Here is a 144,179-nt window from a genome sequence, read left to right as displayed (position 1 = left end):
GACATCTGGCCCACTCATTCATCTTGGCGCTTGTCAGTTCGCTACGTGTACAATGAATTGTCAAAGTAAAGTTTCATGATAACTTTACAGGATAAAATAGGGCTCCAGTCACTTTGAACTCTTCCCCGCAGCTGGATAAACAGGTACATTAATCGTCAAGGATACCCAATTTATGGCTGCTTAGGTCTTACTGTCTCCCCCACCTCCACGTTGGTAGGCTTGAATTCAGCATACAATTCTGGGACACAGAGCCAGGGACTGATTTATAAATGGGGAACAAAAAGGGGGCAGGAATGAACACATGGTGTATTAAATAAGCGAGAGCAATCATGAAGAAAGTCATGGCTTAGGACTATGAATAAGTTATGAATAAATCTCTAACATATGAACCTTGGCTAAAAAGTAATGTTTTTGCCTCCAGTGTCAAAAAAGTGACAGGGTGAAATCCCACTGCAGCAGCTTTGGCACATAACTGAACATGCACCAAGTGCTGAATTATATAAGGTGTCATTTTTGGTTGTGACATTATCCAAAGATCCCATGACCACTATTTGAAGGACAGCATAAGAGTTCAACTGGTGTCTGGGCAACATCTGACCATCAAGAAAAACAAATCAGAAATAGATTATCTACCCATGTATCTCATTACTCTTTATGAGATTTTTCTATGCATACATTGACTACTGTGATTCCCTACATTACAGCATTGATTGCACTTCAAAATAAATGAACTTCATAGGGTGTAAAACACTCTGGGATGCCCTGAGGTCATGAAAGATTCCGTGTAAATTTAAGCTCTTTCTTTCAAAAGAAGAAAGCACACTATATAACCCTTCCCTGCAATGAAAATGATGCTAGTGTTAGGATTATTCTAATTGTAATGAACCTAATCTGGCATTCATCCTTTTTTCAACAAAGTACATTGAGAAATAATTATTTTTAAAAGGTTCCTGAATCAAGCCTTCTCAATCCATTTCATCAGGAGAACAGTAAAGCAGATGTACTTCTGGCAATGTCAGCCAAGATCATCCTTTATCATGCCATTGCAGCATTTTATTATTGTTCAGACAGACCACTTGTGTTTGATTGCTGACTTTCCTCCTTTCTCCACACCTGATGATATCAGCTCCTTGCTGGAGGTACATGATTCCACAGGGGCCAGTTGCCCTCTTCTAGCTCAGTCAGACAACTATTTGTCACACTGAAGCCTGGCTACTGACTGATGTTGGCTGGGGAAAGCATGAAAGCCTTCTTTCCATAAAATGTGGAGCAGGAGCCGGGTTGCTCAACTCTCTCACCTAACCAGAAGGCACTTGAAGCCATTTGCAACATGCCCAAATGCTGTTATGGGTAAAATCTGCTCATGGGCAAGACAGACTAGGAATCCAAACAGTAACTTTCTACTCTTTAGCTCAGTGATACACTAGACCGTCACAGTTTTGCTTTTATTCAGTCTCTGCAGGTTTTGGTTTTGCTATTGCTATTTATATTCACGAACCTCAGTAACTAAACACAGCAGGAGATCAATGTTTAACTCAACAGATATTTGAGAAAACTTTTCCCCCCAAGAAAAGGAAAATTATAGATTTCCTGCGGCTCTTCATATATATCTTCAGACTGTGCTGTCAAAATTTCCCTGGGAGGTTAGGATAAGGGTTCTTAATCTTCTTCGCACCAGCAGGGCAAGCAAAACCAGCTGAGTGAACTAAACATAAATGCAACAGACCACCCCAGCTTTCTGATCAGCCGGTCAACCAGAGAAACCATGTGCTAACTTTCACCGTGACAACAGACAAACGAGAAGAGATATTCACTGCTGACCAACAGACAAGTGTTACTCTTACAAGTAATGAAATTGTAAATGATAACTGAAAAATACTACAGGTCAAAGAAGGAAATCTAGAAACATAAAATAATGTTACCAAAAGTGTCAGATTGTTATTAGAACCTAACTGGTCCTTTAAAGGCTCTCCTCTTACTTGGTCCATGTGATTTCAGACCTATAACAAAGTGATTGACTCAAACTACTCACCGCAAAGGCCGATCAAGCCACTCAATTGTACCAGATTTGCCAAATGTATTAGACAAAGTAGCAATCAGGATAAGCAATAAATGATAGTTCTGCCAAGAACTGCCACATACAAAGGCCACTTTTTAAACATAATGTTTAAAATGGAATTGGATGTAATTTAACTACAGAATCTGGCCAACTAAATCAAATTTCTCCAATAAAGCCTTCCATTATCTATAACAAAACTAACGATAACTTGTAGAAAGGAAATAGCTGGAACTTAGACTTCTGATGTGCAATTACAAGAGGAAAGAACGAACCTGGAGGGGCCCAACAGGGAGTTAACATTAATTTGACAATATACTTTCCAAATCAGATTTCAATATCTGAACAAACAATTGAACATGAACACGTTTTCTTCAATACGAGATGCAGTACTTTGATCAAAAATACTCAATTCACCTTAAAAAGAGTTAAAATCTGCCTCTCCACATTTCCCTTTAAGTACGAAAGAGATCCTGTAATGCAGCCCCCCACATTCCACGCCACCACCCCCCCCCCCCCCCCCCCCAACCAAGTTAAACACCATCTTTCTCATCAACCCACAATAAGGAGATGCTCATTACATACAGCCTCTCTACTCTTTGACCCGTCCACAACTCTGGACAAAGTGACAGGGCCATCAATTGATAGGCCAAGGCATTTATTAATCCTGCCATTTAAAATGAATATTATCACCTTCTCTTCTTGAGACTCACCACCTTTTGTTGTCTCTACTAAATATACTGCTCTGCATTTCATTTTCAATGAACATCCTTAGCTGATTTTCATTCTATGGGAGTACATTAACTCAATTATGACTACTACTACCCTTCACCCAACCCAAATCTAAAATATTACAGCTATTATACAATGGAAGTCACTGAAAAAGTGATTCATGTTGAAAAATGGTCTTGTAAATCGAAATCCCCACAGGTATGAAACTTGTGTCGGCCATTCTTCGGTCAGTTAACAACCACAATGCACATATATGGCAGACTTGACCCTATCCTCTCACATTTACATTCACATATCCTCTTAACACATTAATTTCTAGCAGCTGTCACTGACTGACAAGCAGAATCAGGATTTCTTCCCAGTACTACCAGAGGAATCAAGGACACCCAACAACATTCCAGTTGAAGGAGGGTCTAGGCCCGAAATGTCAGCTTTTCTGCTCCTTTGATGCTGCTTGGCCTGCTGTGTTCAACCACCTCGACACCTTGTTATTTCAGATTCTCCAGCATCTGCAGTTCCTACTATCTCTGAAACAATATGCCAGTTAAAACTAAGTTACTTGGCATACTCCAAAAAAAATGAATTTGGGATGTTCAAACCCAAGAGAATAGCCCATTTGAACAAAAATGCCATGATGGCATTCTTAAAAACAAAAAAAAAAATTGGTAATAGTGACAACAGGTGGAAGTATGCCCATCTTGTAGTGGAGCAATATTGGTAAGCAGGGAGAAAAAGTATTTTTGAAAACTTATTGCTCTTTACAACAATTTCTTGTAACTATAGAATTTCAGGTTGTAGAACACCAGCTTTAATCAATTGGTTACAAGATCTCCAAAAATTCCAGAGTTAATCAAACTTCAATATTTTATCCAACCTGAGAGGTCTAGATCTTTGTCGAGAGCAGAATTATTGTGAACAAGCAGTGTCTCGGGGCCATGTGACTATGTGTTGGATAATTCAATCTTTGAGAAGATTTTGCCAAGATGTTCAGTCTCCTGAACAGTGATCTGCTCGATGCTGGCATTCACTTATCAATCTACACTGCTATGCCCATCAATTCTCTCTCCCAGCAGAGTGAATGACTCTCAGACATGAGGATCACCTCAGGGTTGCTTCATATTGCTACAACTCAGTTGTAATGTGGTCAAAAGAGTGAAGCGGACAAATGAGTACATACAAACTTAACATTGTTGATCCAAACCAACCCAATCTGAAAACAGTGTTTTCAATTCAAACAGAAATAAATTTAAAAGACAAATAGGAGACAAACAAAAAATTCAAGGTCAAATGATATTTGAGGTTTGAGAAGTTCCAATAAGTAAACAACTGCAAAACAATATCAAAATGCATCTGTGTTTAAATCATGTGACTAAAGCCACAGGGATAATTGGTATTTTCTTTTGCAGAGAGGCTGAGCTCCTTTATGGAAAGCACATGAAAGAGATCATTTGGCTTTCCCCAATCCAGCCAGTCTCTAGACTAATAGAAATTTAATTTACACGTACACTTTCTAGGGTTTGTGGCTGCACAGTGCAAAATAAAACCTGGAGGCAGGAGCCACTAACACAGTGAATTCTTTCATGTTGCCAGGAGGTAAAATGGTCCCTTGGCGGCAGGATTGCACCTGTTCTGTTGGTAACAATCAGTATTTTTTGTCTAAAGACACACGTCTCTCAGTCAATGGGCATGGCCCTCTGAAAAATAATGAGCTTGCTGCTCTGATGCTACAAAAATCTAAAGATGGGGATCAGACTTCAGGTATAAAGGGAAACACAATCATTTGACCTTTGAGAAAATGGATAGTGCCTTGCTGGTCACTGCATACATTGTCCTGAAAACACTTGAGAACCACCATTACTTTGCAGACGTCAGGCTTGTGCTCCTAGTTCCTGAGGCACTTTGACGGTATTTGTAACCATGAGAAAGATGGCCCCGCCCAGAATTAAATGCCACTGCATAAAAAAAAAGAGAGAAAAATACCAGCTCAAATTCAAAGTATAACAGCACAACATATTAAGCATTCGTGAGGCAGCATTTTTGAAGGTCACCGTGTATCACTGGGTTTACAGCATACAGCGTTTACTGAATCTCTTCCTCACTTTCTACCAACACAAACTCGAGAACATCTCAACCCATTCTACTGTAAACTTTATAAATTGCAGTACTTCAAGAAATACAACTGGTAGATGCAAAACCAATCACCTCACAAATATTCTCCAAATCACTGAACAAAATCCCATCCTTTCTTCCACTTTCCAAATTTCTCTTGAAGATGGTAAATTGGGCGGAGAATGTTTGCTTCCACGGTGACCATTAGGTACCTTGTCTAAAGCCTGGCAATGAGTTTGGCAGGCTAACTGAGGCAGATGTGACAGTCAAACCCAATCATGTGGTCACCGAATGCTGCATGTGCATTTTGCAGATCAAGTCACCAAACAATCAATGAATCAATCTGGTGGAAGTTTTACATTTTCTATCCAACAGCCACTGAAGCCAACAGAATATAGTTACTTTTGTTTTATTCTTCACTGCTGTTTGAAAAAAACTTTTCAATAGCATTGAATTTCTGTAAAACACAACATACAATATGCACAAGCTGCAGAAGTACTCCTTAACAGGTAGTGAAATAAATCCCATGGTCACTTTTCAAATCATGAAATTCAAATAAAGGACATGGTCAACTATTGCCACAAACCATAAAGCTATCAAAAACATAGGACATAGAACATTACAGCACAGTACAGGCCCTTCGGCCCTCGATGTTGTGCCGACCTGTCATACCGATCTCAAGCCCATCTAACCTACACTATTCCATGTACGTCCATATGCTTATCCAAAAATGAGAAGGTTGATTGATAAGGTTAAGTGAAATATATGCAAGGACAATATACTCCAGCAATAATATCTAAAGTTCCTCCTCGGAGTTTAACAGAGAAACCAACCCATTAAATATTGTAAAATGATTAACGCTCTTGCTAAAAATACCAAGCAGAGACAGAAATTGAGAATGAGCATGAAGTCACACAATAACATCACTAATGACATTTTTTAAAAACTGTGCAGTGTCATAGTAGTAGGTGGTGCCACTTGATTCCGTGTGATCTCTAAACAATTCAAAATTGACACTGAATATTAAAAGATAAACTTTCTTTCTCCCCTAACTTATTTCTTTTGTAATATTTGGTTTGCAATTAGTTTTATCCAATTTATTGAATTTTTATCTGATGTATTATCATGCTTCAAAATACAATTTTGATTTTAAAGTTACACCTATCTTTGTTTTGGAGACAAATTCTATGACATTGTTAAAACTTGCAGATAAGGAAGAGGCTATCCCAACAAAGCAACACAAGGTTAAAAACTGAACAAAAGTGCTAGAGTATGTTTTTAACAACAGCCTGTAACATACTGCCGAAAGAAAAGGTCACTGCAGCTAGAAGCAGAATACAGCTTTAGATTACAAGGCCTTTTAATGATATCATTGTGCTGTAGCTTGAATTATTCCAAATATGTTTTGCACAAGTAGTTTTTGCAACTAATCTGGAACCTGTGGTACTACTGTCTTCTGAAGTCGCTTGGAGAGAGCCAAAATCAAGCTGCAATTAATATTCTAGGATTCTGTGAGCTATGCAAGGCCTAAAACACATAGCAGCGAGACGGTGCAAAGTGATGAATGAACTAACAAGAGGGAAGCATTCTCACCAAACTACTGGTCACAGATGTATCTGTCCCGAACAGTATCTGTAGGAGCGTTGAGCACTGGAGGTAAAGTCTCGTCCTCACGGTGAAGATACTGTCCACTGTGTTATGTGACACTACCTCCTGCAATGTAGGGCATACTACTGTGTGTAGTTCTGGTCACTCTGTTATAGGAAGATTATTAATTAACTGGAGTGGGTTCAGAAAAGATTTACCAGGACGTTGCTGGGAATGGTAGACGTGAGAATATGGACTTTTTTCACGACTGCATAGGAGGTTGAGGTATATAAACCTTATAGAGGTTTATAAAACCTTAAAGGGACATAGGTAAGGCGAACAAGGTATTTTCCCAATGGTGGGGGAGTTCAAAACTAGGGGGCTTTAGTATTTGAAAAGGTGAGAGAAGAAAGATTTAAAAAGGACATAAGAGGCAACGTTTTCACAGAGAGTGGTTTGCAAGTAGAATGAACTGCCAGAGAAAATGGAGGATCCATGTATAATTACAAGGTTTAAAAGGCATTCGGCTAAGTACATGAACAGGAAAAGTTTTGGAAGGATATGGGCCAAGTGCAAGCAGGTGAAACTAGTTTAGTTTGGGAACATGGTTAACATGGACTAGTTAGACTGAAGAGTTTGTTTCCATCTGTATGACTCTAGGAACGCAGAGGTCTGTGCACGGACAGCCTCAAGGCTGCTGTTTTCAACACGGGCAAAATAACTCAGTAAAGAATTCTAAACATAACATCACACAATTGGCAGTGATGTAAAAGACACATCTTTCATCACTACTCCGTATTCTGCACAAATGTTTTAAACAAATACCTACACCTTGACAGTGTTAAGATGTTTTGTAAATGAACCAAACAATATTTGTGATTTTTTTAAAATGGGAAATAGGGAATAAGCAACGCATTGGAGTCAAAAGATGAGTCCTGTTTAGCAGAACACCTGGTGTTGATGTTTAAAGGCAAGGACCAGGCTAGAGGAGCACGTAATTTCACAAGTTATAACGTAACACATTAAAAGATATTTATCTTCCAATAAGACATAATATGATGTTTAATACACAGGAATGAGTTTTTTCCACAGTGAATGGGCCCACTTTTCAGGGTAACGAGGACAGAAAATAGTTCCAGGTTTGAAACAGAGAAAAATAAATAGATCATTTTTAGCTACGTATGCTAACAACAGCTCTATGGTTTCAGGAAAGGAAACTAAATTGTTGTTAAAATGCAGCTTTTGTTGATGAGAGATTAAAACAATCCTTAGATTGATTCATTCCTTCAGGTGAACAATTTTCAGTTTTTCAATGTTTATGCCTGTGTGCAAAAATAAATACTGTTCCTGTCAACATTATATCAAAGCATTATAAAAGGTCCCCTTTAGGGGGCAGCCAAAATGGATCAGCTTGTCAAGGATCTTTGCAGTGTAAAACTGAACCGCATACTACAAGATCCAGAGTGTTGATCCAATCTGTACAGTCTTGGCGAATTTCAGAGCACTGGGAGGAGAGTGTGAAGTAACTTCCATATCATTTGTTTAGGAAGTGGGGAGACAAGAAAAATTGTCCCAGTACAAATTATATGTTTGTGAATTTTTTGCAGAAACAGTGTGCTTGATCAAATAGCTAGTGAACATTCTACCTCTATAGATGAAAGAAACTAACTGCAATAGAATAACTGCATCCCAAGGTGAATCGAGACCTATAGGAGAAGGGATCAGAGAAGAAAAATAACTCTCAATATTTTGATTTTTTTTAAATCTTCAGTGATCACTAAGTGGAAAAATCCAACAGGAAATCTCCTAAAAAAGGATAACATCTAAAACAAACCTGTATGTGTGATAAAATTAAATGATGTATGGCAATATGATTAGATTTGCAACATTCTCAAGAGAGCAGAATGTCTAAAATGTAATGAGTTTCACTCTTGTGGTTTAACGCATTATACATAAGCCTCAAGTGTACTACTGCTTGGCACACATTCTCAGCCACTGTTTGTGCTTCATTTAATCCTGTTGCCAAATGAATACATTAGTTTCTGGTGAGCAGGTCAGGTCACTTTCACTGCAGCAGTCAGCAGTTTGAAACAACTCAGAACTTGAAGTATAATGAAATCTTGGAGGATTCTTCCCCACTGATGGATCTTATAAGGGATTTCTGAAGTGAATTTGCTTAGTTCTGCACCAAAGGATTTCATTCACAGAGTCTCCTTGGAATTCCTTATTAAAACATTATGGATCTTCTCCTCTTACTCAGTAAGAAGATGAGAACTATAAACCAGAAGGGCCATATTTGATCTAAAAACCACACTTAACTGCGCAGGGCTGCAATGGGGGGTGGGGCACTGTTTTTGATTGAGGTTGCTGTTGTTGTTGTTGTAAATGCCACTGGAGGAAGGAATCAAGACGGACAGAAAATTAGGAGTAAGGAGGTAGAATTAAATCCAATGAATTCTAGCACAATCACAGATTCCTTCATCAACCTGCGACTGCAAAGTCACAATGTGGAGGTGGTTCACATCAGCTTCAACAGCAGACCAACTGCTAAAACAAGACAAGTAGAGGACTCCAGATGGGGGCAGACTTGCCTAAAGCACTCAACATCAACTTCCTGGGCAATTGCCAATATCCAGAAGGTCAGAACAGGTTTTTAGAAGTAACGATAGAATATGGGGCTACTGCATCTGATCATTTAACACATTTGGATCTCAATGCTTTCCACTGCAATCAGCATGAAATATTCAAAAGGCAAAAATCAGCAAGAACTAGTTCTTTGATATTCAGGCGAAAGAAGAGAAAAGCTCCCTCCCACTTATGTTGAGTGTATTTGACACTTTTGGACTCTCATGTTCCCTCATAGTCACAATCTTGAAAATGCAAAGAAATTAAATAAGTCCCTTATTTTACATGCAGTCTTATACAGCCCTTATCTAGCTATAGAACCCTTAAATAAAGTGTTGAATTTCATTTGACTGCTTAATAGCATAAAATGCACTTAAATATATCACACACAAATGACAGTAACACATTAAGAGATGTGCCAGTGTCATCCGATACGTTGTTCTAGCCTTCTCTATTTATAATATATGTGGATCAGCTTGTTTGAGGGCCACTGGAAAAGGATTGCTCTTACTGGTAGTTGGTCTCTCTCTCTCCCCCTCTCCCTCTTCAGTCACCCCTTGTCACTGCTGAGAAAACTTAACACTGGACTGGACCAGAAACATTTGTGGCACGTATGGCTTGGAGCGATGTCAGGCAATGCATTTATGCATCAAGCCATCCTAGGGTCTGAGAAAATTTTAACCATTTGTTTTTAAACATACATGATTGCAGATGAATTGCAGCAGGGCAAATGCACTAGAGGCTATGATTTGAAATAAACAACTGCTGGTTTTTATTTCACTGTCAGTTATAAGAGTAGTTGCATGTTTAATGCATTTTATAATATCAAATTTTAACCTCTTTAAATGGCATATCTCTCATTGCTCCTGTAAAGCACAATACTTGCTAATGTGTTTACAAACATCTTCCTGGAATTTTCTTCAACATGAATAATGCATTAATTTCACAATATTATGCAAACATTTTATTTCACTAATAACATACATCCCAAGAAAGCTACAGTTTTCCTCTAACAAAAGGGTCAACTTACATATTTTGCGATGAATGACTTCTGTTCCTGTGGATTTTTTGCTTTCTGGGCCTGTTCATGTTCTAACCGTTCAATAAATGCTGCAGTCTCTGGTCTGAAATGATAACAGTAAGAAGTTTTAGCGTAGTGTCAGTAAGACAGACTGATCATTAAGGTTTTGGAGCAGATACGTAGCTCGGGATGGGGGTGTTGAGGTTGGTTGGCTCGCTGGCTGAGCTGGTTTGTTGTTTTGCAAAACAAACCAGCCCGGCGAGCCAACCAACCTCAGTAGATTGATCATCCTAACAGCTTAGGGTCTATGAAAGATGATCAATTAGAAGTATAAAACTACAAGACCATAAGACATAGGAGCAGATATTAGGCCATCCAGCCTATCGAGTCTGTTCATTCATTCAATTAATGCTGATACATTTCTCAATCCCATTCTCCCGCCCTCACCCTGTAACCTATCTCTGTTTTAAATATACTCAGTGACCTGGCCTCCACTGCCTTGTGTGGCAATGAATTCCATAGATTCACCACTGTCTGGCTGAAGGGGCTTCTCATCTCCGTTCCAAAGGTCTTCGCCTTAACTCTAAGCCTGTGCCTTCGGTCCTAGTCTCTCCTGCTAATGAAAACATCTTCCCAACATCCACTTTGTCTCGACCTTTCAGTATTCTGTAAATTTCAATTAGATCGCCCTTCACCTTTCTAAACTTTATCGAGTGCAGACCAAGAGTCCTGAAACATTCCTCTTACATTAAGCCTTTCATTCTGGGATCATCCTCGTGAACCTCCACGGCCAGTACATCCTTCCTGAGATAGGGGCCCAAAATTGCTCTCAATATTCTCAATGTGGTCTGACCAGATCCTTATAAAGCCTCAGAAGTACATCCCTGCTTTTGTATTCTGGTCCTCTCAAAATAAATGCCAACACTGTATTTGCCTTTTCGTCTACTGACTCAACCTGTAAGTTAACCTTAACAGAATCCTGGATGAGGACTCCCAATTCTCTCAGATTTCTGAATTTTCTCCCCATCTAGAAAATAGTCTGTGCCTCTATTCCTCCTACCAAAGTGCGTGATGTCATACTTTTCCACGTCGTATTCCATCTGCCACTTCTTTGCCCACTCTCCTAACCTGTCTCAATCCTTCTGCAGCCTGCCCACCTCTTCAATACTACCTGTCCCTCCACCTACCTTTGTATCATCTGCAAACATAGCCAGAATGCCCTCAGTTCCTTCATCTAGATCACCGATGTATGAAGTGAAAAGTTGTGGCCCCAACAGGGACCCTTGCAGAGAGGCAATGACTTAGTGGTATTATCCCTGGACAGTTAATCCAGAGAGCTAGGTAATGCTCTGGGGACGTAGGCTCATCATCCCGCACAGCAAACCGTGGAATTTGATTTCAATAAGTATCTAGAATTAAAAGTCTAATGATGACCATGAATCCATTGCCGATTGTCGGAAAAACCCATCTGGTTCACTAATGTCCTTTAGGGAAGGAAACTGCCATTCTTACCTGGTCTGGCCTACAGGTGACTTTGGGCCCACAGCAACGTAGTTGACTGATGATTGCCCTCTGGGCAATTAGGGATGGGCAATAAATGCTAGCCTAGCCAGTGATACCCTCATCCCCTGAGTGATGAAAGAAAAAAAAAACTAGTCATCGGCTGCCATCCTGAGAAGGACCCTTTTATCCCTGTTCACTGCTTTCTGCCAGACAGCCAATCTTCTATCCATGCCAGTACCTTACTTCTAACACCAGCAGAAAAGGCAAATCAGCATATAAGATGAGCCCATTTTTCTGGTCCTAACAATTGTGTTTTTGCATATACACAGTGCATTCATAAACCCACTTTACGCTCACAATATGTTACATATGCATTAGTCGTCAGCCGCAACTCTTCTCCCCACAAATGCAAATTTTACTTGGGAGCACCTTATAACTTAGCATAAGGGATCAAACAGATGATACAGGTTGTGATGCAAAGGTATAAGGGCCTTAACCATAGATGTGTTTGGGTCTGAAGCAGATGCCATGGCAACCAGCCATCCCAGTGTTTCACTTTTACTCTTGGTGTACAAGTTGATTTCTTTACTAGTTTTTATGACATCTTCCATTACAGAACAATTCCATACCTACATGCATACTATCATTCTTTAAACAATACCAATATCACAGTGGAAAGTACAATACTAAGTCTTTGGGACACTTCGACTAATTAGATGTCACCTATAGTACTCTTTATAATTTTAACCTTGCCCTCCAAAGAGATCTTGCTGGCTCAGTGGACATTGCACTGGACAGAGCAGGAAGCTCCTGGATGAGAAAATGAACCATTCCAAGCTGTTCAATCTCAGCTGGGACATTAGTAGTAGCATTACATTTGGGCTCAGTAATCCTTAGGCTACAGGAAAGATTAAAAGCTGTCACATTTCCAGAGTTTGACACTCAGGGACATCAAGCTCATTTGTATGTCCTCCACAGTCAAAGTCAATTCCACTTACGTCTCATGCTCATTATTTTCCATATAAAAGCATTACGTTTTCAAAACAAAAAGACATCCATCAGTACATAGTTGTATCATCTATTTCAATTGCTTTCACCTAACAACATTCCTGGACATTTACCACCTTTTGGGTGCATACAGCACAGCTGTTTTTTTCCTCCCTTATATGCCTGCATTTTTTAAAACTAACTTCGACATTCATCATTTGTAACACCTGACATTTGATCTATCCATATAGTATATAATTTATTTAAATCAGATCACAAGAAAAATACACACAAATCAAACAGAAGTTACAACGAACACACACAAAAATTACTCACGCTGACGCCAAGACTGGCTGCATTAGGTGCACAGTTGTGTTAAATACTTCCAGGTCCACATCTTCCACCTCTGCTCCATTGCAGGATCCAGGCACAGTTACAATAGAGATACCAATTATAGTTCCAGACACATCTATGTTAACAGTGATTACATCAGAGAGGTGAGACTCAACCAGAGAACACTAGAGAGAGAGAAAGGAAAATAAAACAAAGATAACAGCATCAGCAGCCAAATTGTGGAAGAGGAAAGTTCCATAATGCTTAGAGTTCTGAAGTTCTTAAACTATTCCAGTGCAGTTTTGATATTTAAAATTTTTTTTCACATTTATTGGTATTCTGAGTTGGTAACAATCCACCTCCCCACTTGAAGACACTGATACATGCAGTTCCACAGCTGTTGCTAGCTGTAAAAAGTGGCAATTCTTCTCACCTATCCAGACTTGCCAAGCATCCACATTGTTCCATAATTCATCAGGAACACAGTGTGATAATCAGCAATGGGAACGTTAGCTTGTTGTTACCTTTCCCTGGCCTCAGAATCCAAGAGGCTGCACCAGTGAGATTAAATATTGCAGCACAGATTTGCTGCTGTGTATTAATTGGATGCATCTACTAGCGTTTTGAACCATTTAGCTATCGTGAAAGCTCAACCTCACTTCCAGTTTGAAGACTATTTTGCAGACTTATACAGCAAACATATAGTCAGACACAAGGTGGTGTACTCTTAACAGCTAGATCATTGCAGGGTACTTCAGGGCAAACATATCATCAGACATAAACCGTACCTCTACTAGCTAGACATTACAGGCTTAGATATTTTCTAATCATTTGTTCAGAGATGTTATTACACACCTCTGAAGCAAGTGGAATTTGAACTCAAACCTCCTGGTCCAGAGTTGGTGGCACTACCACTACACCACAAGAACACATCAGGTTTAAGCTCCATGTATTGGCCCAGTAAAGAAATGCTTATGCTAGCATCATAGAAGAAGCAGCTCAATCAGACTTGCAAACCTTTTGGCTAGAGCTACTGAACAGTCCCATCACAGGACTAACAGTTTGTTACTTATAATAAATAAAACAGACGTTATAGTATTTTTTAAAAAGTTATCCGCATGTCTAGGCTGTCACACTGATGACAGGTTTTATGCAAACATAAAATGGAAGAGATGGAAGATTTCTTGAGGCACAGATCAAGCATATGTTGTTTCACCTAAAAGAACACTGTAAAGGCTACTGGGTGATTGAAAAAGCTGCATTTCATATTGTTTTGACAAATAATTAATGACATTTTCAAATTCAAATTCATACTTACAATAATGAGCGTCATGAAAACAAAAAAGATGCAGATACTGGAATTCAGAAATAAGAACTAATGACAAGGAGACAATGATTCAAGTATGTTCTTTCTGAGAACATGAAAGCTTTGAACTAGCCTCCATATTCAAAACACTAAGTGACTGATTCTCTTCACAGATGTTTGACTGATTCAGTTCACCCACCATTTTCAGTTTATGCAAATAATGAGGTGCTTGATAAGAAGATTTTGTAGTGCAAAAAGGATGCATTACTGTGCTGGAATATTTTATACATTATTTCCTTCATAATTAACAATGATTAAAATAACCATAACACAACAGAAAGTATTTCAAATTACAAATTAAATGAATTTCTCTGATCTACAAGACAAAATACACCAGAAGCTTATTATGTAGCTGAAAGGATTAAGTGTAGAGAATAGATAAGAACAATATGAACTTTTAAAAATGTGTTTTGCTGAAATTTTATCAACTAGATCTACTATGGCATCGCTCATGGAAATAAACAGATAAAAAGTACGATATTAGACAAAGTTGAGCTGTGCCCCATTCCTAAAAATGTTGCTTAGTTCAAATTTAAATGAGGCACAAAAAATGGCAGCCTACACCGTTAGTTTCAATGAAAATTATTTAAGTTCTGTCTTTGAACCTCATACCTTTTCTTAACTCTCAAGTAGCTTTGAAATAACTGCTGTAAAATAAAATGCCACACTTATGCTTGGAAAATATCTTGAGTATTGAATATATTTGTGTGGACCATTTTGTACATGGGTAAAATTCAAGATTTTTAAAACAATTTGATGTTTGCATTTCGAAGAGGTTAGTGTGGAGGCAAGGGACCGCAGTGAAAGAGAACCTGTTTTATGCTGCCGTGTGCAGCTGTTTCTACCACGTAGTACTGTTCAGTAATGGCATCAGTAGAAACTGAAAACAGAGATAGTCAGGCAATTACAAAGCACATGATGGAGCTGGGAACACCATGTTCTGTGATGCATTTGTTATGTTGGCTTCATAGAGATTTTTACGAAATTGAGTTTGAAGTAACATGGAACCTCTGAGTTGTTAAAAAAGAAGTAATTCAAAAGACACAATGGAATTTCTTTTATCGAAGGCATTTCTTGGAACCCACATGTTTCTGGATCATTGCTGATCTTAGTTGAACCCACTTCAGAGAAAATACCTTACTGTTTTTAAGACTGAATTTTTTAGATCTTCTGTTTTAACTGTGTTTGCAGGCTTGGAGATGACTTTGGGTTTTCAGCTTGGGGTTGGGGTAGAAAAGCCTGCTACAGAACAAGCTGCTCACCTTCTATTGCATGTTTCTAAGGCATTTTTGTGGTGAGTTCGGTGTGAAGCCTGACTGTCCTCTTCAACAGTGATTGAGAGACTTCTTGATGCTGTGTTTTCTGAGGAAGCTCAATTGCAAAGACCCCAGAGACAATGTCCTGTGTCTGGTGACACCCATCTACATATGTCAGAACTGTCATCAATAGCTATTTGATCTCTCAAGATTGATCCCTTTTGCCTTCAAGACTTTTGTTGGAAAGTTTTCCAAAGTGAATCCCTACAGTAAGAAATATTATTGTGCATGTGCGTGCACTTTTGGTTTTGGGTAAACATTTATATTTCATTTTAAAAACAAAGTGGCTTAATCAGTTTTGGATCTTCACTGAAAAACATGTTTTTTTTATTTCAGGACTATTTTGGAGAAAGCATGCAGTTCCCAAAATGGTGAATTGTGTCAAACATCCAAAGTGATTTTGTGACTCCTGCAATAGACGGTTACAGAAAGACAGTGCGCATCTCCCATCTCAGTCACAACATACTCCTTAATAGAAGGTAGGTATTAAAGATTACAGTTAGTTTGGAGATTCACCCCTGGAACTGAATCATAAAATAAAATATCATATCCAAAGCATACCATGAAAAATGCAGGAATTAATATTTCCACTGCAAGAAATATCAAGTTAACTGGAAGCTCACCCCTAATGAAGATCTCAGATCTCCAGTCATGATACACCGAAGTTTAAAGCATGTTGCTGGGATACAGTAAAGAAGCTTTGTGTTTCCTAACATTACTACAACAAAAAGAAATTAGACAGCTGTGCAGCTTGATGGCTTCACATCTCTGGTCTTAGAGAAGCGCAATAAAAGGAATGATGAAACCACAGGAGCCTTTTGGGCCAATGAGTCATTCTTCAAACATGATCCCAAACCCCATTATTAGGTCAGTTATCACAGGTATTGCTACCAGGTCTATAGCTGACCTCTCATCAGACCCCATAATCAAGTATTTCACAGGATCATTCAACAGGAAGCACAGTTAACATGGTAAATTTATCCACTCCTTCACCCTGGCCTGTTGTCGTGTCCCAAATGCCTTAGTGGTTGAAAATAATTGGCTCAACAGAGATCATTAGTTGAAAGAAAACAGAAGTTTCTGGAAAAGCTCAGCAGGTCTGGCAGTGCCTGTGAAGAAAAATAACCTAGTTTACATCTCAGATCTCGTGACCCTTCCTCAGAAGGGTACCTGAAACGTTAACTCTGATTTTTCTTCACAGATGGTGCCAGACCTGCTTGCTTTTCCAGCAACTTCTGCTTTTGATCCTGATTTACAGCATTTGAAGTTCTTTTGGTTTTTATCAGTTGAATGTCTGACTCAATTCCATCTTAGCTTTAAGCACTGACCCATATGATGAGCTGTCATCAAGAAACCTTTCAAAATTTTACAATACAGCAACGATGAGGGTCAAAGTATGTGGTCAATTCCAATAAATAGGTTAGCTAAGGGGACAGTGTATCCCTTAAATGACTAGCAATGTGACCACTCACAAGAAGACGCCAAGATGACTGTATCCAGAAAAAGATGACGGTATCCAAAAAAAAGATTGCAAAGGAGTAGTAGCATCTGTTTTTAATTTAGATCACTGCAAATGTTCCCTGCAGCTTCTTCACTACTAATATGGTAATGTGGAAATGATACATAGTAAGAAAATACAGGATATATCCTGTTAAACATGTGGTTAGCTAAATATATCAAAGCTGGCAAACAGACATACAATGACATCACCTTACTGGGGAAGGGAAACATGCTGACCCAGTCACTAACATCTTGGAAAGAAACGTACCCATATATCGCATTTCACACAAAATTCATCACATATTACATGTGACACTTATTCCAAACATTAAAAACTTTTGTCCTGTTCCACAACCTCCCAACTCTTGACAGCATATAGTTTCACAGGCACAAGAACTCTCCTGCAACATATCCAGAATAGAGAGCCCGACTGATCGATTTGATCGCAGGTGTGACCCCATCGGTGCATGGTTTCATTGCATAAGATCACAAAGCCATGATAGGACCGGGAATAGGAGCCACTAGGCAGCAATCAAGAATGGCATCAAGGTCAACTTTGCATTCCAACTGCTGCCTGAAACCAGAGCAACTCAAGACGGGGCAAGGTCAAATCCAGGACCTGTATCTGATGGGCAAAGGGGAACAAATAGTTCAAGAAACTGATTTTCATCTATGTTGGCCTGCAGTAGGCGATGGGAAGAGAACCTGTAGTTATTGGTACTACCTGCATCACCCTATTGAATACAAAAGTCATAAAGCACAGGAACAGACTTTCAGTCCAACTCATATGTGCTAACCAGGTTTCCTCAAAAGAACTAGTCCATTTGGCCCATATCCCTCTAAACTCTTCCTATTCAGGTATCTGTCGCAATGTCTTTTAAATGTTGTAACTGTATTTGCTTTCACTGCTTCCCCTGGCACTTCATTCCATATATGCATCATCCTCTCGAAAAACTGCGCCTCAGATCTCTCAAAACCTTCCCTCTCCCTTTAAACCTCTAATTTTAGACTCCCCTACCCTGGGGCATGACATTGTCTATTCACCTTAACTATGCCTCTGCATTTTATAAATCTCTGTAAGGTAACCCCTCCCCCAGACTTCTATGCTCCAGGGAAAAAGGTCCCAGCCTGTCCAGCCTCTCCTTATAACTCAAACCCTCCAAGTTTGACAATATTCTTGTAAATGTTTTCTGCACCCTTTCCAGCTTAATAAAATCCTCCATATTGCAGGGCAGCCAGAGTTGAATGCAATAGTCTAAAAGTGGCCTCACCAACGCTACATACAAAGTAACATGACATCCCAACTCCCATACTCAATACTCTGACCAATGAAGGCAAGCATGCCAAACACCTTCTTTACCACCTAGTCTACCTATGAAGCTACTTTCAAGGTTTATATGCACCTCCAGGTCTCTGGTCTCTGTCCAACACCACAACCCAGGGCCCTACCATTAACTGTGTCCTGGTTAGTCTAACCAGGATGCATCATTTTGCATTTGTCTGCCACTCCTCAGTCCATTGGCCCGGCTGTTCAAGATCTCATTGTACTCTTAAATAACCTTCTTCACCATCCGCTGCACCACCAATTTTTGTGTCATTGGCAAACTTACTAACCGTGCTTCCTATATTCTCATCCTAATCGTTTATATAACTGAAGTAACAGTGGACCCACTACTGATCCTTGCGGCACATTACTGGTCACAGGACTCCAGTCTGAACAATCCTCTAACACCACTCTCTACCTCTTACTGTCAAGCCAATTTTGTAGCCAATTAGCTAGCATTCCCTGGATCCCAAGTGATCTAGCCTTACTAACCAGTTTATCATGCAGGACCTTGCTAAAGTCCACACAGGCAATGTCTATTGCACTGCTTTCACCTATCTTCTAGGTCACCTCCTCAAAAAACTCAATCAAGTTTGAGTTCTGCAATTTCCCACACAAAAAGTCACACCGAATCCCTAATCAGACCTTGCCTTTCTGAATTAAAGAAATCTGTCTCTCAGAAACCCATCCAACAACTCACCCACCAGTGACATCAGGCTCACCAGTCTATAGTTCCCTAGCTTTTCCTTGCAGCCTTTTTAAAATAATGGCATAAAACTAGCAACTCTCCAGTCTTCCAGCAGCTCACCCATAAATACATGGTAACAGAAGGAGGAAGACCAAAACATACAAAGCTGAAAATTGGAGGGCAGTGAAAAAGTGCTGGCTGCAATGTTTTGGAAAACCACAGTATATTTATGAGTTTAAAAAGGTGCTTCAAAAATTTAAAGCGGAAGTAAAATCGACTGAATTACCCCTAATTTCAGGCTGCAGAGTTTTGAATTTGTCAATTATACGGGTCTTTCTCTCAAACACGAGTGTAGAGTTCAGCAGACACCACTCATTACATTGTCCAAATGGCCATTTGTAACGCAAGTCCAGTCCCCAAGTGTCGGCAGGAGACAGGTTTCACAGCAGATCAGGGATCCTGTCCTCACTGGTCTTGCGTGCAAAATTTTTCAAGCAGAAGTCACTTGGAAAATAATTAGAAGCAGTGGCTTTGATCCCAAGCTTAGGATCAGTAAGTCAATTGTAGCATTCAAACTAAGTTCTACAAGAAACATATACACCTCTAGCCACTAACCAGTCAGGGGAGGGTCGGCACGATGGTTCAGCGGTTAGCACTGCTGCCTCACTATGCCAGAAAGTTGGGTTTGATTCTGTCCTGAGGTGACCGTTAATGTGGAGTCTGCATGTTTTTCCCAGTGTCTCCGTGGGTTTCTTCCAGGCGTTCCAGTTTCTTCCCAGAGTCCAAAGATGTGAATGTTAGGTGGACTGGCGGTACTAAATTGCCCAAGTCTCCAGGGGTATGCAGGCTATGTGGACAGCCATGGGAAATGCAGGGTTACACTGACCGGGTATGAGATCCGGTCTGGGTGGGATGCTTTTTGGAGGGTGATCTCAATGGGCCGAATAGCCTTCTGCCACACCATAGGGAGTTTATGATTCTAACTCAATACACGGTCTTAGAGTCCAGTTTAAGGTTTTCGGTTTTCCCCATTTGCTCACATTTTACTGACTCTTCACGTAGCTTTCTTGATTAGAAATTTTATGGATGATGTGTGCATTCCCTGATGTACTTCCTTCCTTGGCATATGAATTAACTGAAAGCAGATTTTCTCTTGGTGGACAGTAGTGAACAGCTATTCTTCACACAAGTTTAGGCAGCAGGTGGCTCCATGAATGAGTTCAGTCCTGACTGACCCATTATCCATATCTGGAAATTGTTCCAATGTAGACTTGCTAAATACCCATCAGAAATAGCCACTTTATCCATTCTACTTCAGGTCTCTTCAGCATCATTTTATTTTAATTGCTCCACTATTGGTAGCCATGCCTGCAGTTGCCAGGGCCCTAATTTCTGCAATTCTTCCCCTAAGCTTTTCTGTCCCCTCTGCTCTTATAAGATGCTTGTTAAAACCAAGACTTGAACCAAGTTTTTGATCATCTGCTCTAATATCTCCTAATGGACTTAATGTCAAATTTTGCATGACAATACTCATGCAACATGTCAAAAACATTTTGTGCTGTTAAAAAAGAATCACTATACGAATACAAACACCTGCTCTGCAACCTGAAAATGAAGAGAGCAACCCTTGCAGCTGAATATCAACATCAGTTGACTTTGCAAAGAACAGAAACAGAACACAAGATTCACAATTAATGTGGCTGAGCCTGCATTATACTTATACCCACCAAGGAAACAGCACAGCATGAACGAGAATTCCAAAGCAGCATGTCTGAATAGGTGTCCTGATTTGTCCTTTGTCTTGTAGTAGTAAACTGAAATATACTTGCCCCCTTTAAAATATAAATACCAAATTCATAGTTGCCCATCTACATAATAGGCTGCTTTTGGGATGGCAGAGAGTCATTCATTAGTACTCTCAGAAAGCACTAGATTAATTTGTGATACATAAGGAAGGAATAAGCTTACAGTACAAAGGAAAGATTAAAATAGACCGATTGGGTCCCGGAATACATCCTAATTGGACTCAATTTTTTCCCCTGCTTATCTCTTTAGCATATTTCTATGCTTGGCAAATGTGCCAGAGAAAAAGTGACTCAATGGAATCTTGTCTCCTGACTGTAAATGTTGACTGTGTGGCATTTGGTGAATAGGGGCAGACATGATCATATTAAGATAGATTAAGTGTTGAGACAAGTGTATGAATGTTGATTCAATCAAAGCCCCATGTGAGCAGTTAAAATAGAAGCTCATAGTGATCACAGTGAGTAAAATAAGAACTTGCACTTTCAAGACTGTCACCAGAAAGTGCATGAAGCTGAAGTTAGTATACAAGCTGATTTTTTTTTTAAAAAACCATTTGTGTTTAGTATAATGTATGCTTTACATTTTCAACAAGTATTTCTCATTTTTAGGAGAGGGGATTTAAAAAAAAGAGAAAGCTGTCTGGGCAAAATGGTTTTAATTTTTGTGTATACTACCCCTTCATGAGTTCTTTTGTTGGAATTGCTTGATTTTTCATTAGCCTTGGTCCCACACTCTGCAGTTTTCAGTAAATCCACAATGGAATGTTGATAATAAAATGTGAGGCTGGATGAACACAGCAGGCCAAGCAGCATCTCAGGAGCACAAAAGCTGACGTTTCGGGCCTAGACCCTTCATCAGAGAGGGGGATGGGGGGAGGGAACTGGAATAAATAGGGAGAGAGGGGGAGGCGGACCGAAGATGGAGAGCAAAGAAGATAGGTGGAGAGGGTGTAGGTGGGGAGGTAGGGAGGGGATAGGTCAGTCCAGGGAAGACGGACAGGTCAAGGAGGTGGGATGAGGTTAGTAGGTAGCTGGGGGTGCGGCTGGGGGTGGGAGGAAGGGATGGGTGAGAGGAAGAACCGGTTAGGGAGGCAGAGACAGGTTGGACTGGTTTTGGGATGCAGTGGGTGGGGGGGAAGAGCTGGGCTGGTTGTGTGGTGCAGTGGGGGGAGGGGATGAACTGGGCTGGTTTAGGGATGCAGTGGGGGAAGGGGAGATTTTGAAACTGGTGAAGTCCACATTGATACCATATGGCTGCAGGGTTCCCAGGCGGAATATGAGTTGCTGTTCCTGCAACCTTCGGGTGGCATCATTGTGGCAGTGCAGGAGGCCCATGATGGACATGTCATCAAGAGAATGGGAGGGGGAGTGGAAATGGTTTGCGACTGGGAGGTGCAGTTGTTTGTTGCGAACTGAGCGGAGGTGTTCTGCAATGTTGAATGTTGATCCCTGGTTTGAGTGGTGAGTCACACAGGTTTGTTAAGACCAAGGTTAATTGCCTACTCTTTGTTACTAAACACCTACTCACCTCATCCCACCTCCTTGACCTGTCCGTCTTCCCTGGACGGACCTATCCCCTCCCTACCTACACTCTCTCCACCTATCTTCTTTACTCTCCATCTTCGGTCCGCCTCCCCCTCTCTCCCTATTTATTCCAGTTCCCTCCCCCCATCCCCCTCTCTGATGAAGGGTCTAGGCCCGAAACGTCAGCTTTTGTGCTCCTGAGATGCTGCTTGGCCTGCTGTGTTCATCCAGCCTCACATTTTATTATCTTGGAATTCTCCAGCATCTGCAGTTCCCATTATCTCTGTAAAACAGTTAAAGCTGGTTTCAGCTGTCCAGTGAAACTAAGTGCAGGAGGAAGAAATACAGGAGGATGAACCACCCACAATTACTACTCACCTCTTTTTCAGCAGTTCTGTGGGATCAAGAATGATCTAGTTCCACACCATTTCAGTGACGTTTGGGATGGTTGATAAGTTCAATGCATGATCTGCACACTCTACAACAACGTACAGCAGATTGTACCTGAAAGGTTGGGTAGACAAGTAGTATGGAGGTTTGACAACTTGTCGCTGCCCTGTCCCCATCTTTGTGTCACCTGCAAAGTTAGCAACAGTACCCTTCTCCCAATGATTCCTTCTTCCATACTGCTGTGATCTTAACACTGACTCCTGCAGAACTCCACTAGTCATGGGCTGCCATCCTGAAAAAGACCCCTTTATCCCTACTTTCTGGCTTCTGCCAGTCAGCTAGTCTTCTATCCACACCAGTAACTTACCACTAACACCTTGGGGTCTCATCTTGTTTAGCAGCCTCCTGTGTAGCACCCTGTCAAAGCCTTCTGGACATCCAAATTGATAACATTCTCTGGGCCCTCCTTTGTCTGACTTGCTCATTATCTCCTCAAGGAATTTTAACAGATTTGTCAGGCATGACCTCCTCTTTATGAAGCCATGGTAATTCAGTCTCATTTTACCATACACTTTCAAGTACTCGGCCATGTCATTCTTAATAATGGACTCTAATGACAACAACAGAGGTCAGGCTAACTGGACCACAGTTTCCTGTCTTCTGCCTCTCTTCTGTCTTAAACAGGGGTGTTACATTAGCCATTTTCCAGTCCTCTAGGGCCCACTCTGACTCCACTGCTTCTTGAAAGATCACCACCAATGCCTCGACAATCTCATCAGCGATCTCCTACATAACTCTAAGGTGTATTCCCTCCAATTTAGGCAATTTATCCCCCTTCAGCTCTTTCAGCTTCTCCAGCACCATTCCCTTAATGGTGGCCACCTCACTCACCTCTGCCCACTGACTCTCGAAGTTCTGGTATCCCAGTGAATTCTACTTGAAAACTGATAAGTAAGTCACTATTCAATTCGTCCACTTCTTTGTTCTCCATTAGCCTAATTTACCAGTGGTCCAATGTCCATTCTTGCTTCTCCCTTGCCTTTTTAGGTATCTAACAGGACCATGCAATCTTTTATATTACCAGCTACTCTCAAATTTCATAATCTTCTACTTCCTTATTGCTTTTTTTTTTATATAAAGCTTCCCACTGATCTTCACCACATTGGAAGCTTTTCCTTTTGCTGTTGGCCATGCTGGCCTTGCCCTCCCCTTAGTATGTTTCTTCTTTCTAGGATGGCTTTCTGCTGTGCTTCCCAAATTATCCCCAAACCCCTGCTGTTGCTCCTCCACAAACTTCCCGGCTAGGTTTCCCTTTCAATCAACTCTGGCCAGCTCCTTCCTCATGTTTTTGTAGGTAACTTTTCTCAATTGCAATACTGTTACATCTGCTTCCAGCTTCTCCCTCTCAAACTTCAGGCTGAATTCTACCATATTATGGTACTGGTTCCTAGGGGTTTCTTCATCTTTAGCTCCCTAATTAACTTCATTATACATCACCAAATCAGAATTTCCTGTTCCTTGCTGGGCTCTACTATAAGCTGCTCGAAAAAATACATTTTGTAGACATTCCACAAATTGCTTTTCTTGAAACCAGCTACCAAACTGATTTTTCCAGTCCACTTACATACTGAAGTCTTCCATGACAATTTTAATAGTGCCTTTCTGACACACCTTTATCTTCTGATTTATTTTCTTTACTACATCCTGATTACTGCGCAGAGGCTTGAACACAACTCCCATCAGAGTCTTTAGGTAGATAGCCAACAGTTTTTCCCCACGGTAGGGGAGTCTAAAACTAGACAGCACAGGATTAGGATGAGACGGGAGAGATACAAAAGGGACCAGAGGGGCATTTTTTTCACACAGTGTGGTGAGAGTCTGGAATGGGCTGCCAAGGCAGTGGTGGAAGCAAGTACAATTTCATCATTTAAGAAACATTTATACAGATACTTGGGTGGGATAGAGATATGGACCTAACACAGGCAAATGGGACTTGTTTAACTGTGAAAACTGGGTGGGCTGGCTGAGAAGCCTGTTTCATTCTGTAGGCCTCTAGATTTCTATAACTCCACCCAAACAGCTTCTATACCTTCCCACTCTATCACTTCTTGCAATCAATTTAATTTCAGTTTTTCTTAACAAGGCAACTTCAGTCCCATTGCCTATCTTTTCAACAAGATGTGTATCCTTAGATATTTCGTTCTTAGTCCTGATCCCTACCAGGTACATCTCTATGATACAGCATCATAACTGCCAGTTTCAATCTGCGCTATAAGTTCATTTACCCTGTCTCGGATACTGCATGCATTTAAGTACAACACCTTCAGTCCTGCGTTGACTGCCCCTTCTCATAGTTGTCACCTCAACTGCTGTGCCTGAACTTAGATTCCTGACACTTTCCACACTCTCCATTCTGCTCCTTGTTCTGGAAAATTTAATAACCTCTGTAAGCCCTTCCCTCTAACTTTTTCCATAATCTTCCATGCCACTGAACAACCCCCTCCACTCCACTATTTAGAGACAGCAAATATGTGATCTATCAAGCCAAGTTTAATTCGGGCACCGGACTTGTCCAATATCAATATCAGTTAGGATCTTAACATCCTGCTCCACTTGTCTCTTCAATGAAAGTTTTAATAGTACGAAGGTCAGCAAAGAGATAAATACAGAAAATGGCATTTTTACATTTTCCAAAATAGGAAAGGGAATAGCATTTTTAAGAATAATATATTAAAGTGACATTTTATCTCTCTCATGTTTCAATGCTTCAACACTTGTCATTTCAAAGCCTATCAGATCAGTATTAGAATGTAGAAGGACAGAAGGAAGAAATAGTGAGCAAGTCTTAGCAGACTAATAGGGAAACACAATGTCTAAATAAAGACATTCAAACTGCACAACTAAATCAGATAGCCTGACCAGCAACTGGAAAAAATATTCAGTTGCACAGTTAACAAGAGTGGACAGATTTACCAACAAACCAACAGATTCCAGAGCATTACCATCTATTAGGACATGTATTCTCTTTCAGTCTTTATTTGCTAAATTTTATGAAAAAGGGTGATAAATTGACACAAGGGTTAACGGCCTTGGAATGTGAATTGTTACCTTGGAAAGGTGACACCACCACCAGGGATGCCATAAACAAGTTCAGATTACTGAGCAACCAGACATGAACCAGCAATAAAGTCTAAAATTGAACAAACTCCCACTTCACTCAACAATCTTAGATCAAAATCCTTTAGTTCAAACTTAAAACTTCAAAAATATAGAATTTTTTTTAATAGCCCCCTTATATTTTTCTTCTATCACCTCATATTGGTACTTTGGAAATAGAAGTAACATTTTTCAAAGCAATGTATTTCTTTTATAGAATCAACATTTTCCATGGCTACAGCATTGATTCAAGGTACATAGGTACAGGAGTCGTTGTTTGGCTCCTAGAGATGGGTTAATTGTGCCCTAATTCCATTTACCCTCCTCTGTCCCAAAACTCTTAATACCTTTTGATTAACAAATATCTATTAATTTCAGATTTCAAATCAATAATATGCTGAGCATCAAGTAGCATCTGCTCAAGAGAATCCCAAACATCCGCCACCCTTTGCAAATACAAATTCCACCATGAAAGCTCTCAGTTTTAGGCTATGTTCCTCTCGTCCTAGAATTCCCAACCATGAGAAACAGCTTCTCTCTAGCTCACCGTTTCTCTTTAATTCCTGGCAAACCTCAATCAAATTATCCATTTACCTTCTAAATTCCTGACAGTACACACTCGGTAGTATGATCTTTCCTTTCAATGGAGTTCAGGTGTCACACTGATAAATCCATACTGCACTCCCACCAAAGCCAAAATATCCTCTCTCGGGGATGGTGCCTATAACTGAACACAACACCCAGTTAACTAGGCTGTCTAAATTGGATTTCATGTAGCTGTAGCATAACCACGACCTAATTTTATTCCCAACTTCTAGATATAAAGCCCAACTCTCATTTTGATTGTTTTCATACCTGCTCCATGACATTTAATAAGTTATGTACAGAAATCCCCAAATATTTTTTGACCTTTACTCTTTGGAGTTTTTCCACTATTTAAGTATTGCTCCAATCTATACATTTTAGATCCAAAAGCAGATGGCTTCATATTTGCTTAATATAGATTTGCTACAATTTACACTTAATCTATTAATATCTTATTTGTAATTTTATGGAATCAAGCACGCTACTTAAAATGTCACCCTTCTTTATGTCATTGCCAAATTTGAACATGTGATTCACTATTACATTGCCCAACTTGTTAATCAATAAGTTGTCAATTCTTGCTGAGATACAATTCCATCGCGGCTTGCAAAATGGTCCGTGAATAATCTCTTTATAAAATTACAGAAAATCTCAACTATACAGATGATACTTTTTAGTAATTTGGTAAAGAGATCATTCACAGCCCATTCTGTTACTCACAATGGAGTTCATAAGGAGCTTGGATTCTGGGGTAGGGCATTTGGAAGGACTGCTCTAGTTCTCCAACACAACGGTCCAGCTCCCAGAACGGTTTTATGACCACTCACCCCAACCCAACCACCTGTTGAGGTGATTATTAGTTTTTGAAGTCTAGCCAAACATTCAGGGCTGCTTGCTTTTTATTCATTCACAGGATGAAGGTATCATTGGCTAGGCAGCATGAATGTCCTTCCCTAACTGCACAGAGGGCAGTTCAGAGTCAACTACATTGCTGTGGGTCTGGAGTCACATGTACGCCAGACCAAGTAAAAGATGGCAGTTTCCTTCCCTAAAGGGAAACGGTGAACCAGATGGGTTTTTCCAATAATCGGCAATGGATTCATGGTTATTATTAGATTCTGAATTACAGATATTTATTGAATTCAAATTCCACCATCTGCCATGGCAGGATTCGAACCTGGGTCCCCAGATTGTTATCTTGTTCTTTGAATTAACAGTCCAGTATAACACATCTAGACCACCTCCCAGCCACAGCTGCCACAATAAAAACTTCCAGTTACATTATCTGAAATTACAGAATAGAATGGTAGTTAAATTTCCACTTTTACGAAGACTGCTTGTCAATCAGTGGAGGGGTGCAGGTGCGGAGATTTCTTTCTGACCTCTTAACAGAAGGGTTTTTTTTTAAACAAGTAAAACGGGTAGAGTTGTCAGTTGATTTACATCGCAGCATGAAATAGGATTGTAGATTTTACTAAGACATTGCTTTATACATTATGCCATTTCCACTTTCATAAATGTTTTATAAAATGTACCATAACACATACAAAGACTGGCCAACATATGAGTCAACTTACCTTTGTAAGATAAATCGTTATGATGAATCACTATATTAAAAAATACATCTGCATTAAAACTGATCATCTACCAATGGCATTCAAAGATGTCAATATAGTTTACACACTTTTAGAATGTTCAAGTCCTCAGCGGTAACAAACTCCCATACGTGAGCTTTTCTACAACTTCCAAAACTCTCACCAGCACACCAGAATTGTGTTCAGGATGAAATACAATTTTCATGAGGTCATCACAAAGGGGACGCCCAATCTCAGAACAGGTGAACTTGAAATTTGCTAAAAAGCCACACAAATGATGTAGGACTGAGAAAACAGATGAAAAGCGTCTATTTTTCAGGAAAAAAACCAAAATTCAATATTTCACCGGATGGAGGCACTATTACTGCAAGATAAGAATCTAGCCACTGAAGTTTGCACTTCTGCCAATTCTCCAAGTCCTTAATTTCCTGAATCTCTACAAGGGTAGTAATTGCTTTCTGCTGGTAAGAGGCTTACCTCCACTAAATATTTTCTTAGGTGTACTATAACCACTCAATGATCCAAATCACAGATGCAAGCTGGTCACCACTCATCACCATAGCTCCATGCCTCATCATTATCCATTCTGTCTTGCTGTTTTTCAAGAAGCGTTCAAGTTTCCCATCATCTTTCTTTTTTGCATGGCAACACCACAGGTCAAATAAGCTCTCAATGGACTGTCACAAAGATACGTTAGAAAAAAAGTTATTTTAGACCTTTATACTTGAACTTTTTTTCAACTAAGATACTAGGCCGCATACCGATCTTTTAGTTCTGGAACTAAAGTCAAAATCCAGCCCAGCCTCATCAGAAGGCTTTTTAGGCTGTTAACCACAAGGCACGGTGCAAAATTAATTTGAGCAACAGCAGTTCATTTTCTAGTGGATTGCTACTACTACCCAACTTCAACATTATACAAAATAAAAGGTCATTCAATCCACTCCTCCATTCAATTAGGTCATGGCTGATATCTACCTAAATGCCACTTTTCCCACACTATCCCCATACCAGTACCAAGCTAAACAAGGCATGTCACATCATTAAACCTTGCTGGGAAGACATGCCTGACCCACAAAAAGTGGTTTATTTTAAAACTAAGCTCTGTTGGGTGAGAAGTCTCGCTGAAATGAAAAATGGAAAGGTTGGGTGATGACTGACCAGCTTGCATCTGTGATTTGGATACTTGAGTCATTATGGTGCAGTACAATATTTAGCGGAGGTAAATTTAAAAGATGATCTTTCGGGAATGTGTTCACAATACAAGCACCTCCAAAGGTTTAATTCTATACATAAAAACAAAATCCTGTAAGCAGATCCTCTTCATTCTTGGTTAAATTGCAGGATGTTTTTTTTTCTGGTACTTACAACGCGAACAAAAGATGACACGTAGTCTGTATTAGAGCTCTCGCTGCCCAATTTTCTTGGGATCCTGATCCGGTACAGCCCATCAGTACTAGCCATATCCTGTCAGAAATGGCAAAGCAACAAAGATCATAGATAGACAGACAATGAATCTGGATTATGAAAAGTCGATCTAAAATGTCCAAGGTTAAACAATTTTCTGGATTCTACCAGTCATGCATTCTCATCAGAATAAGATTCATTTAAGTAACCAAGAAATGACACAAAAGTTATATTCATCAGAAATATCAGAAGACACAGTTCAAACTCCACAATCCAGCTCTTGGGCAGAAAATTGCTTCCTTCTTGTCTTCACACCAACAGAAAAAATGGTTCGTCTAACTGTCTCTGACGACTGCTAAAATCCAGTCAGAAAACCCTAACTAAACGTACCCACCTTTTGAATCGATTGAAGACCTAACCTAAGGAAGAACTACACTTTTTCTCTCTCAGGATACTTGGAGTACTCAGAAAAAATCCTGCTCAGAATCCTTATTTTATAACACTGAAGTATTGATCCCCTTAATTGTTCCTTTCTACTTGGGTCAATTTTCTTAACGATAAAGGCAATGAGACATTTTCAACTGATCTCCTACAAAGACAGACCTCTTTGCATTTCTGTGTGTGGCTTTAAGACCAAAGGTCTTTTAACTGATAAAATTCTGGATAGGTTTTTGTCTCCCAGCTTGCTGCTTGCATCACTTTTAAAAACACAGGCAGTTAGTACAAGGATATTAATAGAAATAATTTAAGAAATTCACCGTTTATTCACTCATGGTCATTAGCCATCAATTCTTCAATTGTATTATAATGCCGGTACTGTTAATTATTGGAAAAAAATTAGTTTATCAATATTTTGAGATTGTTAACTGTGGATGTGTGATAGCACAAGTGAGCTTCTTTCAAAAAAATGTACTAATACAGAAATTAACAGCCACTTTCCCTTGTGTTATGATCACAGGTGATGTAATACTGGACAAATCAGATCTCAGGGTGAAACGTTGCTCGACAGATCATAAGTTTTATTTCTGGAATTAATGTGAATGACTGTCACGAAACGTACTCACCATGATGTTGTCAATATCCATTCAACAATGCAATGTATAAAAAAGATAATTTAGGAAGATCATAACCTAAATACCAAAAAGAAAAATTCAACCATTTCCCAGTAATATTCTTCAGAAACTGACATGTGACAGGGTTGTAAACATTTTACTTTTGACAGCTTTTTTTTTTAAAACTATCTCCACACATCAGCATATGTGACTATCACCTCTCAAAATGCTTAGGCACAACTTTTTCATTGATTTTTAACTGAACTCCGAGAAACTTTGTCCAGTTAAAATGCTACTTAAAAACATTTTTAAGACTTGTTTCCAGCTTTGAAAGCCTGTACTGCCACAAACTAAACTACCCTTCTATAGGTATGAAACTGCCCACCTAAACTGAAACCAGATTGTGGTCAATTTGTCTGTCAGAAAAATTTCAATATTGTAAATATTTCATCAATTAACTTCCAGCAATGCTCCCACTAAGCTGGGAGGCACCTGCTGGGAAGCACCACGCATGATTGGAGCACCAATGTATTGCTTGTATTTCTGGTATCTGCTGCCGCCCACAGACCTCAGAGGTCTACACCAGGGGAATAAAAATTAGAGGAAACCATTGCTTCCCAGGTAGTTTACCTAATAATTTAGCTCAAGTCATAGATATTCTTGGAAATGACGTTTGAACTCACTGTTCAAAATTACCTTCTGACCTTTGTTGAAAGAAACATGCCAGTTTAGTTCACCTTTACTTTGAAATCCAAATTCCCAAATGATAATAGAAGATGAGCCTTTATCACACTTGTATTTTGTTAATGAAAAATGTGTTTATGGAATGTTTCTGAAAGTACCAGATTTACTAAATCTTAAACTACAATCTAAAACCCAGGAATATTTACATCATTATAGCTTGACTGATTTGTCTTCATTTGAAGCCTGAGTACACATTCTTTCCAGCAAGTGGTCATTGGACAGCAAATAGAATCTGGAACCAACCTAAACTAGCTTTGCCCAACCTTCTCCCTCACAGCTGTCAAAACAGGATCAGCAAACTTCAAGGTTGAATAAGAAGCTTGCCAGCAACAAACGTTTTGTTTTAAGTTCTTCAATTTCTTTTTCAACCTTTGTGATGCACTGGATCCACTTATTACCCACTTTAGCTTTCTGCCACCTTGCTGACCAGCTCTATTTTGTAGTCCTGCCCGTAGCCATATTTAGCACGATATCAGCATTACACTATGAGAATAACTGTGCTTATATCAATATGTTTAATGTTGTGTTAATATTCAATACCCTTGATTTCTCATCTTAAATTATTTTTATAATAGCCAATAAGTTTGGGCGTTCTCTTCAGGCACAGCCCACGGTCAGGACAAAATGAATAATCACATAGCTGGATGCTTTTCCACATTATAAATGGACAAATCTACCCTTCCCATCAAATAAACTTGATTTTGAATCTTAAGTACCAACATGTCAAATATCACTGAATTTGTTCAGGGAATGTGGGTGTTGTTGGCTGGGCCAGCAGTTATTACCCAACACTAATTGCCTGCTAATTGCAGTTATGTGATTCCAGCCCCACATTGCTGTGGGGTTGAAATCACATGCTATGTGATCTGGCCTACAAGTTCTTTCCCTAAAGGATGTTAACGAATGCATTCATTCAAAAGTCACAATCTTCATTAAAATGTCAATAAATCACAACTGAATATTTTGGACAGCATGAGGACACCAGAACTAGGAGCAGATATCTTTGAGCCCCTCAAGCCCTCTTCATTGTCGGTTATTTACCTCAGCTCCATTTTTCCACACTACTCCCACATTCCCGAACATAATTATCTCAACAATTGCTTCCTAAAGCTTCTTCTCATTGTGATTCATTTTGGGGGATCCCAGATAAAGCAGGAGGTGGTCAAGACGGAAGAATGTGGGGAGAGATCCATGAGCACAGACTAGGGGGAGCATGGTGGTGGCGGCAGAAGAGGGGACTGTAAGAGCAGGGATGGGAGAGACCTGTGAGGGAAGGGACCAGAATCAACAAAGCATGGATGTAAGGGAGGGGGACATGTGGGCACAGTTGAGGAACAGCCCTAAGACAGCAAGTATTGGAGAGTTCCTGAAGAGATCAGGCAAACATTTTTGGCATAGCATTCAGGCCCCAACATTCAGCCAGATGCCATGTCCTCCAAAAACAAAACTCAGACCATTTATAGGATTCATGCAGCTTTAAGCATTCACTTAGACCTCCGCAGCAACAACTGCTACCTCAAAATTTGAGCTGTAGACCCCAGTTTGAGGACTCCTGCCTCTGTCTCAAATCTGTATCTTGAATAAACTCAACAGCTGTCTAACCAAAAGCCTGTCAAGGTATAGAATTCCAAGGTTCAACACCCCGTCAAGTGAAGAAATTTATCACCTCAGTGAGGGGACAGAGAACATAAAACATAGAAAACATAGAACAATACAGTGCAGAACAGGCCCTTTGGCCCTCAATGTTGCGCCGACTTGTGAACTAATCTAAGCCCATCCCCCTACATTATCGCATCATCATCCATATGCTTATCCAAGGGCTGTTTAACTGCCCCTAATGTGGCCGAGTTATCTACGTTGGCAGGCAGGGCATTCCATGTCCTTACCACTCTGAGTAAAGAACCTGCCTCTGACACGGTCTTAAATTTATCCTCCCTCAATTTGCAGCTATGCCCCTTCATACAAGCCAACGTCATCATCCTAGGTAAAAGACTCACACTGTCCACCCTATCTAATCCTCTGATCATCTTGTATGTCTCTATTAAATCCCCTCTTAGCCTTCTTCTCTCCAATGAGAACAGACCCAAGTCCCTCAGCATTTCCTCATAAGACCTTCGGTCCAGACCAGGCAACATCCTGGTAGATCTCCTCTTGCACTTTTTCCAATGCTTCCACATCCTTCATGTAATGGGGCGACCAGAATTGTATGCAATATTCCAAGTGAGGCCTCACTAGCGTTTTGTACAGTTGCAGCATGACATCATGGCTCCGGAACACAATCCCTCTACCAATAAAACCTAACACACCTTCTTAACAGCACTACCAACCTGGGTGCCAACTTTCAGGGACCTATGTACATGGACACCAAGATCCCTCTGCACATCCACACTACCAAGAATCTTTCCATTGACCCAGTATTCTGCTTTCCTATTATTCTTCCCAAAGTGAATCACCTCACATTTATCTGTATTGAACTCCATTTGCCACCTTTCAGCCCAATTCTGCAGTTTACCCAAGTTTTCCTGCAACCTACAAACATTCTTCCACACTGTCCACCACTCCACCGACTTCAGTGTCATCTGCAAACTTATTAACCCATCCACCCATGCCTGTGTACAAGTTATTTATAAAAATGACAAACAGTAATGGTCCCAATACAGATCCTTGAGGCAACCACTAGTAACCGGACTCCAGGTTGAACATTTGTCATCAATCACCACTCGTTGCCTTCTTACAGAAAGCCAGTTTCTAATCCAAACTGCTAAATCTCCCTCAATCCCATGCCTCCACATTTTCTACAATAGCCTACCATGTGGAACCTTAAAGGTTTTACTGAAGTCAATGTACACTACGTCAACTGCCCTACCCTCATCCACATGCTTGGTCACCTTCTCAAAAAACTCAACGGGGTTTGAGAGACATGACCTGGCCTTGACGAATCCATGTTGACTATCTCCATTTCAAACTGTTGCTTGCTAGATGATAAATCCTATCTCTTATAATCCTTTCCAAAAAAAAAATACTTTTCTTACAACAGACTATAGGCTCACTGGTGTATAATTACCTGGTTCATCTCTACTGCCCTTCTTGAACAAGGGCACAACATTTGCAATCCTCCAGTCCTCTGGTTCTAAACCTGTAGACAATGAGGACTCAAAGATCAAGGCCAAAGCCTCCACCATCTCCTCCCTAGCTTCCCAGAGAATCCTCGGAAAAATCCCATCCAGCCCAGGGAATTTATCTACCTTCACACCTTCTAGAATTGATAACACCTCCTTCTTACTAACCTCAATCCTTTCAAGTCTAATAGCCCGTAACTCAGTCTTCTCCTCTACCATATTCTCCTCTTCCTGAGTGAAAACAGATGAGGAATATTCATTTGGCACCTCTCTGATCTCCACAGGGTCCCCACACAACTTCCCACTTCTGTCTTTGACTGGCCCTATTCTTACCCGAGTCATCCTTTCATTCTTCATGTATCTATAGAAAGCTTTAGGGTTCTCTTCTACTCTACCTGCTAATGTCTGCTCATGACCTCTCCTTGCTCTTCTTAACTCTCTCTTTAAATCCTTCCTAGCTAATCTGTAACTTGCCATCACCACATCTGAACCAACTCGTCTCATCGTCACATAAGCCTCCCTCTTCCACTTAACAAGAGATACAATTTCTTTAGTAAACCACGGTTCCCTTACCTTATCACTTCCTCCCTGCCTGACTGGGACATACCTATCAAGGACACGCAATATCTGTTCCTTAAATCAGTTCCACAATTCAACTGTCCCCAACCCCTGCATTGTGCTACCCCATTCTATGCCTCCCAAGTCTTGCCTAATCACATTATAAATGCCCTTCCCCCATCTATAATTCTTGCCCTGTGGCAAGTTCCAATCCCTTTCCATTGCTAAAGTAAACATAACCGAATTTTGGTCACTCTCTCCAACATGCTCACCTACCACTACATCAAACACCTGGCCTGGTTCATTACCAAGTACCAGATCCAGTGTGGCCTCCCCTCTTGTCAGCCCTTTGACATACTGTCAGGAAACACTCCTGTACACATTGGACAAAAACTGATCCATCTGGCATACTAGAGTTATAGCATTTCTAGTCAATGTTGGGGAGGTTAAGGTCTCTCATAATGACCACTCTGTTCCTTTCACTACTGCCCAGAATAGTTTTGACAATCCTCTCCTCCACATCCCTGGAACTTTGCTGAGGGCTATAAAAAACTCCCAGCAGCATGACCTCTCCTCTCCTGTTTCGGATTTCAGCCCAAACCACCTCAGTAGACAAGTCGTTGTCAAAAGTTCATCCAGGCACCGTTATACAGTCCTTGACTAACAAAGCCACACCTACCCCTCTTTTACCACCTTCCCCTGATCTTTATCAAAGATCTAAACCCTGGAACCTGCAACATCCATTCCTGATCTTGCTCTATCCATGTCTCCATGGCCACAACATCGAAGTCCCAGGGACCTATCCATGCTGCAAGCTCACTTACCTTATTCCAGATACTCCTGGCATTGAAGTAGACACAGCTTGCTGTCTGCCAGCACACTCCTGTGACAGTGAAATCCTGTCCGTGTCCTCCCTACTCGCATCTTCCTGTGTACTGGAACTACACCACAGGTTCCCATCCCGCTGCTGAGCTAGTTTAAATCCACCCTGCAGCCCTCACTGATTCAAACAAGCAGGAAAAAAAAGTATCAAACTGACAAATAAATGCAAAGCCCAAGGCTCCTGCACTCCTGTCCTCTGGGTCCCCTTACCAGCCTCACTCTCAGTCACAACCTCTTTTCCATGATCACTGACTGAATCAGAAAACCAGGTACGTTTTGCATTCCCTGATGAGCTGCAGTGTCTGTAGTTTGGCCTCTAGTTTAAACTGAGCCAAAGCTGCTTGAGCTATAAACAATTATCACAGACACGTTAGCCCTAGGTCACACTAGAAACTTAGAATTTCCTACAGCACTTTTTCTGGAATTTATAATAATTTACAGTGTTTAATCAAGTAACAATGAGAAGCAAACAATGATCAATCTATTATTTACCACATAATAATTAGCCTCTAATTGAGCTCAGGGCTGATTTAAAGTTATGAACAGGCTCACCATAGATAGTATGTCATAGATAATCACCTAACACTTTTTAAAGAGCAGCTTCCTTTTGTTTAAAGTCTAACTACGAGTTCTTAGTGCGCGTGTAATGATAACATAGGTAAAAGGAAACACAAATCAAAAATTTATTAACTCAGAAGTGACAAAAAGTTCAGAAATGTACCTACAACCCAGGAATATAAAAGAAAATGCTGCTTACCCTGAGTTTTGCCCTTTCATCCTCTGTTAATTGTGTCTGAGTTAGAGTGAGAGCATTTTCACGGCCTGGTCTCCACAGGAACGAGCCCCTCTTTTTATACTGAACACTGTCATCTACAATGATAAAACAAATCTTTATTATTGTCAAATGGATCACAATGTAATGGTATCTTAAATTCTGGAAGCATAATTTCAGGGTATTGAACTGGACGACATTGCAGAGAAATTCTCAACAAGTAGAAAGAACGCTTTCCCTCACTAACCAGGAGATATGAAGCAAATTAAAACAACCTGACTTCTCTCATAGTGGAGATCAGCTAATTCTCAGCAAGCCATATTCGACCCATTGAGTCTACACTAGTTCAAAGAGCAATCCTATCATGGCCACTATCCTGTCTGTTCCTAATACTCCCACAATGGTTTGTTCTTCACAATTCTCTGTTCACCATTCTGTCAGGCAATGCAACCCAAAATCTTAACCATTCCACGACTGAATTTTTTTTTAGTTGTCTTTGTTCAATTAGCTCAATTCTGCAGTCATTAATCCTTCAAACATTGGAAATGATTTGCTGCAGGATTCCCTGATGTATCCCTCAACTGGGCCAAACAAATCAACAAGCCTTCCATTTGGACACCCACTGTGATATTCAAGATTCGACACTCATTTGAAAATCAATCATTCGTGTCAACTTTTCAGACTTACCAAATTCAAATGAGTGTTCAAGGGGCACAGACAATCCAATATTTTCAGCATCTGGAATATCTCCGGGCTGAAAGAGAAGAAATAGAAATTACTGGTTGTGCATCACTGCAGTGATACAGATCTGATCATTTCACCATGGTGGGCTTAGTAACAGCATCAAGCACTACCAGCTCAGGCATGAGTCAGGGAGACCAAGCAGCTCTAACAGCAGGGCTTCTGAAAGAACACAATAACATTGTTCAAGATAATAAAATGTGAGGCTGGATGAACACAGCAGGCCAAGCAGCATCTCAGGAGCACAAAAGCTGACGTTTCGGGCCTAGACCCTTCATCAGAGAGGGGGATGGGGGGAGGGAACTGGAATAAATAGGGAGAGAGGGGGAGGCGGACCGAAGATGGAGAGTAAAGAAGATAGGAGGAGACATTGTTCAAATTTGGTTTATCCTATGTTAATTAACTCTGACCTTTAAAGTGAAGAAAACTGAAGTCTACAAAACACCGAGACCTGGTGTTTCTGTTCAGATGCAGTGTACTCAAAGACTCTGTGGATAAGAGGCCACCCTATGACTTGATGCTTTCAGTCAGGATTACACATTGGCTTAGAAATTAGAAAGACAGACACAATGCAAAACCACTAGTTCCTCCCTTAACTGCTGATAAATGTGATCTCATCATGATGATACTGCACTCTTGTTGCCTGTATTGTTGCAACAAGGCTTGCTATTTTTAGATAAAACATCACCCCACCAGCAAAATGAAAAAAGACAAATGATCCATCAGGGAAAAGGATCAACCATTGCATATCAATTATTGCACAGCGCTAAAGACAGGCAGACTGATTTTGTGAACATTTTCCACAACCTTCTGACATCTCAAATAATTTTACAGCCAATGAAGTATACTTCTGAAGGACAGTCACTCCTTAATTGTGAAAAATATGGAAGTCAGTTTTTGCACAGCAAGCTTCCTCAAACAAAGTACAGGTAACCTGCTTATCAGTCATGTTGGTTGAGGATTAGATATCAGCCATCGCACCAGGGAGAAATCCCCTGTTTTGACCATAGATATTGACCACAACTTCCTTGCTCTTCTTCAACATAATGTCACAGAATCAAATTTAAGACCACGAGAGGACAGACGAGTTGTCATTTCAGCATCAGCCAACGGGCAATTATCTTTAATGATGGAGCGCATTCTAATGCTCAAGTGTTATCCTAGATTTTGTACTCAAGACTAGGAATCTTGTGTCTCAGGTGCAAGAGCGGTACCACTGAGCCACAGCTTAAACATCTACAATGAAAAGGAAACTCCAACATACTTCAGCACTGCTCTTCCCCACTTTAGAGAGCATCCCATTACATGATAGATCACTGCAAATAATGTTAGATAATTTTTTTTGCCATACATGCAGGGCGATCATAATCATCCAGCAATGCAATTACAGATATTTCTCCCCAAACCAAGCTTGTATATGGAGAAAGTATCGTGGGCTGTGTAACACTAGTACTAGCACCAGTAATGAAAGCAGCTGAACTGATTAATTAAATGCTTCACACAAGCATATCACACCAACATTCAATAGCAATTCCTGACAGCAATTATTCCTAAAACATTTTCCTACTATCAAACTAAAGAAGCCATTAGACAGTGCAGTTTTACTTCACTGTAAATATTAATGTCTCAAATTAAAAGTCAGCTTCTAGGCAACTGTTCACATTTACAAAATGCACCACAGGGTCTGTACTTCAGAGTCAAAGGTACATTTCTCCTTGGAGACAGTATTTTTTGGAAAGATTGAAAGATATCTGCTAATTTCAGTGGATAACACAACCTCATTAATACCAAGCAACATTCGCTACAACAGATTATCTCTGTCATTACTGCAGATGCATCGGACCATTAATAGTAAATCACAGGATGGCTGCACATGGTATACATTATGCTGCAACTGAGGCAAAAACCTGCAGCTTTTCTGGGAGCAAATGCAACACTTCATTTTATTTGTGTCTTTTTTAGGCGCTATTCATAATCTGTGATAAAATCATTTCAGTTAGTTTCAATTAATATTCTGCTTCAGAGATCACCACGTCTAGGTGAGGGTAATGAGGAGTGAAAATAGAAAATCGACAGGAGATTTGCACATTGCCGTTTCACTGTTCGAAGCTAAATTTGATTCCAACTCAGATGGTTAAACACAAAGCCACTATTTCAAAGAAGAGCAAGGCAGTCCTGGCCGATATTTAGCACATTGCTGCGTGTGGTATCTTGCCAGGCAATGACAATTGTTTAAGTACAAAGGAGACCATTCAGCCCGTCATGTTTCACTAGTTCTACTACCTAGTGGCAATCTACTACTTTCCCCGCCCCCCCCATACCCTTGCAACAAATATCCAAATAACCATCCAACACCTCTTGAAAGCCTCAACTGAACGTGCATCCATCAAAATTTTAGGTGGTGCATTCTATACCCTAACTACTCAGAATGAAAAGATTTTTTTTCACATTACCCATGTTTCATTCGTACATATTTGAAACTTGTATCCTCTCATTCTTGTTCCTTTTGACAAGCAGGAACAGCTTATCCCTCTCTACTCTGTTCAGCTAACTCATGATTTGAAACCTTCAAATCACTCGAGTCTACTCTCAACCAGTTATACATTAGCATTATACAAAAAATTTGGCCATACTCAAAAATGCTTCATTGGATATAATGCCAACAAATGACACTATATGAACACAAGTGTCTTTCTTTGTTTGATGTGCCCTTGTAAACTAGAATGAGTTTTATGCCAATACTGATGCATTCCTAGACACTCCACTAATCAAAGTTTAGGGTTTCTGATGTCAACGTAAATCCTCATCACAGTGATTCAAGGCAGGTTATATTCTGGGTCTGAAATTATGACAAGGCCATGCCAATTGCTAAAGATGCCTTGATTGGTTGCTCACATATCCCATGGATTGAAATGTCGCTGTTCATACTGTTAAGAGATACGTAACCTGAAAAGGTAGCCATCTGGAAACTAGACAGTTCAATTCAAACACAAATGCATTTAAATTTGAGAAGGAGACACAGTACTTACTGACAAGTCTTAACAGGCAAAACGTGCCACATGAATACTTGAACTTTCATTTTCTCTTCTCGTCACCCTAGCCTAAATTTCTCTTCACCTGAATGAAAATAGAGGCACACAGGTTACAGTCAACTTCTGCAACCTAGTGGTTATGCCTCACACACATATTAAGGCAGTGAATGCCTGCAGGCTGTTTCATGACATAGGGTATTACAGTTGGCCACAAATTTGTCTTCTCACGATGTCCATACATATACTTTTCAGTCAGTTTGGAGTGAGGGGTAAAAGTGAACGTCCTTCAGGACATTAAGGCAGCATTTGACCAATTACTGCATCAAGAGGCCCAAGAAAAACTGGAGTCAATGGGAATGAGGAGGACGGGTTTAGAGTCATAACTGAAAAAAAAACAGAAGACAGCATGGTTGTTGAGGTCAATCATCAATCCATGGATATGACTAATGGAGTTCCTCCAGGTCATATCCCAGGTCCAACCATCTTCAGTTGTCCTTTTAAGCGATATAGGTCATGGATCGGAAGACACTAATCGGAAGAGCATTGCTAAGTTATAGTGTCGATGAAATACACCTGCGGCCCCTGTATGTCAGTGTTCAAAGTAATGAATGTTGCAGTTGGTGGATGGAGTATCAATCAAGCAGCTATTTTGCCCTGAATGGTAGAGTTCCTTGAATGTTGTTGGAGCTGCAGCTGCTTCATCAATAACCATCTCTCCATAAAGTCAGAAACGGGCATACTCATGATGCAATCATCAGTGTTCAGCATTTGTGAATCTTCAGATACTAAAGTAGTTTGTTTCCCTACGCAGCACCTTCTAAACCAGTTATCCCTACCATCTAGAGGGACAAAGGCAACATATATGGGGCAACACCAACACTAGTACATTCCCCTCCAAGCCACTCACCAGTACAATATCACCATTATTTCATGGTCATTTGGCCAAATTTCCACAAATCCTTACCTAACAGCATTACGGGTCTACCTACACAACATGGACAGCAGCAATTAAAGAAGGCAGCTCACCACCACTTTCTCAAGTCAGGATGGTGAGTGGCTTGAATGGAACTTTAAAACGTGGTGGCGTTGACATGTATCTGCCACCTTTGTTCTTCGAGATGGAAGTTGGTTTGGCTGGTACTGTCTAAGAATTTTTGGTAAATTTATGTAGAGCATCTTGTACGTAGTATACACTGCTGCTACTGAACATCTTGGTGAAGGGAGTGGATGCTTGTGGATGTAGTGCCAATCAAAAGGGCTGCCTTGTCCTGGATTGTGTCAAGCTTGAGTGTTGTTGGAGCTACACTCATCTAAGCACAATACATTCCATTACATTCTTGACTTGTGCCTGGAGTATGGTGGACAGAGTTTAGAGAGTCAGCAGCTGAGTAATTGCTGCAGGATTCCTAGCCTCCAATCTGTTCTTGTAGCCATTGTATTTATATGACGAGTCCAGTTCAGTTTCTGGTGAATGGTAACTCCCAGGATGTCAATAGTGAGGGAATTTAATCAACGAATGTCATGGGGCAATGGGTGGACTGTCTCTTATTGGAGATGGGCATTGCCTGGCATTTGCATAGTGTGAATGTTACTCACTGTTTTTCAGTCCAGCCTAGATACTGCGTCAGTATCTGGAGGAGTCACAAACGGTGCTAAACATTGTGCAATCATCAGTGAACTTCCCCACTTCTGTCCTGCTGATAAAGGAAAGGTCTTTGAAGACCAATGGATCTAGGACACTACCCAGAGTAACTCCTCCAGAGACGTTCTGAAGTTAAGACGACTGACTTCCTTTGGGCTAGGTATGATTCCAAACAATGGAGAACTTTATCCAACTTTATCCCACTGACCACAGTTTTGCTAAGGTTCCTTGATACTAAACTGTGTCAAATGCAACCTTGCTGTAAAAGACTACCAACTGTCACCTCGCCTCTGGAAGTCAGCTGTTTGGACCATGTTTGATTAGAGGCCATAAATGAGGTAAGGAGCAGAGTGACCCTGGTGGAACCCAAACTGGATGTCACTGAGTAGGTGGTCCTTGTTAGTGCTGTTGATCCATCCCTTTGACAACTTAGTGTAGACTGAAATAGTTGGTCAAATGGTGTTGGACTTGTTCTATGTTTTGTTCACAGGACGTATCTGGGAAATTTATCATGTTATTGAATAGGTGTTAGTGTTGTATCTACAATGGCACAGCTTGGCTAAGGGTGTGGCAAATTCTGGAGTACAAGTCTGAAAACAAAAATGTTCTATGTTACTAAAAATGCACAGCACTTGTTTTTTCAAGTTGTGAAATTATTCCAAGTTGTTCAGCTATAAGCAGCGCCTGACCTCCACTCCAGACTGTGACCCAAAATAGGAAAATACATGGTGCCTTACAAGTCCCACAGAAGTCTAATTCAGCAGAGACCCAGAATGGAGACCTGGGACATTCTGAATGTGGGTCATTGCTCAGGTGGCAGCAGACATATTGACAGAATTGAATAATAGTCATTTTAAAGAAAAATGTAATCAGTAAGGACAAACACTGGGTCCCAGAATAATTCAAATTATTCATAATTTGGAAAATTCTTCATAACTAAAAGCCCATTTCTCCAATATGAACACTGTTTTCTTTGGCTAGACAATTGAATGGCTCCAAGTTCCACAATATACCCATGCCTCTTGGAAGAGCACCTTGTACAGAAACACGGCGACACTGTTCTATTCCACACATCAGCCACTTTATGAAATCTCTTCAGTATGACTAGTGCAGATACGGACTGGTCTCAAATGGTAAGGCAACTACTCAAAGACACAATTTTTACAACTTTTAATTTAAATAGCCATAACTTGAAAGCATCATATCAACAAGAAATTCAAAGCAGAACTTTTGCATCAGAGTTTTTAAAAAATAAATTTATATTATGGTAAATGCTGCAAAGCTTCAAATTTCTTGTTTTCAATCCAAAATCACAAACAAGCGTGACCCAAGATGTCAAATAAAAACCAAAAGAACTGTGGGTGCTAGAAATTCTCAGCAGATCTGGTAGCATCTGTGGTGAGAATTAACATCTACTGGTCCATCCTCGGAGCTGAAAGATGTCAAGCATGCCATGTAGAAAGAGCTGCAAATCCTCTTCCACTCCATCTCCTGTCTACTCCCACACAAAGGCAAAATACTGCAGATGCTGTAAACTTGCAGTATTTCCTATCAGTGTTCTTATCAATTCCTTCTTGCCATTGTTGTGACACAGTAGTAGCATCCCTACCTGTGCGTCATAAAGACTGGGTCACACCTTCTGATCTACTATAATGTGTCTGAACAGCTTGATAAAAATATCCACAATTCAGTTCAAGTACCTAAACAGTTAAGATGAATAGACTGGATCATTTATATGTAAAATGTGCTGTTCCAGAATTTAGTGGACATTTTCAAGCAGTAAGTAATTCAAAATACATTGTCACATTACTACACAAGGTGCCGCACATTTCTGAACAGGCACAGAAGGCCGGCTTAAGGCATGTTGCAACTAATTTTGCTGCAGATGCAACTCATCAATAAAAAAAAATTTTGGTCAATTAAAACCTCCTGGCAACTTGCAGGTTGTAAATGCTTCCTAGATTCTGGCATTATAGGAAAATGGCAAAGGAAACATATTAAGATAATTGGACAGTTGTTGCCTTAGGGGTACACTTCAGAAATGATGATCAAAGAACTATTTTCCAATAAGTTCAACATTTCTGTTTTTCCAAAAAGAAAAACCCTCACAAGGAGGGCAATCTTCAGTTTAGAAGGCTACTTAGATGATAACATTCTTGCTTTGATGACTTAATCAAATACACAATCACATTAAGAGTTTCAGAATAATTGCACAATCCAATGACAATCACAATTATCTTAATCAATCAGTCAGTCAACCTACAGAATTGTCCACGAGTACACATTTGGAATAACTGAATATCTCAAATGAATTTTGTGATTAAAATAAGACTAAGATAAAGGAGCAAAATTAACCCATTATCTGTGTGGCCTTCTGTATTTATAATTGTGTGCAATATTTGGAGGCATTTATAGAATTGTAAAATGATTCCCAGCACAAACATAGTGATATAGAAACAGTACCAATGGGGATTCCTGCTACAAATAACCTGGGCCATGTCCCATTGTCAGGCAATTGGGCCCTTGCTGTTCCCACTGAGGGGCACCCAGGCTCATGCAGTACTTGCCACCAAACCACCTCAGGCCCTTGCTGTGCCCAGTGCCAGGCACCCAGGCTCAAGCAGTACCTGTTGCCAGGCCCGTTGCTATGCCAACCTGCTGGGCACCTGTTCTGGACCCTCGCGCAGCCACAATTCAAGCTGCAGCCAAACGTCCCGTTCCCAACGGCACCTCGATCCGGTACATCTCGCATCACCACCTCTAACCCCCCTCCCAGCTTCAGGCCTCTCTTCTCGGCTCCTAACCCTGGAGTTCGCTCCTCACCCTCCTGGAGTTGCAGAGACCGGCACCGAAGAGATTAAACAGCAAGAAGCAGCTCAGGATCGCAACGCCCGACGAATCCATCGGTACAAACGCTGAGGCTACGGACCAGCAGAAACTACAGGCCCGGTGCACCATGGGATACACGGAGGACTAAGGCCATGTAGAATGATGTGCTGGATGTCCACGACTCTTACACCGTGGAGCATGTAGGGAAACTGGAAGACTCTCTGAGGAAGCCGGAAGAGCAGACATGAGGCTCTTTGAGGAGGAGGGGAATGGTTGCTGATCCTGTTCCTTCGTGACAGAGCAAACAAACCTGTCGAGTAGTCTTAATTTAGAAGATAGGGAGTCCACCCGTAACTTCTCGTCTGGTTTGTGCTAGAAGTTGTATGTATCTACATACAGGATTCTGTACTTTCTCGGAAAATTTGCCCAGACGAAGCACCTTTAGGAAAAGGGGTTGTAGTGACTGCCAATCCCTGTTGCATTCCTCATAGCAATGTCCTAACCATCTAAAGTCTACCGGTCTCCTCTTTTTAAACCAAACAAATGTGGGATAAGCAGTCCCTGATGGGTCATTGTAACAAAAATACAAATTAAAGGTCAATGATGCATATATAAGTGAAAAGAAACTTACTAAATCAAAATAACATTGCAAGGCGTGATGATTCATTGCAGTCCCCCACTGGTCTCTAAAGGATATCAACCTGTCTAATCTAAGGTTAATCAGCTAATTTAGATTGACAGTTAACAGCTTGATTTAAAAAATATCTACAATTCGTTTCAAGTACCTAAGCAGTTCCCACTGTATTGCCATGCCAATTGTGGCCCAACCACAATTATGCTTTATAAATTACTGTTCTTATTCTAATTCTGGTTTCTTACATTTAAGTCCTGAAGACTGCAAGATGAAAAAGTTCAACTCTATGTTTCTTAGCAATGTTTACATTATGTACCACTATTGTCTGAAATACCTAGTTCAAGGCAGGTTATACACTCATACTAATTAATGTGATTGCTCAATTCCATTCCACACTTTCTCCACATTAGTAACTTCCTTGCACTCAGCACAGAATTTTGCAGAACAGAAGGAGGTTCAAGCGCTGTACCCCTGTCCCAATGCTTTCACCTGCTGTCCAATTTAGTCCTATACCCCAGTTCCTATAATCGTGCAAATTAGTCATCTTCATGAGTATGTCTTTTGAAACGTTTTGTGAATCTGATTCCACAACTTTTTTCTATAGAGCATTCTGATCTTAAGGTTCAGATCAATGTCCTTGTTTTTTTTTGCATTCAGTGATCCACCAATTTATAAAACCAACTACAAGAACATAAGGAAAAGGTGCAAGACAACACTTGAGCAGTGTTGTCGAACAGAGAGACCTAGGGGTTCAGGTACCTAATTCTTTGAAATTTGCATCACATAGAGATAAGGTGGTTAACAAGGCATTTAGTATGCTTGCCTTCATTGCTTGAATGTTTGGATACAGGAGTTGGGATACTATATTGAAATTATACAGGAGATTAGTGAGGCCTTTTCTGGAGTACTATGTCCAGTTCTGTTCATCCTTTTAAAGGAAGGTTATTGTTAAGATGGATGGCTCAGAAGGGATTTAATAGGAGGTTGCCAGGAATGGAAGTTTTCAGTTGTAAGGAGAGGCTGGTTAGGTTGGGACAGTTTTCGCTGAAGCGCAGGAGGTTGAAGGGTATAGAGAAGATGAATGGCAGGTATTTTTGCCCTAGGGTGGGGGGATTTCAAGACTAGGGAACATTTTTTAAAGTGACAGGAGGAAGATTTAAAAACGGGGCAGTTGTGTTTTAATACAGCGGGTGGTTCGTGTGTGGAATGAACTTCCCAAGGAAGTGGTGGATGTGGTTACAGTTATAAAGTACATGTTGATAAGTACATGAGTAGGAAAGGTTTGGTGGGCTATGGGTCAGGAGCAGACAGGTGGTACTAATTTGCTTTGAGGGTATGTGTGTCATGGACTAGTTGGACCAAAGGATTTGTTTCCTTACTGTATGACTCTATGACTCTTAAACACAGTGCCTGAAGGCTCCTCCACTATTCAGTATTGGCTGATCTTGGGATTTAACTTCATTTTCCTGCCCACTCCCCATATCCCTTGGTTCCTTGAGGCACTAAACATTTGTCCACGGCAGCCTTAACCATATTCAATGATGGGGATTCCACAGCCCTGGTGGGCGGAGGGCTTCATAAGTTTCATAACCCTTTGAGTGAAAAATGTTTCCTGAAGTCAGCCCCTCATCCTATGCACTGCCTATGTTTGTGATTTCCCAACCAGTGGAAACATCACTCAATCTCTATTGTGTCAAGGCCCTTCATTGTACATCACAATAAGACTGCTCTAAACTTTAGAGAATATTGATCCAATTTACTCAGTCTCTCCTTTTAGGGCAACCATATCATCCTAAAGTCTAGTGCAAATGTATCCTTTCCATAGAATCCCTAGATTTGTTCAGTCCAACAAACTCACTTCTAAACCTAGGTCTTGGCTCCCCTGTCTGTAACTTGTGATTTCCTGGACCGTAGACCACAATGAATAAGAATGGGTGACAACACCTCTTCCACTATAATTCTCAAAAATGGTGCCCTGCAAGGCTGCCAACTCAGCAGCCTCCTGTTCTCCTTATACATTCGAGACTGTGTGGCCAAATTCCGTCCCAATTCCATTTACAAGTTTGTTGATAACTTCACCATTGTAGGTTGGATCTCAAACAATGATGAGACAGAGTACAGGAAAGTGCTTAGCTGCATGGTGTAAAGACAACAATCTCTCCGTTGACACCAGCAAAATGAAAGAGCTGGTCACTGACTTCAGGAAGAAGAGTGGAAAGCATGTCTGTCATTATCAGTGGTATTGAAGCGGAGCTGGTCAAGAGCGTCAAGTTCGAAGGAGTGATGATCACCAGCAATACATCCTAATTCCCCCAATGTCAGCGCAATGGTGAAGGAGGCTAAGGAAATTTGGCATGTCCACAAAGACTTTTACCAATTTTCAGAGATACACCATAGAAAACATCCTATGTGGATGCATCACAGCATTGTATGACAACTGCTCTTCCTAAGACCGCAAGAAACTACACAGAATCTTAAACACAGCCCAGTCCATCATGCAAACCAATCTTCCATCCATTGAATAATAACCAAAAGAACTGCAGATGCTGTAAATTAGAAACAACAACAGAAGTTGCTGGAAGGGTCACTGGAAACATTAATTCTGATTTCTCTTCACAGAAGCTGCCATACCTGTTGAGCTTTTCCAGTAACTTCTGATTTTGCTTCCATCCATTGACTCCATCAGTACTTCCCACTGCCTCAGGAAAGCAGCCAACGTTATCAAAGACCCTTCCCACCCCGGTTATATTCTCTTCCACTCCCTTCTGTCAAGGAGAAGACATAAAAGTTTGAATCCAAGTATGAATAGATTCAAGAATAGCTTCTTCCACGCTGTTGCCAGACTTTTGAATGGACCTCTCAAATGCTAATTCTGATCTCTCTATCAGCACATTCTTTCCACTGTAACATTGTATTCTACATGCTGTTCTGCTATCTGATGCACTTTATAATGGTACAACCTGCCTGTATATTACGCAAAACGTCACTTTTCACTGTATATCGGTACACGTGACAACAATAAATCAATCATTGAGTCAGCACCAATCTTCCAAAGAGCATCCCAGTCTATCCCCATAACCCCTGCAGCTAACATAGCTAATCCACATCAACTGGACATCCCTGGGAGCTACAGAGCAATGTAGCATGGCCAATTCACCCAACCTGCACACCTTTAGGCTGTGGGAGGAAACCCACACAGACACAGAGAATGTGCAAACTCCACACACAGAACCAGCCAAGGATGGAAACAAACCTGGGCCACTGGTGCTGTGAGAGCAGTGCCAACCACTGAGCTACCATGCCACCCATAAAAGTAAATGAGGAGTCTAAAACTGCAGTATGCACAGATGTGTTGTCACCAAAACCAATTATGGTAAGACATCAGTATTCCTGTACTCCAATTCCCACACAATAAAAGGCAGCATGCTGTACACATTCTTAACCACCTCATCACAAAGATTTGAAAGTATACTCCCAGGTTGGGATGCTCACGCAGCCCCAACCTCCCTTAAGACAATACTATTTTGATTCTCTTTTTTCTCCCAAGTTGTATCACTTCTTATTTATTCACATTAGATTTCCTCTGTCTTCTGTCTGCCTAGTTTATCTCCCGTCCATACCCTCATGTGATTCACTGCTGTTGTGCTCACTGCATACAGTGCGCAGTTTTGTATAATCTACAGCTTAAACCTGTGTTCCCCAAATGACGATACTGTGACTTTAAGAGGTGTATTTTGCCCTGGATTCTTTTATGAAGAAAGGTTGAGAGAGAGATGCCGAACAGTCTACTCAGACGCACTAGAGTAAACAGTTTGTGAGGCTTTGGGTTTTTATCTTCTGAGTTTGGAATAATAGAAGCAGCCTGTGGGTCGAGTTCCCACAGAACTAGGATTTTTAGTTTTGGTTTTCAGTAGCAGCTGTTGCTGTGTCCTGATGCTGGGTTTGGAAGCTGCAGTAGATTTCTGTTCTCCCTGCTGTTCTAGCTCTCTGAGTTTTCTCTGGATGTTTATTTCTCCTCAACAGGAGAATTACCTGTGAGACTATCTATTTTGCTGAATTTGCCTTTGTCAGGCCTGTGTTTATGGGATGTTCCTATTTTGGAACAATTACTGTTTAGGAGTTAAATAATCTGTTATTCTGAGAAGTTTTCCAATACAGTTAACATTCCAACTTCTTTCTTTTGTTGTATTTTAACAGTAGTGTAGGATTTCTGTGTGTTTTGCTTCAAATCTAATAGTTTAGCCAATCAAATTGCATCTGGAGTATAACTCCTGGCACTTGCTTTTAAAATAAGAAAAAGCTAGGATTGAGGCTAACTTCTTAATATATTTTGAGGGGGTCTGGTCTGGTCCATAACACCTATCAACAAACTGCACTGCTACTTTTGCTGATGATTTCCTCCCCATGTTCTTCAACCATCTTCAGACTGTACAGAACTTCATAACACAAGGCTTAATATACTACGTCCACACCAGCTCCAAGCCCTTTAATTGGACAATGAAAAAGAATCACAGAAAACGTTGAAACCAATGCATTGATTTTTTTTCATCAGCCTCCCCTAAGATCCTCAAGTCCTCATGACATTGTCCAATTAGGTGGTGCTTGTTACACTCAGTTGGGTTTTAACCCTTTCAGACCTATGTACAATGGCAGAGCAAGCTTGAAGGGCTGAATGGCCTACTCCTGCTCCTATTTTCTATCTTTCTTTGTTTAATGGCACTCTTGGCCTTCTAATTCTTCGAAGCTTTATCATGTCTCAAGAACTTTTCATGTCTTGATGACTCCTCAATCAAGTAGCACCAGCAGTTCATTCAAATTCCTCCAAGGGCTTGAGGATTTTATTCAACTATTTCTCCCTCCACCAATCTGGTAAAGCTAGTGAACAAAATTACGTATTGTCAGTACTCCTTATTTATGGAGCCGAAATAAAACCATTGCTCAGGGAGCTAACTTAGTGTGGAGCTGGATGAACACAGCAGGCCAAGCAGCATCTCAGGAGCACAAAAGCTGACGTTTCGGGCCTAGATCCTTCATCAGAGAGGTCTAGGGTCTAGGCCCGAAACACCAGCTTTTGTGCTCCTGAGGTGCTGCTTGGCCTGCTGTGTTCATCCAGCTCCACACTTTGTTATTGTGGATTATTACATCTTTGATATTACGTCTTTGAAGCTATGTACAAGTTATAAGAATAAGCTGTCCATTTCTAGAAAGACTGCTGGGAGGACCCAGACTTAGATTCGCTTCACCTAAGATCCTCAAGTCGTCATGACATTGTCCAATTTACTGGTTCTTATTACACTCAGTTGGGCATTAACCCTTTCAAACCTATTTACAAGTACTACCTTCACATTCACCTTTGATTTGACACTAATCTCAATGCCATTTTAAGATTTAGATACTAAGCTCATATACTAGACTGGGGGATTACCGCCTTCCTTCTGCCCTGAATTATAACAGTGCTATTCGCAGTTAACTCAAAGAGTCTGACTTAGAACATAAGAACTAAGAGCAGGAGTAGGCCATCCGGCCTCTTGAGCCTGCCCCGCCATTTAATAAGATCATGGCTGATCTTTTTCAGACTCAGCTCCACTTACCCGCCCACTCTCCATAACCCTTAATTCCCTTACTGTTCAAAAATTTATCTAACTTTGCCTTGCCTTTACCAGTGAGGTAGCTTCAACCGCTTCACTGGGCAGGGAATTCCACAGATTCACAACCCTTTGGATGGAGAAGTTTCTCCTGACGTCAGTCCTACATCTGCTTCCCTTTATTTTGAGGCGATGCCCCTCTCGTCCTAGTTTCACCTGCTAGCGGAAATAATCTCCCTGCCTCCACCTTATCTATTCCCTTCATAATCTTATATGTTTCTATTAGATCTCCGCTCATTCTTCTGAATTCCAATGAGTATAATCCCAGTCTATTCAGTCACTCCTCATAATCCAACCCTCTCAACTTGCCAAAGTAACATGCACCATTATATTGGCCAGACCAGATAAGCATGGCAACTTTCCTTCCCTAAAGAGCATTAGAGAACCAAATGGGTTTTTGCAACACTTGTGGTTGGATGTCATGGTAACTATTACTAAGACAACCTTTGAAGTCCAAATTTTATTTAATTGAATTGAATCCCAGAGCGTTCAGCTGTCCTTCTGGATACTTGTCTGCTAATATTATCACTACACCATTGAAATGATTAGAACGAGGTTAGCAAACGGATACCATTGAGTATGATTTTCCTGATTGGGGCTGTTAACCTGGACCAATCAGGGAGTCCTGGCTAACAGATTTAAACAGGAGTCTCAGGGAATCCCCTCACTCTAGATAGATAGAGCTCTTAAAGATAGTGGAATCAAGGGTTATGGGGATAAGGCAGGAACAGGATACTGATTGTGGATGATCAGCCAAATGGCCTTCTCCTGCACCTATTGTCTATTGTCTCTAGGGACTGGCTGTATAATGTACAGACTTGACATCATCTGCCATATCCACCATTTTGAATTTTGCAAACCTTCCTATGGAAACAGGGCCATTTCCACAACTCTCTACCAAGAATTTGTTTTTGTAGAATGCTGTATGTTTTCCTCAAAATGTATTTGTTCAGAAATCTGTAACGAAGAACACAAAGCTACAGATCTTCAAACAGTTAGTTTGTTTCACTAAAATACGGCATTAGAATCAGAGGCCTCCATATTGAAATGCTGCATAGCAACTGGACTGCAGAAGGTCATTTCCTTTCACCTTGGTTCATGACTTCTAAATAAAGCAGTTAATGCTGTTTGATGAGCTCATTAACTACTTCAAAAACCAGGATGAATAACTAGCTGGGGAGAATATGAGTGAGGATTAAAAGGACAAACAGAGAGAGAAGATCAAGTGTCAACTGCAACAGGATGGCTGCTACGCATCTGTCAACACACGTCAAATTTAAGATGCAAGATTTTTCATTTACATGCCAGCTGAATGTCTGAGAAATGTTCACAAGTCTAATAAAATTTTTAAATGCCTCCTGAAAAGTTGTATGTGCTTTCAATATGAGAATAAACAAGGGTCATTTGCTGTCCCCTTTATTCATGGCTTGATGATGCAGCTTTTTGATATTTTTCAGTCACTTAATTCACACTGCTGATACCCAAAAAAGGAAATGCCAATATTTCAGCCTGTCAGAGAACCTCCAGCAGCAGGTGGTGATGGTGAGGGAGGGTACCAAGTAGGGATTTTGGGGCAGTCGAGTAAAAGCTTCCTGGAGGAAAGCGTACCTCTTTGGGAAAGGAGGTCTTCTTGGGAAGAAGGATCAGACAGTCCAAAGATTTCTTAAACCTGACATAAATCACAAGCTTCATTCCACACAAACAATGTTTTCCTTGTTTAACCTTAATTTCCCTTCATGTTTGTAATTTCAGTGGCAGAAAGAATCCCTGTTTCATGACCTTTGGGCTGTTTGTGAGTTGAGATCGCATGTGACAGAGCTGAAAAGCTACAGCAATCTCTTCTACATGAAAAAGCAGAGGGCAGTGGAAAGAAGATTCAACGCTTGAGGACAATTAAGATAGTTTTGACTTTAAAGTTACAAATGTATGGCTAAACATCCCTTGGGTATCTTGTAGCAGCTGAGTTGGACAGGAACAATAATCAACCTGCAAAAACAGAAGTTGCTGGAAAAGCTCAGCAGGTCTGGCAGCATCTATGATGAAAAATCAGAGTTAACATTTCGGGTCCAGTGAACTTCCTCAGAATTTTTCCAGCAACTTCTGTTTTTGTTCCTGATTTAAAGCATCCATATTTCTTTCAGTTTTTTATTTAACACTCAAGTTATACTGAATTTGCCAATCTCACCAACAATACAACGAGAAATTTCAAACGGGCCTGAGTCTCCACACCTAAATTAGATCATAGAATCCCTGCAGTGTGGAAACAGGCCCTTCAGTCCAACAAGTCCACACTGACCCTCAGAACATCCCACCCAGACTCATCCCCAAAATCTTCACATCCCTGAACACTACGGGCAATTTAGTGTGGACAATTCACCTAACTTGCACATCTTTGGACGGTGGGAGGAAACCGGAGCACCCGGACGAAACCCACGCAGACACGGAGAGAACATGCAAACACCACACAGACAGAGGGTGGAGTCAAACCTGGGTTCCTGGTGCTGTGAGGCGGCAGGGCTAACCACTGAGCCACTGCACCGCACTAAATGAGGAGTGTTTTACTGCCCCCAGGGAAGGATAATTTCAGATAATATTAATATTCCCAAATTTTCCACAGCAAGTATGAACATATGGACGCTGTTTGAGGAGAGGTCTGGGACTGACCCATGTCCTCCACAGTCAAAAAGCATGTCAACGTTGTTAAAACTCACACATGATGATCGGCCACTTAAATGACATGATGATGGACCATTTTTCAGCAAATAATCAAAGCTTCAGGAGAGGAAGGATTTGGAAGATGAAGGTTTTCCAAGAATTGGAATGTCTTCTTTTAAAGAAAACCTATGGGCCTAACACCAGCTTCCCCTACAATGCCCTTCCGATTATGACAATACCCCATTCTGATCAGACACTTCCCAAAGATGTTTTTCCATTTCAGATTGGTTTCTTAAGAGAACCCTTCTCAAGGGCCACAGCTAGTGACAGCCTATACAATACAGTAAGGGGTTAAGTCAGACTCTGACATGCTCGTGATATAATAATATACACCATCACAGGTGATGCAATATATGACACAGCATTGCTCTCTCTTGCAGCCTTCTGGCAAGATAGAGCTACAGTAAAATGTCTTTAAAATACAGTTAATGCTTTCCATACCTGAGGATTTTCTGAAGAAGGGTCTAGACCCAAAACATCAGCTTTCCTGCTCCTCTGATGCTGCTTGGCCTGCTGTGTTCATCCAGCTCTACACCTTGTTATCCCAGACCTAAATGATCTTTAGCAGCAGAAGGCAGGATTACCACACTACTGAGGGAGCACTTAGCGTGGCTGGTTCTATCTTTTGCAGGAGACATTAAACCCAGGTCCTGTCTGTGCTGAAACATTAACTCTCCTCTTTCTGCAGATGTTTGCCTGACTTGTGGATATTTGTGGGTATTTGTTACTGTTCCCTCTCTCAGGAGGACATACTAGGTCCCTGTGCAGAATTCAAAGAAGAATGGGGGGAGCTACTCTCAATGTCCAAGCCAACATGGCAGCACAGTGCTTCAGTGGTTAGCAGTGCTGACTAACGGCACCAGAAGCCAATGTTTGATTCCACCCTTGAGCCACTGTGTGAAGTTTGCACGTTCTCCCCATTTCTGCATGGGCTTCCCCTTATTGCTCCAGTTTCCTCAAACAGTCCAAAGATGTGCAGGTTAGGTGGATTGGAAATGCTGAAATTGACCCACAGTGTTCAGCGAAATGTAGGTGGATACAGTAGGGGCCTGGGTCTGGATCAGATGATGCTCTTTGGAGGATTAGTGTTGGCTCAATGGGTTGAATGGCCTTCTTCCGCACACACCTTCATCACCAAAATACAGATGATTCGGTCACTTCCCATTGCTCCGACTGGAACTTAGTGCACAGAATGGTGTCTATACTTTTGCTTTATTCAAGCATCCTTTCCTTAAGGGCAACAAATATCAGGAGGGTGGGAAGATTGACAATGGGGTTTAAATGCCCTGGGCCTGTTATCGCTGGAGGGAGGAAGAAAATGCGACTCTCACCCTGCCACCTTTCTGCCCAATTAAATGCCCCCTGCACCCAAACATTGCCACTAGAGATTGCAGAAGATTTCGCCCAATAACTCTGCTACAGACTACAAAGATGCTGCGTGGCTTAGCTGAATATATCCAGCATTTTGTGTTTTCATTTCAAATTTCCAGCAGCCACACTACTTTCCTTTTGTCAGAGAATGATTCATCAACTGCAAAATACATCGAGGTGTTAATAGTATGTTAATTATATTGTTAAGATACACAGAAGTTGTTTAATTATGTACAGAGAGCACGTATAAAGAGAGACTGCCGGGACACAGGGGAGTAAGTAGGAGGCAGCCGTGTGTAATACTGCTTTCTTAAATAAACCAACTATTTAGAAGAGCATAAGTTTCATACATCACCAACTGGCTTGGGATAGAATTAACATGCTCTCATGAAAGCTGGCACTTTGTAAATGTAAGTCCTGGTGAAGGGTTTCAGCCCAAAACATTGACTTATTCCTCGGATACTGTCTGACCTGCTGTGCTTCCTCATTCCTAGACACTCTGGCTACCAGCATCTGCAGTCCTTACTGTCTCCAAGTCACTGAAAACCAACTCTGCAAAGTCTCTTCTAAGGACACCCAGCTTGGAGAAGCTTTCCTCCTCCCTCTCAATAGAACTCAGTGAGCCTCTCTCACATTGCAACCCCCTGGATGTCTCCTCTGTCCTGGAGCTCTTCAACCACCTGATGAAGGGTTTTGGCTTGAAACATTGACTTTCCTACTCCTCCAATTCTGTCTGACCTACTGTGCTTTTCCAGCCTACCACCTATAGACCGTGTAAATGCAGTTCTTTCAATTAATTGATGCAATTCGAGAAATAAATATCACATAAGCCAATGTTAAATGTTTCATCCATTTATTTTGAGCTCTTTTAACATTCAAGTTTGGTACAAATAGCAGCTGATGGGAATAGTGACACAGACAATGCTGCAGACTCATTTTATCATCTTTGAGGCAGAGTCCATCATTACAGTATTCTCCCCCACACTGTTAGATGCATTTTACAGAATTATGGCAGTTTGCTGCTAATCCAGAAAGGAATAATGTTTAAAGTCTTGGTCAGCAGAGAAATTAACACAAACTTGCGGTCAGTCAATTAGAGAGAACAGTTAACGCAATCTGGGCAACAGTTGTTGTCTAAAAGGGACTCTATCAGTTTAGAGCTACATAATTATCAGGATTATATGAGGGAAAATGCAGGAAATACTGAGAAGCACCTGCGGAGCAAGAAACAGTTAATTACTCGGGTCGAGTGACCTCTCATTAGAACTGGGAAAAGTTAGAGTTGTACCGGGTTTTAAGCAAATAAAGACGCAGGTGAAGTAACTCACAGAAGCTGGTATCCTGTCACCAAGTCACCCTTTATTTACACATGCAGTACTTGACACTGGACCAGCTCAGAATCATAGAATCCCTACACTGTGGAAGCAGGCCATTCAGCCCACACCAGCTCTCTGAACAACATCCCACCCGGACTCACCCTCTAATTTATAACCCCACATTTCCGATGGCTAATCCATCCAACCAACACACCTCAGAGGCTCCTGACAATTTGGCATGTCCAATCCACACAACTGCACATGTTTGGACCATGGCGGGAAACCAGAGCACCTGGAGGAAACCCACATAGACACAGGGAGAATGTGCAAACTCCATACAGAGGGTGGAATTGAATCTGGGTCCTTAATGCTGTGAGGCAGCAGTGCTAACCACTGAGTCACCCTTTGAGTCAACTCTCAGATCGAACAGGATGTCTGACACTCCCAATTGTATCCGTAATCCAGGGCTCACTGATTGGACCAGATTGACAGCCCCAGTGAAGGAACTCATATTCTATTGGTCCATCAGGCTGACCTTGTTACAATCACTGCAGCAGGGAAGGAGGTGTCTGAGGGATAGTTGATGGAGGGATGAGGCTTAAAAACAAGACAGAAGGACTGTTGATGGGGTGAAAGGCAGCAGTGAGTCAGACAACCCTAGATCTGCAATATTGGCAAATCATCAGCTACAGGCTAGTGATTTAGAGAAGAAAGTTTAGAAAGGGAAGAGAGAGATTTGCAGAGAACAATGTTGAATTTATAGCCCAGTAAATAGCCTTTTGACCCTTTGGTAATTGTCACAGTTTGTACCCTGCATGAATTTCTTCTGACCAATCTCCATCCTAGTCTATCAACCTAAGCTTCTAGAAGAAATCTGCCTCCCTTACCCCATCTGGCCTGCATATGCGACTCTAAACCTACAGCAATATGGTTGACTCTCAACTGCCCTCAGGAATGGCCAACAAGCCACTTTGTTTGGGGTAAAGTAGTGAACAGATAACAAATTCTGCACCGCCCAGTGATGCCCTCACCTCATAAAAGAATAAAGAAACTAGTACAGTGTATACCATTTCTCTTAAGGGTTTGTGTGGTCCATTGGCAGTGTTCAAACCAAGCCCCACTTACCTCCAGAGGTGTGATACAATGGGTTGATGAAAATATCTGTACATTTTCTTCCTTAAATTCTACATTCCCTTTAAAGGGGTCTGTATGCTACTCAGCACCACGTGGTGTTCCCTGGATGATTTCTCCTGAATTTTGGATTACAATTGCTCGTAGTTATCTTATACTGATGGCTCCAAGCTCAGTCTTGGGAACTCTCTTCCTCAAAGGGCAGTGGAAGCTGAGCTCTTGAATCATTTAAAGGGCTGTCCTGAAAGAAGAGAAATGGAAAGATGGCAGAGCAGGTTCAGAACATGGAACTCCTGTTCCCCATTTCACCCATGAAGTGCAAAAGATTTTCTGCTACTATCCACTTGTCATATAGCCACAAGACAGGCAGTCAGCTTGTAGGCGGTGGACCAGACAAATCCAAACACCATGATGCCCTTGACCAACATATATGTCTGTAACGTAATCAGAAGTAAGTCTGTTTTACTTTAGCCATGCAACTGAATTATATATAAATGAGGTTCGATCACGGTGGGCTGAATTACTTTGTCCCATTCCTCAACATTCATGTTCCCAAACATGCAGCAATTTGGATTAGAAAATAGGAGCAGGAGTAGGCCATTCAGCCCTTCAAGCTTGCTCTGCCAATCAATATGATCATGGCTGATCAGCCAACTCATTCCCCTGTTCCCTCTTTCTCCTCATACCCTTCGGTCACTTTAGCTGTAAGAACTATTTCTAACTATTTCTTGCAAACGTTTCATATTTTGGCCACAACCCCTCCTTGTGGCAGAGAATTCCACAGGCTCACCACTCTCCGAGTGAAGACATTTCTCCTCACTTCAGTTTTAAATGGTTTGGCCGTATCTTTAAACTGTGACTCAAACCGCTGCTCCTTACACCACGACGCCTGTGCATTTCCCCCAGGATAAATCTGCACCAGTTACTTATCCAGCTTCAGGATCAGTCGAATTGGACAGCAGCAAAGGAGGCCATCGGTATATGTTACTCCTTTGAAAGAGTTATCTACAAAGACCCACTTCTAGCCTCATTCTTTGCAGCTCGGTGACTTCTTTCCCTTCAAAGTTTTGTCTAATTTCCTTTTTAATAGTTACTATTGAGTATACTCCCATCTCTGTGTTTTAGAGTGTACTTTCCAGATCAATGATTTCCACCTCCTTGCGAACTTCAGCAACTGTAATCACTCTACCCGGTACCCGATAGCCAGCTCCCTACTTTTCTCATAATTGTCCCTGAGATTTTCTTCTTGATCAACCTGTTCAGGTTCTGTTATGTGTGATGACAAGCTTCAGCAGCAAGTCGCACTTTAACTTGGTCTTCTACCTGATTCCCAGGTAGACAGGGCAGGGAAGAACGTATTTGGTGCATTTGCCTTTACTGGTCAGTGCATTGAGTACAGGAGTTGGGAGGTCACATTACAGCTCTACAGGACATTGGTGAGGCCACTTCTGGAATACCGCATTCGGTTCTGGTCTCCCTGATATAGGAAAGACGTTGTTAAACTTGAAAGGGTGCAGAAAAGGTTTAAAAGGGTGTTGCAGGGATTGGAGGGTTTGAGTTTTAGGGAGAGGCTGAAAAGGCTGGGATTATTCTCCATCGAGCATTACAGGTTAGGGGTGTCCTTATGGGCATTTATAAAATCATGATTGGGCATGGATAGGGTGGGGCAACTTTTTAATGGAATGGGTGATGCACGTATGGAATAAGGAAGTGGTGGAGGCTGGTACAACCTCAGCATTTAATAGGTATCTGAATGGGTAAATGAACAAGAAGGGTTTAGAGAGATATGGGCCAAATGCTGGCAAAGGGGACTAGATTAATTTAGCATATCTGGTCAGCACGGACCGAAGGGTCTGTTTCCATGCTGTACAACTCTATGACTCTATGTGCCTAATGACAAATTCACCTGTCATCTGATATCCATCAAAATCTGTGGTTTGGGTCTGTCCCCTTTGATATCAATGCCTCAGGACTTTGATCCCACGAATAGTAGAAAACCCAGGACAAACAGCTGAGCCAACAGTACGACTCGGCACATTATTAACTCCCAACTCGTTCAACAGCTGCTCAAAAGGAATCAGACAAGCTTCAACAAATGGTGAAGGAGGCATTCTTCCCAGGAAGTATGGAACTGAGGTCCTGCCAGCCCTCTCAGGGAGATCGGAAACACCCACAGGCTGCATTTTGACAAAGAGCAGTGCAGTTTCTCCCGGCCGCTCTGGACACTAATCATTTCTCAGTCAGCATCACTAAAATTGGCTTCCTGCTCTTAATCACTTTGCAACATGAGATACCTGAAGTGGTTTCCATGCTTCACTGTTTCACAATAGCGACTACATTTCAACAGCACTTCATTAACTGTGGAGCTATTTTGGGATGCCCTCACTTTGTGAGAGGCTCTATGTAAATGCAAACTCTTCTGCTGATTGATCTCATAAATGGACAGACACACAACTCAACATCCTTCATGTGACACAATTGACAACATCTCAACACAGACACTTGCTTTGCCTTTCATCGTTCTAACACACCCACTCAGCTGCACTTGACAACATCAATAGAAATGTAGAATCAAGTGTTTTGATTTATCATCTCCACCTTACTTCCATTAATTAGGCTAAGTGACTGATTTACACTCAAACACAAGAATTCAGAGTGAGAGTAGACCATTCTGCCTCTCTCCTGTGCTTCACTATTTGATAAGATCATGGCTGATTGGATCATGGCATGAACACCATGTTCCCAATCATTCCTGGTATTCTTTATCGCTCTCGTTAGTTAAGAATCTAACTAGCTGTGCTCTAACAGTACCTCACCACCCTGCCTCCAGTGTTGTCTTGGGAAGAGAGTTCCAAAGACCCTCTGTGAGAACAATAAATTCGTCTCATATCCATGTTCATTTTGAGACTCCTCATTTTTAAATTCTGTCCTCTAATTCTAGATTCTCTGACAAGGGGAAGCATCTGTGTTCACATGGTCAAGATCCTTCAGGGTTTTGTAATTTTTAATAAGGTCTCCTCTCATTCTCCTAAACTCCAGTGGATATAGGCCCAACCTTATCAGTTAACCTCCAATCCCATTTTAATTCACTACCAATTTCTTCCCCACTCTTGCACTTAGTGAGGAGAGCAACCAACATTGACCATTGAGTGGCTTGCACTATTCTTTGTCATCAGGTTTCTTCCAAATGCTTCCCACTTCCAAAAGTACAAGCCCTCAGTGGAGTGTGGCTGGCCACTCAGCTACTGTTAGCAAGTCCCTTGACCAAGCAGACCAGCAACCAAACATCACTCACTGCTCACAATGGGCTTTCCAATGGGGGATGCTCGACATTCTCAGCTCCAAGCTTGTTTATCCTTCCGTTGGCAGGGGTATAAAATCACACCATCTAGACCATTTCTCTGGTTTGAACAGCACCGTTTTGCTGCTAAAATGCAGTGCCTCTTCACATAGGTGATGCCACACCATTAGGCCAGCGGCTTGCTGTCTTCTAAACTTCAGACTCTGAGATCTTTTCAAAGGAAACCTGCTGCAAACTATTTTATGTGGATTAGTACGATACATCAGAACAGTTCCTTCGGTGAAGAGACTGAGTGAAAAGGCCCGTGTTGCTGACAATTTAGATGAATGAGAGATGATTTCATTGAAAACGTGTAAAAAACTTGTGAAGTATGAACTGCTAGATGTTTCCCCTTGCTGGATAGACTAGAACCAGGGAGCTGCTGTCTCAGGATAACAGGCTTAGCTATTTAAAATGAGATGAGTAAAAATTTCTCGCTCATCTCAGAATCATAGAGATTTTACAGCATGTAAAGATGCCCTTCAGTTCATCATTTCCACATTGGTCATTGAACATACATTGGCACGGTGGCTCAGTGGTTAGCACAACTGTCTCACAGCACCAGGGACCTGGGTTTGATTCCAGCCTCAGGAGACTGTGTGAAGTTTGCACATTCTCCTTATGTCTGCGTGGGTTTGCTCTGTTGCTCCAGTTTCTTCACACAATCCAAAGATGTGCAGGTTAGGATCGATTGACCAGGCTAAATCGCCTATAATGTCCAGGGATGTGTAGGATTAGTCATGGGAAATGCAGGGCCTTAGGGATAAGATGGCAAAGTGGGTCTGGGTGGGATGCTCTTTGGAGGGTTAGTGTGGGCTGAATGGCCTGCCTCCACACTGTAGGGATTCTATGATCTATCTATTCCAATCAATTTTTCCAGTAATCTGCCCAGCTTTGGAATTCTCTTTACCCTAGACAGTCATTAATTTGATTTGAATTATTGCTGTCGCATGTACCGACATACAGTGAGAAGTATTGTTTTGCGTGGTCTTCAGGCAGATCATACAATACAAAGGGCATCAGAGTAGCAGCACAGAGTGCAGGATACAGTGTTACAGGTGCAGAGAGAGAGATCAGAATTAACATTTGATAGGTCTGTTCAAAAGTCTGATAACAGTGGGGAAGCTATTCTTGAATCTATTTGTGTTTGTATTCAAAATTTTAGAACGTGTGTCCAACAGAAAAGGGTGGAAGGGAGTATACCCAGGGTGGGAGAAATCTTTGACTATGTTGGTTGCTTTCCTGAGGCAGCAGAAAGTGTAGCTGGAGTCAATAGACGGAAGGCAGGTTTGTGTAATAGGCTGGACCATGTTCACGGCTCTCTGTAATTTTTTTGTGGTCTTGGGACCATCAGTTGCCATACCATGCCATGATACATCCAAATGGGCTGCTTTCTTTGGTGCATCTATAAAAGTTGGCCAAAGGTCTAACGGATATGCAAATTTCCTCAGCCTCCTCAGGAAATAGTGGCGTTTAGAAGGATAGGAGTCAAATGCTGGCAAATAGGATTAGATAAATTAAGGACATCTGGTCAATGTGCCTGAGTCTGGATGATTTGTAATGGGTAATTAATGCTGGCCTAGCCAGAGATGCCCACATCGCATGAATGAATTAAGAAAATTTTGTAGGGTTGAGGGGGTGGGAGTGCCTCAAGAGCACAGGCTTGGAGACAAGCAAAGAGAAACTCACACCAAATTACCGTATTGAACTGAGCTGCCTCATCGCCAGACAGATATTAGAACTGATCAAATGTTCTCTTAGAAAGAAAATAAAATGCAGCAGAGACACCATCTAATGTCTTTATTTTCACTAAAAATATATTTGGGTAACCATAACACTGGAACAGGATAATGCTTTCAAATATTAAATGCAGACAAAAGTTGCCATTTCCATTTTGGGGGAAAGATTGGCGTCGCTCCCATCATTCTTCGCTGCCTGAAGAAAATGATTGCCATGCATTCTGGGAAAGCTGCCTGCAGGTAATAGGGCAAGAGGTCAGATCGAGAAGCGCCACCACGTCGAAACATAATCTACGTCATAATAGAAACAAAAGAATTCTACTGTCACCTGAGACACATCAACCATCAGAGTGATTCAGAGATAGTAGGAACTGCAGATGCTGGACAATCTGAGATAACAAGGTGTAGAGCTGGATGAACACAGCAGGCCAAGCAGCATCAGAGGAGCTGGAAGGCTGATGTTACGGGCCTAGACCCTGCTTCAGAAAATCTTCCAGAAAAGCTGCCTGGCCTGTTGTGTTCATTCAGCTCTACTCCTTATTACCTCTAACTATAAGAGTGCATCAGGATAGTCCGAAGTGATGTATCTTGACAGATGTCACTGGGTACTTCTTTAATCTCCTGACCAGAGGCACAGTGGGGAAAGACCACCGTCTGAGGTCTTCTGGCTGAAGTTAAGTGGTGGTCTGTTCAATTATCGGATTCTCCTGGTGTCTCAATTATATGTAAATATAATCCTGCACAAGTCAGAGATGCCTTTGATTTGTTTGTTGGATACAGTCAAACTCCAGCGTCTGTTTGTTTGTCTCATATATGGTACAGAACCAAACTGCTTTAGTGACTTGGTAGGTACATTTTTTTTAATGAATAAAGTATATTTTTGAAATATACAAAAGGGCTTTCTCAAAATAGCCACTGCAGAGGGGCAGTGGGAGAAGGTCACTTTTGTAAGACCTTTCAGCCACAGTGCACCGAGGAACAGGTGTAGAGCCCCCTAGGGTGACAAGCGATGTACATTGTGAATATCAAGAGCATTGAAATTGTATCGAAGGTCTTCTTGGTAGAATATGCTGGGAAGTGAAAAGTTTAATTCGGCCACGCTTTATGTAATTTTCAATTCAAAATGTTTTGCCCTCAGGTAGCATACCTGACATGGAAAGTATCTTGTAAATGTCAAGAGTATTACAATTAATTGTTTAGTAGTACAGAACCTGGGTGATGTTGTTAAAAAAAAAAACTTTTAATAGGATTTTGCCAGTCAGGTTTGCACAGTGGAATATTTGTGTGCATTAGTTGCTGTGTATGTTAAGGAGGTTCTGAGGCAAGGTCACTCGAACTGAAATGGTAATTCTGGTTTCTCTCCACAGATGCCGCCAGACCTGCTGAGCTTTTCCAGCAATTTTTTTTCACTGTTTGTAATTTACAGCATCTGCAGTTCTATTGGTTTTTACGGTAAGAGGTTGGCTGGATGGCTGGTTTGCAATGTAGAGTGATCCCTACACTGGGTGAGGTTACCATGGAGGACTCTCCTTCTCAACCTCTCCGCTCACCTGAGGCGCAGTGACCTTTAGGCTAAACCACCATTAGTTGTCTTTCTCAAATGACAGCCCTATGGTCCAATTGGACTATGGTGACTTTTACAGACATTAATACAGATAGTCTTGATCTTTGCCAACAGTAGGGTCTTATATACATATTGTGCCAATTCCAACTCAACAGAATAGATGGTAGCCACGATGTGGAGGTGCTGGTGTTGGACTGGGGTGGACAAGGTCAGAAGTCATACAGCACCAGATTATAGTACAACAGGTTTAGTTGAAATCACAAGCTTTCGGAGCCTCACTCCTTTGTCAGGGGATTCAATGACTTCTACGAAGGATGTATATTTTTAGGAAAAAAAAACACAAGGATTTTGGTCTGCGCAAAACTTGCTGGTTTTGCAATATAACAAGACTTGGCCTCAACCTAAGATTGCCACTTTCGAAGGGTCTATGAGCTAAAAATGACCTGTAATTGCAACAATCCCCTAGCAGACACAGGTACTAATACATACAAGTATTCCACTCTGTCAGCCTGACTGGCAATCCTAAAAGAAAAGCAATATGCATCTTATTTTCAACATTTCTCACGTTCTATACTACTAAACAACTAAATGTAAAACTCTTGACATCTACAATGTACTTTCAGAGACAGTGAAGACGCAATGGGGAAACGCCATCATCTAAGGTTTTAGCAGCAATTGTGCAGTAGCATCGAGCTGTGAAAACTTGGGTGTATGTAACCCTATGGATGCTGTATTTGACAATGGAGGGCATATGGCAAATATCAAGAGGATTAGAATTGTTTTGAGATGCCTCAGAACTACGCCCCCCACACCACCACCATTTTGTTTTGTGTTCTGTGGGCCTCTGAAGGCCATGCATGGCAACAACTTGCACAATTGGAAGTCAATTTGTCGCCACGCCGATCAGAATCCAATTCTGAGCAGCTCCTTGGCCAATTAGTGGGAATGATGCCTCAGATTGCCTGATAGCAGTATGTAAAATCAACAGGGGTATGAATAGGGTGATTAGCCAAGATCTTTATCCAGAGTAGGGGAGTCCAAAACTAGAAGACATTGGCTTAAAGAGAGAGGGGCAAAATTTAGCAAGGACCTGAGAGGCAACTTTTTCACACAGAGGGTGGAGCATGTATGGAATGAGCTGCCAGAGGAAGTGGTGGAGGCTGGTACAATTACAATATTTAAAAGGCATCTGGATGGGTACATGGACGAAATTCTGGTTGGCATGGATGAGTTGGACCAAAGCATCTTTCAGCACTGTATAACTCTCTGACTCCAAATCAGTGACTTGAACTCTTAGGTCTGCCTGAAGCTGCTGGATGGTGGTGGAGAGGGCAAGATAGAGCAGGGGCAATAAGTCCATATAATGAATCAAAGAGAGGAGTGACTTTGGAAAAGAGGGCTCTGAGCATTGACCCAGGCATTGGAGAGTTTGTAGCAAACACAGAGAATGCTGGTGCAACTCAGCAGGTCTGGCAGCATTTTGATTTTGGTAGGACTCTTCTTCAGAACTCAGAACAATTAATCATGACGTATTTTGAAGCTTCATTCAAAACTTGAAATAGTAATTCTGTTTCTCTCTCCACAGATGCTGCCAGAGCTGCTGGGTTTCTCCAGCATTCTCTGTGCCTGTTCCAGATTGCCAGCATCCGCCGTATTTTGCTTTTCTTGGAGGGCTGGTGTTGTTAACAAAGCTGATTGTATATGATGAGAGAGATAGTGGGAACTGCAGATGCTGGAGAATCTGAGGTAACAAGGTGTAGAGCTGGATGAACACAGCAGGCCAAGCAGCGTCAGAGGAGCAGTAAATAACGTTTCGTGTCTAGGCCCTTCTTCAGACCCGAAACGTCAGCCTTCCTGCTCCTCTGATGCTGTTTGGCCTGCTGTGTTGATTGTATATATTGGCAGCTCCGAAATCAGATCATGCAGATCTGAGGGAAACACCCTAAGGGAGTGACATAAGAGGGACATGAGTGTGATTGAAGAAATCGTTTTGTAACTACTGTCGTATGTGGTCAGAAACTCAACTTGCTGGATGATCTCAATTGGTGGTTTTGATGGCAGAATGTCATCAATTTTAAAAGCATTACCATGTTGGATTGTAGTTACTTTTTAAAATAAATCACAGGTGCAACATTAATTTAGCTAAAGATGTGCTAGAGGTGGTTAATATTGAGTAAAAAGGACAAAGAGGATAATCTTACCATACAGTAGCGGCATTACACAGGGGGCACTTTACTGAGGAACTGTAACAGGAAGACAAACAGAAATAAAGGTGTGTATTTCTTCTCTGAAATGATATTGCTCCTGTTCCACTAGTGCTGAGCTGGTCCTTCAGTCTCCATCATGTTGTGGCATGTGCGTACTCTGCCAAGCTATCCTGACCTGCAGTTCCACTTGCCTTCCTTAGGCAGCAGTCTCAAGTGGCTCCTGTTTGACTCTGTCTCCTTTCGAGAATGTGACACCCATTCTAACTGAACTCACCTCACGTTAACCTGTGTCCAGCTCCCACACAGTTCAAAGGGAGCATCGGATGGAGAGTGTGATGTGGAAATTGCACATCACCAAACAGGTTTTGTGTCTGTGTGGCCAATCAGTTTAACACAAACCAAACAGAAGCACAGTTGGCCACAATATTCTGGGCCTTGAGGGAGAACGGGCATTAGAAAGGAGGAAAGCTAGCCAATGTTATGGTTGGGTATGGGCATTAGGTAACAATGGCAATGTGATCAGCTGGCATCAATCTTATCGCCTTCAATTGCATCACAGAATGGTTATAGCACAGGACGCAGCCATTCAACCCTTTGTCTGTTTTGACCCGACCCAAGAGCAACTCAGCTTATGCCATTCTCTTCAGATTTTTATCTAATTGCTTCTTCAAAGTCACAATTGATTCTGTGCCCACAACACACTCAGGCAGTATATTCCGGGCAAAACGGGATTTTCCTAGTGTCACTTCTGCTTCTTTTATTACTCACCTTGTGTTAGTGACCTCTGGTACTCACGCTTTCCATCAACGAGAATAGTTTCCCCCATTACTCTGTCCTGCCTCAATTCTCCTGCCAAACCTTTCCTCTGAGATAAACCACTCTGAGCTTCTCCAATCTGTCTAACTGTGGTCCCTCTTGCCTGATCCATTTCTTATTAAAAAAAAATTTTATGTCCTTCCTAATGCCTTCCCATCCCTGGTAAAATGTGATGTAACAGAAAAATGTCTCAATGTTCCTTCTAAACTTCAACTTAAATGCCCCCAGACAGGTCAGAATCAACTTGGATCCTTTTGGTTAAAGGTAGTGCTATCAAACGAGAGTGTGCACAGTCTGTCCGTCCTATCCATGGAATGTGAGTGACGCTGGCTGGATCAGCATTTACTGCCCTGATCCTATCCCTAACTGCCCTGGAGAAGTTGGTGTTGAGCTGCTTTCATACATTTGGAAAAGCACAGCAGGTTGGACAGCATCTGAGGAGCAGGGAAGTCATTGTTTCTATCCACTATGCTGTTACTGAGGGAGTTTTAAGATTTTGACCCAGCAACACCGAAGGAACGGCGATATATTTCCAAGTCAGAATGGCATGAGCCTTCGGGGACAACCTGTAGGTGGTGGTGTTCCCATGTATCTGCTGCCCTCGTCCCTCTAGACATTCATGGCCGAGAGCTTGGAAGATGCAGACGAAGCGAACCTTGGTAAATTTCTGCGATGCATTGTGTTGATGGCATGCTCTGTTTCCATTATGTAGCAGTGTTTGAGGGAGTGAGTGTTGTAGGGCTGCTTTGTCCTGTGGAATCAACTTCTTGAGGGTCATTGGAGTAGCACTGATCCAGGCAAGTGGGGTGCCTTACATAAACACAATCAAAAATGATGAACACTAAACGAAAGGGGACATTATTTGAAGAGATCACCAACAGACTGGAATTCAATAGTTCTATCAGTAAATAGTGACCAGGAAGCACAAAATAAATCCAGTTCATCCATCCCTTCCTTGGTCTGGCCTGTTATTTGACTTCAGAACAATAACAATGGGATTGACCCCTAAGAGCCTTCAGAATTGCTCTAGGCCAGCTAGTCAGAACACTGGCTTAACACCATCATGTCATTCAAGTCAAGAAATGCCACCCAGGCCACATACAATCCACAACGAAAGAAAGCCTGGGATTGCACAAATTTTTGTAAGGCTTTTATATAGGTTCATCATTACCTCACTGCTTCTTTCATAGTCTGAAACTCTTGTATTAAAATCTTGAACCTTACTAACTTCACTTCTATAACCTCATCATCCTGAAGTGCTGCTCTCCATTTTCTGCAAACTAGTTCTTCAGCCAAATCCCACCGCTTTTCCACAGAAATGAGTTTGCTATTGACACTCTCTCTGGATCGATTCTTCCACTCACCTCACATTTTGTCTTGTGATCATTAATCTCCCTTGGCCTCCAGCCATTCCCTGACCTCCTCATCTGGCTTCACTTGATCTTTTTGCCACCATCAATTTATCTACATCTTCTTGCCTGATGGCAGTTAACAGAGGGAAGGGATTGGACACAAGAGCAGGGTTGATTTTCAGAAGGCCCCGTCTTGCCTGTTATTCAAATTAGGGCAACTGCGGTAACACCCCTGCCCATGAGCCAGGAGGCCTGGGTTCAAGCCCCACCTACTCCAAGTGCATGTCATAACATTTTTAAGCAGGTTGGTTGGAAAATATGTTGAGGAATTAGTATGGGAATATCAGTAAGTCATCCATGAATCTTCCTGTCCTTTCTACACTACAGGTTTCCCTTCAGTTCTGTAGAAGAGTCATATCGGACTCAGAATGTTAACTTTGTTTTCTCCAGCATCTTCTGGTTCTACTTTCATTCAGCCCATCTCCTGAGCCATCAGCAGGGCTGGTGAAGAACACATGAAGCAAGACAACAAATAAGGGGTCATACCTCTCACTTCAAGTTTACATTCCACCTCGTCTTCACCCAGGTCATTTATTGCCTTGCAGGAATACATTCCTCCATCAAAGGAGCTTGGCTTACGGATCTGCAGTGTCAAAACGCCTTGGTTGTGATACATCAGGAATTTGGGATCATCTACAATCGCCATCTTGTTCTTCATCCAGATAATCTTTGGCTGCATTTGAGAAAAGAAACTAGGATCACTTCCATGAAGAGACAGAAGCAAAGAAAGTCACTATAGACCAGTAGCAACACAGGCTCAAACAATACACAGGATTGGCATTTCTAGATTTGACAGAGGTGTTCAAAAACATAAGACCCGTAAGATTTACCTTACAGAACTTTATAAAATTATGAGGGGCATCAGTAGGATGAAGAGTCAAGGTCTTTTCCCCCAGAGTAGGGGAGTCCAAAACCAGAGGGCATAGATTTAAGGTAAGAGGGGAAAGATTTAAAAGGGACCTGAGGGGCAACTTTTTTGCACAGACAGTGGTGGATGTATGGAACAAGCTGACAGGAGAGGTGGTGGAGGCTGGTACAATTACAACATTTAAAAGGCATCTGGATGGGTATACAAATTGGAACGGTTCAGAGAGATATGGGCCAAATGCTGGAAAATAGGACTAGATTAATTTCGGATATCTGTTCAGCATGAACGAGTTGGACTGAAGATTCGGTTTCCATACAGCGCTGTACAGCTCTATGACTCGACAACAAAACAGTCATAGGCTATTCAGCCTCTCTCATTTTGTCACTGAACGGGATTGCATCTGATCTGACAATCCCCAACTTCACTGCCCTGCCTTATATCCACAACCCGTTATTCCCTTACTGATTAAAAATCTCTATTTCAACCTGGAATATACTTAATGACCCATACTCTTCAGCACTCTGGAATGTACTGCCTAAGAGTGCGGTGGTGCCAAGTTAAACCAAGGCATTCAAAGAGGATCGGACCTTTATCTGAAAAACATGAATGTGTGGAGAGACAGGGAGGCAGCAGGGCAGTAGCATGAGGTGAACTGCTCCTTCAGGGAGCTAGCACAGGGATGATGGGCTGAAAGACCTCCTTGTGTACTGTATCCAATCTATGACCCAACCACCCTTCCCAACCTCCTTTGACATGGAATTCATTAGAAGATCCCATAAACAAGAATGAGACAAACAGCTGGATGATGAGGCTGAAATTGGACAGGGGAGGGGCTGCAAATGAAGATTCACCTTTACTTTCCATTGTATCATACACCCTATATTGGACTGAATATCAGCATGATGACAGAAACCTAACGGCTATGGACCAACAACTGAGCACATGAATTCAAAGCAGAAGAGCCTGCACTCGGGTGTTAGCCTAGTGTTTGTGATTTAGTCCCTAGAATGAGGCTTAAACCATCAAGCTCCAGGCAGAGAGCATACACAACTGAGCAACAGTTGCTACAGAAAAGATTATGAGTCCAACATAAAGTGTGGCACTGGAGTTATGCCCAGGCCGGAAAGATTTATCCTAGCAGTTTTCCCTCCCTCAAGGACATTTATGAACAAGGCTGCATTTCAAAACACAATCTGACAGCCCTGCATTGCTGTGACTGTTCTTATGTGGGTTCACATCAAGGATTTGTTCTTATCTTTCATGGGATGTGTGACTGGCAAATTTGTTTCCAATTCTTAACTGAGCGGTTTGCTGGACCAATGCAGAGAGCAGTTGAGAGTCAACAACATTGCTGTGGGTCTGGAGTCACTTACAGACCAGATCAGGTAAGGATGGCAGTTTCCTTCCCTAAAGGGCATTAGTGAACTAGATGGAATTTTACAACAATCCATAATAGTTTCATGGTCATCATTACTGAGAGCAGCTTTCAATTCCACCTTTAATTAACTGAATTTAGATTCCACCCACAGTGGTGGTGTTTTTGAAGCCATTTGCACAGAGCATTTAAAAAAAAGTATTGCTGATGTTGAAAATCTGAAACTAAATTTAAAGTGCTAGGGAAACTCAGCACAGGTCCAACGGCATCTGTGGAGAGTGAAACAGAGTTAACATATCAGAACTGGGACATTCTGTGTAAGAGTCGCACCAGACTGGAAACATTAATTCTGTTTTCCTCTCCACAGATGCTGCCACTGAGCTTCTCCAACACTTTTTATGTTTTCCTAAAACATTAGCCTGGTGATCTCATGGAGCATAATTAGCAGAATGTTACCATCTCTCTTTAACAATCAAACGTGAAATAACTTGGTCTGACACTAGAGATAAGCAGGAGCGATTCCTTTCAATTGAACTCCATGCATAAGGTGTGAAGGGGAAGGGGATTTGTTCCATTAGAGCTTTTGCATTCTGAACAGATGAAAAGGACATTGGTCCATTAGGCTCTGAAATGAAGAGTGACCAGGAAAGAGTGTGCACTCCTTTGGATTATTACAGCTAAATTGGCAATATATTTCGAACCACTTGTCTTCAGCAGTAAACTTACCTTAGGAGAGCCTCGGACAGAGCAGCTCAACTTTGCTGTGTAACCTGCTACAATAGAACGATCCAACAGAGGCTGCGTGAATTTTGGTGCGTGGTTAAAGTCATGTTCCTTGAACGGTGGGGCAATGTAGGTCTTGCCTGTGAGGGAGATAGTGAAGAATTAAGATGCAATTCAACTGAGCCAATTCTGTTTGGTGTTTTTCATCACCTGCTCTGTCCCATCACGGTTAAGGTGGCAATGGTGGGGAAATGAGCGAGAACTGGGTGGCCTCAGATACCCTATTGTCCCATCTCCAGAATCATGTGTTATGTACCCGTCATCCCGCTGCTTTACATTATGGCGTACTGGTACACCCAAATACACAAGGATATGCAGCACACACTTTATAGTGGAACTAGGCAGAGCAAGGTCTCTCGTGGTGTAGTGGTAGCATCCATGCCTCTGGATTAGAAGATCTAGGTTCAAAACCTACCTCCATCAAACATGTGTAATAATATGCCCAAATGGGTTAGCTCAAAGTGTGTGGAACCCAGCTTTGTTTGTGGCTTAGTCCATCCTATGACCTTCCCAGCTTTATAGATGATACTGCATTTAAAATGTAAGTATCAGGAGCGTTTCTTCATGTTGCATTTGGGGTCTATTGAGTGGGAGCCTTTAGCGGGCCCCAAAGAGGCTGGTGTAAATCATTCCCCTTTGAAAATATTTTTGATTCACTAAAATGTTGTTCTAGAAGGTTCTGTTATTCACCTGTTGCTTCGGTTACACTGGCCCACTGATGATGTTGAACCTGTTAAAGTTGGCTACTTTAGAGCTATCACCATTTGGACACATTGTTTACAATAATACAAGAACTTTATCCTTATGTCTAATGCGTATTGCACTTAATCTGGGAACGTGCTCAGGGGCTGCGTAATGAAAAGAACAATCACATCGTCAGCACTTCACAGATGCCAAGTGCTTTCAAATATTATTTCGTGGTGAAGAACGGCAATTAATAGTGGGCAATAGATGTTCCTGCCATGAGATATGGGCAATGTTGCAAGGCCAGATCTTATTGCTTATCCTTTAGTGCCCCTGAACTGAGTGGATTGCTCTGCCATTTCAGAGGATAGTTAAGAGTGACCAACATTCCTGGCTCAGGAGGGAGGCAGAGATTATCAGGGGTAGACTACAATCAGAGTAGCCACGGTCTTCTCAAATGGTGGAGCAGGCTCAAAGGGCTGAATGGCCTGCAGCTTTCGAGTTGAATGTTTGCATTGATGTGGATCTAGAGTCACATGTAGGCCGGACCAGGTAAGGAAGAAAGATTTCCTAAAGGACATCAGTGAAGCAGAAGGGTTTAAATGAAAATTGATGATAATCTTACCGTCACTTTCACTGAAATTAGTTTCAAGTCGAGAACTATTCACAGAATCCCTACAGTCTGGAAGGCCATTCGGCCCTCAATCGACCCTCCAAAGAGTATCCCACCCAGATCCACCACTATCATCCTTTCCCCGTACCCGACATTCGCTATGGCCAAGCCATCTAGCCTGCACATCTCTGGACACAATGGACAATTTAGCATGGCCAATCCACCTAACCTGCTAATCTATGGACAGTGGGAGGTTAACTGAAACTAAAATTTCACCAGCTCTTGTGGGGGGATTTGAACCCACTTGGGAGACGATTAGTGTCAGGACTGCATGTACTCTTCTCTGCTCTTCTGGTCGTATCCCCACCTCAGCACCAAATGTTTCTGGGTTCAAATCCCAGTCTGGGGTTTAAGTACAAACATTCAAGCTGACATTGCAACACTGAGGGTGCCCTACACTAACAGAGATGCTATTTTTTCCAGTGTCACTAAGCAGACGTCCCATCCACCAGTTTTGAAAGATGTTAAAGATCACATGGTACTATTTCAGAACACAGCAAGGAAGTTATTGCTGATGCCCTGGTCCAATACTATCCCTCAACCCAACATCATAATACAAACATGCGACCTCATCATTATCACATTGCGGTGTGTGGGAGCTTACTGCGGGTAAATTGGTTGCTATGTTTCCTCTGTATCAGCAGGAATTACCCCACAAAAAGTACTTCATTGCTTGTCAAGCACTTTGAGATATCTAATGGGTGTCTAAAGTGCAACATAAACGTACATCATTCTTTCCCTGTTCAGAAAAAGGTGCCAAAGAACCACTTTACAAACAGATGAGGCTTGTATTTAATATCTGCCACATCTGACAATGAAACAGTCCTTTAGTACAGTACTGAAGAAGCAGCCTAGAAATTTGCTTAAGTCCTAGAGTGGGGCTTGAACCCACAAGATCCTCTCAAAAGCAAAGCCTTGAACTAAGCTGAAATAATAGACAACAGCAGCTTGTGCGTGAGGACAGCCAATGCTGACACTGTGGGAGGAAAAGCATAGCAGACATAGGGAAATATCTTTTACCAGGCAATGTATTAATTCACCGAGAGATAGGGGGAACACCCATGATGAGGGAGGGGTTAATCCTGTCACTTACTCTCTTTCTGGATGTAGGCCGTGTTCTTCGACGTTCTCGGGCTATCACTTAGGCCACAGATGTTCTCACTGAATACACGGAAGTAGTACTCATTGCCCATGACCAGGTCAGAGATGGTGTAGTGGGGTTTGTGGTTATGTTCATACACAGTGAACCATTCCTGAAACCAAATGGGGAACACTCATCACTATTTTCTCATTCAAAGTCAAAATCCATGTAGGAAATATCTCCTGACTAAATATCAGAAAGACTGAGGCTGTTGTCTTCTGCTTCCTACTGCCAACTGTGCCAAGTTGAGCCAGATGCTTGCATGGTGTCATTTACACCTCAGACCTGAGCTACTGACCGTATCACCACACAGACTACTCACTCCCACCTCCTCAACATTGTCTGACTGTGTCCCTGCCTCATCATTCCCTTTGTCAGCACTCGGACACAGTCTTAGCTGACGTCCTACATTCTACGCTCTGAAAACGTGCCCTCGTCTCAAACCTCTGCTGCTGTTTTTTTTCCCCACTTGTACCTGGTCATCTTCACCCACCAGCCCTGTGCTTATTAGACCCCTGTTCTCAATTTTACAATTCACCTCCTGCTTTACGAATCCCTCCATGTGTGCTCCACTTCTCCAGCCACACCACCTTCAGGGTGACCTACACTCATCCTATTCTGGGCTTTTGGGCATTCCTGATTTTAACTGCTCCACCACAGGCAACCATGTGTTCAGCTGCCTGCCTCCTAGTGTGTGAAATTCTCACCTTAACCCGATCTATCTCTCTATCTCCTCTAAGATACCCCTTGCAAACCCACCTCTGACCAACAGATAGCAAGAACTGCAGATGCTGAAGTCAAAGATAACACACAGTGTGGAGCTGGAGGAACACAGCAGGCCGGGCAGCATCAGAGGAGCCAGGAAGTTGACGTTTCGGGTTGGGACCCATCTTCAGATCCTTTGAAGGTTTTTCTGAAGACGGCTCCCAATCTGAAAAGTCAACTCTCCTGCTCCTCTGGGGCTGCCCGGCCTGCTGTGTTCATGCAGCCCCACTCTGTTTTGTCTCTGCCTCGGACCAAGATTTTGGCAATTCATCCAACATTGCCCTATCGGGTTCAGAGTCAAAAGCTGCTTTCTAATACTTGGCGTTAAGTGGATCCCAAGCCAAACATGGAGGTTTAAAACTAGATGCAGATCTTCTTCCAGATAATTGTCCAGTTCTGGTTGCCCTGCTATTGGAAGGATATTACAAAGCTGGAGAGGGTTCAGAAGAGATTTACCAGAATGTTGCTGTTTATGAAAGGTTTGAGTTAGAAAGAAAGGTTGGATAGGCTGGGACTTTTTCCCCTGCAGTGTAGGAGGCTGAGAAGGGACCTTCTAGAAGTTTATAAAATAATGAGGGGTACCGATAGATTTAATGGTAGCTGCCTTTTCCTGGGGGAATTTCAAGAATAGGGAGCACATTTTCAAGGTGAGAGGAGAGAGATTTAAAAAAGCCATGCGGGGCTCATGTGTGGAATGAACTTCCTGAGGAAGTGGTAGATGTGGGTAAAATTACCACAGGAAGGTAAGTACATGATCAAGAAATGTTTGGAGGGATACCGGGCAGGAGCAGAGAGGTGGGACTAGTTTGGTTCGAGATGATGTTCGGCCAGGACTGGTCGGACCGAAGGATCTGTTTCTGTGCTGTATGACTCTATGTATCTGCTGCCCTTGTCCTGGTGGAGGTTGCAAGTTAGGCACGCGCTGTCAATGGAGCCTTGGTGAGTTAATGCAGTACATCTTGGAGATGGTACACACTACCATCACTGTATGTTGGTGGTAGGGAGAGTGAATGCTGAAGATGATGGGTGAGGAGCCTATCAAGTACGATCTGCTTCGTCCTGGACAAATTGGGGCATTTCGATAACTGTTGGAGCTGCACTTGTCCAGGCAATTGGGGGGTATTCCATCACTTATGTGATTTATACCTTGTGCATTGTCGATGGTGGACAAGCTTTGGGGAAAGCTTTCAGAAGTATTCCTTAGCGTCTGACCTGTTCTTGTAGCCACTGTATTTATATGGTGAGTCCAGTTTAGTTTCTGGTTGACGATAACTCCCAGGGTGTTGACAGTGGAGAATTCAGCAATGGTAGTGCCACTGAATGTCAAGGGGGCAAGGGTTAGAGTCTTTCTTGGTGGAGATGGTCATTGCCTGACAACTCGTGTAACAAAAATGTTATATAGCAGGGGTGCTACCCTCAAGACCTCAGCAGTGTGTTGTTATATTGAGATACCCACCTGCCCCATCCACCCACTCACCATGGTTTTCTTGTCAGCTTTCTGAATGGTGTAGCCGGTGATTTCCGTGTTGCCGCTATCCTTCGGTGGGGTCCACTCTACACTGGCATTGAATCCCCAGACGTCTACAATCTTCAGACTCTCTGGGGGTCCAGGCTTATCTGGAACAGATTCGGATCGAAGAACAAACATTACAGAAGAAGCAGCAGTTGACATTCAAGAGAATGAAAGGAAAGACCTATTTGATTCTCAGCAGTGGTCAGTTTATACAAAAGCTTGGGGAACTCCAGCACCATCATTTCTGATTCAGAAGGTTGTGGGTTCAAGCACCACTCCCCCGATCCCATAAAAGCATAAGCTGATAGGATGGTGTCATGCTGAGGGAGTGCCACACTGTCTGAGGTGCCAGCTCATTGTCATGATGTTAAACAAGCCCTCTCTTGTTTTGTAGGCACTCACTAAAGACCCCATGGCGCATTATAAAGAGCTGCGTTAGAGTCAGAGATATACAGCACAGAAACAGACCCTTCGGTCCAACTTGTCCATGCTGACTAGATATCCTAAATGAATCTAGTCCCATTTGCCAGCATTTGGCCTGTATCCGTCTAAACTCTTCCTGTTCGTGTACCCATCGAGATGCCTTTTAATTCCCCAAATGACCTGGTCAACATTCATCCCCAAAGCAACATTACCAAAAGCAGGTTATCTCATCATAAATCTCATTGCAAATGCTGGCACTGTGCATTTATACTATAAATAGTATAAATATATAAAATATATAAAGACAATAATCCCAAAATGTTCTTGACTGCCAAGTTTGTTTTCTCTTCATTCACAGGATGAGGGTGTCGCTGGCTCGATGGTGTTTATTGCCCATTCCTAATTGCCCAGGTGAGAACAGAGTCAACCACATTGTTGTGGATCTGGAGTCATGAGTCAGTCAGACCAGGCAAGATGGCAGTTTCCTCCTTTAAAGGACACGGGTGAACCAGACGAGCTTTTCCTGATAATTGACAATGGGCTCTTGATCATCATTATTCTTAATACCAGATATAATTTTATTGAATTCAAATCCCACCATCTGCCGCGGCAGGATTTGAACCCAGGTCCCCAGAATGTTATCTGGGTCTCTGGATTAACAATCCAGTGATAGTACCACTAGGCCTCCCTATGTCTCGAAAGAACTAGATAAATGCAGGTTTGTCCTGATACCAGGCAGTAGCAGAATAGCTTTCCATTTGCATCTACTGCATTTCCCCTCCCTTTCCAACTTCCAGTCTCTCGTTACTTTGCTGCTCTCTCGTGTTTAACATTCATTTCATTCAGGTACCCTCCCTCCATCACAGACCAGCTTCTTATCCAAACCAAGTGACCCAACCCCCTACCCATCCAGAACACACTTGCAGCTGGTATAAGTAGTGAATAACATCTGGAATTGAAAGATAGCCACAAAACCATCCAGTGCTGTTAAAAACCTACCAGGTTCAGTTATGCCCTTTTGGGAAGGAAATCTGCCATCGTTATGTGGCCTGGCCGATATACGACTCCAGACCCACCGCAAAGTGGTTAATCTGTAACTTGCCTCTAATATGACCTAACATGCCACTCAGTTTGAGAGCAATTAGGGATGGTCAACAAATAGGGGGCCCTCTCACTGTCACCTACATCTCGTTGATAGAATAAAATAAAGCACAGAGAATAAGGAGGGTGTGGAGTGTTGAGGTGAATAGCTTTGATACATTGAAGGAGAAACTACAGAAGGATGTCACTGTGAATCTGCCTACAGCACGTAGGCTAGAGGCAGTAGACCACCAGCTTCTCTTGTGTAACTAGGAAAGGGAAATACTGACCCAGCCAGCGATGCACACTTCCCACAGGTCAATTTAAAAAAAGAATCAAGAGCAGGAGGCCACTCGGTCCATGGAGCCAGTTCCACTATTTAATACAATCATACCTGACATTGTTACACTGATTCCTGCTTAACCCTATAAACTTTCACCCAGCCCTTATTTACCAAGGATCTATCTACCCCGGCCTCAAAAATATTCAAAGACTCTGCTTTAAAACCGTTTGAGGAACAGAGTTCCAAGACACTAAAAAACCAGATCCTCTCACCTTTGCTTTAAAGTGGTAACTAACCCCCACCCCCTCCTCCCGCAATCACCACCGCTTTATAGTCATTGACTCCTTAATTTTAGGGTCTCCCTCAACAGGAAACATCTTGTTCACTGACCATTCAGGGTTTTAAATATTTCAAACATGTCACCTGTGACCCTCCTAAACTCTGATAGATCACAAGCCTTTCCAGGACAATCTTTCCTCATAAGAAAACCTGCCTATTCTAGGCAAAGAGATAGCAGGAACTGCAGATGCTAGAGAATCTGAGATAACAAGGTGTAGAGCTGGATGAACACAGCAGGACAAGCAGCATCATAGGAGCAGGAAGGCTGACGTTTTGGGCCTAGACCCTTCATCAGAAATGGGGGAGGGGAAGGGGGCACTGAAATAAGTAGGGAGAGAGGGGGAGGCAGATCGAAGATGGATAGAGAAGATAGGTGGAGAGGAGACAGACAAGTCAAAGAGGTGGAGATGGAGCCAGCAAAAGTGAGTGTAGATGGGGAGGGTCCACAGGATCCACACACAACTTCCCACTTCTGTCTTTGACTGGCCCTATTCCTACCCTAGTCATCCTCTTATTCCTCACATACCTATAGAAAGCTTTAGGGTTCTCCTTTATGCTACCTGCTAACGTCTGCTCATGTCCCCTCCTTACTCTTCTTAACTCACTCTTTAAATCCTTCCTAGCTAATCTGTAACTCTCCATCACCTCATCTGAACCGTCATGTCTCAACGTCACATAAGCCTCCCTTTTTCGCTTAACAAGAGATACAACTGCTTTACTAAACCACTTAGTTTCCTTATGCCATTAGTTTCCTTAATTTTTTGCTGCACTGCATTCCAATATTTTGTGACACGAACATTTTGGAATTCATGCACCCAGATCCCTCCACACCTCAGCACTGTGCAATCTCTCATCATCTGGACTAGAGGTTTCTTCAAAAATATTCCTACCAAAATGGACAATTTCACGTTTTCCCACATTACACTTCACCAATCACTTAACCTGTTTATAATCCCTTTCTCTGACCCTTCTCTGCATCATCAGCAAAATTAGCAGCCACAACTTCCCATCACTTCATCCAAGTCATTTTTTTTTGGAAATTGTAGCAAAAGTTTGCAGTGTCAGCCCTGACCCCTGTGACACACAACTTACAGGAGAAGGGAATGACAGAATATGTCAATAGGGTGAGATGGACCATAAACACCATGGGATGTGTGTGGGCTGAATGACTGAGTTGCATTCTCTATAACGTCATGGAGACTATTCGGACACAGAGTTCAAAGTGGGATTGCCAAACTCCCCACAGGATCAAACAGATCTAATCTCTTCAGACACGAAGTCAAATCATTTGGGAGAAGTAAGACATGCGTTTGGAAGGCAAGTCCTTCAAGAGTGGAGCGACAAGTCTGCCAGTGAGGTTGTTAAACTTGAGACGGACAGTCTGGAGCCTATTGCCAGCAATGAACATTTGAGTGCTGTCCTCTGTTATCTGTCAGTACTGGGGAAGGCTACAGCCAAGGACATGTCAACCGAGTAGAATCAAATCTTCCACAACTCAAGCTACTCTGCAAATAGATCACCTGCTGGCTTTTTTAAGCATTTGACCTTTGGGGTTTGGATGCCCTGTCGGTCACAGTTGGGAGGTGTGTGTGTGTGTGTGTGTGTGCGTGTGTGCGTGGGGCAGTGCAACTAGAGGCTGGGGCATCTGTTTTTGCGAGCTCTTTTGAGCTTTGGAATTGCCCCAAAATTCCCTTTTCTTCCTTCATGTAATTCCTTGGAATTTTACAGGATTGGGCTTGGCACACAGGGATGGTGTGGAATTACTGATGCATGCCTCTTGTAACATGAGCTTGACAGAAAGACTATCACAAGACTGGCATCAACTGCACTATACCAGGGGAAAAGATGGGTAATGCTACTGAGATGGGCATGTTGAGCGGATAGGTGGATCAAAGGGTATAGGCCCCAGCAAAAGAATCATAACTGCAGCGTTTTAAATGAATAATCATTGCAGAGCGGAGAAATACTCAGGTAGAATGATGTTGCACACTCCAGATTACCTTCACCCAACTAGGGCTATGCCTCAAGATGTTCCAGGAGTCTCTCCACCTCTATCCCTCCTCCTCCTTTAAGGGCCACTCCTCAAAACCTACCTCCGTGACCAGAGAGTCGATTGATTGACCTAAAGTCTCCTCGATTCTGGCTCGGTGCTGATCTATGCCCCATTTGATGTCAAGGTACTAAAACAGTGCCATTCCTTGTTGCTCAGCAAGGATTATGTTGGGGCTGTGGATATGTCAGAAAATGTTGCGCTGTGAGGTGCGAAGTTTAGGGAATGTTCATGAGTGTAGGGAAGCGTTACACTGAGAAGTGCAGGATATATCAGAGAGTGCTGTGAGAGGGTGGGTTATCTGGGCATAAGCAGCAAAGGTGATGTCAAAAAACACGAATAGCTCCAATTCTATTTAATCCCTCAAATCACGCCCAGTTATCTTTGCTCATCCTACAGCTGGAAGCTCAATTAATTCTCTGTCAGGCAAGTAAACTAATCCCCTCTGGCTCCAAACTCCTGACTTCATTCCTTCAGCTGAAGAATTATTAAGTGTCATTTATACTCGGGTCAACTTTGTGTCAGGCTTTCTTCTTGTGACTCTGATTATACTTCAACAGGTTTCATTCATTGCAGAAAGTTCCAGAATCTTGGCTGGGGTGGTACTGAGCCTCCAGCCTACAGTGGGGACACGTGTATCGCAGGCTCTGCCAGCATTTATCAGCCATCCCTAGTTGCTCCTTGAAAAGGTGGTGGTGAGCTGCCTTCTTGAATTGCCGCGGTCCGCACACTGTGGGTTGACCAACAGTGTCCTAAGGGCAGGAGTTACAGGATCGTAGTTTAAGGATAAGGGGTAAACATTTTAGAACTGAGGAGATGGGAAGAAATGTCTTCTCCCACAGAGAGGGGAGCCTGTGGAATTCTCTGCTAAAGCCAAAAAATTCAATGTTTTCAAGGGGGAGTTAAATATAGTTTTGAGGCTGAAGGGATCAGATGGGAAGAAAGGGGGAATAGGAAATTAAGTTGGATGATGAGCCACAAACATATTGAATGGCAGAGCAGGCTCAAAGGGCTGGATGGCCCACTCCCGCTCCTATTTTCTATGTTTTTTTGTTTCTTAACCCAGCAACATTGAAGGAAGAGTGATATATTTCCAATGCAGGATTAAGAGTGGTTTTGGGGGGAACTTGCAGATGGTGGTGCTCCCATGTATCTGCTGGCCTTGTCCTTCAGGATGACAGCAGCCTTGGGTTAGGAAGGTATTGTCTATAATCCTTGGTGAATTTCTATGTGCCTACATATTTCCAGGTTCCCAGCATTACAGATGTCATTATAAAGTTCATTTTGCTGCAGCGAAAGGTTGCATGAGCCTGGTTTTTGCCCCTTGCTTCTCTACCAACTAAATCCTCAGGTTTTACTGGAACTGTGGAGGGTAAGTTTCTGGAGCAAGCAGCAGCTGCATGTCATTCAGGAACAGAAGGAAAAATTTCATTGCAATCTCTCCACTATCTCAACTAGTCTCTCTCTGGTCCCTCCTCTTGATTTTTCTGTTTGCTCTTGTATCTGCAACACTGCAGTTTTGCAACTCTCATCTTCAGTTTCAAATTGCCCTGTGGCCTCACCCTCATCCAGTCCCTACAACCCTCTACTCTCCTCCAATTCTGGTGGCTAACACATTCCTGACATTCATTGCTCCACTGTTGCTGGCTCTGTGCCTTCAGCCACTTGCGCTCCGAGCTCTGAAATCCCCTTGCTCGGCTTCCCCACCTCTCTCTTTTTAAAACAATCTTTAAAGCCAACCTCTTTGACTAATGTTTTTGGTGACCTGGCCTGATATTCCCTCCTTATGGTTGCTGTCCAATCTTGAATGACCTGTGAAGTAACTTTTACTTGGGTAAAGGCGCTAAATAAATGCAAGGTGTCAAACAAGTCTCAAATTAATAAATTTTGCTGAATGCTTCAAGGGAGTGAACAAGACCTTAGCAATGAACAAATTAGGAGCAGGAGTAGGCCATTCTACCCCTCTACCGTTCAATAAGATCACAGATAATCTGATTTTGACCTCAATCCCATTCCCCCTACTCCCACATGCATCATTTCTTGACTATCAATGAGTAGAAGTTGGTCGCTTGGTGACATGGGATGCAAACGCAAATTACAACTGATCAAAGATTAGCAATTCATTGAGTGTTCTACGACCGTCCATCCCCTGAACAGTTAGTGAAATTTTTGCGCTTAGCCAACGTCCAATTCAGATATTGAAGAAAAACCCAGATCAGCATGGATTGGTTTAGGCTGCAGCTATGTTATCTTCGCTAAAGTAAAACAGATGTGACAACGTCTGAGAGGTTTTGTTGCAAATTAATTGCTGCAAAATTGTTTGCTGCCGTGCATTGTTCAAATAGACTGCTGTAGATTATTGTAATGTATTCTTTAAATAGACTCTGTAGACTGTCTGCTGTAGTGCATTGTTTAAGTAGACTCTCTGGTGTGGTGCCTTGCTTAAACAGACTCCATAAACATTTGGTATAGTGCACAGTCTGCTCTCTGAAGCCTTAAAGTGGGAATTAGGTTCTGAATCCTGGCTGCCACAGAGATTGCACAGAGTACAGACGGCTAGCATCTTTATAGGAAACAATTGACTCACGTTCTCCTGGATTGTTTGTGATCATCTGAGTGAGTCAAAAAAGAATTTTCTATAATATTGTTCCCCTTTTCTTCCCAGAAAATGTCCTGACAGCAAGGTGGGGGGGGGGGGGGGGGGGGGGGAGTGAGGTGAAAGGTAAAGAGAGGGAAGAAGCATCTAGACATGATGGTCCCATCACTATGGTCTCAGGTTTGATGGTCTTTTCCTGTTTGTCGTTCTTATGTTCCCAGACGTCAATTTTGTAAAGCTAGTCCATAGTACTTACCAACAACCTGAATTTTGATTATCGCCTTGTCAATCAAGTTCTCAATCTGAACACTGAGCTCGTACTTCCCAGAGTGACTGCGCTCAGCACTTCGGATAAATAGAATAGTGTCCACTTCACTGTTGCGGGTACTGACATTCTTGGTGTCCAATGGCTGCCCATCTTTCAACCATGTGACCAAAGGTCGTGGCTTCCCCTGATGCAGATCAAAGTTCAACGGGTCAGTTTGATACAAACAGCGAAGCATACCCATGAATCAAATCAAGGCTGTGCTTTTAATTCGGAAATTAATTCAGCTCATTCAGTTCTCTCTTCCCCACTCCTAAAGACTGCCACAATGCTCGGTACAAATAGGTAAGTGACTGGGTTTTGATTTTATGCGTAGAATTGACTCCCCTGGACACAAGAAATCAAGGAGGGACAAAATTGTAGAGGACAGAATGCAATGTAAGTCAACTAAAAATCATTCTAGACATTAGTTGATTTTAGTATGAGAATGGACAAAGTCGACAATAGACAGTAGGTGCTGGAGTAGGCCATTCAGCCCTTCGAGCCAGCACCATCATTGATTATGATCATGGCTGATCATCCACAATCAGTATCCTGTTCCTGCCTTATCCCCATAACCCTTGATTCCTTGATGAGGCATCTCTACCTTAAAATTCAGAAGAATAAGAAATGATCCGATTGAAATGAACAACATTCTCAAGTGGCTGGCTTCAAGATGATGTTTCCCCAGCTGGACAGTCCAGCACCAGGGATTACAGTTTCAGGAATCATTTGTAAATATCTTCACTCCAGAGGGTTGGGAATCTTTGGAATTCGGTTCCCCAGGGGACTGTTGAGTTTATTCAAGGCAGAGGCTGGTAGGTTTTTGGACACAGAAGGAATCGATGAATATTGGAACAGTCTGGAAGAAAGTGAAACTAAAGTAGAAACTCCCCCACAATTATAGTAAACGGCAGAGGCAGCCAAATGTACTGTTGGTGCTCCCATTCCATATGATTTTACAGGGGTCAGATATATTTCATGCTTATTTAGGCCCTAATGCCGGCTCCCAAGGGCAAGCCTCATAGAAAGTCATGAGAAGGAAAGACAACTTGGAAAAATTTCTCTGGAGATTACTGCAAACAAAAATTGCTGGGAATCACCGATGAAGAGCCATCGAGACTCAAAGCATTAGCTTGTTCTCTCTCCACAGATGCTGCCCAACCCGCTGTGATTTCCAGCAATTTTTGATTTCAGTACAGATTCCAGCATCTGCAGTAACTTGCTCCTCTCTGGAGATTAGTTACGCTGGGTAGAGTTCATAATGGAGCGTGATGGAGTCTAGAGTGGGATACATTCTAAATGATCAGTAGCAAGGACTTGACTTGCTTTCACATCTTCTGTTTGCATTGCTAATGTGTCTTCAGATTGAGGAGTGGGGGAAAGAAAGTGGCAACACGATGACTCACAGCTCCAGGGACCTGGGTTTGATTCCAGCCTCAGGCGACTGTCTATGTGGAGTTTGCACATTCTCCTGGTGTCTGCCTGGGTTTCCTCCGGGTGCTCCGGTTTCCTCCCACAGCTCAAAGATGTGCAGGTTAGGTGGGTCGGCCATGCTAAATTACCCACAGTGTTCATGGATGTGTAGGTTAGGTATGTTCAGCCATGGGAAATGCAGGGTTACAGGGATAGGGTAGGGGGATGGTCTTCAGATCATTGGTGTGGACTTGTTGGGCCGAATGGCTTGGGGGGATTCTACTAAAACAGGCAGCACGGTGGCTAGCACTGCAGCCTCACAGCACCAGGGACCTGGGTTATATTCTAGTCTCAGGCAACTGTCTGTGTGGAGTTTGCACATCGTCGCTGTGTCTGCATAGGTTTCCACTGGGTGCTCAGGTTTCCTCCCACATTCCAAAGATATGCAGGTTAGATGGATTGGCTTTGCTAAATTGCCCATTGTGCCCAGGGATGTGTAGGTTAGGTGAATCAGCCATGGGAAATACAGGGTTACAAGGTTAGGGAAGGGGAAGAATCTGGGAGGAATGCTGTTTGGAGAGTTGGTGTGGTCATCTTGGGCCGAATGACCTGTTTGCTCCTTGTTGTTACAAGTGGTGAATATCCTACTTGCCAAGGGTTCAATTCCCAGATGGGATGGCCATGCTGTTTCTCACACAGGCACAAAGGATCAAATGATCTCATTCAGGCTGTAATTCAATGATTTATTTTCATTTTTGGAATGTGGGCATCATTCATATTTGCTACCTGAAACTAATCAGTCTTGAACCACATTGCCAGAGATTTGCAGTAACATGTAGGCCAGACCAGAGGAGGACAGCAGATTTCCTGCCCTGAAGGGCATTAGCGAACCAGATGGGTCCTTTTGCAACAATCAATTATTACTTTACAGTCCATACTCCAGATTATGAAATTGAATTCAAATTCCAACAGCTGAGAGACTTGAACCCACACTGTCAGCATCACCTGGAGTCTCTGGATTAGCAGTCTGGTGGCTTTACCATTATGCCACCATCCAAAGAGCAGGTCAACGAAAACTTTGTAGCTATATATCCCAAGCCACACTCACATACATGAAAAAAATATCCTCACCTGGAAAGGGATCAAAAGATTGATTTGTTGGCCAACTTTGCGGATGATTGTGTGTCTCATTTGGCGAGGTAGCCAGATTTTTGGGTGTTCTACAAGGAAAAGACAGGAACTGAAGTTAACAGTGCACCTAGCAAGCGTGTAGTGCCCTGGCCTTGAGAATCAAACTGATGATTATGATGGAGCTCTCCAGAATCAAACTTGATCAGAGGCTATCCAGAGTACCTGCAGCACAGTACTGCTTATATTACTTTACGGTATTGTCTCCTAAGCAACTAATCCCTTTTCTGCTCGTTTAACTCTACTTAGAAACTGGCCTTTCAGCCCAAGTGATCCACACTTATGTTTACACACCCATCTTTGTATCAGCATAACCTTGCATTCCTCCCTCTCTCATGTGCTTATTGAATTTTCAAGTTTCCCTTAAAAGAATCTATCACATTCCCAGCTCACTGTGTAGCAGGAAGTTCCATGTTCCAGCCTGTCCCAAACTAAAGAGGATTTTGCACACAGGAGGCTATGTTTGCCAAGAGAATCAGAGCATTCCAGGTGCGGATTGATATATCTTTATTGGGTGACAAAGTGGTGTGGAGCAAACAGAATTAAACAAACACAGAACATGCTGGAGAAACCCAACAGATCTGGCAGCATCTACGGCAAGAGGAACAGAGTTAATGTTCTGAGGCTGGAATGACTGGCGGCACAATTGCTCAGTGGTTAGCACTGCTACCTCATGATGCCAGGGAACTGGGTTCGATTCCACCCCCCCAGGCAACTCTCTGACTGGAGTTTGCATATTCTCCCCGTGCCCTTTTCTCGCCTTCCTCCCACACTGCAAGGATGTGCAGGTTAGGGAGGACGGGCCATGCTAAATTGCCCATAGTGTCCAGGGATGTGCAAGCTAGGTGGATCATCCTTGGGAAATGCAGGGTAGAGAGGTGGGTTTGGGTAGAATGGTCTTCGGAGGGACATTACAGACTCAATGGGTTGAATGGCCTGCTTTCACACTGTCGGGATTCTCTGACTCTTCATTCTCTGAAGAAGATTCATTGTAGACTCAAAACATTAACTCTATTTCTGTCTTTGCAGATGCTGCCAGACCTGCTGAGTTTCTTCAACAATTTCTGCATTCGATTTCCAGCATTTTGGGGTTTTTAATTTGAGGAATTACAATACAGATTGGCCATGATGAAATGGATACTGGAACCAAGGGGATGTATGAATGGTGTCCCCACGGAACTAGTGATCCTAACAAGGGGTCTTCCTACTCAGGCATGTCTCGAAGATTTATGGAAAGTTACTAAAGAATTATGAGGATTTCACCCAAAGGAAACATATCACATGAATAGATATAGGCTCATGATCCTGGGTTCCTCTGCTGTACTCCCAGACCCCTCAAAGCTAAAACCTCTGTCACTGACCTAAGTATTTTTATTTTTGCATTGCTCGTGTGGATTTACTTACGGACTATCTCACGGATAGTGACTGGCTGGGAGAGAATTGCGGGCTCGCTCTTTCCAGCTATATTCACTGCCCGCACGCGGAAATTAATCTTCTCTCCTGTTGGGAGGTTTTTCACGGTGAATCCGAGACGCTCCACCAGTTCAGTATTGGCTGCGATCCATTCGTCAGCTGCAGAGGCAGAAAGACTTTGCAGTTAAGAGGACAGTGAGCTACCAGAATCAAAACCTGAGATGGATGGATTCAGGCAAAGTGAGGGCAGGTGGTGTTCAGGAGCCGAGGCAGGCAGCTGGAGTTCAAAGATGAACCTGCCATGGTCTATTTGAATAGCAAAGAACAAAGAATAATATATGCACAGGAACAGGCCCTTCGGCCCTCCAAGCCTGCGCTGCCACATTTTGCCCTTCCATACTAAAACTGTCTTCACTTATAGGATCTGTATAGCTTATATGCCCTTCCTATTCATGTACTTGTCCAGGTGCTACTACAGCACTGCTACTGTATCTGCTTCCACCCCTTGTCTGGCAGCGTGTACCAGTCACTCACCACCCTTTGCGTGAAAAACTTGCCTCACACAGCTCTTTCAAAGTCCCCCCTCCACACACCTCGAACCTCGTCACTGACGCCTCCACCCTGGGAAAAAGCCTCATACTTTCCACTCTATCCACGCCATTCACTATCTTATAAATGTTTATCAGGTCACCCCGCAAGCCGCTGTGTCTCAGTGAAAACAAACCCTGTCTATCCATACCTTCACAACTAAAATCTACCACACCAGGCCACATCCTGGTAAACCTATACTGTACCCTCTCCAAAGCACCCACATCCTTCTGGTCGTGTGATGACCGGAACTGTACACTATTTTCCAAGTACGGCCTAACTGAAGATCTATAAAGCTGCAGCACAAAGTGCCAATCCTTTGACTTACTACACCTTCCAATGAAGGCAAGCATGCGAAAGGCCTTATTTACTACCTTATCCACCCGTGCTAGCAGCACAGGCTCTGTCCCAGTCCTTTCCCGAACTTAACCAGATTGTCGTCGGAATTACATTGTGGAAAGCAGGTTTTTTTTTCACAGAGGCAAAAGGAATTGAAAAGGTTACAGGGTTAGCATAGGGGACGGGTCTGGGCAGGATGCTCTTTGGAGGGTCGGTGTGGACTTGATGGGCCAAATGGCCTGCTTCCACACTTTAGGGTTTCTGTGATTCTGTGAAAGGGATTTGGGAAAGTTGATAAATTGGTTTCACAGTAAGAAATAAAAGCAGAGTAGATTATTCACCTGCTCAACTAATCAGTAAGATTATGCCAACTGTGGACCGAATCCCAATTTCCTAACTTGCCACCCATAATCCTCAACTTCTTTGTCATTCCAAAACCTGTCCAAATGGGTCTTGAATATATTCAATGGCAAAGTCTCCATATGTTCAATAGCTGTCAGCATTAGCTCGAATTAAATAATCAAGTATCACTCTAAGATACGGAACAAGAGTTCATGTTTTGAGTCAATGCCCGTTTTTGGATTGGGATGGGACCTGAACTCCACATTGTTCAGGAGCAGTCACCCGGCCGTGACCTTCCATGAATTGGCCAGTAGGAGTCACTGCGGCACAGACGAAGCCGCAAACTGACATAGAAAGAAGGGAAGATGATGCCTCCACCTTGAGGTAACTTCTCGACAACTTTTAAAACATTTTTGAACAAAAAAAATGGGACACAGCCTCTGGTCTTCCAGTGGGGAGAAGGTCTCTTGGGAGTGAGTTTGGGGGGAGCGATCATAATTGCAGTCAGCCTCAGAAAATTGGCCTTTGTCCCCGAATAAAGGTTTCCCAAAAGTTAGGCCACGACCCTCAAGACAAAAGATTTCTGGGTAGCCAGCTCTGAGCCTGCAATGTTGTTAAGAGCTCAATGCCCCCCTTTAAATAGGTGCCATTTATTTATACTGCGAGAAGGTAGTTTCTTCTTTAAAAGAAATCAACCTTGTCCTACACACTACTACACCACTCAGCAGCTGAAGCCCACCACTCTCATGCCCCCATAACCTTCCCTCTGGAGTCAGTGCAATTATTTTAACTCTTCTAGACCCCATTGTGACCCTAATTTTGAGGTTTGTACATTGGCATGAAATGCAGGAGAACGGGTTGGGGGGGGGGGGGGCAGTGGGGGTGGTGAGGACACCTGGGAGGGGGTTGTGCAGATTCACAGCAGCCGTTGCAGACTCAGAGATAACAACCCCAACTCCCCACAATCCTGGCTTGCCATTCCCCCGCTTTTGGGAAGATGCCGACCCCCTCTGTGGGGATCCAGGGCACGGTGGGACGAACCACTGCCTTAAGTGGGTACAGGAGATTTTGCAGATGGGTAGACTTTCCTGCCCCGAGCCCACCTTCAGTCAGAAATGGGTCCTGGGGCGGGAAGGTACAGGTGTGCCTGTTGTTCTCACAGTGCCAGCTATTGTTCGGTACTCACAGCCTTCCTTGGAGTATTCAATCAGGTATCCGTCCACACCTCCTGCGCCAATCCTCTCGGGCATCCTCCACTTCAAGGTGATGGTGGTGTCGGTGACGTCCTCAACGCACAGGTGTGATGGCTCACCGGGCACGGCTAGAGACACAAAACATACGCTTAGTGGCAGGTTTGGTGTGGCACCTTTGGCCGTCCTGGGATCCCCTAGCTAGCCATGACTCACCATGCACGCACTTACAACCCCCAGCCTCCCGACATTAAGTCTATCAGTAAGATGGGACGCGGCATAAGTGTCCTAAAAACCACTGTGGGAAGGTAAATCCCTCTTCACAATTAAAAATGGGCTTTTCTCCACTCCGGGCAGCCCCTCCCACCCAAACCGGCCCCCAACTGTTGGTGGTAGAATTCCACTCCTCCATTTGCTCATTGCCATACACTTGCCAATGCGGGCCTTGGCTTACCAAGGGGCATGAACGTCCTGGAGGAGCTGCTAGGCTGTGAGATGCCGATGCCATTCACAGCAAAGACTCGCATTTCGTAAAGGCACCCCTCAATCATCTGACTGGCAGTGAAGGTCGTGGCTTGGACAGGTTCAAAGTTCAACTTCATCCACCTCATGCTCGTTTTCTTCTTCCTTTCCAGCAGGTAACCTGAAGGAAGGGGTCAAAGGATGAGCCAAGTTCCACCAAGACTGTGGGACCCACAATGCATTGAGGTCCAGGAACTGTGCCACTTACTGCGCACACCAGAGATAGTGTACAACTTAACAAGAGGAGTCAGGGTTCAGGTCAAACAATCATCTTTTGCATACTTACTCAAGGAAACATGGAAATATTAAAAAACAGGAACAGGAGTAGACCATTCGGCCCTTTGAACCTACTCTGTCATTCAAAAAATGATTATCATGCTCAGTTTCCCGTTTCTTGCTTTCTCCCTTTGCTCCGTTTAGCCCTAAGAACTGTATCTAACTCCTTTTGAAAAATATCTACCTCCTTCTCGAAAACACACTGAGAGTAAACTTACTGTCGCTGGGTTACATTCACCTCCAGGGATTATACAATACATTACGATGTACAATCCCGACATTTCTCGGTCCAGGTATTTTATATTGTCTGCTGCCTTCCTAGTATTATCATAGCAGTGTCCATACTTCAGCCAAAGCCAGCTGTATCATGTTGATAGCATGGCTCCTACATTTCTAACCAACAAGCTTTGTCCAACTGTGGTTTCCATTTGCCTTTCCAATATGGCTGAAAAATTAACCCTTAACTAACTGAAGCTGACACACTCCCTTCAGTGTGTTGAGAGGACTGTGTGTGTGAGCTATACTTTGAGCTATTGCAGCTACGGCTGTGCTGTGCAGTCCTCCCACAGACAAATGCCTGCTGCTTATCTCGTTTATTCCCTTGGTTCCCAGAAGCAGGGCTTCTCTGAGTGATGGGAGGGGTTGTAACCCCCAAGTGGGGCCATGGGCTAAAACTGTGGGGTCACCAGGTCCAAGTTAATACTGGTGGGGCTCAGACCAAATGGCAAGAACTGTTATCCAGATCCAACTGCCCCTCTCTGTCACTGAGGGCTTGTGAGGGATTTTCAAACCCTGGAATCGGGCATAGAGTGGCTGGGAAGTACCGCCCCAGGGCGTTCAGTATCTACACTCGCATTCTCAAAAGGCGCACAGTCTTACTGGACAACTGCTGCTGTTCAGAGTCCCTCGTCTCCCGAGCTTGTCCTAATCCATCATACAGCGCAGCAGAACTAGGCCATTCAGTCCATCATGTCTGCTCTACCAGTCAATGGGTTTGTGGCCAATCTGATTAATCCTCAGCTCCACTCTCCTGCCTTTTCCCCATAGCCCTCGAATCCCTTAATGTTTAAAAATTAATCCGTCTCAGCCTCAAATGTACCTAATGACCCAGCCTCAACAGCCTTCTGTGGTAAAGAATCCCACAAATTCACCGCCTTCTGGGAGAAGAAATTCCTCATGTCTGTGTAAATGGGTGGCTCCTCATTCTGATATGAGACTCTCTCACCAGCATCATAGAATCCCTAGAGTGTGGAAGCAGGCCGTTCAGCCCATTGAATTCACACTGACCCTCCAAAGAGCATCCCACCCAGATACAGCCCCCTACCCTATCCTATCCCTATAATCCTGCATTTCCCATGGCTAATCCACCTAACCTGCACATCCCTAGACACTACGGGTAATTTAGCACAGCCAATCCACCTAACCTTCACATCCTTGGACCGTGGGAGGAAACTGGAGCACCTGAAGGAAACCCACACAGAGAACGTGCAAACAGTTGCCCAAGGGTGGAATTGAACCTGGGTCCCTGGTGTTGTGAGGCAACAGTGCTAACCACTGAGCCACCCTAAAGGGAGACAAGGGGACAATGGGAAACAATCCTTCTGTATCTTCCTTGTCAATCCCTCTCATTTGCTTACGTGTTTCAATAAGGTCTCCTTTCATCCTTCTAAACAGGCCAAAACTACATAAATTCTCCTCATGGGAAAATTTTCCCATACCTGGTATAAATCTAGTGAACTTTCTCTGGATTGCCTCCAATACTAGAATATTGCTAGGGGTCCAATCCATTATCCTGAGGTGTCAGGCTTACTAATTCTCTGTGCTACTGCAAACTGTTATACTATGGTAGACATTACACTGGAAAAAGGTCCTAAAAGGTGGGTGTGGCCTAAGTGGCCAATCTTTAAAGCAGGATTACAATGCTGGCATACCTAGTGAAAAGTCAGGTGCATTTTACTGAAAAGCTCTGCCAGTCTGAACAGCCTGTATCCTGCCTATTCTCCCCTCCCGGTCACGCACTGTCCCCAAATCCCTCTGATCTCCTGAGCCATCCCAATCGTCCCCTCCACCACAGCTTTTCCAGGTGACATTCAAACAGTAGCAGCAGCATCTACGAAACTCTGTACTGCTGGGCCTCTCTCAGGCCGGTCCTGAAGTTCACTTTGGTTAACAGAGCCATTTCCTTTACACTTTTAATTAACAAAGAAGCCAAGGCCTGTCTTGGGTTTGGCCGCACAAGCTAGAAAGCAAGAGAATTTTGTCATCTTTGGGTATGACTTTTGATTTTCCAAATAGCATACTTCCTGTAGCATTACTCTTCTGGAGCGAGCTGATTCACTCCCTTTTATTATCGACAAGTACCGTCTATCAATTGTTACCTCCTTTTCAAATGGTAAGACATCTCAACAGTGACAACCACTTCCCTGCAACACCCAGTACCTGTAATGGGCTGGCCACCATCATACTTTGGGACGTCCCATCCCGCGGTACACCAGTCTTCTCCAATGCCAATGATCTTGACATTCTCAGGGGGGTCAGGGACATCTGCAAAACAAAGGCTCAGATGCTCTGATTGCATTGACAAGCTGGCAACAACCAGTGTTTCTCACTGGAAGCTCAAGAGAGAGTTAAGGGTCACGAAGACAGGACCAAGCGTTCGAAGTGCAGGATGGTCTGAAGGTCTCAGATTCCCTTCAGAGAAGGGGAACTGTAGCATTTCCCAGATATGAGCTCCATGGGACTCTGAAATGGCCGAGCTACGAAATCAAGTGCATCAAATACCAGCAAGTTTTGAGAAGATTTGTAGCTCAGGTTGAGGTTCTGGAAGTGAGTTTGCTTGCTGAGCTAGAAGGTTAGTTTTCAGATGTTTTGACACCATTCTAGGTAACATCATCAGTGAGCCTCTGGTGAAGCGCTAGTGTTACGTCCCGCTTTCTATTTATCTGTTTAGGTAAACACATAAATAGAAAGCGGGACATAACACCAGCGCTACGCCGGAGGCTCACTGATGATGTTACCTAGAATGAACATAGAACATAGAACATAGAACAGTAGAGCACAGAACAGGCCCTTCAGCCCACAATGTTGTGCCGACCATTGATCCTCATAAATGGTGACGAAACGTCTGAAAACGAACCTTCCAGCTCAGCGAGCAAACTCACATCCAGCATCAAATGGTGATGGATTGGCTGGATGACAGCATTTTGGATAATCTTACACCATATAAGGTTCAAGAAGGTGACTCATTGTCATTTTCTCACAGACAAATAGGGACTGGACAACAAAATGCGGACTCACCGAAGACACCCAAAACTCCACAAATGCTTACATGATGTGGAAGTCTTGGGTTGGACTGGGGTAGACAAAGTCAGAAGTCACATGACACCAGGTTATATCCAGAGATAATGGGAACTGCAGCCATCCAGCTCCACACTTTGTTAACCAGGTTATATCCAGCAGGTTTATTTGAAATCACAAACTTTCGGAGGCCTGCTCCTTTATCACGTGAAGTCCACTCCAACAGCTTGTGATTTCAAATAAACCTGTTGGACTACAACCTTCTGACTTTGCCCACAAGTGTATAAATAAGGAAAGAGATGATTACAGACCAATTACCCTGAAAATAATTAGAAGTTTCCTTTCTCATTCAAATGTTTTCCTACGTGCCCTGATTACCTCAAGAATTAACACCTCGATGTCTGCACAAGTGAGGAAATATTTTTGGCATTCGGACTTCCATCAGGAATCTTTTCTTCAAAGACCAGATTAGTGGTAGCCCACTGCTCCTCTCTTTTTTGTTCAGAACTTTTGTTCCTCTTGCCCTAAGTCCCATGCATTTGCTTCTACCACACCACCCATCCCTCAGAGACTTACCAACAACTTTGATGAAGAGGAGAGCCTTATCTTCACCCGCTGGGTTCTGCACCACAATGCTGTACTTTGCCTCATCCCCTCTCAGGGCCTCCTCCAACACCAAACTGCTGATGTTGTTCTTTGTCTCAATACGTAGGCGTCCTTCTACCTCCTTGAGTTCCTAAATGTGAAGTTAACAAACAAAGATACTGTCTTCGATTCCACCACTTTGTCAGCTTAATCATAGAATCCCTACAGCGTTGAAGTAGGCCATTCTGCCCATCAAGTCCACACTGAACCCCCTACCCCAAAGAGCATCCCATCCCCTACCCTATCTCGGCATTTCCCACCCTAGACACTATGGGCAACTTACAATGGCCAATCCACCTTAACATGCACATCTTTGTACTATGGGAGGAAAGCAGAGCACCCAAAAGAAACCCATGCAGACACAGGGAGAATGTATAAACTCTAAACAGACTGTCGCCAGAGGCTGGAATCGAACCCAGGTCCCTCACACTGTGAGGCAGCAGTGCTACCTCTGGGGTAGCACAGTGGCTCAATGGTTAGCATTGCTGCCTCAGAGTGCCAGGGACCTGGGTTCAATTCTAGAGTCAGGTGACTATCTGTGTGGAATTTGCACATTCTTCCCATGTCTGCACGGATTTCCTCTGGGTGTTCTGGTTTCCTCCCACAGTCCAAAGCTGCGCAGGTTAGGTGGATTGGCCATAATAAATTACCCATAGTGTTGAGGGGCATATAAGGTAGATGAATTAGCCATAGGAAACGTAGGGTTACTGGGGATGGGGATGGGGATGGGGATGGGGATGGGGATGGGGATGGGACACTCTTTGGACAGGCAGTGTGGACTTGTCGACCCTAATGGCCTGCTTCCATACTGTCGGGGTTCCATTAGTCATACAGCATGGAAAGAGGCCCTTTGGTCCAATCAGTCCATGCCAACCATAATCCCAAACTGACTTAGTCCACCTGCCTGCACTTGGCCCCTCTCCCTCCAAACATTTCTTATTCACATGCTTATCCAAACACCTTTTAAATAGTGTAACTATACCAGCGTCCACCACTTCCTCTCAAAGTTCATTCCACACATGAACCACTCTGTGTAAATTAATTGCCCCTCATGTCTTTTTAATATTTTTCTCCTCTCACTGTAAAAATATGCTCCCTAGCCTTGAAATCCCTCATCCTTGGGAAAGGTCACCTGCCTTTCACCTTATCTATACCCCTCATGATTTTATAGACATCTATAAGGTCACCCCTCAATGCTTCCGGTGACATCCTTGTAGATCTCTTCTGAACCAGCTTCAACTTAATGATATTTTCCTTATAACCAGGGTGACCAGAACTGGACACTGTACTCCAGAAGAGGCCTTGCCAACATCCCGTACAACCTCAACAGGATGTCCCAACTCCTAAACTCAAAGGTCTGAGCAATGAAGGCAAGCGTGTTAAATGCCTACTTAACCATCCTGTCTACATGTGATGGAAACTTCAAAGAAATAAGTACCTGAATCCCTGAGCCTCTGTCCTTCAACACTACCCTGGGCCCAACTTTTAACTGTAAAAGAACTGCCCTTGTTTGTTTTACCAAAATGCAATACTTCGCATTTATCCAATTTAAATTCCATCTGCCACGCTTCACTCTTCAGGGAGATTGAATCAGTTAGGATTATGTTCACTGGAGTTTAGAATGGGCACGACATCTATAAAATTCTAACAAGACTAGTCAGGGTAAAATGCACATAGGATAGTCCTAATGACTGAGGAGTCCAGAACCAGGGCTCACAGTCTAAAGATACAGGGTAGGCCATTTAGGACTGAGACACAGAGTGGTGTGCCAAAACACTGCACATTTTCTGGAAGAAGTCAGATATAATTCTTCGGGCCTTAGGGATCAGAGCAAAAGGGAGATATCATGAACAGGGAAACATTGGAAGAGAGATGATCAGCCACGATCACAGAATCCCTACAGCGTGGAAACAGGCCCTTCAGCCCAACAAGTCTACACTGATCCTTGGAGCATCCCACTCAGACCCATTCCCCCTAAAACCCACATACCCCTGAACACTATGGGCAATTTAGCATTGTCAATCCACCTAGCCTGCACATCTTTGGACTGGGGGAGGAAAGCAGAGCAAAGCCGAGCAGACACGGGAAGAACGTGTAAGCTCTGTGCAGACAGTTGCCTGAGGCTGGAATCGGACACGGGTCCCTGGTGCTGTGAGGCTGCAGTGCTAACCACTGAGGCACCGTGCCGCCCCAAAAACCAGCGTGCTCACCATTACATGAAAGATGGAGCAGACTTGAAGGACCAACTAGCCTACTCCTCTTCCATGATTCAAGTCCCAGTCTAGAAACCTTGTTATGAAATCTAGGCTGACAGCTACAGTCTTAGTAACGAGGGAGTACAGCACAGTTGAAGGTAGTGCATTTTAAACAACAACATTAAACTGAGTCCACCCTCCCTTTCCTTGGGTATACAAGGCACCATGTTGAAAAAGGGCAGGGTAGTTCTTACTGGTGGCCAAAGTTCATCCTCAAGCAAAATCAGTAAAAATGGATGACCTGGTGATTATCACACTGTTGTTTAGAGACAGCTTTCTGCTAGAAAATTGGTTGCCCTTTATTCTGTCATAGTTTCACTGGCTGCATAATGCTTCAGGATGCCCTGGGATACAGATGGATTGTTATGGGAATGCAGATACTTCAACAAGTCACACACCTGGCAGTCCCCACAGGATGTCAAAACTGTCAGATTTCAGTAGCTTGGAAGGCACTGGAGCACCCAGGAGACAGTCACGTGGCCTACTGAATATGGTGTTAATCAAGGTGCCATTTGAGGATTGCAGGTTCAAATCCTGTTGTAATCAAACTTTTAAAGCGAAGTTGAAAAACCTTCTTCATATAATGAATAGTTCGGGTATAGCTCACACTGCCTGAAGATGTGGTGGAGACAGGTTCAACTGAGGCATTCAAAAGGGTTTCAGATGGTTTTTGTGGATAGTGACGATGTGTAGGGATATGGGGAGAAGGCAGGAGATCTGGATTAGAGAGTAGATCTGGACTGAATATTTCATCTGGATTAGATATTAGATCTGGACGGAATAATCGATCCTGATTCAATAATCAATCTGGATTAGACAGTGGATCCAGATTAGATAATAGATCCAGACCAGATAGTAGATCTGGATTAGATAATAGGTTTGGACTGGATAATAGATCCGCACTAGATAACAGATCCAGATCAGACAGTGGTTCTGGAATGGATAGTAGATCTGGTGCAGGCACAATGAGTTGAATGGCTATCATCTGCACTTTCATCCATCTGTCTGGAAAATCCCTGGGGAGGGTGTCTGCGGGGTCCCGAAGGGGAGTTGGGGCTGAGATCTGGAGGGTCCAGGCATTAGGAATACCAGAGGCTGTGTGTCCGGAGCACGCTGAATGAAAAGGTCAGTTACAAACAAAGTAATTAGTTGTCCCAAGAACAACTGAGGGAGCAACTGGCAATATTTACCTGGTCGGCCTTGTACCAAGTAATAGTGGGAGGAGGCTCCCCGCTGGCGTCAACGTCCAATCGGATCTTATTCCCAGCGACCACCACTATGGTATTCTGGGAAACCACGCTGCCTGTGCAGTCAAGGTGGATCTTAGGAGGCTCTGTGTGTGAAAAAAATACACGTTTTTTTAAAAAATGGGCTGAAACAGAGGAAAGCCAGATCTCATCGAGGAAACATGAAAATGGAAAGTCAGAAAAGAAAGCAGCAAATAAGAGAAACAGAAACAAAAACTGGGGGAAGACAGACAGACAGAGAGAGAACGAGACTCTCAGTTTCAGAAGCCCTCGCATGCAATCACCAGAGAAAAGTCCTACTCAAAACATAAAAATTCATTTAATTGATCCACTCCATTTAATTTAAAAATGCAAACAGAATATTTCAATTGAACAACCTCACCACAACATTCAATAATGATATCCAAAAATCACCTTGTCGGGGTACGTAGTCAATTTTGATCTCTGGAAGACACAAAAAGAAGACAGACAGAGTGAAAATAAAGAGGACAGTGAAACCAGACTTTGAGCTTTCTTGCTGTTTGTTGTTTGTCAATAAGCCAAAATAGGAGCTTGGGAGCCACAAGAGGTCATTCAGCCCCTCAAGCCTAATCTACTGGTCAACAATTGGTCTGTATCCGAACTCCATGCATCCATTTAGTTTAATAAATCACTATTGCAATTTCCTGAACATTGTTGGCTGCCAAACACTTAGAGATAGTAAAGAAATTTAGACTTTGTCTTGTTCACACTGTTGTATCTAAACACAACCATTATAGATTGTATTTACCCATTCACAGTCTTATACATTTCACAGAATTTCTACATTGTGTGAGCAGGCCATTCAGCCTAAGTCCACAGCGACCCTCTGAAGAACATCCTACCCCGACGCACACCCCCTGCCCTATCTCTGTAACCTTGCTTCTTCCATGCCCTATCCACCTAGTCTGCACATCTTTGGGCTGGGGGAGGAAACCCACACAGACACAGGGAGAACATGCAAACTCCACACAGACAGTCGCCTGAGAGTGGAATCAAATCCAGGTCCCTGGTGCTGTGAAGCTGCAGTACTAACCACTGAGCCACCGTGTCACCCTACAGTTGATGTACCCAATCACAGTCTGAGATAGATTGTACACATCCATTTGCAATCCTGTACATATTATGTGTACCCAACCACAATCATGTCCATGTTGTATTTATCCATTTATGGTCATGCATGTAGAATATGTATCCAATCACAGTTCTCTTTAGATTTTATATACCCATTTACAAATCTGTATAAATTGAATGTGCCCATTTATAATCCTCTGTATGTTGTGTACACCCAAACACAGCCTGACATATACAATCTATACTCAGCTATAGTCTTGTGTGCATTGTCTGATACAACAAGAGCTGGTGAAGTGGTCCGTACCTAAAAAGTTGAGCTTGGCAGAGATGGAGAGAGCATAACCATCTGGAATGAACGTGTAATCAGCTTCGTCGTCTGGTGTGATGTCATCAATCACCAGCTTGTGAAACCTGTGGAGATGAACAAGGATGAGGCAGTGTGGCAGTATAAGGGCTCGGATCAGTACACACAACAGAACTGGGAAACCCAATGATACCAACAACTGAAGTGGATGCAATCAGAATCTGTTGGGCATCCTTTCACTTCGGGCATGCCCGCCACTCAGATCAGTGTATTTAGAGAGAACTCTGAGGACTTGGGGTTGGGGTTTGAGCCTGGCCTGACACTGTGGATGGCATTTGGAGGGTGACCAGGGAGGTGACAGGAGCAGGAATCCAAGTGGATCATTGTGTGGTTGGGGGCAGGGGGGGGGGGGGTGGTGGTGTGATGGCAGAACCTACCTGCCCTTATGGGTGATGTGAATGCGTTTGCTGGGGACGATCTCAATTCCATTCTTCAGCCACTTGCCTGTCACCTTCGCATCAGATACTTCACATTTAAAAACTGCCTGCTCCTGGGCCTTCAGTGTCAGGTCTGCGAAACTCTGCAGCACCTCCAGGACCTTGTCTGAAACACACACGTAAAGAAAAGTACATGACAGAGGATTCCAAGCTCGCCTCTGGAAAAGAAAAAAATTACTTTCTTTCTTCCCATCTCAATGCCTCGAGACCTTGAGTGTAGCCCAGTGAGGCTGTGGACGTATCTATTCTCACTGCAATCTCTGGACTCAGTGCTGAATTGACATAACAAAGGCAAGGGAAGAACTGTCCAAACAGCCAACAGCACTTCACAACCAATAACATGCATTTGCAGTGTGACCAACGATTTAGAGTCGTAGAGTCACTGAGCTGTACCACATGGAAACTGACCCTTTGGTCCAAGATGTCCATGCTGACCAGATATTCTAAATTAATCCAGCCCCATTTGCCAGTATTTGGCCCATATCCCTCTCAACCCTTCCTATTCATATACCCATCCAGATGCCTTTTAAATGTTGTAATTGTACCATTAATTCCTCTGGCAGCTCATTCCATATACCCACCACCCTCTGCTTGAAAATGGTGCCCCTTAGGTTTCTTTTAAATCTTTCCCCATCTCACCTTAAACTTATGCCCTCTAGTTTCGGACTTCTCCACCCTGGGGACAAGACCTTGGCTATTCACTGAATCCATGCCCCTCATGGTTTTATAAATCTCTAGAACGTCACCCCCCCCAGCCTCCGACACTCCAGGGAAAATAGTGCCATCCTATTCCATCTCTCTATATACACCTCCAATTTTGGTGCCATCTACAAACTTAGTAACCATACCTACAATGCTCATCATCGTTACTAAACTTTTACCAAATTTTGACAAAAACTGCACCACTATTCTCTTTTGAATGACATGTTGGACAAACACTAGCAACAGGCCATTAATGCCTGCGTCTTTCTCTACTGACTGATGTTGGAGTGCCCCTTACTGAGGTTTGGGATGGGTCTAAGTTCCCACCCGCTCCGCAAAGCTTGCTGTAAATTACCTTCTACAATCAAATCAGCTTCTGATTCCCCTCCGTTAGTCGAAATCTTATAGCGGCCCCCATCCTCCTTGGTGGCATCGTTAATGATCAACATATGCTTCTTCCCACTCTTCTTAATACGATACTTCAGAGTGTCATCTCGGCTCAATTCTACCCCATTCTTTGACCTAATTAAAACAAAAATAAAGCCAGTAATGATAGAGCACCCATCCATACAAGATGATGAGCATTGCCGCCATAAGCTCTGGGAACCCCTCCCTCGACCCCAACCTCATCCCTCCCTCAACTTCAGCACCACCCCCCCACCCCTCATTTGTCATGGCATCTCCAAATGGATTGGTGTCCAACATCAATACAGTTCGGCCCCCTGCCGTGGGATATTACACGGTCTTACAGGCAATTTGTTATCACGATGGAACAGAAGGAGGCCATTTAGTCCTTCCACACCATGCTGGCCCTCTGAAGAGCAACTGAATCAATGCCATTCTCCGCCATCAGGCCCCAAATGTTTACTCCCTCTCTACTGTCGACTCCATTTCCTTTCAACCTGTGCTCCAAGTCATTACCAAACACTGTGTAATCAAGTTCTTCTTCACATCTCTCTGCATCACTTGACCAAAGCCTTAATCCCTTGTGTCTTTATACCTGCTATTGCTCACCATTATCCCTGACCATAAGGAGGAATAGGAAATAGGAGGAGGAGTATTAGGCCATTCGGCTCCTTGAGACTACTCCACCTGGACGATCACTGGAGAGCCGCCACTGGAGATCACGAATAGGATCACGGACGATCACTGGAGAGCCGCCAGGCTCTGACTTGCTGACACTCCTGGGCAAACAAATAAATAGGCTCTGATGGTGCAGTAGTAGCATCCCTGCCTCTGGAGCAGACGGTGCTGGTTCAAGTCCCCTGATGGCCACAGAAGGTATATCATAAAGCAGCCAGGTGCTCACAGTCTCAGTGGATGCTGAGCTCAGATATGCAGGGAACTGTGCAACGGTGAATGGAACCATTCAACCCATCTTGTCACTGCCAGCTCTTGCAAAATGGAGACCTACAAGGGTGTGGTTGGGTGGGACTAATTCAAAGTCTTTACCAAAGCCCCCTCTGAAGCTATTGTTGAAACAGTTTCCAACTCACTTTCAGGTTTCATATTCCAGTTCCCCCTTCTCCTCAGCTTCCTTCCACTCTGTTTACAAATCACCCGAAAACTGCAGTTTCTGGTTACTGACCCTCCCCTGCCAGTGCAAATAATTTCTCCTTATCTGGTCTATCAAAATGTTTTATAATTTCAAACATCCCCATTATATCTTTAACCTCCTCCACCCCAAAAGAAAAATAACCTCCATGTCTATTCCAAATCTATCAGAAGCCTTCAAAAACCATAGACGAACAATTACAACTTGTCCATTCGGTTCAGTAGACCACAATGCGACACTGAAAGAACGGCATGGTATTTCCAAGTCAGGGTGGTGAGTGACTTGGAGGGGAATTGGAGGCGCTGGTGTTCCCATGCATCTGCTGCCCTTGTGCTTCTAGATAGAAGTGATCGTAGGTTTGCAAAGTGCTGCCTTGGGAGCCTTGGTGTCAGGTTTCTTGCATGTTGTTGGAACTACACTCTTTTGGACAAATAGGGTGCATTCCTTCATATTTCTTTGGTGTGACATGAGGTGAGTTATCCCCCAGCACAGAACTCTCAGCCTCCAACCTGCTCCTATTGACAAAATACTTACGCAGTTGGATCAGCTCAGTTTCTGGTCAATGGTTACTCAATGTGAGGAGTTCAGCAATGGTACTTCAATCGAGAAGGGCCCTCTTGGGGAAAGAAAGGGGAGAAAATTGGCTGCGGGTACAAGACAAGCAAAAGATCCTCACCAGACTACGACCGCTCCTTCCTCTGAGACCTCGCAGTCGAATTCAACCCGGTCTTCCACAAAGACATGTTGGTCATCCAGGGGCACAATGATGACAACAGGAGGTTCTGGGAATAGAAACGGACTAACATGAGTTAATTAGTGAGGGAGTTCAAAACTAAAGAACACAGGATTAGGGTGAGAGGGGCAAGATTTAAAAAGGAAGTGAAGAGTAACATTTCCACACAGAGGATGGTGCGTATACAGAATGAGCTGCCAAAGGAAGTAGTGGAGGCTGGTATAATTACAATATTTACAAGGCATCTTGGACGGTACACATGTAGGAAGGGTTTAAGAGAGATGTAGGCCAAATGCTGGCAAATGGGATTAGGTCAAATTGGCATGTTTGGTTGGTGCAGTCAAGGTAGACTGAAGGGTCTGTTTCTGTGCTGTATAATCTATGATCTTATGGCACAGCAATTCAGACAGGGTTCACTAGATTAATTCCAGAGATGAAAGGTTTGTCTAATGAAGAGATTGAGCTGTTTAGGCCAATATTTGTTTAGAGCTTAGAAAGACTAGAGAATGTCTAACGAAGTTATAAGATTGTAAAGATGACAAATTTGAAGTAGAGAGGATGTTTCTCATGTGGCGCAATCTAGAATGAGAGGTTGTAGTTTTGGGATAAGAGTTGGCAGATTTAAAACAGGAATGAAGAAGAATTACTCTTCTCAAAGGGTCGTGAATCTGTGGAAATTACTGCCCTAGAGACTGATGGATGCCGAGACATTGAATAAATCTACGAAGGAGGTTTTTAATTAGCAATTGGTTGAAGGATTATGGAGAGGGTGAAGGAGAGTGGATTTGAAGCCGAGATGGGGTCAGCATGATTTTATTAAATGACAGAGAAGACCCGAGGGGCTGAATGGCCTACTCCTGCTCCTAGTTTTTACATTCAGTTAAATCAAGGGATATTTGAAAGGCCGAGATTTCAGTGGACCCAGCTCCACTCACCCCTGACAAAGAGGTCAGCGACACACTTATCGTCACCCACAACACACTCGTACTCTGCATCATCTGCCAGCGCGCAGTTCTTAACGGTCAGAACCCTCTTCAGCCCGATGACCTCAAAGATGAACCTGCCGGAGCAGAAAAAGCAAGAGAATCAGCCTTTTGAGAGTGAGAGCGCAGAGTGCGAGTAATGAAGAGCTCTCTGAATTTTCCTTAAACCAGCCAACTCCAAGAAGCTCGGATCTGGGAAGCTGGAAGCAGAAAAGTACGCTACACTTATGAAGCATTCACCTACAGCAACAACCCACATTCGCATAGCACCTTTGGCAGAGGAAGATGTCCCAAGACAGTTTGGAGCAGCAACTATCGAATGTAATTTGAGATCAGAAAGAGTCTTTAAAATAGGTGACCATCAGGTTCATCAGTTAAAGGATTGAGAAGCGTTTTAAAGGAAGAGAGGAAGAGGCAGACAAGGTTGAAAGATAGTATTCCTGATCTTAGGATAGACTCAACGGTCACTAATTGTGGAGTGATTCAAATTGGGAATGCATGAGAGGAAGTGGAGGACTGCAGAGTCCTATAGGCCCTGAGGACTCACTGGTTGAGATAGGTAAGACTGTCTTAATCATTATGGAACAAACCAAATCCCCACAAAATATGTTCAGAAAGTAGACTAGATCCGAACTGGTTCTTATTTTATAGGTAGGTGTAAGGTGTTACATTCCAGGTGCGTTTTCAAACTACTCAACAAATTATTGGGTGGCAAGGTAGCTCAGTGGTTAGCCCTGCTGCCTCAGAGCACCAGGGAACCCAGGTTCGATTCCAGCCTGTCTGCGTGGAGTTTGCACATTCTCCCCGTGTGTTCGTGGGTTTCCTCCGGGTGCTCCGGTTTCCTACCACAGTCCAAAGATGTGCAGGTTAGGTGGATTGGCCTTGGTAAATTGCCCGTAGTGTTCAGGGATGCCTAGCTTAGATGGGTAATAGGGGCTTTGGGACTGGGTGGGATGCTCCTAGTGTCGGTGTGGACTTCTTGGACCAAAGGGCCTGTTTCCACACTGTAGGGATTCTATGACATTAAGCAAAATACACTGTAGTTAAAATACAGCAGAAGAAATTGGAATAAGTTAACTCTATTGGAAAACTTAACAGACTAGTAGATTTTTAACCACAAAACAGTAACTGTTCCAATGTAGTAACATCACATAAATGCACCCTTGGCTAAAGGCAAATTCAGAAAAATAGTTTGCCTCACAGGCATTTCTCCAGGGGAAAAAACATCAAGAGAAAAAGAGAAAATTCTGAGACTATGAGAGAGAGAGATAGAGTAGAAGGGAGAGATGTAATGCAACTTCCAAATCCAGCTTCAAGACCCTTGCAACAACTGCTACTGAAATTAAAAAACCTGGTTCTATGGGACCTTGCCCCACCCCTTCAGGATGCTTCTATTGTTTTTTTTAAAAAATCCAAGGCCTCACAAGCTGTTTGCTTTCGGGCCTTTCATTAGGCAGCTCTATAACCCTGTCTTAAACCTCACTTCAAATAAAACCAGGACAAAATACACCTCTTAAAGCCATAGTTCCATCACATAATGCATTTTGTAAATTTGGAGTATTGCATTCAATTCTGGTCACCTTATTTAAGGAAAGACATTAAACCCCCAGAGACAATGCAAAAGCAATTTAATAGAATGGAGAAAGAATACAGAAATTGGGGTAATTCCCCTTGGGGCAGAGAAGGCTCAGAGGTGACCTTATTGAGATGAATAATTTTGACAGGGTAACAAAGGATATTATATTTCCACTTATTGGCATGTCAGTAACTAGGGCGTCACAATTTCAAGATTATCAGCAAGACAGCTTGGAGCGAGATGAGGAGAAACTTCTTTACTCAGAGTTTGTTTGGATTTGGAATGTGCTGCCTGGGAGAGTGGTGGAGGTAGTTTCTGCAGGTGGTTTCAACAGAGAGCTGGAAATATATTTGAAAGGGATGAATTTAGAGAGCTGGAGAGTGGGACAAGCTGAGTACCTCTTTTGGGAGCTGGTATAGACATGATGGACCAAATGTACTCTTACTGTACTGTTAAAAACTTATGACTTGGAAAAGCTAGAATAGCATGAAAAAACAGCAACACAAAGACAGAAATTGCTGGAGAAACTCAGGAGGTCAGGCAGCATCTTTGGAGAGAAAGCAACGTTAACTTCCTTTTTCACTGGACCAGAAACATTAACTCAGTTTCTCTCTCCACAGATGAGTTTCTCCAGCAATTTCTGTTTTTGCTTCAGATCTCCAGCATCCACAGTTCTCTTTTGTAAATATGAAAAAGCAGCAGAAAGTTTTGGTCTCCCTCCTTAAGAAAGGACTTTATTTGTATTAGAATCAGAGATGGTTCACTTGACTGATTTGTGGGATGGAGGGGTTTTTATAATGAGGAGAAGTTGGGCCTAATACCCATTGGAGTTTATGAAAATAAGAGGTGCTTTTATTGAAACATAAGGTCCTGAAGGATGTTGACAGGATGGATTCTGAGAGGATTTTTGCTCTAATCAGGGAGTTCAAAGCAAGGTGGCAAAGATTCAAAATTGAGGAGCCCTCCATTTAAAACAAAAAATTTCCTCCCTTGAGGTTTGTACCTGTGGAATTCTGTTCCCCATAGACTGGAGGAGGCTGGGTCACTGAATATATTCAAGGTCAAATGAGACAGATTTTTGTTTTACTAGGGGGAGAAGAGTCAAGGGTTACGGAGGTGGCAAGGAGTGGGTGTGAAACAGAAAAGCGGAGTTGAGCTCACAATCAAGCCAGCATGATCTTATCGAACGGTGGGACAGGCATGATGGGCTGAAGGGCCTACTCCTGCTCCAATTTCCAAACCAAACCAATGCAGCGTCAGGCTCACAGCTTCAACGGGAGCAGTTGTAGGATGGACCGAAAGGCATCGCAAGGCGTCAAACTGTGAGGTGAGAAATTAGACCACACGCCGAATGGGGGCCAATGGGAAGCTACAAATGGGAGCCAATGTTCCCAAATGCTGGTCCATCAAAACTCCACAACGTAACCGGTTCACCGGCTGCACTGTTGCACTACACGGTTCTCCGCATTCCCGGTCCCAGCAGAGGGGCTGGGAATGGCATGTGTGAGGCATGTGCACAAACGGAAGGCCTGACACCAGAATGAAGGCATACAATGTCAACCCAAAGCTGAGAAGGACAGCCAGAAGGCTGGTCCAGTACTTGCACCGAAACAAGACAGGGCCGACGGAGTGCCTGTCCTTGGCTTGACACCAAACTCAGGTGGCTGCACAAAAACTGATGGCTGCATCCATCTTGAAGACCAGAAATCAGTTAAAATGCCCAAAATTCGAGCCAGAAATCAGAAGGTGGTGAAACAAAACTCAGTGAGTTGCACTACATCGCCATCTGATGGTGGGAAACCTTCAGTGAAAGTGACTGGTGAATGCTGACATAGGGTTTTCACATTGTAAACAAAAAAAAAGTGTTTGCAAAGTAGAAGAAAGGCTAGAAAATGGACAAAAGGTCATATGCAAGTTCCTACTTTACAGCTGCAAACAAATGTGGCAAATTGATTTGCCTTTCTGACCTACCTGGCACTTGGTCTGATTTCCTTCCCGTTCTTAAACCACTTCACATCCAGGTTGTGCCCTGCCAGTTCTACAGCCATTCGAACCTTCCCACCTTTGTCCACCTGATACGCACTCTCCAGCCTCTTAGCAAATGCTGAGGCAATTCCCAATAAAACGGAAAACAGAAGTTAAATAAGTGTCTGTTTAAAAATTCAATAATTAAAATTAGTTAAAACATAAATATCATTTTCAGCCAGGTTGATTTGGAGAAGTGCTGGCATGGTGATAATGTCATGGTGTCAATATCCAGGCTAATGGGGACATGGGTTCAAATTCCACCATAGCAGATGGGGAAAATTGAAATGGTTTGTAAAACAAACATCTGCCATAAAAGACTAACCCAATGACTGCCATGTGTGTGTCGTTGAACACAGGTTTTTGAAAAATTTGTAGCTCGGGCTATGGACGAGATTGTAGACTTGTTTGCTGACCCAGTGCGTTTGCAGATGTTTCGTCACCCTGCTTGGTAACACTGCCAGTGCGCCTCTGGCGAATCATCAGTGTTTAGATTAGATTAGATTAGATTCCCTACAGTGTGGAAACAGGCCCTTCGGCCCAACAAGTCCACACCGCCCCTTGGAGCATCCGACCCAGACCCATCCCCCTATAACCCACACACCCCTGAACACTATGGGCAATTTAGCATGGCCAATCTACCTAGCCTGCACATCTTTGGACTGTGGGACAAAATTCTGTCCTGTTTGTTATTTATACACTTCGGTTTGCTGGGATGGTTGGTATGACTTCCGGAATTGGAAGTGAGCAAGTCTACAACTTCATAAGGCCATAAGAAATAGGAGCAGCAGTAGGCCCCTCAAGCCTGCTTCACCATTCAATAATATCTTGGCTGATCTTTGCCTTTCTGACCTACCTGGCACTTAATCCTTAATTCCTTTACTGCTCAAAAATCTTTGCCTTTAAAACATTCTAGCAGGTAGCCTCAACTGCTTCACTGGGCACAGAAATCCACAGCTTCACAACCCTTTGGGTGAAGTTCCTCCTCAACTCAGTCCTAAACCTGCCCCTCCCTTATTTTGAGGCTATGCCCCTAGTTCTAGTTTCATGTGCCAGTGGAAACAACCTCCCTGCTTCTGTCTTATCTATTCCCTTCATAATTGTATGCTTCCATAAGATCACCCCTCATTCTTCTAAATTCAAATGAGTATAGTCCCAGTCTACTTAATCTCTCCTCATAAACCAACCGTCTCAACTCTGGAATCAACCTAGTGAACCTCCTCTGCACCGTCTACAGTGCCAGTCCATCCTTTCTCCAGACCAAAACTGCACACAGTGCCCTATATACGCAATACGCTCACCAGCACCCTATACAGCTGCAGCATAACCTCCCTGTTTTTAAACTCCATCCCTCTAGAGATTGTTGTAAAAAGCCCACCTAGTTCAATAATGACCTTTAGAGAAGGAAACTGGTCATCTTTACCCAGTCTGGCTTACATGTGGATCTAGAGCTAAAATATTGCCCTAGGGTTCAGGATATTTGGCCCAGTGACATTACCACTAGCCTCCTGCCCCTCCCTATATAAAAAAAATGGTATTGTAAACACACAATCCCAGCTCCTGCGTGTAAATGTCTGTTTCTTCATTGCCTTGACTAGACAGAAAGTTGCAACATGTTTCTCACATAATTGTGAATTGAATTTGAGCTGCTGGCTTCTCAGAAGCAAGCAGAGAGGCTATAACAAGGAAATTTGGAGAGGAGGTCAGCTCTCAGTGGTGGAGGGTTAGGGCAGGGGCGGGTGGATGTTGGGGTCAAAGGGGGAGGGATTGGCAGGTTGAGTGCTGCACAGGGGATTCAGTGAAAAATCTTTCACTGAACCTAACAGGTTCCATCATGGAACTGGGCTGAGTGTGTGGAGTTTGGTGCTAAAATGGCAATGGCTATCGCAATTACCTCGTAACCTCAATTTCCAGATTAACAGTAGCCTTTTGCCAAAATCAGACAGATGCTCCAGATGCCAGCCAAATTATAAAATAGTGCCCACAGCACTCCCAATGTTAATTAGGCAGTAAGGAATTCATTTTCACTTTGAGGCCATTAATGTCCAGTTTACACCAGGCAGTGAGGATGGAACGTGCTGGCAGTGTCCCTACCTCCGTGCCAGAAGATCTGGGTTCAAACCCTACCTACTCAATGTCTGAATGGGTCAATTATCTACGCCAGGCACAGTTGGATCCTGTGTCTACTGTTATCTTCGAGCGGTTGTTTCATTGAGGTGATGGTTGGGGGCTGCATGTGGCTGTGTTTTCTCATCTTCCTGTTCCAAACTCCCCCATTTCCACACACACACACACACACACACCCTCCCACCCCCCCTCCCCAGGTCTAGGTATGGCCGAAGATTCACGCACCTTCACTCTTCTTCTCCACCTTCTTTTTCTTCTTCAGTCTCTTCAACATGCCGCGCAGATCGGTGATGCCGTATTGGAAGGCGATTTTCTCGTAGTCACAGGGCTTGGCATTTTTCAGGATCTCCCAGACGTCAACATCTTGCTTTGGAGTCTCCTGAACTTTGACCTCTCTTTTTTGAAAAAAAATAGCAACAGCCTGTGATGTCAAGCATTGTTAAGAACAGAGCAGCACTGACAACTGAACTTACAAATTTTGTGTGGGGTACGGGGAGGTGTAGTTTAGTTTCATTTTAGGCTTGGCACATGGGAAGTCTGTTTAGTTTATATGCATTTTAATGACTTTTTACATCTTGAAGTGAGGAGTTGGGGTTTAATAGCTCAGTACATTAGTAGGGGAAAAGTCATGCCTTTGGTTAACAACAAGAAAGATCAAGCCATCCAGAAAATGAGTCGTTCTGCTCCTATAAATGGCAGAGAGTAGGAAGGAAACTGCCCGCATCTGCACTAGCCTGAATGTGAACAGAGAGCCTCAATGCGGTAGCTCTTCACTACGGTCTGGGTCTATAGTATATTGCTGGAATGAATGGAACCATATTTGCCATAGTGCCTGAGGACCATAGGGCTGCTCCGTCATCCACAAAGACACGACTGGTGGGGGGTTTAACCTGAGGGTCATCACGTCCCCTGTCTCAGACAATCACCCTCTAGTTCAGAAGCGACAGTCCTTCCTGCTCAAACTGACACTTAGATTTTGTTAGTACGTTTATAAGATTATAGTCACTCCACCCTAACCTTTTCTTCAGCAGTCCACTGAAGTCCAGCTCCCCAGCATCGTCTCCAGCTGTACCTCTGAAAGACAAATTAGTACATCTTCATTTAATAATCAATATCTTTCTGACTCACATTCTGATAATTTTTTTCTCTGTAAAGCTCTCCACATTCCTTCTGTAGGTGCGAATTCTTACACAGAATTTTCTGTTTATCTGAAGCTGGTGTTATTTTCCCATAGGAGCATCCTTCTCATTTTCTCCATTCTACACCATCCACACGGCCTTCCATCCCTTATTCCGTCCTGGCTCTATCTAGCTTCCCTAGACTATTTGATCTACTTTTCCCTGTGGGAGTGAATGCCACTTTTTCACTACTCTCTGGGTGAAGAGGTTTCTCCTCAAGTCTCTTGTTGGGTTTATTACCAATTGTCTTACACCAGTTATAATGGGGAGTCCAGAGCCAGGGGTCACAGCTTAAAGATACATGGTAGGCTTTCTAGGGCTTCACCCAGAGAGAAGTGAGCCTGTTGAATTCTCTGCCACAGAAAGCAGTTCAGACCAAAACGTTGAATGTTTTCAAGAAGGATTTATAGTTCTTAGGGATTTAAGGATCAAAAGATCTGGGGCAAAGGCAGGGATGGGACTGAGTTGGATGACCAGCCATGAGTCATATTGAATAGCTGAGCAGGCTCGAAGGGCCAAATGGCCTACTCCTGCTTCTACTTCTTATGTGAAATGGGCCCAGTTGTGGTCTCCTCCACAAGCTTCCCTACATCTAACCTGTCAAAGCACTTCCTCATCTTAGAAACCTCTCTCAGGTCAGCCCCCAGCCTCCTCTATACAAGAAAGAAAAAAAAGTCCCACTTCCCTCCAATCTTTCCGGAGAAAGACACCTCTCGGAGGTGTGGCTTCATTTACAGTGGTTCCCTACACTGCCACGGCCCTTCCTCTGTGACTGCAGACAGTCCTGGATGAGGTTCAGTCACAAAGCCCCCGACGACTGAATGACTATTGCTGTATTCACTTCGGCAAGATATCAAAGGGCATCTCTATTGGCAAATGGGTACTGCTGCATTATAGAAGCTCTTGTGGCAGAGTGGGGTATTGAGCCTGCCAGAATCCCTGTGGTCAAATACCATCCCAGGACATGGTGGTCAAGGAAGGCACATTTATGATGTGGCCCACCAGGTTGAGTACTGTATCAACCTGTTAAACCCTTCAGCACACCAATGGCAGACGGCGAGAGCAGGAGAGGTTCCTGGTTAGCCTGCATGATGGAAACAACACTTTAACCTTGACCATCACTGCCTGTAGCGCCGGGCTACAATTGCTACAGCAACTCCGAACACCCTGAGCGAATTGTAACACTGCCATGGTAACTGTTGTTAATCCAGCAAACACAAATCCAAATCCTACCATGGGCAATTTAAGAATTCCATTCAGTCCAAGAAGATAAATTTTGTTTTATTCACTCACGGAACATGGACATCACTGGCTGGCCCTAATACCACTGGAGTTTAGAAGAATGAGATGGAATCTCATTGATAACTATATAATTCTAACAGGACCAGACAGAGTAAATGAAGGAAAGATGGTCGCAATGACTGGGGAGTGTAGAATAAGGGGTCACAATCTGGGGAGACAGGGTCAACATTTTAAGGCTGAGATGAGGAGAAATTTCTGTGCCCAGACAGCAGTGAATACGTGCAATAAAATAGTCTGAAATCGGTTCAGACTAAATCATTGAATATCTTCGAGAAAGGAGTTAGATATAGTTTTTGGGGCTAATGGGCTCAAAGGATAAATGTTCAGATAAAACGGTGGTATCAGCAACAGTGACCTTTACAACCTAGATATGGCCTTTACAGAAGGAAAGGCCACTATCCTCTCATGGTCTTGGACTGTCTGTGGCTCCCACACCAATGTGGATAACTCGTCCCTGCCCCTGAATAACCTGAGTGTAGTCAGTTATATCAGAAACACCACCACAGGGGCACTTAGGGATGGGTAACCAAAAAGGAGAGATGGTGACAGTGATTTGTAATCCACAGGCCCAGCATAAAGCTCTGTGGGAATACCCCACTACAGCAACCAGTGACATTGAGAAGCAATGAATAAAATATAGATTTCTAAGCATTAAGGCATTATTGATTATAGTAAGAAGATACCTGATTCACTATTGTCATGGAGTCATACAGCACTGAAACAGACCACTCGGTCCAACCAGTCCATGCTGACCATCTCAAGCTGAATTAATTCCACCGGTCTGCTCCTGGCCCATCATCATCCAAACATTTCTTATTTATGTACTTATCTAAATGTCTTTTAAACATTGTAACTGTACCCACATCCACCATTTCCTCTGGAAGTTCATTCCACACAAGAACCACTCGCTGTGTAAAAAAATTGCCCCTTCAGGGCAGCACGGTGCCTCAGTGCTTGGCATTACTGCCTCACAGCACCAGAGACGTGGGTTCAATTCCACCCTTTTGCAACTGTGTGGAGTGTGCACATTCATTCTGAGTCTGTGGGCTTCCTCCAGGTGCTCCAGTTTCCTCCCTCAGCCCAAAGATGTGCAGGCTAAGTGGACTGGCCATGCTAAGTTGCCTGTAGTGTCCAGGGATAGGCGGGTTCGGTGGGTTAGCCATGGGAAACAGAAGGTTACAGGGACAGGATGTGGGGGGAGGTGAGTCTGGGTGGGATGCTCTTTGGAGGCTCGGTATGGGCTCAATGGGCTGAATGGCTTGCTCCACACTGTAGGGATTCCATGTATTTAAAATCTGCCATCTTTACTTCATCTGGCCCACATGTAACTCCAAACCCACAGCAATGTCATTGATTCCTTAAACGTAGGATAGGGAGCAGGGGCAGGCCATCTGGCCCTAAGAAACTTACTCTGCCATTCAGTATGATGATTCAACTCAGTACACTGCTTCCGCCCCCTCTGCCTTAATCCCTTAACTCCCCTCTGAAATGGTCCCAGAAGCTCACTCAGGTCAAGGGAAATTAGGGATGGGCAACAACGTTGGCCCAGCCAGCAATGCCCTGACCATCAGACATAACAAAAGAAAGAATAACTACTCACGTTCGCTTGAAAGTTGTCAGAAGGTTATCCTCCTCAACTGTTGCTGCAGGGAGATGAGGGAAGACTTAGAAAGGCATGACATCAATAATCAGGTCTGCGAGATAGTCAGGGAGACACGCGACATAGATTTGACAGGAATAAAACCCAAAATTGCTGGAAAAGCTCAGCAGGTCTGGCACCATCTGTGGAGCGAAATCAGAGTTAACATTTCAGGTTCGATAACCCTTCTTCAGAGTTAACTCTGATTTCTCTCCACAGTTGCTGAATTTTTCCTGAAATTTCTAGTTTTGTTTCCGATTTCCAGAATCACCAATTCTTTCCGTTTTTAGATTTGAAAAGGCAGGTTCCAAACGAATTGAATCAGGAAGTAAGTGCAATGTGTAGACTTCAGAAGCACTCGACTTGCTCTTGTCAGCTGACGCTAAAATTCCATGTTTTGGGCAAAGCTGCGTGCTTTCCTGCTTGGAGATTGAACAGGAATATTAAAAAATTTAGATATTGCTTTAAATAAAACTGTAATGAAAAAGGAGAGAGAGGTGAAACCAGTGAAAGACTTCTTAAGACTTAAGCCTTCTGTCCTTACAGTCAGAAGTCACACGACATGAGGTTATAGTCCAACAGGTTGTTCTGAAATCACAAGCTTTCGAAGCACTGATCCTTTGTCCAGAGGAGTCTGAAGGAGCAGTGCTTCGAAAGCTTGCGATTTCAGACAAACCGGTTGGACTATAACCTGGGGTTGTGTGATTTCTGACTTTGTCCATCCTAGTCCAACACGAGCACCTCCAGGTCATGGCTACCATCATCCTCACATAGACAGGGTAAACTTGAACCTGGGTCCGTGGTTTAAAACTAAAAGGGGCGGCCCATTTGAAATGGAGATGAGGAGGAATTTCTTCTCTCTGATGGTTATTGGTCTTTGGAATTCTTTTCTAAGGAGGGTCATCGAATATGTTCAAAGTTATACTAGATTTTTGATCAATATGGAAGTCACAGAATTTGAGGACAGTTAGGAAGTAAAGTTGGAGGCCCAAACAGATCAGCCACGACCTTACTGAGTGTTGAAGCAGACTTGAGGGGCTGAATGGCCTACTCCTGCTCCTGATTTGTATGACCTTATGAAATGGACTCCCAAATCGTAAATTGGAGGTGAACGCTTAAGAACTGTTCAGATCTTGCGGCGCTTGGGGGCAGAAATGCTCAAGGTCTTTCAGGGTGGAAACTTCAAGATGGGCCAAATGGTTTTTCCTATCTGTTTTCTAAAATAGCAACACAGGGTCTTTAGCATCTACTAGAACCATTAAAACAGGCAAGCATGACTCCCCGGGGTGTTGCAGTGCATTTGGAGCTCAGTTCTGATGATGAACAGGAACTTGCTGTCCTTAAACCCAGGGTTGAGAGCATCTCCAACAAAGCCAAGCTGAAAGCATTGAGAGTCCTATATATAATCAGGGTAAGAGGCGCTCGTGTGTAGTGGTAGTGTCGCTACCTTTGAGCCAGTACACCCTGGTTCAAGTCTCACCTTGCTCCTGAGATGTATCATATATCCCTGAACAGGCTAGTTAAAATATCTAGAATCAGGGTAGGATTAATACAAAAAGATATAGTCCTTACCATCAACATTGATGTCAAAGGCCACACTGTCAAACTGATCTTTTGAGGTCACTTCACACCTGTAAGCACCAGCGACGGTCTTATCAACTTTAGTTATCGTCATCTCATAAGTATAAATCTGTGGAGAGGCAGTTTACTACCTTAAATAAGCTGTTCCACTGACAAGTGTATATGCCTTTACAACTGCATCATCAGTGTTTCAGTGGTTAGCTAGCACTGCAGCCCCAACGCACCAGGCACTCGGGTTCAATTCCAGCGCGGGGGCCTGTCTGTCGGCAGTTTTCTCCCCGCGTCTGCATGGGTTTCCACCGGGTGCTCCGGTTTCCTCTCATGGTCCAAAGATGTGCAGATCAGGTGGGTTGGCTGTGCTAAACACAGGGGTGAGTCTCGGTGGGACTCACTGTAGTGAGTCTGCATGGACACAATGGGCTGAATGGCCTCTTTCTGCCCTGTCGGGATTCTAAGATCTTTTTGATACAGGGCTGGTGATCAACATAATTGGGAGAAATTATCAGAAAAGGTTGTTCCAATAGAGATAACGGTCTTGATTGGCTCAAAGACCAACTGCAGTGGCAGGAAAAAGCCAGGATAAATGGGGAGAGGCAAGTGGCCTCTTTCTGTGCTGCAAACGCTGACAGCCGAGTCATCACACAGGCTATGTGTCTCACCTTTGTCTTGCTGTCATACTGCTCCTTGAACTGGTACACTTTCCCAGTTTTACTGCTGAGATCCATCCATTTCCCCTTGAACCATTTGATGGCTGGCTTCTTCACAAGCTGGCTCGAGTCAACCTTAGCGGTCAGAGAGATACTTTGACCTGTTGAGCAAACGCAAGAAAAGGTCAGGCACCTCCTCCCCTTCAGCTTGCTCTTGGCTTACTCCAGCACTCAGCGGGTCGCTCGCTAAATCCCAACCAGAGAAGAAAGTGGCATTCCTCTACTGCGAGCTCCTGAACTTACGTCTGCAAACTTGATATTCCATGTGACCCGGAGCACAGTGTGGAAACCCCCGAAATTCTCCATCACTTATTTCTACATCAGTAATCTCACCCCTCAGGTCTGTGCTCCCGTTCCCTGCCCAATTTCACTATTCCTATCTTGGCCAGAGTCCCATACTCTGCAAACTTAAGCCCCCCCAGATGCCTGCTGCCTGTATCCTGACCTACATCTACTTCCAATAATCCAACACTCGAGAAGCTCAATGCCATCCAGGAAAAAGCAGCTCACTTATTGGGCAGAGCCCAACGCCCACCCCAACCCCGCCAATCCAACATCTTCCCAACACTCAATAGCAACAGTGTAGTTCCATCCACAAGGTGCAGTGCAGAAATTCACCCAGGCTCCTCTGACAGTACCTTCTAAAGTCACAATCTCTACCATCTCAAAAGGCAAGGGCAGGAGATACGTGGTATAAAGTCATCAGCTCCAAGTTCCCCTCCAAGCCACTCACCAACCTGACTTGGAAATATATCACCATTCTTTCAGTGTGGCCGGGTCAGAATCATGGAATGCCCTCCCTGAGCATCCCTGGGCATCCAGCGGTTACAAACAGCAGCTCACCACCAGCAAGGGCAATTAGGGCTGGGCTACAACTGCTGGTCCATCCAGCAACATTCACATCCCAGGAACAAATCATTTGGAAAATAACAAAAATCCCTGTGGTCAGTGCCCTCGGCAACATAGCAACAGCTTAATTGTAAGGTATTGATCTTTGTGGTCAAATCCCACTATGGGTTCACCCTTCTCTAGGTCTGTGACCCCCTCCAGGCCTGTAACCCACAAAGAAACGTACTGAGCCAACTCTGCCTCACATCAAGAAAGTTTACCTCTCTTAAGATGACACTGAATGAGAACTTAGGACGAGGAGGAATCCTCCCCAACCCTTCACCCTCCCATCCAGGGCAGTTTTCCAAGATTCGCACCAGCTTCTTAGGTGGGTCGTGCTTCCTGACGGATAGCTGGTTCTAAATTTCCAACTCTAGATTCCACACATTCCCGCACCGAACGTCGCCATTTGACTTCGCATGCAATATCAAACACTGGAGACGTCTTGAAACGCTTCCAAACTCTCCAACCATTTGCCCAGGCTTTAAACATGCACAGACTCACCGATGCGAGTTGTTACTGATGTCGGCTTCTCGACGAAGAGGCCAGTCAGGTTTTGATGTGCATCAGCAGGGGCCGTGTCTGCAAAAGGGAGGAAATGTAAAACACTCACGCACCTCAGTGGTTTGTGAACCAGGGGGACTTTGTTCGACAGAGCTACCGCTAAGGGCCATTTACAGTGAAACTGATGCACTTTGTGCAAACATCTAGATGATGTTATGAAGGTGGGCTCCTTGAAATATTAATATTGAATATCAATGACCAGAAGGACTTGTTCTTGCAAGGCACACTTTGCAAAACAGGGAAAGCTGGCTGCAGCGGGGATACATTTGTGAAGACAGGAGTCATGAGGCTTACAGCACTTTCTGAGGGAGGTCACAAGACCCCAGTTTGACGCAGTAATAATGTAATCGGATTTTATCACAGACAGCCAAACAGATAAGGTGTCTGGAGCAACAGACTTTGTCCTCCTCCCACCCCTCCATCTCACCTCAATCAAAGCAAACCCACCGGAAAACTTCTTCACAAGCTGAAAGTTCATAAATAAGCATAGAATGCCTACAGTGCAGATAGGGTCCGTCCAGCCCAGACTAAGTTCTCTATAACCTCACAGTTACCATAGTTATCCCACCTAGTCTGCACACTATGGGCCAATCCAACTAACCGTACATCTTAGGACTGCGAGCACCGAGTGGAAGCCCACGCAGGCACAGGGAGAATGTACAAACTCCACACAGACAGTTCCTCGAGGCTGTAATCAAACCCAGGTCCTTGGTGCTGAGGCTCCATGCTGCTCATGCCATAAAGGAGAATTTGAAAACCACATCTCCCCATCTCCCTCACCTGTTCTTCCTCTCACCTATCCCCTCATCCCACCTCAAGCCACACCCCCATTTCCTACCTACGAACCTCATCATGCCCCCTTGACCTGTCCGTCCTCCCCGGACTGACCTAGCCCCTCCCTACCTCCGCAACTACACTCACCTTTACAGGCTCCATCCCCGCCCCCTGTAACTTGTCTGTCTCCTCTCCACCTATCTTCTCCTCTATCCATCTTCGGTCCGCCACCCCCTCTCTCCTTATTTATTTCAGAACCCTCTCCCCTTCACCTTTTTTTGATGAAGGGTCTAGGCCCGAAACGTCAGCTTTTGTGCTCCTGAGATGCTGCTTGGCCTGCAGTGTTCATCCAGCTTCACACTTTGTTATCTCGGATTCTCCAGCATCTGCAGTTCCCATTATCTCTCTCCCATAACTGATCCAGGATGCCACCTCAGCACCAACAGTTTGTGGGTGAAGTGGCTTTGTCTGCAGACCAGAACATGGAACAACTTGAAAATATTCTTTTTTTCTGAATGTAAATGTTATTTGGCCAACGTATTCTGTCAATAAAACTGTTGAGTTTTCTAGCTTTTTCCCTGACTTGGATGTTGTGCATGTGCGTGTGTGTGCACGAGTGTGTGTGCATGAGTGTGTCTATGTATAAATGTGTAACAGTGAGTGTGTGCGTGTGAGTGCATGTGTAAGAGTGAGAGTGCGCAGGTGAGTGATTGCATGGGTGAGAGAGAGAGTGAGGGTGGATGTGAGACAAAGTAGGTGTATTTGTGAGTGTGTGGGTATGGGCGTGTGTGGGTATGCATATGGTGGTGTTCGTGTGCACATGTATGTGTGTCTGTTCATATATGTATATGTGCGTGTGTGTGTGTGTGTGTGTGTAATGTGTATGCAGGAAGATCCACGTGGTGTGGGGGTGTGCGTGGGGCTGGGCATATTTTTCAAACCTTCACTGAAAATCCTTACATCTTTGTTCAAGTAACTTGTAACATTTGCAGCCCAGGAGGAGCCTATTGAATCCATTGTCTTCATATTGATTTACAAAGATGTGGCTGGACTAATTCAATTTTGCCCCATGACCCTGGAGGCTATGATTTTGTTAGAAATAAATCTGCTTCTTATGGGGCCAGATTGACTGGTCTCTGATACTGAGCTATACACAGCATGACTTGTATATAATTGGCAAGATCACCTCCCTTTTTATATTCAGACTGTGTTGCAAATGGTGGAGGAATCCGATAAGAAAGGGGCATCCCTCCTACGTGGAGTGTAACATGTAGTCATTACTGATTTAAGCATTAAATCTCAATGAACGTCTGGGTTAGGCCATTGCATGTTGCAAAGTCAGAGACAGTGTTTGCAGAGGACGTTGGTATTCACCAATGGTCTAGGGTTTTTGATAAAGGTGGGAGCACCATATCTGAAGCTGCTCAATGTCATAAGTTATCATACGATAAAGCTGGGCTCAGCAAGAATTAGATAATGAGAGGAAAAATAAAGAAATTCTAGAAATACTGAATAGGTTCAGTTAGCATTAATGGAGTGAAGGAGAGGCAATATCTCAAGTCCATGTTATTTATCAGAACTGAAGAGAAATAGGGATTTCAGAGCTTTTAAGCCAATGGGAACAGAGAACATAAGAGCAGGAGCAGGCCATTCAGCCCTTCGAGCTTGCTCCTTCGTTCCATATTATCATTACTGATCATCTAACTCAGTGGGCTCTTCCTACGTTCTCCCCATACCCTTTGATCCCTTTATCCTGAAGGACAATACCAAATTCCTTCATGTTTCAATGTGTTGGTCTCATCTGCTTTCTGCAGCAGAGAATTCCACAGGCTCACCCCTGTCTGGTGGGTGTAGTGGGAAAGGGGCAGGAAGAAGGAAAGGGTCGCTCAGCAATTGGGTGAAGGTTAGAGGAGAGTAAATGAGCAGAGATATTAAAACGCAAAAACCAAGGAGCTTGGTAATGGGATCTCCTTGGAGGATGCCCATTCAGCAGCTGACCCTATTGAGGGCACTGATCTCTGGTTTTGGAAGTGACTGCAGGAGTTGTTAGTGATGGGTACAGTAAAGATACAGAGCTCCAGGTTGCTAATGGCATCTGATAGTGGGCACAGTGTGCTGTGAGGTGTGCAAATCCGGCAGGTTGAGCATAATTCCAATTTCAAATGGCCAACAGGGCATGTTGGTTTGCCAGTAATTGGGATGTACAGGCTGCATATCTGGCATCACACTGGCACTGAAACTAACAAAGCACATTATTCTTTAGGCAAGATAATAAAAAGTGAGGCTGGATGAACACAGCAGGCCAAGCAGCATCTCAGGAGCACAAAAGCTGACATTTCGGGCCTAGACCCTTCATCAGAGAGGGGGATGGGGAGAGGGTTCTGGAATAAATAGGGAGAGAGGGGGAGGCGGACCGAAGATGGAGAAAAGAAGATAGGTGGAGAGGAGAGTATAGGTGGGGAAGTAGGGAGGGGATAGGTCAGTCCAGGGAAGACGGACAGGTCAAGGAGGTGGGATGAGGTTAGTAGGTAGATGGGGGTGCGGCTTGGGGTGGGAGGAAGGGATGAGTGAGAGGAAGAACAGGTTAGGGAGGCAGAGACAGGTTGGACTGGTTTTGGGATGCAGTGGGTGGAGGGGAAGAGCTGGGCTGGTTGTGTGGTGCAGTGGGGGGAGGGGACGAGCTGGGCTGGTTTTGGGATGCGGTGGGGGAAGGGGAGATTTTGAAACTGGTGAAGTCCACATTGATACCATTAGGCTGCAGGGTTCCCAGGCAGAATATGAGTTGCTGTTCCTGCAACCTTCGGGTGGCACCATTGTGGCACTGCAGGAGGCCCATGATGGACATGGGCCCTATCTTCTTTTCTCTCCACCTTCGGTCCGCCTCCCCCTCTCTCCCTATTTATTCCAGAACCCTCTCCCCATCCCCCTCTCTGATGAAGGGTCTAGGCCCGAAACGTCAGCTTTTGTGCTCCTGAGATGCTGCTTGGCCTGCTGTGTTCATCCAGCTCCACACTTTGTTATCTTGGATTCTCCAGCATCTGCAGTTCCCATTATCACTTATTCTTTAGGCAAATGTGATTGCTGGCACTATCCTGTTAGTGGAGAAAGCCACTTGAGGGTTTACTGCAAAGTTGCCATTACTCAAATCTTTGAGGCATTTTCCTCTACCAGGGTAGTTATTTCCAACAATCTGCTTGGGCACTCCTTTGCGGCAGGTGGAACTTGAAAGCTGACCTCCTGGCTCAGGGTTAAGGACACTACCACTGCATCACAAGGCTCTCTAAAACACAACTTGTACAATAATTTGTAGTCATTGAGGGCTGGGGTAATCTGAAGTTGACTGGGCCACATTGCTAATATTGCAATTGCTGTGTCAAATGAGCGTGCATACTCTACCTGTGATTAAGAGCTAGATTTGGGGCACATCTAACCCAGTTTGCACCAGGTTTGGCAATCCTGCAGTAGGAAGAAGCTATGTATTTAAGCTGTATGGAGTATTAAAAAGAAAGCAGCGTGATAGACAGGCTAGTCCCCTCTTTGCCAGATGCATGTTGACAACCAATAAATGGAATGGCTCAAAAAACTCTTCCTTTCTGCAGTTCTGAGCACAGATCATCTCAATTTCAAACATTAACTCCATCGTTATTTCTGTTGTTGCTCCTTGACCTGCTCAGTCCATCCAGGAGTGTTCTTCCTTTCTGTTTTTATCTCAATTTCCAGCAGGATTTTGTTAAGGGGTGACGGTTAACTTAGTGGGAAGCAGGCAAGGGAACTGCCTGGGTGGATACATATTCAGTATGTACATGATCTTCCTGGGGGAAGACAGCTTGCAGTGCATTGGATTTAGTCTCAAAATACTTTTTTGAACCGTCGTCTCTGGGATCTATAACTCGTGGAAAAAAGTCATACGGTATTGTGGTTAGTAGTCACAAGGTAAATTTTATTGTGAAGTTTGGGAGCCTTATTGTCAAGACAGATTGAGAAGGGAGGGGCTGGATCATACAGATTAAGAGCAGGACAGTGTCTGTTCATCATTCAATAAGACCATGGCTGACCTGATCGCAGTGTTGACACTGTATTCCCACCCAACCCCTTAGACTCCCTCAATAATCAAAACTCTTATCATCGCTGCCTCAAAAATATTCAATGATGCTGCCTTCAAGGCTCTCGAAGAAGAGAGCGCGATCCGGATTCATGACCCTCTCGGAGAAAGATTTCTCCTCAATTCTGTTTGTTGCGCCTGGTCTTCCATTTTTAAACTGTGATACTAGCCCTCTGCACTCTCCCATAAGGGGAAGGGCTTGACTGTGGCTCACCCTTTTAATAGGAACTGCGTATGGTCTCCCAAACCAGCAACCAGTCCCATCGCTTCATCTACCTTGAAGACAAAGATCAAACCCTGTTTGCCTCATGCCTTGAGATACCATCCAGACTAAGATAACTCTCTTTGCTCAAACACCCTAACCTACATCTACGGCCACTCTCCTGTCACGTCACTATAGTCCCACTCTTTCATTAGAGAGAGACGACTGGGTAGGGAGTTTAATTTGAGGGTCACCACGCCTCAGGTCGTGGCACAATGACCACAGCCTTCATTGAACCCACGCTGTTAGTATCACTCTGCGTTGCAAACCAGCAAACCAGCCAATGGTGCTAACCAACCTCCATGTAACATATAGCCACGGTGCTCAATGATGTTCTCATGGTCACACAATCACCTGAAGTCTATTTAAATGCAAATGAAAGGCTCATGCAGATATTTCCCCTCTGGTTCAGGATGTGAATGAGCAATGAGTCATTTTGTTAGTTTGCTGACATCAACGTTCTGCCATTAAAAGATCGAGGTGTGACTTGCACAGTATCCGAATACACTTGAATATCCCTCATTACGTGTTTGAAATGAAGTGTTGATCGTGTAGTAATTGTATCTGTATGAGAGGTCTGAACTGTGGTTACCTTTTAATTACTTCCCTTAATTCACAGCAAAGTACATTCACTGGACCCTTGCTGTGTTGCTTTGACTTGCCAACATGGCCTTTTGAAAGCTAAATGTTTTCTGCATGACGCAGGCACAGCTGTAATAGTGCACAATAAACTAAAATCTGATCAGATCCACCAATTCTTAGCCACTTCAGCTTAAAAGGGTCATCTTACATGGATAGCTCTGGCTCTGGAAAATGCTTGGGGCTCAATGCAAAACTGCACAGGGAGGACTGCATTCCCCATGGGGGAGTTCTGACTCTGGGCATATTCTCTGGCAGGCAGTGCTGAGTTTGGTCCACATCTCTCCCGATTAACACAAACACAAAGAGAGTGTGCTGGAGAAACTCAGCAGGTCTGGCAGCACCAATGGAGAGAGAAACAGTTAATGCTTCAAGTCCCATAGGACTTCTGAAGAAGGCTCTGAACAGTCGATGCTGAATAGTCATATCAGATTTGAAACATCAACTTTTTTTTTTCCTCTCTCTCCACAGATGCAGGCTGATCTGCTGAATTTCTCCAGCACTTTCTGTTTTTGTTTCAGATATCAAGCATCTGCAGAATGTTACTTCTCTCCTGACTGATGTCAATGGAAATGATTTGGCCCATCATGTTGGTGCTGGCCCTCAGCAAGCACAAGCCCACCAGTCCTCCCATATCTGCCTTTTGCTTTGGACCTGCCAATTTTATTACCCTCACAGAATTGTCCAATTCTCTACTAATGCGGGACTGAAAGGAAGGTCAGCAACTAATAATATTAAGCCTGTTTTCTCTCCATTGATATCGCCCAAACTACTGTTCGAGTCTTTCAGTAACTTCAGTTCTGAAGAACAGTCATATTGATCTCAAAATGCTAACTGTTTCTCTCCCCACAGATGCAGCAAGACCTGCTGAGATTCTCCAGGATTTGGTAAGTTTGTTACAGATTTCCAGAATATTTTACTTTTGTTTGAGCGTTTCGTTTTGCATTTCCAGCTCCAGGCTTTTCATAGCCAAGTGCCATTCCCAATGCAGGCCGTATCTTGAAGATGATGACCTGTAAGTGATTTTGACAATGTTGTTTGTGCAAATGTCAACACCCATTAACCTCCAAATGAACACACAGCATTAAAAGGTAGCACATGTGTGTAGAAACAGCCTCACAAATAAAAGCAGAAATTATTGAAGAAACTCACCAGGTCTGACGGCCTCTCAGGAGAGTAAGCAGAGGCGATATTTCGAGTCCAGTGACCCTTCTTCAGAAAGTATTCTGAACTGTTTCCAATTAACCGTTCTGCTTTCCCTCTACAGAAGCTGCCAGACCTGATAAGTTCCTCTAGCAATTTCGGGTTTTGTTTCAGATTTCCAGCATCTGCAGTTCTTTGTTCAATCAACATTGTGTCCCGTCAGATGCAAGGTAAGAAATGGGGGTCAGCTGGCTGGACTGCTGGTTTGTGATGCCAATGATGTGGGTTCAATTCCTGCACTGACTGATGTTACCATGAAGGACTCTCCTTCTCAACCTCTCCCCACATCTGAGGTGGTGAGGTTAAACCACCGCCAATTGCTTCTCTCTAATGACAGAGCAGCCCTATGGTCCAGTAGGGCCATAATGGAATAGAATAGAATCCCTCCAGCGTGGAAGCAGGCCATTGAGTCCTTTGAGTCAACAATGACCTTCCAAAGACCATCCTGCCCAGATCAGCTCCCCTACCCTATCACTGTAACCCTGCACTTCCCATGCTATTCCACCTAACTTGCACTTCCCTTGACTCTATGAGCAATCCATTTAACCTGCACATCTCTGGACTGTAGGAGAAAACCAGAGAATCCGGAGGAAACCCAGACAGACGTGGGAAGAATGTGCAAACTCCGCACACACAGTCGTCCAAGGGTGGAATCGAACCCAGGTACCTGGCACTGTGAGGCAGCAGGGCTAACCACTGAGCGACTTTACCTCTTACATGATATGACAATGGCAGGTCTCTCTCCCTGTCCCTACTCTCCATCCTAGTCATCTCCAAGAGCTCCGTTGTTTCAGCAATGCCATTCTTCAGCAGGGAAAGAACCCTTCAGCCTACTGTACACCTGCGCTAAGTCTTTCAAAGACTCATCCAACGGGTCTCATTCAATGTTAGCTTTCAAAAGGAAATTGGATAAATGTTTAGAAATGAAATAGAAATAAAATGCAGAGATATGGAGGAATGAGCAGACAGAGAGAAGTAAAACACGTTAAGACGCTCCTTCAAAGAATCAGGATGGATGTGACAACTGAACAGCCACCTCTGTTTTCTACAGTTCTCTTAGAGTTTATCAGCGAGGCAAGAAAAAATTCAAAATTCTTACCATCTTCAGGAAGTTCACCACGACTCTGTTCTGCAAAGGAAAGGGAAATACAAAAGTTATTTCAACTTATCAAAAAGGTCAATATTGATATTTTATACAATAAGAAACATAATCGAAATAGACAACAGCAAAATGTTTACTTACCTTCAACAGGGGCTTCAGTTTCAGCTGCAGGAAGTAGAAGGGGAGAATTAGTGTGGTTGCTTTTAAGCGCCTTTTTGCTGACAATTTTATCCATTTTCTCCCCCTCATTTCCCTCCCTGGCTCCATGGTCACACACCTTGCACTAAGGGTCACTATTTAACTGTCTCATGGTAGGGGGCTTGGAGAGGTCAGTTGGCAAGAGTGTGGTGCAGGGGGAGACAATGGCCTATCGGTATTATCGCTGGACTGTTAATCCAGAGACCCTGATAATGTTCTGAGGACCTGGGTTCAAATCCTACCAAGGCAGATGGTGGAATTTGAATTCAATCAAAATAAGAAGTCTGGAATTAAGACTCTGATGATGACCGTGAATCCATGGCCAATTGGTGGGGAAAAGCCCATCTGGTTCACTAATGCCCTTTAGGGAACGAAACTGCCATCCTTACTTGGTCTGGCCTCCATGTGACTCCAGACCCACAGCTATGTGGTTAACTCTTAACTGCCCTCTGGGCAATTAGGGATGGGCAATAAATGCTCAATGCCCTCATCCCATAAACGAATTTTTTAAAAATGGTGGCAAACCCATTGAGTTCAAGCTCCATGTTGGCTGTTACAGTTCATGGATACCTCACATCCCCTCCTCCCCCCTCTGCTGGAATCAATTCTCTCTCTCTCTCTCTCTCCCCCCATCTCTCTCTCGAATATAGAAAAATGACTACAGCCCTTTGGGGGCGATGGCTGCTTATTTCATCCAAAACTCTGGTCAGTCAGCATTGACTGAGCATTCAACATTAGAAGGCACTTCCATTGCTTAGTCTCAGGCGCTGCTTCCCCCCTGCATGCCCTGTCATGCCACCCACCCTGCCCCTAGTGATGGGGAGGAGTGAGTGAGCTGTGTGAACAGTGAACCACAGCAGAAACCTTGACCAAATTCCTGTTTCCCTGTGTGGAAATACATTAAGTACCCTCTGGAAGCCCAAAAATACACAGACAATCCCCTGTCCAGCAAGTTACTGGAGCATCTTGGAAAATAAAACTCTATTATTTGACCATGATCTATTCCTCAAAACTCTCTGACCAGCTGATACTTGAGAAGGGCTCTGGAATTATCTTTAATAATATTTTTATATATACTTTCAATAACTTCAGTAGCTTCCCCATACTCTTATGTTAAACAGGCAAATCTGTAGCGTGAACAAAAACAGAAGTTGCTGGAAAAGCTCAGCAGGTCCGGCAGCATCTGTGGAGAAGAAAAAAGATCAGAGTTAACATTTCAGGTCTGGTGACCCCTTCTCAGAAGGCTCTGAGTTCTGAGAAAGGGTCACCAGACCTGAAAAGTTAATTCTGATTCTTTTTCCCCCCTCACAGAAGCTGCCGGACCTGCTGAGCTTTTCCAGCAACTTCTGTTTTTGTTCCTGACTTACAGCATCCGCAGTTCTTTCAGGTTTTGAATCTGTAGAGTGAGCCAGTCTAAGTCAGAGTGGAATTTATAATTATTCAAATCCACAGTTCACTTGTAAGAAAATTTTGGAAAATCATATGAAGTGGTTTCCTGTCTCCATTAAGGCTCTCGGTTGAAAGCCAGCAAGAGCTATCTTAAGTCCCATTGTTTCCACCAGCAACTGTTTTTTCAAAACTTGTATGAAATCTCCAAACCTTAGGGTCTGGGTTAATCCCAAGAGGGGTCAGCAAGTTGCTGTTCTCATGACTGTTCGAATTTGTCCTACAATTGTTGGCTGATGAGCACATTCACATGAGTACCATCAAACAAAACATACCCTGATTTTCCCCGAAAGCTCTTTATGATACACAGATACTGTTGAGCAAGGTCATTATTGAGTGACCATCTGCAAAGCCCTTTGAGTAGGTGGTGGTGAGCCATCTCCCTAAAAACTGAGCGACTCACTCAGCCACTTCAGGGAGAACTTCAATGAGTCGACTGCATGTTGAGGTTGTACAGACATTGGTGAGGCCACTTTTGGAAATACTGTGAGTAGTTCTGGTCACCCTGCTATAGGAAGGACATTATTAAACTGGAGAGGGTTCAAAAAAGATGTACCAGAATGTTGCTAGGACTGACGGTTTTGAGTTATAAGGAGAAGCTGCATAGGCTGGGACTTTTCTCACTGGAACATAGGAGGTTGGGGAGTGACCTTATAGAGGTTTATAAAATCATAAAGGGCATACATAAGGTGAATAGTAAAGGTCTTTTTGCTCGGATGGAGAAGTTCAAAACCAGGGGGCTTATTTTTAAAATGAGAAGAGAAAGATTTAAAAAGGACATGAGGGACACTTTTTAAACGCAGAGAGTAGTTTGAGTGTGGAAATGAACTGCCAGAAGATTCAGGTACAGTTACAACATTTAGCTAAATGATTAGGAAAGGTTGAGAGGGATATGGGCCAAACACAGGCAGGAGGGGCTAGTTTATTTTGGCAAACTTGTTTGTCATAGATGATTTGCAATGAACACACTGTTTCTGTGCTGCATGGCCTTATGACTGTACATTGCACGTCAGCCAGATTAATTACAGTCAGCAGACAGCATGGCTCAGTTTTAATCTCTGCCTCCAGAAACACTGTCCAAGATGCTGGATTATTTAAGCACATTCTCACGATGTTGGCCAATGGTGCGACCAGCACTTTTGGAAGTTAAATCAGGGAGATTCCTCGGTAGGGAACAAATTACCTCTGGGAATCTCCTAATATTTCCAGAGGATTTCTAGAGTACACCAGTAGATTACCAACGTTTGCAGAGTACCACTGGGGGTGTTCCGGTCGTTCTATAGGAATGCCTAGGGCTTACCTAGAATTTATTAGGCACCCTTTAGAAGCATATCAATGTTTACAGATGGCCCAGAGGAGTGGGTCAGCATGTTAGGAACTTTTCTGAAGTCTACCCGCACTCACGGCAGGCTGTGGTTTAGTAGAAATGCCGCTGGCCTAGTGACCCAGACTAATGCTTTGGGGATACGGGTTTGATTTCTAACATCACAGCTGGTGGAGTTTAAATTGAATCACATGGAATATAAGGCTAGCTTCAAATATCGTCAAAATCCATCTGGTTCACTGATGTCCTTTAGGGAGGGGAGATCTGCAATTCTTGTCTGGCCAATATGTGACTCCAGGCCTACAGCATTGTGATTCTTAACCACCCTCTGGAACAGGCTAGAGAATCACTTGGTTCAGTTAGGGGCAGGCAGCAAACTAAGGATCGCCTGATACAGAAATAAAAGCAACCTGCATTTACCAGGTTTAACGTGGTAATACACCCCCACGTTAATTCACAGCACTGCAATCAAAAGGTATTTGGACAGCGACAAATCCCAGCAAAATAAACAAACAGTCTCTATTCCAGTGGAAGTGAGATACTTCGCCTGAGCTTCCACCTTGATCGGAAGAACCCACTGCAGTGTTTTAAAGGACGGTACAGAGGGGCTTGAGGGTCAGAGGAGGCCTGAGAGACAATCCCTGATCTCCAGGCCCAGGCATTTGATAAACAACGCTCAAACGATGTCAGATACACTAAGTACTACGTTGGTCAGATCAGCTTGCTGTAGATAGAAGGTAACCAGTCAGCTACACTCCCCGACAGGAACCCCTTTCCATGGAAAGAACGCAGGAACAGTACAACGACATTCAGCCCTTCAGGCCTATCCTGCCATTCCATTAGTGTTCTGCTTTGCTTTAATTCTTTTTTTTGTTCCCCCTTCCTACTACATTCCACATCCATGAATGTCATTGCCTAACAATGTCAATCCTGAAAATTTCCAATTGTCCAGACTTTTTGGGAGAGAATTCTGGATTGTTCTACGGAGATGGCTCTCCCATTTTGTTAAGGAAACAAGTTCTTACCTGGGGCCACTGGTTCTGCACTTTTCTCTGTAATATAAAGAAATGAGACTGATTACTGAACGGACAACTTTAGTTAATACCCTGATGACCTCGTGCTAGCAGAATAGGTCAGCGTGACTTGGCACGGCATTACATACCAGCTTCCTTCACCTGGAGCTCAAACTTCTCTTTCACTGTGCCCAACGCCACCATATAAACCGAGTCATCTTGCTTGGCCAGGTCATTGATGGTCAACGTGTGCTTCTTCCCCTCTGCTTTAATTGTGTACTTGGGGCCAGCAATGAGATCCTTCCCACCTTTCTGCCATTTCACCTTCACGTTCAGCTTGTCCACCTCCGCCACAAACTCTGCCTTTCCACCCACTGTTCCTGTCTGGCTCTGGGGCTTCTTGGTAAAGCCAGCTGCATCAGAGAAGAACAGTACATCACCAAAAAAGAAAAGAGAAAGGAAGACAGCAAAGGCAGAGCAGAGACGTGCAGGAGCAAAACCCGTTGATTTGAACTGAAACTGACTGGTTAAATTGCATTGTGGTGGATAGATCATATGATCTCTGATCTAGTAGCTTCCCAGTACGGCCATGGATTCAGGATTGTAGTAGGGTCAGCATTCCCATCTATCTTTATAAAGGAGACAGAACCTATGCTATCGATACGATATAGAGATACTGGACAGGTGCAAAAATAGATTGACAGGGATGAGACTCGAACTGAAAGCTTATGAATATCAGGGAAGGTCAAACACATTGAATTTGCGACAACATAAGAATTTGGAGCAGTAGTAGACTATTCAGCCCCTCTAACTGAGCTGAAGCCAGAATCCCAACAAGTAACTAATTCAAACCCAGGCACAGAAACTGCACCTCTCCAGCCGGTCAAAGTGCCTGGGAAATCATCTTGGAAAGCTGAAGTTATGGAATGTTTTTACATTTGGAAAGGTGTTGCAAACAGCTTGAGGGAAACACAATGGGTGATCACAAAAACAAAACCTGGGGGTTATTCTGATACTGGGGCGATGATGTTAAACTCTTTCACGCAGGTTGTGTGTTCACAAGACAAGCTGAACATAGTCACCGGGAGTTTCCGATCCTGAGACAGCTTGGGGAAAATCACAGCTAAGGGTATTTCTCACGACCTGCTTCTCCCTCAGGAAACTGGAAAGTCCACATGGGGAATCATTTGAGAGGAAGGGGATGTAGCCATTGGAAACAAAGGCAATGCATGGATTTGCTTAATCGCAGATTTGATGTGCCGTTGAGAGAAAGCCTAGACAGACTCCTCCTTCATTTTTCCCTTGGTCCATGTCTCCAGTGTTCGCTGGTTTAATTATGGCTCAAACTCAGCTTGTTCCTCTTTCTTTGTAATTCTGCCAGTTCCTCCACCTGTCCTACATCTCTCCTGCTTTTTCATCCTATTCCACTTTCCCCTTCCTCTCTCTCCTCCATCCTTATTCATTCCCTTTCTCATATTAATACTTTACCACAAGAGTGAGAGCATTTCAAAGGGAACATCCTGGGCTGTAAAGTTAGGTCTCTTTTGTCATCTTTTGAACATTTCTCCACTCTTTCTGCTCCCTTTCTCTGGAATTACAGGGTCTTTATGGAGTTCTGACCGTGGCGTAATGCCAGATGGCGTTATCTGGGCAATGTCCACATGCTCCTAACTAAGACATGGTGCCTTATGAAGCACCTTCTGAAAACCCAAGTGGCATGGTGGCTCAGTGGTGAGCACTGCTGCCTCACAGCACCAGGGACCCGGGTTCGATTCTATCCTCGGGTGACTGTCTGTACGGACTGTGCACATTCACCCTGTTTATGTGTGGGTTTCCTCCCACAGTCCAAAAGATGTGCAGGTTAGGGGAGATTGGCCATGGTCGATTGCCCATAGGGGTGTGCACGTTAGGTGGATTAGCCGAAGGTTGGAGGAAGTGGGGGGGGGGGGGGGGGGGGGTCAGTCATTGGAATGCTTTTCAGACGGTTGGAGTAGATTTGATGGCCTGATTCCACACTGTAGGCATTCTATGAAATAAGGACAGGAGGAGTCCATTTGGTCTACCATACCTGCTCACTTATGGCTGATCTTTCCCACCCATATCCCTCAACTCCCAAAAGTCTGTCTACCCCAGACTCTGACAGTGGCACAGCGGTAATATGGCTGGATTAATAACCCAAAGGCTCAGGTTAATACTGGGTTCAAATCCTGCCAAGACAGATGGTGACATATCAGGTCAATAAAACCCTCTTTGGTCAACTGATGGTCCTTAAAGAAGGAAATCTGTCATTCTTACCTGGTATGGGCTATATGTGACTCCAGCAACATGGGTGTCCTTTAACGGCCCTCTGGTGTCAGACACTTCAAACTAGAACAATTCAGGAAGGGGCAGCAAGCGTTGGCTTTGCCATCAAAGCTGCCATCTCATGAGAAGCTAAGGAAACACGGGTGTAAAGTGCTTTAGGACAGCCTCTGGTGAGAAAACATAAATATTACCTTTCCTTCACTAACTCAGCTGAGTCTGGGCACAAAGGTTGCCATCCTCCATATGCCTGGTGAACTCCGTACCAGTCTGTGCCATATGGAACCATCGCCAGTTGGCAGAAGCCCATGGCTTTCAGCTGATGCCAAAACTTCAGCACAGCACCAAAAGAGTGCAACATTGTCACAGGAGCTAGCCTTTAGGGTTCAGGTCGGGGGCCCAGTCTGTCCCAGGGACAGAAGAAGTTTCCATGTTCAGAGAAGGGCAAGGGACTCCACTGGTGCTTAACCAATACTCAAACAACGGCTCTCAAACTAGTCCTTCACATCATTGCACCCGTGGGATCTTGCACAAACTACGCTGCATTTTTCCACCCGACATCTTGGGAACACATTTCAAAAGGAAATCATTGGTAATTTAGCATTTAGCTCAAAAATAACATTGTGTAAAAATCAAGACCTGTCCTCCTTCTCTTTTTGTGTTGTGGATTTCTCTTAGAGTCTTGGGTCCACTCTGACTGTTGCTGACTCGCTCATTTTTTCAGTGGAACAACATATTGAGGTTGTACATTGGTGAGGTCACTTCTGGAGGACTATGTACAGTCCTGGTCACCCTGCTATAGGAAGGAAATTATTAACTTGGAAAGGACACAGGAAAGATTTAATAAGATGTTATCAGGAGTGGAGGGTCCGGGTTATAGGGAGAGGCTGAATAAGCTGGGACTTTGTTCGTCAGAACACAGGAGATAGAGGGGTGACCTTATAGAGGTTCATAAAACCATGAGGAGCATAGATAAGGTGAATGGCAAACATTTTTATCCCCCACGGTCGGGGTTTCAAAACTACAAGACATAATTTTAAGGTGAGAGGAAAATGATTTAAAAGAGCTGAGGGACAATGTTTTCACACAGATGGTGGTGCATGTATGGAATGAGCTGCCAGAGGAAGTGATAAATGCAGGTACTGTTACAACATTTTAAAGACAGTGGACAGATACATGAATAGAGAAGGTTTAGAGGGATAGGGGCCAAATGCAGGCAAATAGGACTAGTTTAGTTTGGGGAATTTGGTCAGCATGGACTGGTTGGACCGAAGGATCTGTTTTGTGCTGAGTAACTCTATGACACTCAATCACTCACGTTCTCTCCCCCTCTCCCTCTCTCATTTATTCTCCCTCTCTTTCACTCTACCTGTCACAAGCTACCTTGCTGCACTGACAGCCCAGTCGCTCAGAGGATTTATAGCCAAGTGCTGGCTGTAGAGCTGACTCAGGAACTGAAGGGGCTCTGGGCTGCTGACTGCAATCTGTCAAAGAGCAACAACTCCAGTGATTTATGTCCCCGCTTTAAACTCGATTTGCCAAGTTTGTCCTTATTTAAGTCAGGGACCCTCACAAATCAAATCGCAAGCCAAAGAAGGAACAGATGTCAGCTCCTTTGGAAATGTGATCCTGTTACACAGTCATAACTCACAGGGCGGGACAGCCTTTAAGAAATCTTTATGGGTTTCAGGTATCAGATCGCTGTTCTGCATCCACTGGATCACTGACGGTCCCAGCCCCCGGCATTTACAAATAAAGTTAAATCTCATTAAACGCATCTCCCTCGAACGTTATTGTCACAGTTCAATCTTGTGGAACATCTAGAATTATGCAAACAAAGGGGTTTGAAATATACAAGAGTGTACAGTGAGGAAAGAGTCCATTCGTCCCAACATGTCTGTACTATTACATACGCTCCGACAAACCCCACTGAGAATCACAATCTTACAGCACAGTAGTCCCTAATTTAGTCACTTTTCCCCATGTAAGTTCCCCACGTAGTCTGTACAACAGCCTTTTATAAATCCCTGCTAATTCCCATTCCACAATGTTCTCAGGTAGTATCTTCACTCCATCTCATTGGCTTTGCTCTTCCTGAACAGTCCCAAAGAGGGAAGGGAGATGGCGACTGAAACAAGGATATTCCAGTGAATAGTCCAGAAGCTTCTGAACTGTCCCAAAAACAGATAGCATGGGGTCCTTTCATTGTAGAACAAAGAACATTATTTCTGGTGGCCTCTATCCATCAGGTACACTGTATATAAAGTCAGTCCAGCTGATCAGAGGCCTCTCTGCCTATGAGCCCAAGGTAGCCCTCCAGCAAGGAAGCGAGTCACTTCATTCCCCTGCTCTATCCACACCGTCCTGGGAGTTTTACTTGCCTCAACTGCCAACCGTTTCCCTTTAAAATCATTCTTTGTCTCTGATCACTCCACCCTCGCAGACAGTTTGTGCTTTGTTATTAACACTCACATTCGGTCTCTCAGGCAAGACATGACAGCTGTGTCCCTGATGCTCATACCATCACCAGGTGGGAAAAGCTCCTCTTTGTCTAATCTTGTTCACCGCAATCAAATCGCCGCTCCCTTCCAAGACGAACCAGATTCTCCTACCTCACCCTGTCATTAAATTCCCTTTCCCAGGAGAAATCTCCTCTGCAGGCTCTCAAGGGCCCCCGCATCCTCCCTAAAGTGTGGAGTCTACAGTGGGTTGCAAGAGGGTTTCAGTTCAAAAGCTGGGATTTCGTATCACAGTTATACAGGACGTTAATTAGACCACACCTGAAGTATTACACACTGTTTTGGTCTCCCTATCTCAGAATTTGCCATCGAGGAAACACAGTGAAGACCGATACTGGGATAAGTTGGACCGTCCCATGTGCCTGTGTGCTCTCGAGTCGAGGAAGATGACAGCAGATCTAATTGAAACACATAATATTCCCTCAGATAGCAAGGTGCAGAGCTGGATGAACACAGCAGGCCAAGCGGCATCAGAGGAGCAGGAAAGCTGATGTTTCGGGTCTAGACCCTTTTTCCGTCAGCCTTCCTGCTCCTCTGATGCTGCTTGGCCTGCTGTGTTCATCCAGCCCTACACCTCGTTATCTCAGATTCTCCAGGGTCGTCAGTTCCTACTTTCTCTGTAATAATATTCCCTCAGGCCTGGACAGCGAAAAGAGGACCTTTGTTGGGGAGTCCAGAATGAGGGGGCACCATCCCAAGATATGGGTTAGACAATTCAGGACCGTGATGAAAAAAAATTGTCTTCACTGAAAAGGGGCGCGAACCTGTGGAATTCTCTACCATAGAAGGCTCAGGGGCCAAGTCACTGAATACAGCCAAGGAACAGCGTGATATAGCTTTAGATTTTAAAGAAATCAGGGAATATGGAGCAGGAAGACAGACAGTTTTGAAATAGACGGTCAGCTATGATCATATTGAATGATGCAGCAGAGTTGAAGGGCTGAATGGTCTACTCCTAGTTTCTATGTTTCTAGAAGGTTGTGGGCTCAAGGCCTTCAGTGTGATGTTTAATGTCAGAACAAGAGGAGGCCTTTCGCACCGACTACACCATTCAATGGCAATCTTCAATTCCCAAAAACCTTGGGTAACAAAGACCACGCAGCTACTCTCTGAGTCAATCTCCAATCAGTCTAGCTTGAATCAGTATTTGCTGAAGAGACTTCCAAACCTCTACCACCCCTCAGTTTATCCTGAGATTACTCCTACAAGCTCTGGTTTGACGATGACCCAAGTCTTAGAATTTCAATTCACTTGCTCCCTATTTGAGGGAGAGCTGGCCTGGTGCCATCTCTCAGTTAACCCCCTGAAAACAAACAAACAATCTTCTCTTTTATCACATAGCAGTTTTTGGAACTTGCTGTGTTTCCCATAACAATCAAAGTGCAAAATGCTTTGTAATTTCCTGAGATCGTGACAGATGCTATGTAAATGCAACTATTTATTTTCGTGGCTCAAATGTTCTACTAGCAAATGTGCTATCTTAATTTCTTCTCTTTAAAAAAGACAAAAATGCACACAGTAGGAGACAGGGAGTCATTTAGGGGGCAGAACGATGCCACTTGGCCTATGGAATTAATGCCAGCTTTCTACAGAGCAATCTGGTGAGTCCCTTTCCCCCCCTCGCTATCACCACGACCCTGCAAGGATGTTGGTCTCTTTGCCCCTTCCAATTTCTTTTTGAAGTGACTCATCATTCAAGAGGGCTGTATGGATGGTATTGGTGTGGGAAACTGCAGGAGACTGGCAAGAGAGCCATCGGGTATGGTTGGTTGAATGGCCTCCTTCTGACTTAAATAATTCAGTAGTTGTCTCTGCATCAACTACTGTTGTGGGAAGCGAGCTGCAGGTCATAGAAACATTGACCACAGGAGCGGGAGTATTCAGCCCATCAAGTTCACTCTGCCATCCAACAAGACTATCTCCTATCTCCAAGCCTCCTCTCTTCCCATACCCCACGATGCCTATAGTCTTCAGAAACATTGCTTTTGTAACTTACTCAGCAACCTGGCTTCCACAGCTCTCTGTGGTAGAGAATCCCACAGGTTCACCATCGATTGGAATACAGCAACAATAGCCCCAAACCCGAAAGAATGAGATGAAAGTAACAGCGAAAGAAGAGAAAGAGTGGCATCAAAAAGGTACAGAAGGTGAGAAAGGAGGAGAGAGCCAGAGAAATAAAAAGGTGCACACACAAACACAGATAGAGAGATAGAAGCAGAGTCAGAGAAAAAGCCAAAGCAAGAGGAAGACGGAGTGAGAGAAATAAAGAAAGAGAAAAAGAGACGAGAAAGAGGAGAAGGGGAAAAAGACAAAGTGAAAAAGAGGGAGAGAGAGAAAAAGAGAGAAAAAGGGGAAAAAAAAGAATCGAGAGAAGAGAGAAAGAGAGTAATAGGGACAGACAAAGAGTGAGAGAGAACAACCCCATACACACGCACTCAAAGACAAATGCTGCCAGACAGAAAAAGATAGGAAGGAACACTGGAAGAGAGAGAAAGTCACAAACACTGTCAGACAGAGAGATGGAGGCACAGATGGAGAGGGTTAAAAGGAGTGAATGGAGGTGCTACATAATTGAGAAATCACAACTTGACTTGATGGGAGGAAAAGGGGAAAAAGTACCAACGAGCATTAAAATGTTTTATGAGCCTTAAGTGCCTGTTGATGAGATTTAACTTAGTGTTCCACTAAATCCTGTTAATTTATTTTCCAGTGACAGGGTGCAGAGCATTAAGAAACTGCAAGGCTGGAGCCACGCAGTTAGGCTGACGGGAATGGAGCTGGGCAGCCTGCCCTACTAGGGCAGAGACATTGGCTCAGCCAACCCTCACCAAGACTCAGGGGCACGCGACGCAATAAAACGATACCCTGCTGAAGTCTGCGAGGGCAGCAACCCGACACGCTGAGAGGCAGGCTCCAAATTAGCTCGGCAGCAGTTTTAAGATGACCTATCATGGGGAGGTGCTATTTTAAGCTGATCCTCCGAGACTGTCACTTTAACCCCTTGAGGCATTGGGAGCGGGGTCACTCATCTAAATCCCATCCAAACCTCAGGCAGTGTGCGATAGACAGCCTCATCTTCTTCAGATGAAGGAGCTGAATAGGTATGTGGCTTTGGAGGAGAGTGCAAGGTCAAGGTGAGGGGGTAAAGATGATAAGTTGGAATACACTGCCCAACACACCCCCCCCCCCCCCACACGCTCCACACCCTTTAAAGACCTCACGACATTTTGCAGCTTCTGATGCCCTTTAGAAATGCAGAAAAACGGCCAATTTTCCCACAGCAAGCTCTGACAAACAGCAATGTGACGATGAACAGGCGAGTGGGTGGCCTGGTGCTCCACAGGCCCAGCCCAATGCTGTGGGGAAACCAGGTTCAAATCCCACAACTGCAGCTGATGGAGCTTTAAATTCAGTTCATTAAACCAGGGCTTATCAGGACTCTTATGGCACAGTCCTCAGAACTCCGAGCAAGGGCCACCAGGCCCAAAACGTTGACTCTGTTTTTTCTCTTCACAGATGCTGCCAGACCTGCCGAGATTTTCCAGCAACTTCTGTTTCTGTTCCTGTGTCAATAACATCTGTGATTGGAAAATATCCAGAAGAACTAAAATCAAGTTGTGGAAATAAAACTAAATCTGGAATTATTAAAGTTTGATAATGGTGAACCATCCCCAATTGTAAAATTGGGTTGGGCTGAGGGTTATTGTGCATTGATGTCCCTTTAATGACATGTGACTCCAAACCCACAGCTACATGAGTGGTTCTTCACTGACCTCTCAAGCAGGGCACTTGGTTCAAAAGTAGTTAGGGATGAGGGGCAAATGATAACGCAGCATTAAATGAAAAACATTCTTAAATAATGTTGCTCAAGGGACAAACATTGAGCTGGACACTCCAGTAGTGTCCAGGGATGTGCAAGCTAAGTAGATTAGACATGGAAAATGCAGGGTTGCAGGGACAGGGATGAGTCTGGGGAGAAACTCTTCGGAGGATCGGTAGGGAGAGAATGGGCCGAATGGCCTGGTTCCACATTGCTGGGATTCCATGAGTCCTCCCTCACTCATCTTTGAAATACAGCAACAATGAGATCGCGCGTGTTTACCTGAGTGAGCAGACCCTTGGCTTAATACTTCGTGTAGGTGTGTCCCAAACAGCTCAGGGTGCAGACAGGATGGACAGGAGGGGGGCACAAGGTGGAAACATCCCAGCCCCAAATGCAGGTGGGTCAAACATACAAACAAAAGGGTAGGAATTGCTTTTAAGGCTTTCTGGCATTTACATCTGGTTATATGACTCAATACAGACAAAGAGTGCTCCACAGGTTAAGAATGGCACCAACGGAGTTCAGTGCTGACTGAACCTAAGTTACTTTTCTGCATTTGCCCAAATCTGCCTAGCCTTAACCAGAAACTCCTCAGGTGGGGCTGAGAAATTATTTCTGCAGTTGAGGAGGAGGGTGATTATTCATTATCGATACTGACTTTCAAAACAAAACCATTCAAACTATTTAGAACTGGAGTATTTTCCTGGACAGTTCCACGAAAGGGGAAAGCCGTGTTGAAAACGAAGGGTGGAAGGCAACAGTTATGGGTTTTATGAGGAAGCAGAATTAAGTATGCGCCTGACAGCATCTGGAAAAAGGGAAACAGAATTAATGTTTGAAATCTGATATGACTCCTGTCTAGTTCTGAAGGGTCACTGGGCTTGACATATTAACTCATGTTTTTCTCTCTCCTCCGATGCTGCCAGACCCGCCGAGTTCCTCCAGCACTCACAGCCTTTGTTATCAGGTTCCCAGTATCCACAGTATTTTGATTTTAATTATGAGTCTCTCAGTCTCAGTTGATGAGAACCCAATCGTTTTTTTTGGAGGGTTTGAGCGATTGGCAAAGAATACTCAAAACATGAATTACAATAACGCCCACACCTCAAAAACAGGTGTAAAGCACTTTGGGAGTGAAAGGCCCTATATAAATGCAAGTTCACAAAAGCAGTTTGTACCCCTGCCAACTCACCTTTTCCTCTTTTGGGATTTGTTAACCAAATGGGCCCGCTATCAGTGTGGCATTGTGGGGCCTGGGTAGATAGTTAATACTGAGGCAGGGAGAAGGGGGGGGCAAAGGTGGGATAGTTTGGTTACTGGTGCGGGTGGTGCTGTTAATTTTTTTGGACTGGGAGGTCACGCCCACTGGACGTCCGGCTGCTCTTCATATAATCTCCCCGAACACACCCTCTCCCCCTCAAAAAATAATTGTCTTGTCACTATCTAAGATTTGATATTCTAAAGGGGCTTCAGGCACTCTGTTAGACCTCCCAAACAGACCCACACCATACTGACTTATGCGGTTCACCCCAGGGGCAATTAGGGACGGACAACAGTTGCTTCTTAGAAAAGGCTAAACCTCTAACTGCCAATATACCACACACCATTTGAAATTTTCCAAACAGTCTCCTTCTTAAATTCAACACCAGTCCCCAGCCCTCTCCTCCCAACTTCTCATATTCAACCTTCTCAGGACTCTCAAACATTCCAATTTAAATCGTTTTTTCCCCAGCTTTGAAGTGCGTGCAGCTAAAACCACAAAAATAATGTCGTCGTGGGAAACCCAACGGGGATCACAGGCCAGAACAAGAGGCCACTTGGCTCACAGTCTCTGTGCCAGCTCTTGGGAGGACTGACATACTGTAGTCTCACGTTCCAGCTGCTTCTTCAAAGAGCCTTCCCTTCCCTTCAACTGTACAAGACTATCTGCCGCCCACAACAGGCAGCACAGCCCAGTTCATAAGAGAAGGCACCCATCACATCCTAAACTGACCGCAATCACCGAAACAGTTGCTGTTTTGCAAATAATTAAATGAGGGCAGACTTCAGTTTGTAAACATTCTTAATAGCAACATTCCCTTTAACCCCATCGGCGCCGGATTCAATTTGCAGCTCCACTCCTTCCAAAGAAAGAGGGGGAGTGGGAGGAAATTGTTGTAAATGGTGGAAGTTGACAAGAGAATTTGTTCTAATTGCAAAATGCACAGTCACCTTTAAACTGTTTCAAAACTTGCAGCAGCTTCAGAATTTATGAAATGCAAAACATAAACATTTCTCTTTATTGAAATTCAGATTTAGCCTTAAAATAATTTGCATTAATCCTGTTTGACAAATAACAGCACATACAAAAAAAGGTTTGTCATGTTTTAAATTTGCAAACTGTTTCTCTGGGGAAGTGAAACAGCATTTCCCTGGGAGCTCTTGTTACTCACCTGGTTTCCTCGGCTCCGGCATGGTGCGTGTGGTCTCAGTGCTGCTCCGCTCTGGGAGATAAGAGCCTTTCACATCAGAGAGAGGCTCCCGACCACTCGGTCCCCTCCCCCGGGTCCTGCAAGGGAGCAGGGGCAGTCCCCGAGGGAGGGGCTCGTTTCCAGAGGGATCTGTGCCAGACTCAAAAGTATGTTTTGGACAGAGAGAGATGAAGAGAGTGATCGAATCGCAGACCATTTAGCCCATCTTTCCAAGCCTTTCCTACATTCCATTTCTGCCCATAAAAAACTATTCAATACCCCCATAAAGGGTCTAGACTCGAAACGTTGGCTTATTCTCTCTCCTTGGATGATTCTTGACCTACTTGATTTCCAGGATTTTTTTTGTTTTCAGCACAGATTCCTACCTGTGCAGTAATTTGTTCCTCCATCCAAATCCTCTCTTGAATGCCTCACTTGGTAGTCCACATTCCATTCACTAACCACTCATTGAATGAAAAAGTCATTTTTCTCACATCACCCTTGTGCTATTTGTACACCGCTGTATCCTTCTTGCTGTTTATCTATAACTGGGAACAGCTTCGTCCTCGGGACTCTACAGCCCCGCTCGTGATTTTGAAAATCCCTATCATCTCCTCTCAAGCTTACTCCTCTACCAGGACAAGGGGCAACTTTTACACACAGGGAGGTGGTTTGTGTGTGGAATGAACTTCCAGAGGAAGTGATGGATGCAGGCACAGTTATATTTAAAAGGCATTTGGACAGATACACAAATAGGAAAGGTTTTCAGGGATATGAACTAAACGCAGGCAAATGTTCTGAGGAAGAGTCACTGGACCCAAAACATTAACACTGCTTTCTCCCCACAGCTGCTGCCAGACCTACTGAGCTTTTCCCGCAATTCCTGTTTTTGTTGCAGACAAATGGGGCTAGTTTAATTTGGGAAACCTAGTCAGCACGGGTGAGTTGGAATGAAGGATCTGTTTCCGCACCGAATGACTGTAAGACTCTATTCTTCAATCTGTGCTGTATTGAAGCAGGCCAGCAGAGATGGAATCTGATCATGGTTACAGTACAAAAGGAGGCCATGTGACCTGTTGGGTCTTGGTCTGCTCCCTGAACCTCAACTCTTTTTAAATCTTTCAGCCCACAAACCTTGCACATTCTCCCTCAGCCACAGAATCTCAGTCATGTTATGGCACAGAAGGAGATCATTCAGCCCATTCTGTCTGCATTGGCTGTCCACCAAGCATTAGTGGCCCAGTGCCATTCTCCTACCCTCAGCCTTGCCTGTTGACTCTCTTCAAACATTTACCCTGTGCCCTCTCTAATACCTCAATCGTCTCTGCCCCCACCACACTTCCAGGCAAGAACCCCTTTAAATCTGTGCCCTCATATTCTTGATCCATCTGACAGATAATCTTATTTCCTGTTTAAAGAAAAAGAGAAATTGCTGTAGAAACTCAGCATCTGTAGACAGAGGATCAGCATTAACATTTCAAGCCCAAAATGACTCAGCATCAAAGCCCTCTTCAAAGTCTTGGTTGAAGCTGCCTCTATCAGCTTTGGGGTGGGAGAGGAAAGATTTAAAAGGGATCTAAGGAGCAGCTTTTTCACGTAGAGGGTGGTGCATGTATGGGATGAGCTGCCAGAGGACGTGGTGGAGGCTGGTACAATTACAACATTTAAAAGGCATCTGGATGGGTACATGAATAGGAAGGGTTTAGGACAATGTGGGCCACATGCTGGCAAATGGGACTGGATTAATTTAGGAAATCTGGCCAGCATGGACACGTTGGACCGAAGGGTCTGTTTCCATGCTGAATATCCCTATGCCCCTATATGGTGGAACACCAACACACTGGGTTAATGGAGATATCTCAGATACAATCACAGTCCTACAGGGGAGTCTTCTGTGTAGCCTTTGTAAAAACAATGCTGTTGGTACTGCATCTATTTAAATAGCTCCTGGCAGCAAGGTACCCTTAGTCATGTGAAAAACTTACCGGGAGCTCGTGTTGGGAATTTGGGTTTAAGATTGAGTCTGTGCTGAGTTAGTGAATCAAATCACACACAGTTGACAACAGGCTGGATCTGGGACACATTCCTTCAGCTTCAAAATTTCCTTCAGAAATTGCTCGAAAAGTTCAGCAGGTCTGGCAGCATCTGTAGAGAGAAGGCAGAGCTAACTTTTCGGGTCGAGTGGGCCTTCCTCACAGCTGGGGGAGTTCTGAGCTTTTCCAGCAATTTCTGTTTTTGTTTCTTATTTCCAGCATCTGCAGTTATTTCGGTTTTTATTCCTTCAGACTATTCAGATTTGCAAAAGGGTCACTGGACTCAAAACGCCGACTCTGCTGTCTCTCCACGGATGCTGCCTGACCTGCTAGGGTTCACCAGCAATTTCTGTTCCTGTTCCTCCTCTAGGCTGCCTTCGCTGACTTTTCCTTTTGCAAAAGAGCGAAATGGCGCCACCCAATGGTGCAGTGGGTAAAGGCACCGTCTCAATGAACATCTAGCATTCATTAATCCGTCTGTGGTGTGCTAACAGATGAGGCAGGCAAGCTGGCGAGGAACGAATATTGTAGCTTCAAAGGAAAGTAAGTAAAAAGTAAACAGCCAACTGACCATTTCTTATTACTGCACTTGCAAAGGACGTGTGTACGTATGGAAGCTTGTGCATTTTTAAACATTAAGATGTAGCCGCAGAATGACTGATCTGATAATCAACTCCACTTTCCTGCTTTTTCCCCCATGACCCTTGGTTCCCTGACTGAATAAAAATCTGTTTATTTCAGCTTCAATTTTTGTGTCTAAAAGTAGGCATGTGCAAGTCTGCAGAGTATGCACACAAGGCAATTTTGACTTATTTGTTCACAAGATGTGGGTACTGTTGGCTGGGTCCAGCATTTATTGCCCATCTCTAGTTGCCCCTGAGAGGGTGCAGATGAGCTGCCTTCTTCAATTGGTGTAGGAAGACCTGCAATGCTGTTAGGGAGGTAGCTCTAGGATTTTGACTCAGTGACACTGAAGGAATATATTTTAGTCAAAATGGTGTGTGTGTTGTGGAGAGGAATGTACAGACGATACATGGTTCCCATTTATCTTCAGTTCTTACTCTTCTAGGTGGTG

General features: G+C 43.5%; 2 protein-coding genes across 5 annotated transcripts in view; both read right to left on the bottom strand.

The window, feature by feature from the left end:
- The window catches only part of emc10 (ER membrane protein complex subunit 10), a 48,721-nt gene extending 3,541 nt beyond the window's left edge, over positions 1 to 45,180 (bottom strand). The window contains exons 1-7 of one of the 3 annotated variants that reach the window (XM_048521399.2): positions 44,972 to 45,180; positions 37,421 to 37,487; positions 36,719 to 36,831; positions 29,568 to 29,666; positions 12,957 to 13,138; positions 10,140 to 10,233; positions 4,614 to 4,740 (exon numbers count right to left, since the gene is read on the bottom strand). In XM_048521399.2, the coding sequence (XP_048377356.1) occupies positions 4,657 to 4,740; positions 10,140 to 10,233; positions 12,957 to 13,138; positions 29,568 to 29,666; positions 36,719 to 36,831; positions 37,421 to 37,487; positions 44,972 to 45,106 (774 nt within the window). In that variant the 5' untranslated portion in view covers positions 45,107 to 45,180 and the 3' untranslated portion in view covers positions 4,614 to 4,656. The remainder of the gene's footprint in view (positions 1 to 4,613; positions 4,741 to 10,139; positions 10,234 to 12,956; positions 13,139 to 29,567; positions 29,667 to 36,718; positions 36,832 to 37,420; positions 37,488 to 44,971) is intronic. The other 2 variants (XM_048521398.2, XM_048521397.2) reach the window with 2 other exon arrangements.
- Positions 45,181 to 62,914: 17,734 nt separating this feature from the next.
- Positions 62,915 to 141,182, bottom strand: mybpc2a (myosin binding protein Ca). Of its 2 annotated transcripts, none has more exons than XM_048521439.2 (32): positions 141,054 to 141,182; positions 130,128 to 130,391; positions 129,991 to 130,017; positions 126,139 to 126,162; positions 125,995 to 126,024; positions 117,856 to 117,933; positions 116,416 to 116,564; positions 115,748 to 115,865; positions 114,137 to 114,179; positions 111,074 to 111,130; positions 110,282 to 110,451; positions 107,876 to 108,008; positions 104,281 to 104,405; positions 103,289 to 103,394; positions 101,413 to 101,579; positions 100,296 to 100,461; positions 99,859 to 99,965; positions 98,877 to 98,906; positions 98,406 to 98,548; positions 94,892 to 95,051; positions 93,458 to 93,562; positions 90,675 to 90,863; positions 90,217 to 90,351; positions 87,753 to 87,920; positions 86,292 to 86,380; positions 83,697 to 83,892; positions 76,634 to 76,773; positions 74,344 to 74,503; positions 71,837 to 71,973; positions 69,354 to 69,540; positions 66,634 to 66,675; positions 62,915 to 63,159 (listed from the first exon to the last, which is right to left on the bottom strand). In XM_048521439.2, exons 1-31 carry the CDS (start codon positions 141,073 to 141,075, stop codon positions 66,665 to 66,667), a joined length of 3,636 nt encoding a protein of 1,211 aa, XP_048377396.1. In that variant the 5' UTR covers positions 141,076 to 141,182; the 3' UTR covers positions 62,915 to 63,159; positions 66,634 to 66,664. The 2 variants fall into 2 exon arrangements, with proteins under 2 accessions (XP_048377396.1, XP_048377395.1); XM_048521438.2 differs by having other exon boundaries at positions 62,915 to 63,102.
- Positions 141,183 to 144,179: the final 2,997 nt, after the last annotated feature.

This window comes from Stegostoma tigrinum, chromosome 38 (genome assembly GCF_030684315.1).
Source record: "Stegostoma tigrinum isolate sSteTig4 chromosome 38, sSteTig4.hap1, whole genome shotgun sequence".
Lineage (NCBI taxonomy): Eukaryota > Metazoa > Chordata > Chondrichthyes > Orectolobiformes > Stegostomatidae > Stegostoma > Stegostoma tigrinum.
The sequence above is the reverse complement of the archived record's forward strand: the minus strand, read 5'-3'. Positions and strand labels throughout refer to the sequence as shown.

What these genes read in the sequence shown, in the direction of transcription:
- mybpc2a (XM_048521439.2), bottom strand. Translation starts at nt 141,075, where the DNA reads ATGCCGGAGCCGAGGAAACCAG. An exon ending in TGCCAAGCTCAACTTTTTAG is followed by an intron (nt 98,907 to 99,858) that starts GTACGGACCACT and finishes TGTGTCTTCCAG; the next exon opens with AGATCAAAATTGACTACGTA. An exon ending in TGAATACTCCAAGGAAGGCT is followed by an intron (nt 87,921 to 90,216) that starts GTGAGTACCGAA and finishes CTGCCTCTGCAG; the next exon opens with CTGACGAATGGATCGCAGCC.